This window comes from Lagopus leucura, unplaced genomic scaffold (genome assembly GCF_019238085.1).
Source record: "Lagopus leucura isolate 7727_CA_CO unplaced genomic scaffold, USGS_WTPT01 Super-Scaffold_100012, whole genome shotgun sequence".
In the NCBI taxonomy this organism is placed as follows: domain Eukaryota; kingdom Metazoa; phylum Chordata; class Aves; order Galliformes; family Phasianidae; genus Lagopus; species Lagopus leucura.
Window position 1 is genome coordinate 1,771,002 of NW_024962267.1, and position 121,896 is coordinate 1,892,897.

General features: G+C 37.0%; 1 protein-coding gene across 1 annotated transcript; it reads right to left on the bottom strand.

Annotated features, from left to right (window-relative positions):
• Nucleotides 1-57,031: 57,031 nt before the first annotated feature.
• On the bottom strand, nt 57,032-120,830 carry GRB14 (growth factor receptor bound protein 14). Its single transcript, XM_042874404.1, has 14 exons — nt 120,688-120,830; nt 119,003-119,135; nt 82,393-82,549; nt 76,328-76,449; nt 74,389-74,463; nt 67,767-67,904; nt 66,571-66,681; nt 66,281-66,376; nt 65,691-65,771; nt 63,982-64,098; nt 63,824-63,881; nt 63,647-63,734; nt 60,564-60,657; nt 57,032-57,428 (listed from the first exon to the last, which is right to left on the bottom strand). The coding sequence occupies exons 1-14, from the start codon at nt 120,828-120,830 to the stop codon at nt 57,282-57,284; spliced, it is 1,560 nt and encodes a 519-aa protein (XP_042730338.1). The 3' UTR covers nt 57,032-57,281.
• Between the last annotated feature and the right edge of the window lie 1,066 nt (nt 120,831-121,896).

The window sequence follows — 121,896 nt, forward strand, 5'->3', positions numbered from 1 at the left end:
TAACTGGCCAATTTCAAACAGATTTCTTTGGCAGCTTTTCAAAAAGAGGAAGAAGCATGACACAAGTACTCTGCCAGGCCTCTTGCATCTCTGTGAATATTCTGTAAATGAAAGCACTTCAGTGCATCCCCAGTCAAAGTCATACCAGCTGTTGTTCCTCCTGCACAAATTCTATGCTGCAAAATAGAAGATAAAAATCATCCCACCTGGACAAGGAGGGAGGAAAACACACATACACACACACACACACACACACACACACACACACACAGTGTAAAAGTGATATGAATGGTTATTTTGAGAAAGAAAAATTTGCCTTTCAGCAGACATTTCGATACCCTCATAAAGTACCACCATGATGATGCCATAAAAAATAAAACTGTATCAAGCTAGGACTTCCATTTCTTTCTGACTCATGCAATTTTATCAGCTTTGTGTAAAGCTCACAGTGCTTTAAGAAACAACAGAAAGACACATTAACTCTACAGTAGTTCATACAAACTTTCTGTAAGGTAGGAAATGTATTCATGTTGAAAATATTGAGTCGCCAACCTCTCAGACTGCATTCCAAAAGTCTACCAGAAACACTTCAATCAAGAGTGCGAGTATGTGACAGCCAAGCCATTTGGCTAAAAAGCTTTGTGCAGAATTATGTTGGCAAATCTAGTGCCCTCTAAATGACCTCATATTATGGCCATGGTATTAAGTCATGGAGAAACCTGTAAGTAAAATGAATAATTTTTTTTCTTCTAAAATAAAAAAAAATAAAAAAATAATAATAAAGAAAAGGAAAACTCTCAAGTTCCCAGTAAGAATGTTAAATCACCCCCTCTCCCAACGGAATGCTTCACTTTCATTTCCAAGTAGCAGTGAGCCTATTGACCCCCATGGTGTTATCCTTTTCACTGCTCTTGCGGTACTTTCTTTAATCTCTCGGATCAAAGATCAGTCAATAAAAATCATCTCTGCTTTTGTGGGGAGCAAACAAACTGCACCAAGTCCTATGATAATTGCAAATCTTCACTAAAATCCCTAAGAGAAAAAAATGTTGATATTAACTTTTCAGATGGAAATGATTTTGTCATTTTTGTTCTAAATAAAATATTCAGAAAGATCTTGTTTTGAATCAGTTGTTATCGGTTTATATTCCTTTATATTTATTGCATTCTTTAATTAAGTAATCTTAGGACTTAAAAAAAAAAATGAACCTACATTATATTTACACTTTGACATACAATATTTCTAATCAATTTATTTAAGTCTTAATTATACAAAAACCCCTGGGTCCTCAACTAAGGGTAAAAGATTGGATAGTATTTTAACAACATAAATATTTGTTAGGACAGTTTTCAACAGCTTCCACACTAGATGGCATCTGAGGGGTCTGTGTTACACCTTCAGAATAAAATCTAATGATAATTCAAGCAGGAAAAAGAAGAAAATAAAAATGAAGACCCTAATAAAATTTTTTTGGAAGAAATCATGGAAAGCTATTATCTCCCTTCTACTTAAGCTTAAAAATTTATCTCATTTTTTAATTCTCTTTTAGCTTTGCCCTTTGTTTCCAACCTGCAGCATCCATATTCCAACAGTGGTGATTCTATATTTGGCCTCTCACTATTCCGCATCAGCTTCCTTATAATCTAAACAGAAAAAAAATGACTCCTGTTTGAAATTTCTTAAAGTGGTTCATAATCATTACATTTCCATCTCCTCTGGTCTCCCTGATGAACAAGGAGCATTTCCCTCTTTCAGAGTCTCAGGAAAAGCCCACACTATCCTGGTGATCCCAGTAGGGCATGGAAACAACACTGAGCATTTCCATCAGGCTCTTCATCCCAAGATACGCAGATTGATAGTCTTGACATTTACTACGTCACGTCTTGTAGACATTGTCTTGACACCACATTTTTGTTGTCATCCCTAAAGTGCCTACTTACTTCACCTACTACCTACTGAAATCTACCCTACTGCCAACAGATCTTCTTCCAGCTCCCTTTTCACCAACGACATTTGCTTAGCTCTCAGGTTACAATGATTCTGGCAGACTGTCACCCAAGCACTCCTTATTAGCAATTCACATAAAAACAATCCATGTACACAACCAGAACATTACAGTAAGAGAGAAATTTCAACATGCTGAGATGCATCTTTTTTGAACAGAGATCCCAGACTTGGACCTTGACTTCAGGGAGACTTAAACCAGGTCTTAAATGTTCTATAAATCATACCCTTGTTTAGCAGCTGCCTTTTGGCTCACACAGATAATAGACCTGGAAGTTTTTTCTTTTTGGTTCTATGTGTTGCCTTTAATGCAATGGAGTGATAGAACATGAGACTGAAAACACTGCTTAGAAGTACTGAACCACAATTATTTTCTCATGCATTTATTGCAAGGTCAAAAGCTATTCTACTGGTGCACTAATTTGAAAAGCAAAACTTGGCTTCCAAACCCTGATTCCTAAATTCCAGATACCAAGGCTGAGCATGCAGCTTGTGTTCACACATTGTGCTTTTGTGTTGAGGATCACAGAGAAGCACTCTGCAAATCAGGTTTGGCCTATTAGTTCCCAAGGCAAGCTCAAGGTGTTCTAAGGACAGGCAAAGCTTAGGTGAACCCAGATTAACCAAAAACATTAAGAGAATAATTCCTTCCAATTCCCCCTTCAATTCCCTGCATCAACAAATTACTCATTTAAAATTAGGACCATGTAAACAACTTACAGACAACTTACAGGATTTTTGTCCACTTCCTAAACAGTTTTTCCCCTATCAAGGGGAAAATAGGTGAAAAAAAGAAAGTTGTTTTTTTAGCACCTAAGAGTTAATAGTTGCTATTGAAGAAACAATCTTTTGTTCTAAGATGCAGAAAGGGAGGCCTGCTGGAGGTGTCCACAACTGTGTCAGTGATAGTACACAGAGAAGCTAACAAAAGGCAGCCATGCTGTCTGCTGCAGCACTACAAATGGAGAAAAATACAGTAAGCTGAAGGAAAAAAGCAGAACAAAAAGCTAATTTCACAACAGGTTCAAAAACATTTAAAAATACAAAAATAAGCTGACATTAACTTACTTACACTGTTTCAGTAACTCTATAAAAACATTTCTTTGTTTAGAGGGACTTCATCATGATTCTAAAATAGTACACGCATTTTTTCCAAATCACAATGCATCTGACACACACACCACATACATCACAAAGTACAAACAAACACATGTCTATGAATATAATGGTACACCATTTAGAAGATTTCCCATACGTGATAATAGCAACTCATTTAAAATATCATGGTTTGATTTTGTTTTTTAAATAAGGCACTCAGATACTAAAAATGGAATATTTCATATAGAAAATAGGTCGCTATTCCCTAAAATTGCCTCTAATGTTAGCTGAATATTAATAAAATCCATAAACCATTAGTACATTATAGCTGCTTTGTTCTGAATTACATAGACCTTTTATGTTTATTCCTCAGTGAAAACGCATAAAAAAAATGAAATCCTCTCTAATTGTGCTCTCTGAAGATAGCTGGTAAAATCATTTCCAGCAGCAATAAATCAATTGTAGTATTAAAATGACCTGCCAGGTGCATCTTCTGGGTATCAGACTAATTAAGGGAATGTATTAATTGCAACTATTCATCAACCCCACCAATGTTGTTAGGTAACCCTTACAATGAATCTTTTTACCACATAATCCAGATATGAAAATGCAGTTTGACCAAACATAAGGCATTGAACAAAAAAAAATTTTAGGAGTATTGTATGGGAACTGCTGAGTCACGGCCTGAACCTCTGATTGATCACCTGAGGTGAGCCATGAGTCAGCCAGAGGAGCACAGGTGAGGGCAATTCACCTGTGCTACCGGAAGGGGTGGAGCCAGGCTCCACCCCTCCTGGACCTATTTAAGAGCTGGCTACCAGAGGGGAAGGATCTCTTCTGGAGATCCTCCTCTTTGATATCTTCTAGTGAGCTCAACCCAAGGGTAAGCTCTTCTACTTATTCTCTTTTGTGATCCTTGTTTGCCTTACTCTTTTGATTATATTGCAATTATAACATCTTGGTTATACAGAGTATACACAGCTTTCTTCATTATGTCACTAGCAAAGAATTGGGATCAAAAGAGACCAATCAAACAGGAGATAATATGATTATATATGCATATCTATTTTATACATATATATTTCTATCTCAATTGAGTGTTTTATGGGGTTTAAAAATCTGATGCTCTTACTTTGTGTTCTTTCTTTTATTCCTCAACATCTTTTTTTTTTTTTCTTTTTTATAAAAAAGGATCTACATTTTCTGTAGCTACAAACCAAATGTGACTAAAATTAGAACTCAAGGGCCTTCACTGCACATGACCATTTACTTCTTAAAATATGGTTCACTGGCATCTTTCTTATTTTTCCACCAAGGCACCTTTATTAATGTGATCTATACATTTCCATAAATGCAGATGACATTATTTCTGTGTGCTGTTTTGTATGCATCACTGGTTCCTCTCATTTTCCCAGAGAGCTCTGAAGCTGCTCACCAAAACTTCTGAAAAATGTTGGTACTTTCTTCTACAAGCAGAAATTCTGGGTTGTTCAATATGTTAATCTACTTCAGACAAAACAATGAAAGTTACAGGATGCTATAAAAACTACCACAATCATTTCTTCACTATGCTTTATAGTCTAGATGCTTAGAAAAGAGTTATGATCAGAGGATGATGGAGGAGAAAAAGCATTGTGCCACTTCGATTAGTAAAATACAAATAAACAAAAGGAGAAAATCTGGCCTAGTTCATGATCTTTTCCCCAGTATGTTGTAAACACCAACATCTACTAGACTATTTTTACTTAACGCATAGATCTCTTGGGTATTTAAGCCACTTTGGTATCTCAGCACTGAAAATAGTTAAAAATAACTGTGACTCTTTCATTGTCAATTCTATGGCATACATCACACTCTGTTTCAGGTAAAGGAGAGATCCAGTAACATTTGTAGATGTAGAGCAGGTCATTCAGGTTACAAGAAATAAACTAGCATTCCTTTGGGCTGTATACTCATGGATGGGCAGTGAGATAGTGAAATCAGTCGTGCTTGGCACAATTGGTTATTTGGCTACAAACCATTGTGTGGACATTTACACTAGAATAAGAACATCTGGATTTTGTTCAGAGAAGTAGAGGCTAAGAAAGACTTCATAGCTCTGAGGCTTCTGGCTGTGCTTTTGCAAAACTACTCAATCCTTACTTGCACAGAAAACCCAGAGAATTATGCTGTATGCTCTGGAGGTCATGGCACTAGATACTGATAATCAAAGTCACAAAGCAAGCTCCAGAGCATCCAGCTTACAGTGCAGATGCCCAAGCAGCAGCCTCCTGATTGTCCCCAGCTGAAGCACCCAGTACTAGACAGTGTGCTGCAGGCACCTGGCATGCAGCAGCCAGCACTCAGTGCCCACAGAAATGCTTCTCTTTACACAAAGCTCTACAAACGTGCCGCAGACCTCACTTCCAGTACCACTTATCACAGGTTTCAGTGGCTCCCAAACAGTTACTGGCAGAACTGTCAAACACATTGAATTGGGAAGAAAATAGACACACGGTGGGAAAAGCTTGAATTGTTTTTATTTCTGACTCAAGAATGTATTTTCTACTCTTAAAACCTAATCATATGTATATGACATGACATACAAATGATATGACGTAGATTATTTGCAGTGGGATGTGAACTGTAAATGCCAGCCACTTACCTCCAGTTTGATCAAAATATCTGAAGAAATATTCCCGATCATTTTTGGTATTCAAAGAGTTAGAAATAGAAGTTCACAAGTAAGATATTTTTCCTGTTTCTTCCTTCACTACCCAGACTACTTTCTGATCTTCCTTTTGTCCTCAATCCTTTCCTTATCCCTTTCACCTCTCTTTCTCACTCTCACTCCGTCCCCTTGATCCATCAGACACAGCCAAGCTATCTGACACCTATGCCTTAAAGTAATTTTGGACAGAAGCAAAATGCCCTAGAATCCTTAGTAATCCTCCTTCAATCCATGTACTGAGCCCTGGTTTGGCTCTTTTACAGCCACAAACAGACTTGCAGCTAGCTAGTCTGGAAACCAAAAGCTGCTCTAAGAAACACAGGAAGGACAACAAGGACTGAAAGAAAATGAGCCTGTTCAAGATGAAAATAATCTTCTTCAGTCTTAGTGTTATTTATACATGAGAAAGAATGAATTGAACAAATGAAAGTTAAGGAACTCACTGACTATAGGAGGTAAACGAGCAGAGAGCGGTTTCATGGATCAGGATCTGTCTTTCTGTTGCAGCTGTGAACACACTGCGTTCTGACACAAGACAACAGTTTCTGAACATCAGTGGTTTTGTGAATTATTGAAACTACAACACCATCCTGCAACTCCACAGAAAAAATGTCTTTCACCCCTTGTCATTCCCTATTGAGTCAAAACGTAGTTTTTGACACACCGGAGTAGGATTTTTCTTTGTCCTTTTCCAGTACAACTAAATCAAAAGCCATGTGGAATTCAAAAAGGTAAATAAAAAATAAAACACACACAAAAAAATCAATAGCTGCCAAAACTCTGTGGATAGAATTAAAGTCAGAGTTAAATTACCTTTCATGACTAAGCAGGAATTGAGAACAACTGAAAAAGGCTGCTTTTACCACAGTTGGGAGCTAAGGGGCTCTTCCACAGGCTTGGGGCGTGCCTGTGCTCACATCTCAAACAGAAATGGCAGGTTTCAGTGGTAAGTCATAGCTCCTGTGGCTACTTATCTTTGGTAAGTGGGAAATATTCAACAAACTTAGAATTCTAAGTAAGGAGATATGGCAGATCCTTCATGCTACTGTCCAGTAAAGCCATTTTGTCTCTCCATTGCCTCACCTCTTCATGAACAAGCCCCTCATGGCAGAACAAAATAGCTGAGTACACCCAGGAAATGATAATCCTTCATTTTGTTGTTCCTCAAATATTCTATGAATTATGAGCATTGGCACTGAAAGAGCACGAAGATTTTTTCAAGGATGGAGGAAATTGAAAAAAGCAGGAAGAAAACTGAGGAGAAACAGACTGCTGCCTCTTAGCAATTCCCAACATTGGAACATCCTACCTAGACAGGTGCCTGTCAGTGTTCAACAGGCCTTGGAACAATGCCCTCACTAACATGCTTTAGCTTTTGGTTAGCCCTTCTGTGGTCAGGCAGGTGGGCTAATTATCTTCAAAGTTTCCTTCCATTTCAAATGAATGGTTTTACTCCAACTTCAAAGGGCACTCTCCACACTACCATATTTTGGCTCAACTGCCAAAAAAATCTGCACCAGGCACAGAGTGTCTCAGGGTATGAGGCTGATGCTCCCTTTGCAATACCTTGTCCCCCAGTAACCACCAGGCAGGATGGATGTCAGAATTGTTGCACCAGACTTGCTCGGTAGCAGGGAGGAGAAGCTGACCCCAGGTCATGGCAAATGCAGTCAGATGAAGTAATTCCTGACACGTCTATCCACTGACAACATCAGATTACATTTTTGTAAGATAGAAACAAACTCACTCATTCTCCATGATTTAAGTCATCAGCCATTTCTAAAACTGTTAATTGATTTTCTCCACAACACAACAAAAAAAATATACATACCATATAAGGCAGTTTTTTGGTTTTCCTTTTATCCTGCACTGGAGAACGTGGAACAGCCCTGTTATGAAGGACTGCAACGTAGACATGGGCAGCTCCTCTCCTTTCCCCAAAGAAGCAATTTACAACAGTGAGAGGATGTTAAGTCAGGGGATCAAACACACAAGAAGTTTAAAAGCAAGTTTTGCCTGCTGCAGTGATGTACCCTAATGGGGGCAAGAACAACTTAATGCCACACAAATCCATCTTTCTGGTAGGACCATAAGGTTCTGAGGCAGCCTGACAGCTGATTCCACCTCTCTGGGATGTCAGCCTGCAATGCTTTTAGAGAAGCCCAGCCCAGACTTAAGCAGCTTTACCCGCTCTTACTTCCTTAGGTTGAGTTGCAGAGTGTGCTACACCAAAATGAGGATTTTCAACACTGTCTTGTCTTGTGCTCCTAGCAGTAAGCTTTTGCAATAGGCTGTTTTTAATTAAAATTCTGCTTCTATATTGAGAAACTCTGCTTTTACTAATTAAAAAAAAAAAAAAAAAAAGAGAGAGAGAGAAAGAAAAGGAGAAGAAAAGGAAAAAGACTGCTTAATATTAATATAGACTTGGTAAAATGAAGTTGAATAAAAATACATTACCACAACACAAACATCACAAAAATCATGACAATTGACAAAGTCATGATTTTGTAGAGAATTTATTTTTGACTGTTTCAATCTGGCAATAATGTTTTTTTGAGAACAAGCTGTCAGGTAAGGCAATGAGAAGCATAATCAGCACTAGATCATTTCCTGTTCATATCTATTATCTTCCCCCAAAATTCAGGCTAAAAGTTTAGAAAGAAAAGTGTATGTGAGGCTTTGTTTTGCTTTATTCTGTACCAACTCATTTTCAAGCATGATCTTGACCTTGGGTTTTTTTTTGTTTTGTTTTTGTTTTTTGTTTTTTTTTTTTTAATAGCTGCCTTCAGAACACATTTGCTTAGTCTGCTTTACAATAGTCATTGGCTTATTTCTCCATCAGTGTAGTAACAAGGCAAAATTTTTAGTCTCAACCACTCTAGACAGCTGCCCATACAAGCACCTCATGTAAGTATGTGCCATATAAATAATGGCACATAAGTACCTCATTTTCAAGGGTCATTGCTATGCAGCACACCAAAAGTCAGGTATCCCTGTTTTAGCTCTTTCCTACCATCCACTGATTCAAGACACGCGTACAAAGATATGAAAATATCAATAGTCTTGTGTGTACACTAAAACACACTACTCTCTTTGTTCTCTTAAAAAGGAATTTCACCCTAAACACTTTGTCCATAACAGCAGTAAAACCACTACAAAGCAACAACAAAATCCATACCTATAGTCTACATTTCATCTGACTGTATTGGTACACAAGCTTCAAACCATTAGCAGTAACTGAGTTCACCAGTTTCTTTCTCTTATCTTAACAAAAAAAAGAGCCTTTTTTTTCCCCCTCTAAAATGAATGTATTAATTCTAAAACCATCTTCTTCTTCCACTTGTTCTAATAAATATTGTTTTCTTTACCCCTATATTCTTCTCCTATACTGTTGTATAAGGGGCAGTTGCTTTTTTTTTTAATAAATAAATAAATGCATGAAATCTAACAAAATTTTAATAAATGAGATTGACAGATACACAATATATACTACAGGTACAGACAACTATCGATCCACAAAAAAATCTGTTGGTAATAGTAATATTTAATGCCATTAAGTATGAGAAGAAGAAATCTAAATAAGCATATTATTTAAGCATATTTAAGATGGCTAAACCTCATCTAGCTAAACAACCATCTGTCTTCCACGACATGAGTAGCTTTAAAAAACCATTGTTTAGGACTTCAGCACCCCAACCCAGTGCACAAGTCAGGATGAATTTTGCTGAATCAGGGTCTTAGATCTAAATGATACCAATTTTTCTTTTCACACTTCAGATTTCCTCTCTTTAAGAAGAACAACAACAAAAGAATCCTCTATTTGTTTACCTGTTTGCAATCTCTGAACTAGTAACAGAATTCCTGCCAGTGAATACAACAGGGATTAAAATCAAGCTTTATTAGAAATTTCCGCTGGAGCTGCTTTGTTTAAGAGTCTCTATTAGCCCACTGTCTTAAAGATAAAAAGGAAACAATTTCCACTGCAAAGACTGCCACCTATTTCTTAGATAGTACCACATGTATATTTATTTCCATATGCAAGAAAATATTTACAGCATCGTACTGTCAGTTTTCACCGATAGGATAACAGAAAATTATCTGAGAGAAGGCAAAAATTCATTTATATCACTTTTCACACTGTAGAGAAGTACATTAGAGTAACCACATCAAACAGCTACGATTTTCTATAATGAAAAATATCATTTTGAAATACTCTAGGACACAGAAACTGACAGAAGTATGGCAACTTTAAATCATCTTTATTTTCTTAATAAATCCTACAGTAGTGTTGGTATTTGTCTTTCCCAATTTATATAAGAATACTTTTTTATCATGTTTAAAAGTAGTACTTTGCAAAACAAAACAACAGTGATGGTATCGGTACATTTCATAAACTGTTAACTTTATGCAGTATGCATTATTACTAAGGAAATTTATTGCCACTTAAGTAAATTATTGCTCCCATTTCTTTTTAGTTAACGTTGCGGTGACATTAGAAAGCCAGGTTATGCGTATTAATGTGTCACTGGTGATACAGGTAGCTCCTCCTGCAAGGTATACATACACTTTCACATATACACTGTATTCCAGCTACAGCTAAGCATAAATACATTCGTATTCTATTCTTTTATCCTTTCCATCCTCATTTTCCTCAGTAGTCCAAACAATTGAGAATTGCACATTTCATCTGTTGCCAGTGCTTCAATAATTATGATGGAGATGTAAAGGAAATGATACGCTCTGCAGATTAAATCAGCCTAAACATTCTACTCATGATTCATTGTGGCATGAATGAAGACACCATATTTTTAGCCTTATATCTGTCCTGCTAATTTTCCTTAGCTTCATTATTTTTTTTTGTCTGGTATCTTTGACCCTTCTTTTGCTTCCCCCCATCATCTGTCTCTCTCTTTTTTCTTCTAATTAGGTCACTTTTTTTTTTTTCCTTCTTGCTCCAGGTATACTTCTGTCCCTGCTCTCACCTCTTTTCCACATTATCTCTTTCTAAGCACAATACCAATGCCACATTTTTTTCCCCTTTCTGATTTGTGAAAGTCTTTCTTTCCTCTGTCCCTGCCCAGGCTTCCTACCCCCTGCCTAAGCTTTTCCTTTCTCCTCTATTATGAGGTATGGTCTCTTATATTTCTAGCTCTAAAGTTCACTGAGCTTTTGGGAAGAGAAAACTACAGCAGTGGTGAAACAACATAGGTTTGTCCAAAACTACTGCTGGCAATTCAGTTCAGTTATCATCGGCTTTGTTCTCAAGTAATAGCATAATCACCCTAATTACAGGAAGTGTAAAAACAAAACAAAATATAATAAAGTAAAAAATGCCAAGACAAATCTCTTGGGGAAAATACACTTGCAGAAATTCTTTTCCCAGGAGTTTCACAGACTGCCTATGCTGTGTGCTTGCTTTTTAGAGGATTATAACACAGAAAAGCTTGACAGAAATTGCTGGATTTAAGTGGAGAGATTGAAGCATCTCTACAGGCAACAAAACTGCACTAACAAAATCCAGATGAGAAACTAGTTAAGGGTTTTTTTTAATTGTTATAACTCTCATATCTAATGTACAGTGGATACTATGCACCTCTTCAGTTCTGCACTTGTGCAGCCAAATGATTCAAATCAAAGAGAGTTTTGTTGTGTTGTTTTTTTTTTTTTTTTTTTTTTTTTGCAGCACTACCTAAAAGGTAGAAAGACTGAGGAAAGCAATGATCATTTGGCAATCATTATCAGAGAGGAACTCAGATAAAGGCACACCTGGGATGATGGTATATTCACACTCATACTTCATCTCTCAAAGTACACTGAATTAAAGCTACTTAATATAACATTATTAATACTTATATTCTTATATTGTTTTGTAAACCTAAGATCTGCACTTGTGCAATGCTCCTTTCAAAACAGCCTCTTTTTCAAGATTGATTCCTGAAAACAACTGGAGGCATTTCTATAAATCTCTCCCAAACTGCATCCTACATTTTAATTTTCTCATACCCTTCTCATTTATAAAGAGATTCATTCCACTGCATCTGTATTGAAAATATTCTTCCCAATCTATACCATCCAATTTTTTCCCCCCTTTGCTACAATATCACGCACTGCTTTATATTTTGCAACAAAACAAAAGGGTAGGGAGTTTATTCTGGCAAATTAAATAACTGTAAATTAATTTTGGATTTATGGATTGCTTTTAAATGTTGCCTTTAACTTTGACTTCAAAAATAAGTTAGAAATCTATAAAGTCAAACAGAGTTTTGTTGGATTAACAAAACTTCACAGTGTAGTATCTTTGCCTTCTTTTCTCTCTTAAAAACACATTTCTGGGCAATATTTCCAGAACTATGCAGAAGTGGCTGATTCTTAGGACTATTAAAAACTGAAGGAAATCTAAGTGACCACAAGTGACAATTTGAAAAGATGCCATCAGTCAGTAAAGTACGAAAGCTTTGTTTGGTTATCTAATTTTAGGCATCCAGTATGAGAAATCTTGAATTGCATAACTTCAGGGGAAGTTTACACAGAACAAAAACCTGTGCTGAAATATATTAAATGCTGTCCAGAAAATGTTGCAGTCAGTTTCTGCTTTATTTTACAGTCTGTCATTGCTCTCATTCAGCAGAGATGTACTTGAATATAATTCATAAGAGCTAAACTGAGACGTGATGAACTGTGAAGAATTGAGACTATATTGGAAAAAAAAAAGGCAGAGAACAGCTAACAAAGAAACTTCTAACATTAACTCTGAAACTCAGATTTCTAAAATCTGAGAAGCAAATAGATGGCTTCTTAGTTTGTGAATGCTACTCATTGGAAAAAATTTTGTATTCACCCGTAAGTTATAAGGAGAATTTGTAATCTTACATTGCAGTAGTGTAGTTGAGGCAGTTTTGCCATCCCCCTTTGGAAAAAACTGTTAGCATAAGCTCAAAAAAAAAAAAAGTTATATTCCATTCACTGCCCCTGTATATTTTACAGAGTCACTTCAAGATAAATAGTGCTGCGATAAGAGGAAAAAAAGCATTAGCTCTTGCATTTCAGCAAAACTGTTTTATCCTGAAAAGTTCTGCAGAAATTACATGATGCAAGTGATATTTAATTGTAACATAAAAATTAAACACCATTTACTTGATGTAAAATTGGGATAGTATGTAAATTAAGTAAGTTTCAATTCATGTCTTCTTACTCACATCTGTTGGCAGTTTAAATAGTTTTAGTGTCATTAATTGTTATAAAAGTGCAAGATTTGCTGTATGCTTGCCACTTAGGACCAAAGGCACAAAAGTCTAATTGAACTAAGTAATTAGTAATTTGTCATTTCCTATTGTCAGCAATTACTTTCCATTAGAAATACTCACTGAAAATTCTAATTTGAAGTGAGGTTTGCATTTTATTGCTGTCCATCCAAATTAGTTTAAAACTGACAGCTACATTTTAATTTAAAAATTTAAAGATATTAAATATGCTTGAAGACACTGAGGCATATTTTACCCCATGAGTAGTTGTGATAATTTATCTGGACTCATAATCTGGAAGCATAATCCAAAGTATTTCTTTCTTCAATTACAAAGTATGCATCAGTGTTACATAGCAGGCCACATCACACTCTTGCTCATACAAGTAGCCCCTTTAATTGGCAATTTATATGAGTAATACAAACAGTATGACACACAAAAATATAACGAGATTTCTGTGATTTCTTATTTATTCCTATGCAGAGAACCAGAAATACATATTGAAAGCAGAGGTGTAACGAGAAGGGAACTGTGTACTTCCGTAGCACATCCTAGAGGATTTCCTTGTGGTTTTGCTTCAAGAACAATTTTTCTTTTGTTATTTTTCAAACTTGTTAAAGCAATCAGAAGTAACTAGCTGCAAATGCGGCACGTGCAGTGCAAAGCAGCACTTGGAAGGGCAAGAGTGCTGCAGGTTTGCCAGAAATGCACAGGAATGATTGGCCATAAGAAGGCAGCGATTTACAGTTAAGATGGGTCAAACTGATAGTTATCATTTCAGGGCTCACAATACAGAACAGCCAAGAAAGTGGCAACTTGGTGCCTGGTGATACACTTCTGCTCTCCAGTATGATCCAATCCTGAAAGCAGAAGAGAGCTGGATGTCCCAAGGGGCCAAGAAGCCCACTTTACTTGGTTGTCAGCAAGGACAGTATAGAAAGGCTGTAAGTCTACCACAATCCTAGAGCTCTTTTGCAAGCAACTTGTGTGAAAGCAACATGTGGTTTTTTTTGTTTGTTTTAAAAATGCTCAGTCTGAAACAGGATCATGCTCTGTGTTTACTTTGCAACAGAGTTTAACAAACGCTCATATTAAATGTGCTCAGAAGGTACCAGATGGATATCAATTGCTATCCACTTGCAAGCAAGACTCATAAAAATACAAAAGATAAAAGGCATGTGATAAAGTTTTTCACCATAATAAAATGAGGAGAGCAAACTGATGTATAAAGACTTGGCCAAGTGCATAGTGATATTTCAATGTTTTAATCTTCAAAATTGCTAATCTATTAAGGTCAGAAGACAGAATTGCGCAGTTATGCATCTAGTAATGGAACTGCTACAGGTAGTATCAAGCATATTCTTCAACTGCAGCTCTGTAGTACACTGGTGTCTTTCTTTTTTCTTAATTTATGTGATATGATAATTAACCTTTAAATCTAGCAATAGTGATGAATTTCTCTTAAATAGTTATTATACATTCATATTTCCTGAAAGTACACATCTTTCACTGAAACTCTCTCTGATATCTAGTTAATCTGTACAGAAATCACTAGCACCCTATATTAAGAGGCTATTAATTAATACTACTTTAGAACTTAATTCCTATAAAGAAGCATACTATATCCACGTGCTTACAGAAGGCTCATCACAATTAAGGCTACAAAAAAAAAAAAAAACTATCAAAAAAACAAAGAATCCTACTGATCCACTAACAAATAACAGACGTTTACCATATTACTTTCATTCCTGGAGAGAGAACCTCTCAGACAGAGAATATCATAGGACTCCTTCCTCAAAATGATTTAAGCACCACTTTTTCAGTTGCAAGTTTTATTCCTTCTTCAGTGAAAAAATAAAAAGAAACAAAAATAGAGCTAAAATAAAAGAAGAAAAACATCAACAGAACTTTCAGCACAAGTCTACTGGACTGGCAACAACCTCACCTGCAGCCCCTATTCCATCACCTTCCACTGCAACCAGTTTTACTTTGTAGTGTGCTGGTAGAAGATTACAATCATTGGATGTTTGATAAGTGTTAAAGGACAGTCTGATCTCCACATGTGTAGAACACTTCCTAATTACGCACTTCCTAATTCCACGTAGCCCTCATAGCTAATGTTTGGATGCATTTTTCAGAATAATAGAGATAGTAAATGCATCACAAATGGTTATTCTGCCATTTCTGCAGCTATGTTTAATTGCCAGTAAGGCACTGAACAAAGCAGAGAATTAAATTAAAAGTTCAATAAACACTGATCAATATTCTTGTAAATACCAAGTCTATAAAATGATCTTCTCTTTAAATGTAGTTATACTACAGGTACCGCGTAGACAAGCTGCATTTGAATTTCATACATTGCTTGAAAGCCCCGTTAAATTTCTTCCCAGTAAAATTATTTTGAAACTAGGAACTTTGTTTCTTTGTTTTGTTTTTTTTTTTTTTTAATAAATTATAAATCCGCTTTTATTCTTAAACTGATGCTGTCTTCTGATTTTGCATTAGCTCATGATCAGCTGAATAAAGAAGTCATCTTCTGTCTAACATGTAAATAAATCATCAGCTTCAGTTACTTTACCACTAGCTGTTTGTCATTCAGGAAAATAATGGTTAATCAATGACTAATCAATGAAGATGTGTAACGTATTAGTTTGCAGTCCTTCATCATCCTATTTTCCTCAATTGCCTGGGGGTTTGTGTTCAGTACTTACAGAATCGATTACAATTGTGAGTGATCATTCAGCTCATGTTGAGAGCTGTCAGCTGTGCTTTCTGCTAGGAGTTTTTACCCTCCTGTTTAATACAAGATGCTAATATTTAGCTGCATCTGACAAGCTTTCTACTACATACAAGTAGTAGAAAATTTTATAAGGAGTGCTTAAGTAACTAATTGCAACACTACATGTCACTTGATGAAACTAAACTTTTCCTGACTTCACAATAATCATAAGCATTACTGGCTTGCTGTGGAAAATTAAAGGAAAATAGCTGTCTGCTTGAGTCTGATCATGCCTGCAGGGAAGGTCTAAGAAAGGCAACTGACAATGATGCCTTTGTGCATAACTGCAGGGGGAAAACAGATAATTCTTCAATTTTCATATAAACTGACATTCTTCACCATATGACATTCATGTGTGTGCTCAATTCCTTACCAGAGCCACGAGAAAAGTTGGACCCACAGACTTTTGATACAAAACAACATAAACGAGTAACAAAGGTGTTTTATAATGAAAGTTACATTTCACTGCTTGACAAGACTGTTTTCTTTAAAGCAGATTTAAGCTTGTCACCAACAAGGAGAAAAGATTGGCTGCTGTTCTCACACACACGCCAAGTATATTACCACCAATGTATAGGCTTATTCACGTTAATTATTGTTTTCGTACCTCTCTTGGAAAATGTATGTCAGTAGTAGTCATAGGGTGTGATGGTGGAAACTAATAATTGTTAATGTATTTCATTAAATATTTAGAACGGAGCAGTATTGATCAAAACGGCGATGTGTAAGCGCCCATTTCTGTAGTTTTAGCTCCAACAGCTCCCTCTTGTGATTGAAGAGGCAAAGCTCACTCGCCAGAGCCCAGCTAATTTGTATGTCAAGCTAAACTTGCCGACATTCTACACAGCCCATACAACAAGAAAAAAGGGAGAAAGTAGTTGACTTACCAGAAAATCATGCTAATGTATCTTTTTTACTTTAAACATGTAGTCATGTAGTTCAAAATAATCAAGGTTAATGTAGAAATTTGATCTAAAGATTCATTTGAAAATTACCATTGGTAGAGAGACATTTCTCCATCTATTTAGGAAATTTAACTGTTTGAAGTGTTACCTGAATATTTTAGGCTCTGTTCTGTTGCCATATTCTGAGCTGATGTGATAAACAGGAAAAATAGCAACAGATTACAGGAAACAAACATTTTCCTGCCATAGAGATGTAAGGCTGCATGACCATAGCACTGAAAATAATCTGAGCCTGCTTTTCACATAAACAGCTGAAACCTCCCCTAATTCAAAACAATAAGTGCCCCATTAAAAACAGCTACAAAGCAATATTATTTACTTGCTATAGAGAACATTTTCAGTTTAAATCCTTTTTTTTTTTTTTTTTTTTAATCCACCATCTATATTGGAATCCGAACGACCATTCGTAACACATAGTTACAGAAAACTTTTTGTTTATAGACAGACTGACATAAACCACTTATTTGTAAAGTTATCAGAGTAACTACTGGCATACATAGCATTACTGCACAGAACAAAACCAAAAGTGATTAACAATTGGTTATGAGACAAGTACTACACAAAAACATAACGCCTAAAAATGGCCGTGATCTTCCTACAATCAAACAAGAAACAAATATCGTAAAGAAGCAAAGCTTCACATAGCTATGTAGTCATGTCACCCACCACAAGCATCTTTTTATTTAGCCTCCATTTTGGAAGAGCCCAGTGTTTTAATCTGCTTAGGACTGCTTGGCTAAGCTGCCTCTGAGGATATGAATAAAATTCCTACTCAGAGCTTCATTATTTCTCCTCATAAAGATTTTTATTTACAGAAACGTTTAGCCAATAGCAAACTCTTCAAAACATCATGAACATCAACCCCAGCTCCAAGCCCTTCAAAATGACAACGCAAATAATTCCTCTGAAATCACAAAGTAAAGGAAACAACACTTTAAATCACATACGGCATTTTTGGTATTAATTCCTATTATTTCTCATTTCTCAAATTCATGCCAAACGCTGAAGGCACACGAACAGGCCAAACAGATCCATTCTTTCTTAACATTTGGTGTTCACAGAGCATGCATGTACAGCTAAGACAAGAACAAAAACGTGTCTGCTTATATTAAGTTCAAACTCCAAATTTCTTTACTTTGCCACTTGACACCTTTTTTTTGGTCTTGAAGCTCCCAACAATACTGATGCTATTAACAATAACAGTCAGAAAGTACGGTGTCTCTGACGAAAACCTTCTCATTTATACCTTTACAAGCCAGAATATATTCTCACATGTCATGAAGGTACATTTTCTAGCCTACTTTCCTTGGGTGAAATTGCTAATCTTTCTGTTTAAAAAAAAGTACTTATTTACATCAAAACGTCTAAGCAATGATATTACATGAGAAAGACAAGAGTGCTAATTTCATCAAGGCAACTGATAAGCCTTATGAACTATGATATGATTCCTGATGCAGAGAACATTTTTCTTTTTTTTTTTTTTTCCCCTAAGATATAATCATCAAAACAATGACAAATGAAAGACTCAGAAAAGGTTATGACTTGACAAAGTAACATTTTTAAAACTTGGACACCAATCAAATTGATGTAAGTATCAGTGATGCAACACTTTCTGACACTAAAGTCTTTACCACTGTCTAAAATATATAGAATAGCCTATTGTGATTGCTTAATGTCAACTTTTGTTCATAAGCTCTTTCATAAAAGTGAAACAGGGAAAAATGATTTAAAGCAGTTCAATTTGTCTATTTACCTTAATCTTTAACTATTCCCATATGTCTTAGCTACATGATGTATGACTCGCCATAAACCAATTTTTCAAAGATATACAAGACAGAAAAAAAGTCAGGCTCCTAACCTTTTATGCACTGAACTTCCATAGACAGCTGGCAAAACAAAACACTTCTAAGCTTCAGAAAAAGCTGAAAGGTTATTCTGCTTCCTTGCTTTTAGGAAGCATTTGCATCTGCTAAATAGAATACAGTTGAAATGTTTCATTATAACAAAAAAAAAAAAAAAAAAAAAAAAATTAAAGGATAAAGGCCTATGCTAGTATTTGAATCAAACCAATAAATTTACGTTAGCTATTGTAATAAAACAATTGGACTTTCCCATGACAAACAAAATCTGAAGTTGTGCACTCTTTTCAGGAAACCAGCAACACCATACAAATCTTTCCATAAAAAAAAAATCGCACAATCTTTTTTATCGCAAGATGTTTATCGGCAATTTAGAAAACAAGAATCATGCTACAAAAGAAAAATATCTGACTTACTCAGAGCATCCGGCAGGTTGGGGCAAAGCAGACATTAGTCAATAGGAAGTTCTTGTTTTGTCCAAGAAGTCACAGCATTGGATGTACTTAGGCATTGGCAGTAAGTAGGTTATCAGGCAGGATTATTCAGAATTGCCTATCCTAAAAACAAAAATAAAACAATAACATAAATAAAAACAACAGAATAAAAATATGCATAGATGGAAACAGCTTTAGTTTTCTGGTACCAAATAGACAACATCTTTAATTCTGTGTACTCTAGTAAACTGGTGAAGAAGTATAACATAATTTCAATTTATCTTTTAAAACTGCATTCAGATATTTATTTAAATATTTTGAATTGAAGCAAGCTTCTACATTATTAATGGACAGAATTGTGAAGTTGATATTTTAAGACACCTTTTCATATCAAAAAGAGCAAAAGCTTTTCAGCAAGTCTAGCAATATCTGTATTGCCTGTAATTTGGCATCACTATGCATTTCAAAAAACATTTAGTGTCAGAGACAGACAAGATAGAGATATCTGACAACGTGTAGGGGGGAATAAATGTTCTAAGAGTGTATTTTCAGAAACATGTCATAATATCTGCTTGTGGTAAAATAAAACAATAGGAAGGTGCATGCATAGAAAGGAAAAAAAATCTCTTAAATTTACGATTAAAAAAAGGAAAAATAGTTTTAATTCAGAATACATTTTTTTAATATATTTTGAACGACAGAATTAAAATGGCTGTCTTTTAAACTTCAAGTAAGCTTGAGAAACTGACTGCAGATCATGTATACAATGTAGGGTCAATGCTGTATTGAATTTCTAGACCATTTTCAGACTACCTTCTGGCAATGGAAGCATTTTGACCACTGACACTCCCTATGGGTATATCTGACTATCCTGGTACAATGCACCATTCCCCATTATTGAATCTACAACAAACTGCTGTAGGTTATTCATTGATTGAGTGTTTAAGTGTATTCTTCGGGAGCAAATGGAGAACGAAATCTGTAAACAATCACACACACAAAATCAGCAGAATTCTTCGCTCTGAGACGGTTCTCAGTTTCAACACTTAATTATCTATATGCTTTGGTAATAATTCTGTCAGTTTAAATAAAGATGCACAGGAATTTTCCTTTTGCTTTTAAAAGATGCACCAAGCTACAGCGTGGAGCTGCACATTTTATCTTAAGGAAAAATTAAGTCATCATTGGCCAACACAACTACATAGGGACATAAGGTTTAAGCACATCTGCCATACTTTATGCTAACATCTTTATCTAGATCAATTACAGTATGCACTATCACTGTTAAATAACCAATATAGATGCAGACTGCAGCTCTATAATATTCCTAATGGAGGTTAGAACAGATATTAAGAGCTACATTTTCATAAGCTTAAGCAGTAATTGTATGTGCTTATATGTCTGCGCATATATTCAATCAAGCTGTATTTTGATATCACAGGAAAATGTTCCTTTTTTCCATTTTAACCAGTGAAAAAATCTCTTTCCTTCTCATTTATATAGCTCTGAGCTCATTTGTACTGTTTATCTGCCACTATGTATTTATAGCTATTGCCTGAGTGAGTGGTTCATATAGTATTAGGAAGCTTAAAAACAAAGACAGTTGTATCATGTTTTATCATAATTCCTCCTTGAATCTAACAAATAAATAATAAATAAATAATAAATAAACAAACAAATGGAAGAGGTCATCCTCAGAATACATACGAATTGTATGATTTGAGTTTATATGATTTCATCTTGAGAAAACTGTTTTTGTGAATGTCACTACAATGCAAAACCATAATAAAACATTTACATTTCTTAGAATTAAGTTTTTAAAGTTATGTTTACCATAAATCTACAATACAGGTCCCCCCATACTCACTGCAAATGAAACTACAATATTATCTCATTCAATATCAAAACAGCATCCAAATGCCAGGACCATAGGAGTGCTCATCATGTGAAGTCCTTTCTAGACATGCAGCAGAGAATTGACTGTGCTCCAAAGAGCTCAAAGATGAGCTGTTTTGGAGCAAAGCACACCACAACAACACAATGTTGAAAATAACTTTTTGCTCTATGAACTGAACTTCAGACGACTTTACAGTTCTCTTACACTAAGGTATTGAAGAAGGAGAACCTTCATTCTCTGTGCAGACACACACTGCAGCATAAACTAAGCATGGATCACATTAGAAAGCCGAGTGGCCAATTTGTGTATAACCCACATAGATAAAACAATATTACAGTGTACACGAAACCAGAGCTGGGGCATTTAACTGCACACACAATGCAGGACAACACTCCACACATTTGCTGACACCTAGGGGCACATCGGCATAGTCAGAATGCAGGTTGGATCGAGGTCTTCAGCAGGGTTCGCTAAAGGATGTTCCCTCAGACAAAAACTTATGTTCACAGTTAATTCAGAAAGACCTGAGTTTAGACAACCAGTGAGGAAGACTGCAAGTTGCACCACAGTGAGCATCTGTAGTGCAGCACAGACTCTCCCAGTGGGCGCTGCTGAGGGGATGCTGAAGTGCGCTATTAACTTGAGGGAAGGTATTGAGTTCCTCTGCTGTCTGATGAGGTTCAAATCCATACACCTTCAACTTCCCCAGAGAGCAGCTCAGCCATCTGCCAGAAACCCCAGCCATGCTTTCCTTTTCACTAATGTCAAATCATGTAGAAAAGAAAAAAAGCTCTATAAGCTTCTGTGGAATTGGGTATATCATCTAATTGCTTACCTAATAACACAAGTGTCCAAAACTGTGCGCAGGAATGGAATTCATCTGTATCATATACTTCTATAGCAATCCTGAGCATTTTGTCAGGACTTCAGCTGCCACTTCAGAAAGAGGCAGGCTTCCCCAAATACATCTTATGATCACAAGAATATGTAAAGATACCACTGAATACTTTAGACTGTCTAAAGCAGCATGAAGTATATAATTTTTGACAAAGCCTACAACTAAACCAGTAGCCTGTAAGGTTCCCCAGGCATCTCAGATACCAGGAACAGCTAACATTTGCTTTCTTTAGAAGCAATGAATAGCACAGGCAAGTCATAACGCTAACATACTTTCTGTATTTTTGTCTCTAGTTCAGATATTTTTTCATAACAGTCTCCAGTCTAAGGAGACTTGCTCACCTGTTCAGGTTCTAAATAAGCTCAGAAGCATCTTACTCTTGATCACTCAACAACTCTGTATTCACGTGTCCCTTTGGGAAGCTGTTTTTATGAATTAGATTCCATGCAGTTTGTATAAGAGTTAATTGGGAAGATGCCTAAATAATCACTGGATCAGAAAGCACAGCAGGGATTTTCCATTCCTAGTTGAGTGGCCATATCAGGAGTCCTGGCTTGTTGCCTCCAGGCCAACACATCTTTACTGCAACGGAGGAAGAAGAGAAGAGAAACATAGGTACTCTACAGGATAGCAAGACCTCTCCCTGGGAAAGCAGTACAGATCTGAACCTGATACAAATTTGGGTCTCCAGCAATCTGACTGATGCTCCTTCTGCTGAACCCTCGATATCAGTCAAAAAATTCCTTTCAGGAAAACAATACCTTCTCTTTTGGTGTTATTTTACGGGGGTTTTTTTGTTGTTGTTGTTCATTTTTGCAAAGAAACAGCCCTGAGGATCAAATACCAAGAGATAACTTAGGATTATAAATATGGAGGTTGACGCTCTGAAAAATCAATGCAGGTTTCATATATTGATCATAATCATGATTTCCTATTGGCTATTTTGTATGGTTGCCTAATCAGTGTATTTGCATAAAACAGACCAGCAAATCTGATCATTACTGTTATCAGTATATCTCTCTCAATCAGAGAAGCCTAAGTAAAGGTTGCATCCTGCACATGAGACACCAAAATATCAAGTATTGATACATACTTGCATAACAGTGACATCACTGTTGTATTGTGACTTTTAGGAGCATGTGTATGTCCAGGTCCAAATACAAAACTAACTATAAGCTTTACAGAAGGTTTGGAAGTATTTTAAACATTTCCTTGAATCTCCTGCAAACAACCAACTTCATGTTAATTCTGTAATGTTATAGGGCTTCCTTTAGGAACCTTTGGAAGTGAGGTTTTATATCACGGGAATTTTCAGCATTCTTCAAAGCAAGCCAATAACAAAAAACAGACAGAGCAACAAGAAAAGCAGGTTGTTTTTTTTATAATCAGTAAAATTCTATAGCACTTGCAGTACACTTTCCCTGTAAGCTCATCTTGTAAGATTGGGCAAAACTAGTAAGAGCAGTATTTAAACAATCACCACCACACCACATTCCAGTTTTCTTGTATTCTAACTGATAGGTGAAGGAGAGAAACAAAATTCTTCCTCTGCATACTGAGTAAGTACAATAAAGCAAACTCTGTCTTCATAAAGAGCTTTTCCTTAGGGACAGTTTTCTCTGCACATACCCATTTTTATATTAACATTGGAAGCGCAGGGCATTGAGTACCTTTCTACACACAAATCTGCTACATTGAATTTCTCACCCTTAGAAAGACATCACAACTGCATGTTGTCATCTTGTCACTGATCCATTTTAAGTGAATCCAGAACTTGTGCTTTGAACTATGAAAAGCGAAACTTAGTCATTTTGCAGAGATATTTCACTCTCCAAGTCAAATCTGTTAATTTGTCTGAAGAAATTGGCTCTGCAGCAATATTCGTTTTGAAGTTGATTTATTTTAAACACCTTATGCATGATTACACAAAAAAGAATGCTGAATTTGTTTAGTTGAACAAGCTGCAATTACTAGATTTTCTGGGTAAAACGTATTATCTTAATAAACTAAGACTCTTTTCAATGAGAAAAATGTGTTGGTCTTGCAGTTTGACAGACTCAAAGGGCCTGAAGTAGAAGCAATACAAGCATGTCTTTATATATGTACTATACAGTACTAAAGGAGTAAGTAATTTATGAAGCTAGAATGCAAAAACCAAACACAGTAACATGACTTTTATAGATAGATGCTACATTTTGCTTGCATAGAGCATAAGGTGAGTGAATATATATTTTTTTTACATTTCTGCTCAAAAAATAACTGTTGATCTAGACCAGCTGGAAAAAATCTGTAATTGACACATCAGTTTAAAAAAGGCTTAATACAGAAGGACAATGAAAGGGTTGCATGTTTAACATTAGCATAACAGAGCGACACTTACTGCAAATTTAATCACCTAATATGCATATTTCAGAGTTGTCTGAAAATATTCACTGATGAATTACTGCAGTTATTGAAAAATTAGCAGCTCCAATTGCTATGGATGTTTGAGGCTGGCAGAGGCAAACTCTGCTGCTGTTAGAATGGAAAGAGAAGTCAGATGGAAAACTTTGAAGGAAGAATGACCAGTGTGTCAGGTCCAGACAATTGGTAAATCATAGAAAGACTTAAGTTGGAAGCGACCATAAAGATTGCCTAGCTCCAACTCCCCTGCCATGGGTAGGGCTGCCACTCACTAAGTCATGCTGCCCAGGGCTCCATCCAACTGGTCTTGAACACTTCCAGGAAGAATGGGGCATCCACAGCATCTCTAAGCAATCTGCTCAGTGTCTCACCAGTCTGAGCAAAAAAAATTCTGACTAATAACTAACCTAAATCTCCCATCTTTTATTTAAAGGCCTTCCACCTTACCTATCACTATCAGACTATAAAAAGTCAGTCTCCCTTCTGCATATAAGCTCCCTTCGAGTACTGGAAGGCTGCAATGAGATCTCTCTGAAGCCTTTTGTTCTCCAAAGAAACAAGCCCAGCTCCCCTCAACCTTTCCTCATAAGAGAGGTGTTCCAGCCCTCTGATCATCCATGGCCCTTCCGTGGACCCACTCCAACAGTGCCACATCCAGATGAGGCCTGTATTTCCCCTGATCTTTATTTTTCACTTTCTTGTAAGTGATAGTGACCTTTCTCTTTTTCCAGTCACCAGGGACTTTATCTGACAGTCATGACTTTTCCAATAAGTTGGAGAGTAGCTTTTCCAGTCAGTTCCTTCAGGACCCTGGAACTCATGTTGTCTTGACCCATAGATTTGTGCACATGCAGCCTCACGGGGCAGAATCAGACTTCCTCCTCTCTTACAATAGGAGGGACTTTCCTCCCCTGACTTCCATCTAGAAGTTCAGGGACACAAGAGATGTGGGAAGCCTAACTGAAAGTGAAGACCAAGGTAAAGAACTCATTGAGTACCTCAGCTTTCTCCATCACTGTTGAATCCAGTTCTCCCTTCTCATTTATCAGAGGGGAACACCACCCTCCTTTGCCTCTCTCTTCTGACTAATATCCCATCTTGTTATTTTTCACATCTCTCTCCAAGTTTACCAACATTTGCACCTTGGCTTTCCTGATCCTGATTTCCTGTTCTAAAGGGGAATAAAGCCTACAAATATTATTTGGTGGACCACGAATTTTCTTTTCTTCTCTCTCCTAATACTTCTGCTGCCTCCAAGTTAAAAAGAAAAAGCCAAGCACATATAACACAGCGGAGAATCCAGGCAAAAAATACAAGGCTAATTGCTGGTCGCAAACCAGCCCCACATTACCACTACAAAAGAGTGAAGATATGAAGAGACTATATTGAACAAGCAAAGTTTGCCTTACATCATTCTAAGAGAAACTAAACAGAATAAACACGTTGTCAGTATCCAGCTGAAAGTACCAGGTAAGCAAGGATATCCAAGACTGATGAAGTGCAACACCTGGAAGAACTGGAGCAGACTAATCCATTAATACAAACATGAAGAGGGGATGAGGGAAGGGGGGTGTAGGGGGGGTATAGAAAGCTTCCTCAAAGAATGAGATCTGTGTAATTTTTTACCCCCTTCCTTGTCATGATAAATAGCTCTGTGTTGTCACAGAGGTACCTGCCACACAGGGAGCACCAGCCACCAAAATAGCTTGGGCAAGAACAAAGAGTAACATAAATCTCAGCAAGAGCTATTTTAGACTATCCTCAAAATACTGAGCACTTCTGCATCAATGTCGGATAAAAATCACTGAAAGTTAAACATAAATATGAAATTATGTACCTGCTAAAAGTAAAATTTAATTATGTTTAGCTGCTTGATTCAAATATTACTTGCTGACATCAGGTAATCCAATTCAGAGATTGAGAAGTTTAAACTGTGAAACTACTACTCTATTTAAGTAATTACAAAGATCTCACTTCTAGTGAGATTTCATTTAAACGATTCTATTGTTCAAATGAAAGAGTAATTGCTGTAATAGTAATTCATTCTTTACTCGTGCTTTCCGTTACCTAGATATTCAAATGCCAAGCTATAAGATGCCTGCAGTCATGCATCAGAGTTGTTTCACTCTCTGTTCTGAGTAGGATATGTATTTACCCATGTTAGGATTACAGAAGTGAACAAGGATTGCCTGGTAGTCCTACCTTGCCTTAATTTTTCCAATTGTTGCACAAATTAATAAAGTCATATCCTCTCTAACATGGAGAATGGAGATGGAGAAGTGCCGTTCAGCAGTTTCCCTTAAATTCAGGAAATTTAACTAGAGCCTTTCCCATACCAGTGTTCTCCTGCAGTAGGGATCTCAGAAGAGAAGAATAATGGTAAATTTGCAAAACAGATTAAAAGTATGTTTAATTTCTTAATACTCTGAGCTAAGGAGAAAAAAAAATCCTTATGAGTGATCTGTTGCACAACAGAACTGGGGTTGAGGTTACTTACTACCTGCTCCCTGACAGTTACTAATCCATTCTCCACTCAGCAAGTCTCAGAGCATAAAGAAATGCTGTCCAGAGTGCTTGCTGTTGAAATTTAACTTCTTTTAGCAGAACAGACATCAAGTACACAGATTGCTCTTTAAAGTATAGTAAGTTTCTGAACAACGAAGATTGTTTTTAGTTCATATAGGAAGAATTGCAAAGGGAGCATTTGTTTGAAAGTAAAACTTGCACTGGGGAGATCGATGTGTTGTTAAACTCAGCCATTTAAGCCAGAACCAGCAAAATAGAACTCTGATGACTCTGAAGTTCTTTAAGATTAACACAGGAGGAAATTACCTTGCCTAGTCATGCTACTTTTATTAGTACCCAGCAGTAGTGTTTCATTTTGGATGCAGCAAAAGTATGATTTGAAAGTCAAGAAGGAAACCCCTTGGCATTTTGCATTTAATTATTGAACAGAATACTATGCTAAAATTGCATTTCCAGAGATTGTGGTGGTATGTTTTGCAGGTTTTACAGTAACAGTACTGCAGTCACATAAATGAGAAGTTATATCTTCCCATGACGGTGCTGAAAACTGGCAGGTACATCCAATAATCACAATACCAACAACGCAGAATTCAAAAAGATTTTGGTGTTTCTGTTGTTCCTGTCCTGTTTAAATTAGATTATTTATTTATTCATATGGTGAAATTGATGCAATCATCAAACATTTCAGCAGATTCAAGTGATTCTATGCATGAGGTACAAACTCTGAGATTATTCCTGGTGTATTACTTCCAATTGTCAGTGTAGTGATTAGAAGCAAAGAGCTAGTTTCAGTTCATGGAGTAGCTGGTTTTATTTATAAGGCTACAGCGTACAGGGAATTCATTAGCAAAGCGGGAAAACAAACTAGACCAACCAGGTTAGAGAAGTTCTGAAACATTTATCAAGTTCTTCAGATGCACTGCACTTCCCCTGGTATGTCACAGAACACCATGCGGACTTTCCCCACCTCTCTACTCAAGAGAGCTACATAGATATATTTTGTACAATCGTTTCATTGCCTAATATTAGCTTCATAGGCCAAAACAGATTCAATGTATAAATTAAGCTTCCTTTTGTTTGGGTAGCCCTGACTACAAATGCAAAACTGAAACAAATGGAGCAATTCACTTTATGCTTTCCTTAAAAAACACCTAACCAAAATACCTGTATATTAAATAGTAGCAGCATGGTAGAAGGAAATTCAGTGGTGAGAAGCACTTAAAAACAACAATTTCTATTCTATCATTGATAAATTCAACAGCAAAGCAAGAATGACATTTTGATGTGATTACATTTGATGGTTGCTTATGCAGCCAAGGAGTGAAAGATGCATACGAAGTAACAGTGTTAGATTACTCTTATTCCTTTTCTGGCCATCAGAAAAAGGAAGAGATAGAAAGGAGACTAGACTAATAGTAAAAGCCCACACAGCTTCTATCAAGAGGAAAGCACTTCACATCTATTGTATCATGATGGAAAGCACAGCAATGACAGCAGAGAAGCATGATCCCAGGTTTCAGTGAGTGAGAATTTGCTCAAATACAACAGCCACAGAAATAAAGGAAAGAATCTGCCTCTGGTAGTTAGGGATCTCCAGCAAGATACCCTTACCTCCACTGCCAACCCTTAAATGAGGTCTGGAAAGGGGTGGATCCTGGCTCCTCCCCCTCCAGTCATTCAGGTGCATTGTATGCAACTGAGCTAGGTTGGCCCTACCCTTCCATCAGGTGCTCAATCACTATTTTAAGCCCTGACTTAGCATTTCCACTACACTAATACATGAAATTCAAATTTCTGCTGTAAGTTACCTAGAACTCCTTTCAGCTATTTGCGTGTGTGTGTGTGTGCATGCACAAGTGTTCAGCACAAGAGGGTGCACAGGTCACCAGGAAGTCAAGGAACCAGTGAGTAGCCAGGTCTGTGCTGGCACCAGCCTAGACAATGCTTGAAGGTCTGAACAGCACTCAGGACTGCCAGGAAGAGGTTTTGGAATCTGAAAACAGCAAAGAGATTTTTAAGAAGGCAGGATGTAATTACTGAAGCTGGAATTTGGCCAGTCATTAGTATTAACATTCCTCCTCTCACTAAAAGGATACCATGAAGGTTTTAATGACAATAGGCAGTCATGACCTTGAACATGCAATTTGTCCGAACGACCTGAAGTGCATTACACAAACATGCACAGAAAAAGTATTGAGCTACCAAAAGGGTAATTCAAGTCAAATTTCATTCTAAGACTTAAAAACCCAACATCTAAACTAACAAGCAATGCTCATTAGGACAAAAAGAATAAACTTCTGCAGTTTGTTTCTGTTTTACTCTGACATCCTAGGAATTTTATATGCTTTCATGGCACACTGGAAAGGAAGCAAGGAACAAATCTATTAAATACAGAATCTTTGTGGAGAGTAGGGGGCATTCAAGGACAGAGGGAGCAAGACAGAGAATGCTGCAACACTTAAGCAAATACTGTGGTGGTAGAAGAGGAAGGCAGTTGATAGTACTGGTAGTAATTTATTTTGAATAGTCAGAGCCATTCAGTTGGGTGCAGAGGAAGGGAGAAGCTGTGGAATTTTTCAAGTCTTTATTTAAGAAATTGAATGCATAACTGAGCAGACACACTGTTGCACTGAGACCAGTAAGGCCACTACAGCTGTGCAGACCAGCAGCTAGGGACTTATGCCAGAACTGCCCAAAGCATTGGAGCTATGATGCAGTTTGCCACCACAATCAGCTCTCATCTTCTTTACACCAAAGATGACAACATCATCATTTCCAAGTCATTCCAAAAGTCACAGCCACTTGTTCACATCAAGAGAGGTGAGTAAAGAGGCAGCTGTCATGCATCAAAGTGCTTGGTATCCCCCTAACTCCAGTAGCAGTTAGAAAATGTATAGGTTCTTGAAAATGGATCTGCCTTCTGAAGAAATTTAGTCATATATTTAATCTACAATTGTCAGGTTTATTACACAAAATATAATCCCCATCTCTCCAAACACAGTAGGAAAAGCTGAATAGAAAAGTTTATTTCTTCATACTTTCTCATCACAGCTAAATTAAAAAAGTGTTCCTATTTTGCTGATAGGAACAAGTTAAACTGTTGCATCTACAACTTTTTTCTCGTGCATTTCCTCTCTAATGCATTTAGCTACAATTAAACTGAATATTCACTGCTTACTTACGGCCTGAGAGAAAACCCACTTTAATGTATATCATGTGCAGTCTTGGGCAGCTAATTAGCTTGGACAAAACAGACACTGACAAACAATCACCGAATCATTCCCTCCTGCAGGCAGTCAGAATGCAGCCTGCACAACCAATCTGAAAGGAAATGTTGACATTGTACTGCTGAGGGTTGGGCAACACCTAGTGATGTACAACTGCACTAAAATTCAAAAAAAGGAAGAAGGGAAGAAAGTCTGTTTCTGCTCATCTGCATACTAGATAGGTATTTCTTGTGTTCCTGCCATTGCAACATGTAAGCTTACCTCAAAAGAAAACTTATTCATAACTTTATGTTCTGCTTTTAGCCTTTGAACCATTTAAGTCTAAAGCAAAATCCATCACTGAAAGTAAATCCCTAACACTCTACATTCTTTCTGAAATGGAAGCAGACTAATCACCAGTTAAGATGGAAGCTGGCAATTCTTTGCTATGACTTGAATATAAAATATTTTGTGCCTCATATAAAGCTATTTGTGGTTGCAGCTATCTAGTTCCCAACAACTGCTGTGAACTAGAATGTGAACAAGGAACTGATGAAAAGGACAAATTACTACTACAGACTATTTTTCAAAATATTTTTCATCTAACTTCACAACCCTGACAGTAAGGAGTAGCTGAGAAATAAGGGACAAGACATGAACTACCATTCATAGCTACACGGTGACAGCTGCAGAGACAATGTAGCAATGATTTTGCAGCATGGATGGGTTTTTGCTCACCAAACTTCTATCCCCAAATGTTGCCTTAATGTTCCACAAATGATAATTATCTGTGTCTTCCTCTCTGCCACAAAGGTTATTGAGCTTGTCACCCCTCTCCTTGTTAATACTTCCCCTTTGCTCCACAGGTCCAATCACCTTTTCTTTCAAATTGCCTAATTAATTAACACAATCAAATTAAGCTGAGAGCAATTGTTCTTAACCTATATTTAACTTTTTAGGGTGGGTTGTTTGTTTGGGTTTTTTTTGGTTTGTATTTATGACAATTTTTTTTTCAGTTTTCTACACATCTTAACAGAGTTTGAAGATATTTTACTCCTTACCAAAACCTGAAAAACATACTGTTATTGTCTTATTTAAGCTTTCAAATTTGAGGAAACTTCACTAAGAATCAATCTGTATCTGTAACGTGAACTTCTGAAAATTTGTAGAGTACCAGGCAGTTTTCTGCCATTGTTTCCAGATCAAGAAAAATGCAAGACTAGTGCAAGATATATTCAATAACCTTAAGTCTAATTCCCCCATGTCCTGTATTAAGACAATTCTTTCTCTCAATCTGAAGATCAGACTTCACAGTTCTATGCAGAACACTGAATTCTCCACATATCAGTGGTAAATAAAGAAAAATCTTAAGCTTTCTTCCATCTTATTTCCAACAAATCTTTGGCTCCTAAGGTACCTCAGCTCACTAAATAGTGCAGTGACACTTTCCATTGATGTCATGAAATTCTACTTCCCTGAATGCAGCGAACAAATACCAGCTCATGTTAAGAGTTCTTCAGCTGCACTTGGTTCTACTCTTGGGCCATTAGGCACACTGGGACAGGATAACTCAGTGATGGGTTCCAACGAGTTATACTGGATTTTGCAAGTGCTAATATGCACTGTGATGTGCTGGACAGATTTGTGCTCTATAGTAGCAGTGGCTCCTAGGTAACAAAAACAACTAGGAATAATTAATCTCAAAATGATTCTTATAGCTTATAACTCTAAAGATTTTCATTTAAAATGGTACTGACACTTCAGGGTCTTCCCCATACACAGTTTCTCAAGTTATGCAGCTACTATGTTTTATAGTTGCGTATCTTCAGAATATATATTTTTAAACTTAGTCTAATACCACTACCAAACCAATTCAAATCACTTACGTGGCTTTCAATTTTAAATACCTTGGAAAGAGGGGAGAGGGGGAAAAAAAAAAAAAAAAAAAAAAAAAAAGCTATTTTGTACCCAAGGCAAGCCTAATATTTTTCTTTCTTCTCCCTCAAATACTTCAGGGTTATTTTATTTCTGCTGGAAGCAACCATCAATTTACACATGCCAACTTGCTTGTCAATGAGAGGCATCTGCACACCAACCTTTATCAGAACTGTAGCATTCCTGCTTTCCAATTCTCAGCACGCTTTATAATTGAAGCTGCCAACTGTACTGAATTTTTTGGTGGTTTCCAATGGCATTTATACCACCAAGAGAGAAACCACCAAACTCTATTCAGCACCTGTGCTATCAATAAAATCTGAACTTGGGTCTCGTGAGGTGAAAGGAGAGTGTATCAAACCCAACGTGCCACCCAGCCCTCAGAGTATTAGGATATTAATTAGTCACTTTCCTTATTATTCAGTCAAAATAAGCTGGATTGAAACAAATTAGATTCTTAGCACATATTTTACACATTGGATCAAGTGTTGCAAGGGTTTTCTTTTATTATTTATAAGATCATGTGCTGTCTTCCTGCTGAAAATGAGATGGTCTGCATGAGGAAAAAGGTAAAAGAAAAGCAGTGAAATGAAAATCAGATATTCCCTAATGATATTTAAAAATAGAAATTTTGCTACTGTTACATACAGCATGTTCCATCTTTTGAGATTTAATGGCTCTCTTGTGGTTTAATGGAGAATTACTTTCAGTAATTGATTATTAAAATTTAAAATTGCTAACCATCTTCATTATTAGATGAGCGAACATGTTATCCTTGTAATTAAAAAAGCTTGAGATTCACTTTCATCCTGTTGACAGAATGGGCAGATAGTCTCAGCACTCCAGCATGATGGTTTCAGGGTTCTTGTTTGACAAAAATAGCCAGCAAGTTATTTGATGATGAAAATACAGAACATCCACAGGGACTGAGCAAAAAATAATGAACAAAGATAAAATAATAATAAAAAGTCCTACAAACCAATTAAAGTTCTCAGTCGAAGCTCTGAGAGGCAGAACATACAAAGTATCTTTCAATGAATTCAGTTTAGGATAAGAAAAATAAACACATTTTTTGTTAGAAATGCCACACATAGGAAACTTGCCTGGATTTCCTGGATTTAGAGCTATTTTCAGCTTTTGGAATTCAGTTCTCCTTGCAGTAATACAGATTCTTTTGGGATGAATCTGAAGACTACCATCTCCCTTCTTAAAACACCTTCCAGCTGACTGAAAGGAAATAGGCAGGCCTGATAACTTCAGTCATCCCGGAAGGTAGGGTAAGAGCACCAATTTTAATATAAACTCCCAATTACAATCTGAAGGACTGAAGGTTTGCACAAGAAATCTAATTTATTGGCCTTTCTGTTGACGCTAACACTTAGCACCTAACTTCAATACCATAAGCAGAACATAAGAAAAAACTGGAAAAAGTACTTAAAGGTTTTTTTTTTTCTTTTCAGTAAGAAAGTAACACAAAGCCATCAGAATTTCAATACTGCTACACAATAGTAATGTTTCAATCAGCTTGAATCTTTTCATTCTATACATTTAATTGCACTTTCTTTGCCAGAGACGTCACTTGCAAGAATCTCTTGGTACATTTTCTCTGGTTTCCACCAAGAGGAGAAAATTAATACCCACATCACTTATCCTGAAAAGCACAGAGAAGTTTCCACAAGATATTGCAAATTACTTTCAAAAGCAATTTTCCTATTGCACTGAAAGAGTATTTTCTACTCTAATTACAATTACACTGTGTGATCTCTCTTACCACTCATATCAGCATCAAGCCTCTGTAGGTTACATCTGCAGTAAAGTATTTACAACACATTCTCCTACTGATTCTTGCTCAGGACATTTTTCATCTCATTCCAAAGCCTAGAAGACCTACTTAGTGTATTGACACAGGTGGCACCATTTCAGCACAAAGCAATCATAGATCGAGAATAACAAACTGCAGGCATAAAGGCACTGATTACATCATTTCCTTGTAACACCCTGGGATGTAATATCAGTAATACTTCCAATATATGCCATACTGGGGATTCCCAGGTCCTCAGAAGAATATGCTCCAGTACATACCAAATATTGGTTTTAATCCATATAACTAGAACACTAATTATATTAACTGTAAATTAAATGCAATTTTACTTTCCAGTGTTAAATGTGTGTTCATTTTCATTACTATATCCTGGAGTGGCTTACCTACAAGTAGTCTTTATGAGCATTACTGCTGACTCAACATCAGTTCTTGAAGAGGCACTATACCACATTCCCACTAAAACTCCACAAGAATTGTGCTACAAGGGCATTACTACAGTTTGAACTATCGAGGAGGATCAAATAAGCAGATGTCTTGGTGAGAGAGCCTCAAAACCCAAATATTCATGATCTACAGTCACACCAAAGAAGTGCAAACATCCATACTATCATAAGATGATGGACACCACATGTAAAAGCAAATGCTTGTGCTTTCCCTTCCCTAAGTAACTCATTAGATTTTCCTGTATCAAAACCTGAAATCTCTCCAACTTCAAAGGAAGCATCTCCATATAATACTTATTAAAACATGAGTTGCTCTAATTCAATATGTCATTAGCTAATGTTGGATTACAAACCTATTGTCACTCTTTCATGCAATACTCTGGATATTATTTGGATATTTGGCACTGTGCCTAGTTGCAGCATTGGAGAACCGAATCTTCAAAGCTGGCCTCGTGTCCTTCTTCCCTCCTGAGAGCATTTCTCCTTGTCCTTACATGGCACTTTTGTGCTCTCATTATTAGCAACAGAATACTTAAAAACCAAGTGCAAAGACAAACATCTATTAGCAAGACAACAGAAATGAAATAATCATGCAATCTATCTTTCTCAGAAGCCTGTTAACATTAACCTTAATCTTCCTGCACTTAAATTATGCTATGTAAGCATATTGCTTATGCATCTAGGAAACTTCTTTTCCACTCCTTGTTTTGGCAACTGCTCAGTGCTGGGTCCAAGACACATCATCCTGCCCTTGCTGCTTTCCATTCCACTAGTATTCTAAATTAACTAGCTTAAGGATTTTTGGATTTTATAGATTTACATATAGTGCAAGAGTGAAGAGAACTGATTTCCTTTCAATGAAACAGCTGTAATTATTTATAATTAAAAATGGAAATTTCTTTAATCAACATGCAACTAAAACCAACAACAATCAGATCCTTAGACTAGCTTAGAAGCAGTGCCAGGAGCCTAGCTGCATTGACTACAAATAGATGTTTACATGTTTTAAAGAAGCCCAATTTTGGAACAACACAGAAGTATTTACAATGGAAAATTCTTTGTAATTCTATGTCTATTTCTATGTTAGAAATGTATAAAATGAGTGAATTTACTTTCAATTCTAATTAGAATCTCTAATCTAATTAATCTAATTTGAACTGACAGAATATAAAAAAAAAAAGAGAAAACACAAAACCCTGTACAGCTTCTTTTTTCTTTTTCTGGATATAGATGAAATCTGGGGCTGATGAAACTTTACTATTATGTACTATTAAAGATTACCATCATAATTTCTCATTCATATCTACATTAACTCAGGTAATGAAAGAATCTATCAGATAATGATTAATACTCACAGAAGGATTCACAAGTCCTTGGATTCTACATTTGAAAGAGGTGAATTTAAGAGACGAGTATGTTTTCCATTGACTTACCTATCTTCTAAGGCCTACCAGATTTACACCTTTACAACTGCAGCACCAGTCTGAATATCAGCCGAAAGGAGAAAGTTGGAGCACCTTCAAGAGTTTTGCCAGACAGTGCCAGAAACATAACCAGATATGATGCAAACTTGTTCTACTGACACCTCACAAATAAGCCCAGAAAATAATCTTCCAACTAAATATACACATTTGTTTAGAGCTCATAACTTCAGCTGATAGTTAGAATAAGCTACCACAGAACATATTCCTCCACTTTATGCCATAGTCTATGTATTCTTTAACTTTAGAAGGCTATACGACTACCTGTGCAAGAACAGTAATGCAGAGTACCACCAACTGAAAATAAGAATTCTTTATTATAATACTACAGCATAATATTTAAACTATTAGGTGATTGAGATCTTACACTGTTATCTTCACCAAGATGGTTTCCGTTAGGATTTTCATTCTATTCTTGTAACCATGACAATTGCTAACTATAATATAGCTATCCACTTAAAAATATCTTCATTAACATAAACTGTATCAAATTCAGTCAGTTTTGATCTTACTGCAGGGAGTACAACCTTCAAAGTCTGATAACTATCTCACCTAACTATTTTTATGCCATTGCAAACCTAGCAATTGGTTTACTGATGCATTCAGCAAACAGGATTTGTGAAATTCCCTCAGTCATGTTTTTCCATCTCTTTAAATCTATACCTGGTCGACTTGCAGAGTTTTCTTTAGCTTGCTAAATTCCTGCAAATCCAATTCTATTACAGCGCCAGAGGAATTTGTATGTGGTTTTGTTTTAGAAAACAGAGGCTGAATAGAAGCAATGTTTGACACCTCTGAGAAAGCGACCCAGTCTGGCACGCCGATGGCTGAGAGGCAGAAGTGATCAGATTTGCCGACAGACACGGGAGCCTCCTGGGGTACATGCAGCTGCTGGCAGCTGCTGGCAGCTGCCCCACCACCTCCAGGCACTTGAAGCTTTGCACAGGTCCCTCAGCACACATATGCCATAGGGCAGGGGACAATTCAAGCTTCTAAACCCAGAAGTTTGCTCTGAAAGCTCCCGGCATCTGCTGGCTCCCTGTTTTCTTGTTCCTGCTGCACAGGTAGCTGGGCTTGACCTCCCCAGGAGACATCAGGTCCTCTTCCAAATGAATGCTGAGCTGCAAAAAGGAGTCTCTGGGGTCTTGGATCCAAAACCATACATGTTCTGTACCCTAAATACACCCCCCGTTTTTTTCTCTCCTTTCCCAGGGGTGGAGAATAGTCAGTGGTTCTCAGTAGCAGATTGACAGTCAGTCTCTCTTTAAGTTATTCATGAGCTAGAAAAATAATATACCTGAATTCTGTGAAACTACAGTAAAGGGCCTCAAAATGGCCAATTTTGGTTTTACAGTGAGTTCTTCTATCAGAGGTTAGAGGAAAATAATTCCACCAACTTCACACTATTAACGAAGTCTTATAGCCCAGATGATACAAACAAAAAACTATTATGTTATAGTATGTACAACAGAATTAACAGTTCTTATTTACCCTCTCTTCTGAAAATATTTTTTCCCTCTTTGCAATGCTTTTTGAATTTTGTACTATGTCCATTTGCACACGGGATTGATGAATGACAGTTTTTTGGGGGGCAGAGCAATCATACACACACTGGCTCACTACTTCAGTGGCCAAACAACGTGCTTGGGCTAACAGAATAAGTGCAGGGCAGTCCTCATTCAGAGCCAGAGGAAAGAGTACATGGAATCATAGAATGGCTTTGGCTAGAGGAGACCTTAATGATCATTTAGTTCCAACCCCCTTCCCATGGGCAGGGTTGCCAATCACTGAAGTAGTTAAATTACTTTTATATTAACTGAGAACACAGCACACTGAAACCAATTCCTTCTCTGTTCCTTTCTCAATTCATTTTTTTTCCATTCCATACATTTTCATGTATACCATAATCAGTGTCCAAACTGTTACATATAGTTTAGCACTCAAAGCTTGTAATTCAAGGAACACAATAAATCACAAATAGCACACACAGAACGCTGAAAATTATATCAACCATCACTATAAAAATCAAGCTACAAAAGTATACTCATCACGTGGATAGCTCACTCAACAAGTCTTTTGCCATTGCTTTATAACACAAAAGATAGCTTAGGTTAAAAACGTTTGGTTTCCCAGTTCCACCTTTTACAAGAAGAGTGCTGAAAGCCTGGAGCCAGTCTCAGACTGCAGACCAGCAGCAGAGTATGTTACAGTTCCCTGCTGTGCTCAACACACTGATGTGAGAAATGTGAGAGAACAAGGACAAAGCTTTGCCTCTCCAGCTCTACCAGTTCTGGAGTGTCCTGTGTAGCAACTGAAGCAGCCATGCTTTTATTTAGCTAGACCAGCCTAGAACCTAGAGTGCAAACTGGCCAAACAAAGGACAGCAACCGAAAAAAATAAGTTATCATGTTGCGCTTGGAGTCAAACCAGTACAGAATAGCAATGCTTTTCTGCTGGGAAAATAATAATGAGCACACCTTACAAAACTGATTAAGTAACAAACTGCAATTTTAACAGTTGTCTTTTAAGGTAAAGAAGATAGACATTTTTTTAGCAATATAACCATCTTTCCACAAATACTTACTGAAAGCTGCAACTCAAACAGGATGTTTTACCCTTTATTAAGGATTTTAATAGAGCTACTATTTTGATTAAGACCCAGGGAAAATCTGAAGTCACAGAGCAGAGAGAACAGCTCCTGCTTAGAACAGTGAAAAACAAATATCCCGTTGTTCATAACTGCTCTGATCAGAGGCCACATTAGCTTTTGTGGTATTAGGCAACAGCTGCTTAAAAACTGCCTTACTGCAGTCCAGGGGACAAAAACACAGTGTTGTAGATCATTGCTTTTCTGATAAAACTAAAAAAACCTAGGGTGCATTTTAGCTGTTAATAAAGCCTGCAAAAGCCTCTTTCTCACACCCCACATACTCTTCTGGTGTGTCTTCAAGGCACGTTATTTCTTTTTAATCGTACATTACCTGTTAGCAGCTCTTTGTCAGGAGATTTCCAGCCCCTCTGCCTTTGCTGTGTAGGAGGTAGCTGTCACCCACTCTTTTACTGCCTCCCTCAAATCCTGCAGAAAAATCTCACCCTCCACTCACAATTGTCCCTCTCTGCTCAGGAACCATCACCACTTATCTTCTGTCACCTGGGTGCTCAGCTTATTTGTTTTTATCCTAAGGTACTGCTGAGCAGCCTTTTACAACTGCCTGCCTAGTGCATGCAGACGCTTTTCAACCAACCTGAAGGCATCCTGGACCTCTTCTGCTCCACAAAAAGCAAGTTGCTACAACACGCCTGCTTGAATATTACCAAAGCTCATGATCCTTTGGATCTTCACATCTCTTTTACAGATTTTCATCTGCAAACCAAGTACAGATCTGTGACCTTCCTCCAGTCGCTCTTGCAAAGGAATTTTGAGAGCAATAATTGCCACATTTTGTTTCAATAGGATTTTTACTGCTATTAAATTTAAACCAAGTATGAGTTGCAAATTGCTTCTAGCCTAGGGCAGACACATCTTACTCCAGGGCTTAATACTTTATTTGACCCTAGTTTGACTTCATATCACGATCTACAAGACTAATCAGATAGGTGGCTTCAAAGAGGCTTCGGGCATTAGCTTTTTAGGCCCCTTTCTCAGAAATTGTTCCTCTCAGAACAATCACAAAATAAATAGCAGACAGCATAGAAACAACATTGCAACTGTTTCCAGAGGATTTTTTTTTTTTTTTTTTAACCTCCAAACAAGAGTGCACCATATAAGGACTTGCAAATCCTTTATACACAGCAGTGACCTTCCCTAAGAAATGTTAGGCATAATGCAGTAACACAGGTGCTATCAGGTATAAAACCAACGTGGATGAGCAACTTAGATGGATGCAACACTCATTTCTCCCTCTCAGAAATTCTGACTTCTTACAGAATTGAAAACGAACACCTATAACATATAAGCCTACACAAGCAAAAGTCATATTTTGCATTTACAGCAACTTTGAGAAATACAGATGCACAAGGGTCTGAAAGCCTCAGGTCTTCCTGATCAATAATGATAGTTAGCATCTGGGAGGGCTATAGGAAGCCTCCCTACTACGTTTCTGACCCATTTGCCAACATTCACGCTCTTAAGTATCTCATGGATGGTGATAGATGGAGCTGCTTTTCCATCCCCGCTTGTGTGCTATCCCTAAAACTCATGAGGTTATTAACCTCTGTTTTTCAGCAATAGATGTCACCAGAATAAAACAGTCTTAATAAACACATCCTTGAACATTTCATTTGGAACTAAGGTACCATATGTAAAAAGGAAAAATAATGATAAGTGATAAACGGGATAAAGATTTTAAGGATATTTTATTGTATTTAATTAATGTACCATTTTTACTAAGTTGCTTTCAAGTGAAATGGCTTTTTACCAACTCCTTTTGAAAAGGTTAGAAGGGTATTCCCTGAGCTACAATCATTAGCATATAGATGTCTCTAAGTGTTAATTTCTGTTTTCAGTGAATGAATGTAATTTAAAATGAGGTCCTTTCAAATCGGTTAAATTTGGACATTTTGAGAAAGATAAGAAAAACAGACTCAAGCATGAACCCCAGCAAAACCTGCTTCTTAAGGATAAATATTTCACAGTTTAAGAATGTCCATTGCCACATGCTGCAAATGATAGATTTCAGGAGAATTACGGGAAAGGGTAGAAGATGGGATTAGAGTCCTACCAGCAGGTGACAGAATCCATTAATAGGGTTAACAGTAACAAAACAAAAAAGGGCTTATTTTTATATTTCTGTTTTTAGAAGAGAGTTGAAAACCAACCTAGAAATTGGAGTTGTAGCAACTAGTTTTATACCTAAAGTGAACTTGTCTTGTTTCTTCTTTTTCAGTTTTATGCAACTAAGGAAAAATAATTTAGAAATGGATCCAGGTCACAGTGAAATGAGTGACATACCAGCCATCGCCTCCAGTTGGATCAGACTCTGGAGTAATTTCAAAGTTTTCATTTTAAAATACCATAATACAGATTCAGCACAGTGTACAACAAATGTGACACAGTTGTCCATCTGGGCATGCCATTTTCCCTAATAAGAGGGTCTCCAGCATGCACACACTCTCTAACATAGTTAATACGGACAAGGAACATTCATAATTAAACATCTCACTCTCCATCTCAAAACCATGTTCTCACCAGATCACAAAATCGCTGAAATTATATTTTTCCAGAGTGATCAATTCCAGTTTGGATATCTTGTGAATCGGGGGGACTGGAGGGAGGAAGGAAACACTTTCATCTTTGGCATGTTTTCTCTTGATAAAAGTCTTTAATTATGTTATCAGAGTGCTCCAGTCCTTCTATACTTTGGAAAACAGCTGTGTGGTGCTGAGCTGCTGCAGGGTTAAACCACAACAATTTCTCCAAACAGAAGTCAATATTATTCCTTCAGTACAAGATTCCTATATCCCCCTATTTTATATTCAAAACCAAGCAATTGTACTGAAATAGCATTTAGGTTGCAGAGTCAACATTCAACAGACAGGAAACGCTACATTAAACAAGCACTAGCAACTAAATTTGTACCCAACATACTGTTTTGATTTCAAGTTGTCTTCCTAGAAAAGTTCATACCATCACAAGCTTCCCTCTCTAAATACACTGGTTAATGTGCCTCAGCCTCTCTCAAGATCTGTTCTCTTGCCTTCCCCCTCCCCTACAACAGCCAAAAGGCAGCTGATGTCAGCTGCAGTATGGATACAAGTCTATTTGGATTTGGACAAAGACCAGCAACATGATATATGGAATAAATTGAGCAGATGGAAAGAACACACAGCTTTGATACTCCTTTTTACCCCAGTCACTTTTCTGCATAAGACTTGCTTGAAATATGCTGATTATGCAAACCCTGAAAATTAGCTTTACATTCTTCAAATAAAAAAAACCACATACATTATCTGATCTAGTATTAGTAACATATAAGCAGAACAGCACCTAGATGGCATTGCTATGAATCACTGCTAATAAGTCCAGCTTGAGTCCATCAGTCATGCAGGGCACTGCAGGTACCCTCAGCCTCCACACCCAAATTGGCCACAGAAGGAAGGAGGAAGGGAGAGAGGCAATACAGGCAAAGAGGGGAGTGAGTAGAAGAGCGAGATCAGCCACATAAAGACACCTTCATAAGGTTTTCCAAACTTACATTATATGTAAACATTTTCTGAACTGTCTATTGGATTCAACAGTGCACTTAGAAACATTTACTTGTAAAATTTTGAGTGGAAGTTCGTAAGTAATCCTCCACTGTTACAAGGAAGTCTATGTCCTCCTTTTTCAAGCACTTTCAATGAATTCTGATTTATAATTCTATTTTGCAATTCCTCTTGAAAGATATTCAGGAAAAGGATGGTGTACTTTTTTCCCTCCTTACTAAGATCCTTAAAGTTCTGTTATATTGGGTTTTCTTTCCTGCATATACACGCAGCACAGTTTAAATTTAAACATAAATTTAAAAAAATATCAAGCTATATTTCCTCACATTAACACTTCCACACCAAAAATGTAAGAGTGTTCTTAGCAAAGTTGCAAATAAAAAAAAGGCATTTTTTATTTTTTTGCAAGCCCTTCATGTAAGCAGAACCCTTGACTGCTCTTAGTGTGTATGAAATGTGCACAGTCTTTAGAAATGCAGATAATCAAAAAAAGAGCCACTAGGGACACAAAGTAATAACATTAGCTAATGCCACACAGTAATGTTTATTTAACAAATCTGTGTTGCATGCCTGACATTTCCCCTGGCATCAATTTATTTTGTTTTGCTTTTCTCTGATAGCAGCACAAATGCATTTAAAATGTAAACTTATTTTACACCTACCAAAGTGTATACACAATATAATAAAAACATATACATCTTTTTTAATATCTTATGGGAATACATACTTGAGATGTGCAGAAAACCCGACAGCCAAAGTAAACGATCTAGATTATGGAAAATGTTCATTTTTAGCTTTCCCAATTGCTACTAAAACTGCAATTGTCAATGCACTGTACATCACTGCATTATGTTATTTATAAAGTGCCACAATGTGACAAAATGATGCTATCCATCAGGATCTAATCTTAACTGAAAGTGGCAGGGGAAGCAGAGCAGACAGAAAAATATCTTAGCCATCCATTCAAACCAGCAGTTTAGAATGGTTAGAAGAAGCCATTTTTAAAAGTTTAATTTACCAATTATGCGTAAAAGTGTACACAAATGATTGATGAACCAGATAAGGATGAGATGTTTCCACTTCATACTTCTCAGTAGCTGAGCCATCTCACACTCCACTTCCATCCCACCACCTACCACATGGCTTCATTCAGGCCACACTTCCTTCTTGAAGGCCTAGATTTATCATCCTTCCACCTCAGGATCACTATCTTTTTTCCATTTGGAAAGCCCACAGAAAACTGGCAGCTCAGCGCTCAGCAGAGGTCAGAACAGCAAATGGAAGAGCATTATGAATTATAAAGAGGGAAAATGAGAACAACAACAAAACAATCATAATATTTGGATTTGTAAATCCAAATTTACTCAGATATTCCACTCCAAGCACAGCTCTGATACCCTCATTATAGGAAAGCAAAGCTTAGAAATGCTCAAGAATAATCAGGAGTATAGAAAACTTACAAAAGGAGGAGAGCTCAACCTGTTCGCTTGTCTCTCTCCCAAGGGAGGAGAGTTACACCAATGTCTGGAAAGTAACAAACAAAGAGGAAAAAAAGACCACAAATCACCTCTCTGCCTCTTCCTCACAACATCTACAGACAGAAACTACTAAACATGTCAGGCAGCACTTTTTTAAAAAACAAACAACAAAAACAAACCAACACTTCTTCCACATAACAAGAAACAAAACTTTTCCTGAGAGGTGGTGAAAACCAAGTGTATTAACAGGTCCAAACTAAGCTGACAACAATTAATGGTCCAGTAACTAATTAAGAGCTGATCAGCTACAGCCTCCCATAAGGAAGCTCTCCAGTGACAGACTAATGACACAGGGGAGGGTACCTCTATGTAACTCCTGTTTCCCATTCCTTTTATTCAGCATTAGCAATTAACACTGGCAGAAAGAAAATACGGAGTGAATTTCACTTGATAGAATTTTGAGACTCTACCAGAAGTAGGTAATAATGACCACCTCAAAGTTATTTCCACACTGCCCAATATTTTGCAGATGAAGGGAAGATCCTCCCTCTCTCATGGTAGCTGTTGCTATAGGCAAAGGACTATTTGTCTGTTCAATTTTATTTAATTTCTCTGATGCCCTACTTTGCTTTCTACATCACTCATACAGAGTGAGTCAGTCTGTGTTTCTACCTCCTGCAAGCATTTGAAAACTTTCAGGTGCAGGAGCTTGGGGCAGAAGGTTGCACATGAGAGAGGATACAAGAAAATCATTCTTTGAACCCCAAGGAAATTTTGACCTTCAAATAACCAAAATGGGCTCATACCTCCTGTTACAGGCCAGAGTGTTTAAGAATGGAAGAATTAAATTACACTGACAGGAGGAGGTTTAATAAGGAACAGTATTCACATGGATGATTTGGACTGTAATGTGAAATTAATACTGTGGGGTTTTGTTTTGCAATTTAGACTGTTGTTAGGAAAAAGACCTGGATATAGAAGCTATTTTATAACATGGGATTCTTACTGCTTTTGCTGCTACATCAGAATCTGGAAGAACACACTAGGACATGCTGCCATATGGTCGTATTTGCTCAGTTGCCCAGCTCCATCTATTTTCTTCCCCAGTATAAGCGCATCTTACATTGTGCAAAAACAACATTAAAGAAAAAGGTATTCTTCTGGGTATAATGTATCATTTAAAAGCCTGTTATCCCAGATATAAATAACACTGTTCACTTACTTGACTGATAACTCCTTTGCATAGCATAGAAACAGAACTTGGATGCTTATCCAAAGACATAAGGTTTTTTTGCATTACAAAAACACTCTGTAGGTAGGAATTGTTGCAATGAAATACCAAGGTTTTTTTTTTTTTTTTTTTTAAAAAAAAAAATACTGATTTTTTGGTACACTGGTAAACACTGTTGGTATGTATGCTGTACATAGGTTACACTTCAGAAATTTCCATAGTTTTCCATGCTGGTCACCAGTAATCTATCTAACACTTGTTCAAGTTTTGTGCAATTCTTACGAGTTCACCATCTTAGAATCAGTTTAGCTGATGTTCAGCATGAAGCAAACAAGTCAAAATAGACCTCCTTACTTGATCCTTATGTATGTCTCACACACACACACTTCTTTTCCTTCTGGAGATCAATAGCAAATAAATTGGCAGAAGATACTTCCACGAACCATATACACAGATTTTTGGTCCTTCCTCACACAGATTTACGTGCTCTTAGCTCTTGCTCATGACTACCTCTGAAGAAAACTAATGCCAGTCAGTTAGCAGAGGAAATTTTACGTGCGATATTTTTTCCATATTTGTGATGTGTAAGCTCTTATCTCTCATTCTCCTTCTTGTTCTCCCTTCTCCTGAAGATGTTTTCCAACAAATATATACAAGTGCTTATGTCAGAGTAAGGTAGTTAAAGACTGTAGTCTGTGCTGTTTTCATTCCCTTCTTCAACACCCACATTGTTTATCCTTATAGCACCACTCCGGTCCTTTCCCCGCCACAACCATTTCTCCTAACCTGCCAGATGCCCTTTTCTGCATCTGTTGTTGGCTCTAGTTCAAGTTCAAAAACCTTGAAAAGATACAGGCAAGATTCCTATTGAAAATCCATGATGCAGATCATTATTTTGGATTTTGGAAGTTTCAGCTGTAGAGAAAGTGCCAAACCCACTACTTCTCTAAGTCTCACATTTTTCTACTATATATGAAGCATCTCAGAGGCATATAAGAATCCTTTGGATTGTATGCACATGTTGTTTTTAATATTGTTATCTTAAAACAAAAATTATTTTTATGCACTTCTATTGCAGATTGTTTCCATGCCCCTTCTTAAAGGGAAGATACAGAGCAGAATGTGGTACAAAATGTGAAACTGAAACAGGAGTCTAATTCCAAAGCATTCATGTTTTCCCATGTTTTGGACTGACAGAAGTGCTGCTGACTAATGCATTTGATTTAGATAAGGAATTTATTCTTGCTCCTCTTCCCACAGATAACATATATATTTATTATCAGAGATGAAAATCTGTTTGAGAACACTAATTAGAAATAAAGTAGTTCTTTGCACAAACAGATTCTCCTTTACCAGATGGTTCCACAAATACTCACTAATAAAAAGCCCATTTAAGGAGCTTACGTCCTGTTAGATTGAAAGAGGCCAGAAACAGCACAATTATGTCAGCAATTAATCTCATTAGAAAGATTCTGTGTCAGTTTTGTCTGGGAACTCCGTACCTTTTACAACTTTGCTCTGTACAGATTTCACTTCTGCAGTGCAACGTGCCTGACAGCCCTTCAGCAGCAAAGCTGTATTTCTGGCTGTTAAGACAAGGTCTTAACTGGAATCTCATCAATATTTGAGCATGCATGTATTAATGCGAATCCTTGAGGATTTACCTTACAGTTCTACCTCAGTCTTCCATTTATTATCAAAGTAAACATACTGCCTACCGATCAAAAATTTTGAACTGCTATATGATGACAGAGTTCGGTCCACATATCAAAATCTTTATCCTAAGTACTGCTTCTATTGGCGAGCTACTGATCTATTTCAAATGACAAAGCTCCATCGTCTTTGTCTATTCCTACTACAACATCACTCAGACAGGAAGTCAGAGGAATATTTTTTTCTATGTGAAATATTTTAATTCAAGGTTATCTTCACATTGTTTCATGCCGTAGTGAAAACAACACATTAGCAATTGTGAGAAGAAGGTAACACACACGTGTAAGCTGAAACACAATACCTTCTCAAGTAAACACAAAATAGGACCACAGAAGACTTACTAGCTACCTGCTAAATATGACAAAAATTAGTAATCAGATCATACAAAAAAAAAAAAACCAAACAAACAGATATGAGCAGTAAGAAAAAAAATCTACTCAAATTTGGAAAAATGAAAAGTCATATTTTATGTTTCTTTCCAAGAACTATTCCAACTCCAAGTCTAGTCCTTGCTCAGTTCCTTTCAGTCAGCTAAAGAGTTTTTGTTATCTTCCCATACTCTTTGAGGTGGGATTTCTCATTACCAATCTTCATTTAAAATTCCTCTAGCTTCTGAATATCATCTTCTTTCCACCTACACAGAGTGGACCAAAAGAACCTTCCCTCCTCCTTCCTCCCACACTGATGAGAAAACAGGCCTAAGGTCACAACTGGCTGCACCTTATTCCTCAGTGAAGTCTGTGTCCATAGGCAAAATGCTTTGTCTTCCTGTGCCAGCTACACTTTCTCCAAGCTGGGATAATGCAAGTCTCTATTTTCCTGAAACCAACTCAAAAATGCCCACACCATGGATGTGCCCCGACACACAGGTAATGAAAGAAGTACCTCATGCTCATGGTGAACATTTTGTGCGTTCAGACACAGCATTAATAGAACAAGAGAACCTATCCCCCAAGACAAATGCTGCAGTCAAGATATTTAAACTAACATTCCTGCTCCTGGGAAACAGAGACTCCTTGTAAGAGGTACAGCCTAAGGACAGTTCATTTCATTTCTTTAGAAAAGAATGGTGTTATTGTGCTTATTTAACACTTCAAATGTACATGCTTTTAAAAATAATCATCTGCATTATGAAGTTTGTGACATCATGAAAGATTCTGCAAAGTATTTTTTAAACTGTCCCAGTTATATATGTGAAGAGAAACTATAAAGATCAGAATGAAAGAACAATTCTTAAATTAGTACAAGGGCAGAGCAACAGCTTTTTTCAAAAATGGCTTTTATGCTGAACATGTTTGCAGTTTTCAAATTTATGGGTGTAGCTGTCAACATGTATATTCACTTTTAGAATATCGTCCTGGCTTAATGAGGTCTCCTGAAATGATTTCTTTTTAATAAAATCAACACACTTACGTATGGTTTCCACCTTTCTACTTTTTTAATTTTAAACATCCGTACTACTCTTTTGCGGAGAGATCACAGTGAAGTTTAGTTTAAAACTTTACAGTATTTAATTGCTTCAACACTTCCGAGTCACTCAACTCTCAGTGAAACTTTCAAGTAATGATTGTTGCCATAAATTCTTCCTCAACACAAGAAACAACCCAGAAGAAGTCACAAAACAACATTTTAGTTACAACTGCATACCATCACCAAATGGTGACATGTTGCAAAACAAATAAGATTTCTCACTAGTCACTCCACCCAATCCTCATAGTTCTCACACATACCATGCCTCCACCCCACTTCTTCCTGGCTCACCCTTTCTGCACATCTCTGGTTTATGCTGACATTTGTTAAGCAAGGCAGAACAGTCAAACACACGCTCCTCAGAACAAAAGTTTCCCTGCAGCATCTATCTGCTGATTGATGCGTCCAGAGTTGTTCCATTAAACCACTGATGTTTCATGAGCTCAAAACTACTCCACAAGTGACTGACAGCGACAGTTCTTAAATTCATACACAACCCTGCAAGCATGCCTCCTAATCGTGGGTCAAACAGATTAAGACTTTTTCCCCCCCTCATAAGCAGCTGAAGTTCTTCTCTCACCTCTATTTCACTTTCTCATCCAGTCCTCTAGTTTTTAGGGTTTTTCAGAGTTGAAATTGCCACAGCCTGATTGACTAAGCCACTCTAGTTCTCTATGCTTTCTGTTACGCTCCTTTTCTGAAGTCTCTTCAGGAGCTCTCTCTGTTTGTTTCATTTTTCTTCTCTTGAACTACCCACACATAGTCTGATACCCGATAAAGGCAACTTACCCCTCTGTAAAGGTGCTCAGTTACCTCAATCCCAGCTTCTTGGGATTCTGAGCAGTACATGTTCATTAATCCACTCCGTAGCACGTTTTTGCATTAATTAACTGCATATACAGAACCCATGCTTCTTCATGATGACATAAAAAGTTTGCTAAAAACTACAAACCAACAACACTTTTAATGGAACAGTGAAGGCATTTTTGTCTCTTCTGTGCTATAAGTTATAGGGAAGGTACACAACTGACCAAAGGAATATTTCAAAGTGAAAAAGATGAATTTATGCATAGAGACTATGAAATAAATACAGAGGGAAGGAGTTGAAAATCTAGTAGAAAGTTCTTGAAATTCCTTGAATCAATGTAATGGTGAAAGCATGCTCATTCCTCCTTGTGTTTCTAAAGTCATCTGAGCAACATTACTTCTAAATGGAAGGAAGAACAGAAGCAGAACACATTTTCCACAGACTAAGGAGTATTTCACTTCATCATATAACAACAACATCTAGAATTTATTTATTTACTGCACCTTAGCAGTAAATTACTCCTAAGCAAAGGGTAATGCAATTCAGCTGTACATCTTTGCCATGGGGCAATGGCCACGTGTACTTCCGATACTGTTTGAAGTTTTCTGCTAGTTTTATTTCTAGCAGAGGCAAAGAGACAATCAGATCACTCCCACAATGCCTTTCAGTTCCTAACTCTACAGTGCTGAGGAATGAAGAACTTTTTATTCAGAAGTATCATACATATTATATTTTCACAAGGCCAAGGGCATTTCAAATATAGATTCCTACTGCAAATCTGTTCCTGTAAAGACTTTGGTGCTGTTTCCTTCTCTCCCCAACCCCTCCCTCCACCATGCAAGTTGGGTTTTGTTGTTGGTGGTGGTTTTTTTTACTATTTTCTTGGGATAGGGATGGTTTGTTCTTTAAAATGTTGGGAAGGTGACTGGTTTGTGTGTGTGCACGCGCATTTTTTTCCCCTCTTAATCACACAACACAGGATAATAGGCGCAAATCGTAACATCAGTGTACAAGTACAGAAGAGAAAAAGCACCCCTAACTTTTAGTTCAACTTCATACAATTCTCTTCATTTACCTCGAAATATTGGTATTATTCAGTCATAGTGAACCCAGTGACCACAGTCCATCATTAAATGTAATATCAGCTACAATTTCTACTTCAGAACCAAGTGAAGCATCACCTTATTACACTTCCTGAATTTCCTGAAGCCCTCCAAGTTATTTTTGACATCTTTGATTCTGATCCTGACAACACTTACACATTATCTTGAGCATATTGAAATCCTTTACATTATATACAGCACACAAACAAGCACATGCATCCTTTCAGGAGTAAGGACTTCATTAATTGTTCAGCACACAAGTGAACCCCTTTGTATGTTACATGCATAGGTTAGGAAAAAAATAATAATAAAGAAAAAAAATCACTCTGATGACGTATATCTTGTTCCAAATGTTAATATCTCTTAAAATTAACTTACCCTTCCACTCTCCTACACACATCACCTCCTTTACATTTTCCTTAAATGCCTAAAAATAGCTAATTCTGCATATGGTCTGAGCACCGCAGCCCTACATCATGTAACTGAGGAGAGAGTATTTTAGTTTGAATAGCTGACCTCACATCCATCATCAGAAGATATGTTTCCATGATTTCTCTCATAACATAAATATATAGCATACATTGCAGATATTGTGGCAATTGCAGAATTCTCTAAAGTTTAACAAATACATTTTTTCAGTAAATAAATAAAGTCTGAAATCTTTGTGTATGTTCTCCCAACTGCATCCTACAGCATGGTAAGAACCATTTGAAATAATTAGTTCCTTTTCTTCATTTTAAGATTTTTTTTCCACATCATAAATTTTCTGTTAGCACTAAAAACAACAACAACAAAAAAAAAAAAAAACAGTCCAAACCCCTGATCCTATTTGGGAGCACTTCAACCTACCCCATATTCAGGAAAGTCACAATAAGGACTCATTCACATACTTGGCTTCAGCAAAAAGAAAGAGAGAAGGAAGAATAGGAAGAATCTCATTCACTGTCCTCTCAGTTTTTTGCTACCAACTTGCTTACTCTAAGGAATGTTGTTTGCTGTGCCCTTTCTCTTTTCCCAACTAGGTAGCTGGCATAAAAGGGAAGGCTGAACTAAATTTGTGTAAAGTGGCGCTTCAACTTAGCTCAGAGCAAGAAAAAAGCAAAAAAAGAAAGCTGTATATCTGACTTGACACATCTTCCCTAGGACTAGAGAAATGCCTTCAGGACTGTGATCTGATAAGGAAGTTCCTAGGTCACAGTCTAGTTTCAAGCCACCAAAAGGCACGACATTTGGATAAAAAAATTAGTGTTTTTACTTGGACATATTCTCTGCTGCAAGATCCTAGCTATACAAATTCAATGGTGACAGCAATACAAATATCTGCCTTGAGTCCCTCTCTACAAAAGGCTCTGCTCCAGTTCTGCTGTCTACTTCAGTCAGGTCTGGGAACATTAGTTGCCATAACGGAAGCCTAAATCACACTAACCATAGCTTAATACCTGAAAATAAAGACACTATAATTTATAAACAGAACAAGGAAAAAAAAAAAAGCATGGCACAGAAGGTGTGTATCACCCTCTCTTCATAATTTCCACAAACACATCCTAAAGCCAACCAACCTTTGTGAGAGGGAAGAAAAAAATAAAAATTAAAAAAAAAAATCACTTACTGTTTATGCTGCTCCAGTTGACACACACCACCTTCACATCTCCTTTCCACCCCAATCACAGACCCCTATTAGAGGCAGACTTTCCAGTTCTGCTAGCCTCCAGCACCTGCAGCTCATCAGTGCCAGCTGATGGGTCACTCCATGATTTCCAGGAGAAAACAGGTGCCACTAGCAGCTCCTAGGCTGCTCAGATCCCCTTTTCCTCAAGGCCCACCGAAAGAGGGATCCCCAGAAAATGCTGGAGACAAAGCCTTACCTTAGATCACACCTCATCCACAGCAGCATCCCTCAGACACACTCTTCAGTAGGGCTGTGCTGGTCAGTGAATAAGCAGAGCTGAAAGGAAAGAGGGAGAAAAACATGAGGCCACCAGCAGTTTCAGCGCTCCCTCCCCTTAGCCAAGAGCCCCACTTGCTCCCCTAGGAATGAGACTAAGGGCCCACAGGGCTGCTCTTACCTATCGCACAGGTAGCAGTCCACAAGGGCCACAGCTCACAGCCCTGGCCTGCAGAGAAGTCTTGTCACATTCCATCCTGTCTCACAAGGTTACTACAATCTAATATATTGCATGTGACCACAGACTAGCACATGCTGGCAGGCCTCACAACGCCAGCAGCACTGTCTGGCTCCCGCCATGGGGCTCCCTCAAAGCTGGGCAAATCCACCACAGCTCCCTCACCACAGCTGCTGTGCTACTGGGCCTCTTTTCCCTCAGGAAAAAAAAAAAAAAAACAGTCCCCAAGAGCCACCACCTCACTTCTCTAGTTACTCCCTTAATGGGAAATAAAGTGATTGATTTTATTTTCACCACAGGAGGGGAGCCAACATGTCCTCCACCACTAGTCTAGCCAGCCTGTTGGCCACATCTCCCTCACACGGGCTCCGGAAGGATCCTCCTGCTACCCACCCCAAATGTGCCTAACGTGCAAAATGTGCCCTGAGCACAGCTGTAACAGCCTCTTCTCACAGCCCTCTCTGGCTAACTTTGCCTCATGCTGCTGCCCATCAGCTTGCTGCTTCTGTGCCCTGAGCTCCCACACCTTAGGCCTCACCTGAGCACCTGAGCGGTTCCCATGGCAACTCCAGTGCCACACACATGCCTAAATTGAGCATATGCCTAAATGCACTGGAAGCTCCATTTGGGTACAGAAACTGCATTTTTTAACTCTAAAGCATAGAGGAATGGTGATTATTATCAGTGTTAGTCACAAAATTCTCTTTTGAAAATACAGCTCATTAGTGGATCGAATTTTCCCAAAATGCTTGAAAGATTAATAAAATAATCAACTTAGCAGAGGGGGAAAAAAGCACAAACTATCCCTGTAAGGAAATCACTTTATTGCCTATACGTGTGAATGAGCTGTTTTAATACCCAGGTTCACTGCCTCCTCTGCGTTTAATCTCTTTCCTTTTATGTCCTAAAAGACTTTCAGGCTTTTTTAAAATTAATTATACAAATCATTAGTATTAAAAAGGTAATGGTTTCAAGAACAAGCTTCACAGACTATCTGCATATTTAATCATCTCTGCTAATAAATTTTTAATCACTCATTGAGTTCAGGTTCTTGTCTTGGAGCTTGACTTGATAACAAACCTAGCAACTGGTAGAACTAATTGGTACAGAGAAAGTGAATAATTTATAAGAGGAAAAAGCACTGGGTGTTCTGGAGGTGTGCAGAGACCACAAGTCACAGATATTTCTGGGAGGCAGCAGGAAAACAGTGGCTGATGACAGGAATTTTGTGATACACTGCTGACATCCAGAGGCCAACAGTCAACACTGTTCACGTGTGTGAATGGGGCTGTAAAGCACAGTGTAAAGTCAGATTCATTAAGTTTTAAATATTCATGCACTTCATTAAAGTTAACATTAATTGCACTATCATACACATTGATTATGCATAGACCATAAGTGTTAAACCTCTGAAAGCTTGCAAGTATGCTCAAGTAATCGGGCATATCCCATATTTGAGGATTTCAGTGAAATCTACAGCTACAAAATTGAAATTGAAAGCAAAATGCACTACTGTGGTAAAGAACAGCAGTTTCAAATATCGTAACAGTCATAAAATATTATTTTATTAACCAAGGAAAAATATATGTGAATTATATGCTGCTTTTATTCTTCTAAAATAAAGCAATATGTGAGATTTCTTAGTGACAAATGGTAAACTGATTCGCAAGCTATGTGTATGAAACAGCTCTAAACAGTTAAGCATTAAGGAATGGCTTTTATTTAGATGAAGACAACTAACCTTAAAAACAACATAGCAAAAAAAAATAAAAATAAAAAAAGTTTATTCATTTAAAATAACCTGATTTGTGCATTAAAATTAAGATGCTCCAAGCCCACATACACTGCAGAGAAATTCTACCCCCAGGGAAACACAAAAAACTACAATTCCGTAACCAGGATGTAACAGACAACATTTGACAGAAATTCAATTATCCTTGAAAGGCCCCACTTGTAGTTAGTTACATATGTAATCCTCTTTTATTTAACGGGTTAAAGCTCTCTTTCAAAACGTTTGGTTTGATGAACTGAAGGCTTGTTATACGTCTAAAAAGTCATTAAGTGACTTAATAAGATTGTTAAGTAAAAACATTCAGAAGTTAAAAAATGTCATTTAATGCTGCCCATGGAACCTTAATTCTGGCTGTATGTGTATACACATTATGAAACACCAGTGAATTAACTTTTAATCTCCTTCGAGCCAAAAAGATTTTAAGATTGGAAGCTAAAGCACAAAGGGCATGCCAACAAATACAACGCCGTGCTTTAGAGCAATCTCTGAACTAGCTCACATCTTCTAGAACGCACTGCTGCAGGGCTAATTACCCCACACAGAAAGATGTGCATGCAGTTACACTGTTTCTGGTACTTCTGCATGGCAGCCGCTCCCCTCCTGACACTGCTCTACACAGATACACGCAGAAGTCTAAATTTTGAAATCTGAAGAAATTATGAAGTGTTTTTTCAAATATGATGCTTCAAACCTAGTTTGACATTGATTTTTCTCTAATTAGTTTAAGCCTGTAGACTTTGACCTCCCCAGAGTAAAGACAAAAACATATATCTTTCTTGTATATTAAAATAAAACTTTCCAAACAATATCAATTGCAATTATATATATATATATATATATTTAAAGGTCTCTAAATCCTTTGGGAGGTAGACATAAAATTGCCCATACTTACAGAGAAGTTAGCTGGTGGAGACAGACAGACCAGTCTGCCCAAAATAGTACTGATTTCACCCTGCTGTTAGCAACTCCTGATTAGCCAATTTTCTTTGTGAAGGTGGGCACCAAAGAAGTGTGTACTCTTCCTAATTAGAAGCCACAGTACCACACTGAAATTCTATTTCAACAGCGTTGCCCACACCCTCAAAGAACTTTATGGTCAAACATATACTGAGTGATATAATAAAAAACTTGCCATTTTTCTGACAAGAAAATAGTGCTTGCTAGCAAAGATCTTGTAAGTCATACATCAACCACCTGTACCATTTAGCACGTTTTCAAGTACTGCAGGATATCAGTGTGGGTTTTTTTTTGTTTGTTGCTTTTTCAATAAGACTACTTCTTCCATGCTGCTTTCACCAGTAATACTGAAACGTAGAGGTAGCCTGTTAACTCATTTATACACCAACCTAGATTTCATTAGTTTTACTATTTCGGTATAGTCATAAACAACCACACATTTCAGAAAATGTATGCAGATTTTTTTTTTTGGTGAAAAAAAAAAAAAAAAGGTTTTATATTATTCTTAGCAAGATTTCAGTTTAGACTTTAATTAAAAGACCTGCCAGAATGCAGGAGGCAACACTTTATAGGATAACAGTGCTTTGAATATTTGCCAGCTAAAAACTCTTTCAAATGTCCAAAACCCATGCTCATTAAGCAATACTGCATTTTAAGTGTTGACTTGTCTTGTTTTTTTTTTCACTCATGAAAACAGAAGAAAGCAGGCAAGGATTCTTGATGGTTGATGTCTCTCAATAGTCCTCACATTCACTTTTCTAAAGGTGAAAAGATACATACTTACTGAATGGTTAACTTCTCTACCAGTTGTACAGGCAAATACGAAAATCCAAATGGAAATGATGGCAAAGCTTTCACGTGGCCAGACAGACCACAGAACACATTTCATTTGTCAGATGATAAGAAAAATGGGAATGCGACAATTCTCTTTATTCTATGCCAATTTCTGAAAGAATACAAGGCCTCAGAAGAAATCCCATTGCTAAAATAAATCTGAAAAGGTTTTAATTATAACTACATTTTTGTAATTACAATTTGAAATTATATTCAAGGTTTAAGAGTTAAATTTATTAGTCTGTGAAGAGTTTTACAAGGCATTTCTAATGTAATGAGCTCAGACACCACATATGTTGCATCTTTGGTACACATTATGAAGAGTTGCTTTTTTAATGAGCTTTAAAAACTCTATTTGCATATCAGAGGAAAAGGTCAGTGATGTGTGGATCAAGTCAGTAAATTAAGTATCACAGCATTATGTTATTATGATTGCCTTCCACAGGCACACAGTAACTAAACCATAGACTGTAGCTATCATATTCTAATGCAACCATTTACACAACCCTACCAGCTGATGTGCACTGGCACTACTGTATCTTGGGTCCATCTGCTCTGTCCCTCGGCCAGGCCTCCTTCACTTTCCCTCCCCACTAACTCCTACAGCAGAATACCTGGCGTGCCTGACGATAGGAGAACAAAAGCAGGAATGGGCACAGGGCCAGGATTCAGCATGATGGTCCACCTCTAAGCACTACTTTCCATTACAGGCCTTACTTCAGGGCCATGTCTTGGACCCTCATAATGAGATCAAACCCATAGGATAACAAAGCATCAGGACAGGGGAACATCTTTCAATTCAAGCTCCACTCCACTTAAGCCTTTGTGCAAGGATGCAGAAGTATTGCACCTTTTTCAAAATACAGATACCAAAAATATTTCTACTGCTATGGTTCAAAATTTCACTCCACCTTAACAGATCTTTATAACTGGAACACCTGGCAAGATTGGCTGACTTGTAGCTATACTGAAATATGTAATTTCGTGATAAATAATAAATAAGCAAGGAACCAACTGCAAATACATTCTTGACAGTTTTTCAGCAAAAAGAAAAAAAATTGTATTCACCTTTATTTGTTCATTTCAAGGGCCAATGAAGTTGATTCCCTTCTCAGCTCTAAAACAAGCCACAGTAATTAACAGGGGTATATATGTTAGAGACTGTAGGTGTACCTCTTTATGCATATTTATACACGTCACCACCAAGGAAAAAATGTTCCATCTTTGTATAAACGTGTCAATGTAGTCATTAGGTTGGACAAAAATAATTTTTAAATAATAGCACAATTGAATACAGCCAACCAGTTATAAGTAATTTTAATGATTTTTTGCTTTTTGAATGATAATCCTCAAAGTAGAATTCAAAAATATAATGCAAAATATTTACTCATTTTATTTACAAGTAAAATGTGCAGTTCAGCTTATCCTTACCACAGTAAATTTTCTTTTTCTACGTGATGAATAGAAACTATAAGAAACATTTGAAAAGACAAAAAAAAAAAACCCCTAAGAACAAAGAACTTCTCTTCAGTTATATTTTGGTAGAAGGTACACAATATAATTAAAACAAACAAACAAACAAACAAAAAAAAAAAAAAAAAACTTTTACATTGGGAAAAAAGAAAAAAAGTCTGAGACAACACTAAAGAATTACATAGGAAATAATATATTTTAAAACCGTGGAGTTATTTTGCTTTGACAATCACAAAGTTCTTATCTATATTGAATGTACTTTACACTTTTTGGTAGCTAAAACTTTGAATCTTTAAATGTAACATTTTTACCCTTCTGACTACACAAACTGCCTTGAGGAGAAAAAGTATTCTGGTATCTTCCCTTTCCTTTGATGAAGCAACAGATGCTTTGGTTAAAGAGGAATTCGCGCACAATAGTGTTTTAACTTGCAAGGTAGCACTCCTTTATTAAGTTGGTAGAATTCCACTAGCTGGATGAGATCTGTAAATCTGGTATGACCATCATCAAGGGTATAGAACAGCTTCCCATCATCTTCCAACTGTAAAAATGGAAAAACAAAATGGAATCAAATCCTCTTTTGATATGGTATTTCTTCATGATTAAAGTACTTGTTTGAGAAGTCTTCTTGTAGACCAATTCATTATTTTACAGCTATGGAAAGAAGGAAAAATGAAAGAGATCATTGACAAAAAGATCAAGAGCAACAAAAATAATGTATTCTTTAACTTTTCTTCTAAGATAGATCCACGCCTAAAAGCAAAGAATAGTTTAATAAGCATCAGAATACTCGCTTTGAATTGATAATATTATTTTATGCCTTTGCTTTGGAGTGATAGAATTAATATACATACAGTTTTCACAACAAACCAAGTTTCAACTTCCTAATACTTTTCAACCTTATCTCCATTCAGAAAGAATACTATTGACATTCAAAATCTTCAACGTTTAAAATCTGTATTTCCCTATACCAGCTAACTGAACATTAGCTCTCGCAAAATTTGCATTGCACTGCTGAATGTATAAATATAAATATAATTGTGGAGGTTGGCGGTCCTGCCTGTGGGGGGAGGGTTGGAGATTCATGATCCTTGAGGTCCCTTCCAACCCTGGCCATTCTGTGATTGTGTGATATATTTTCTCAATGTTTCCTCATAAGCTGATATATCTAATATCAAGAAGCTTCAGTGTGATAGTGACTAATTAGCATTAATGTAAATAAGGAAGAGAGTAAAGAAGATTTTTAAAAGGGAAAGTAATATTTTACAAGATTGAGAGAGTAATGAAAAGAGCTTTCTGAACTACGGCTAGTGCAGAGCAATATTTGCCGTACTACAGAAAGACGCAACTATCCTATTTGAGAACAGTGGGAGAAAACGTACTTATCTCTTACCTGCAACTAAGTTTTCTCATTTGAAGCAGCTGTTGAGCTGTTTTGCGATTCCTGATTATTCTACTCCTTTCTACCAAATCTGGAAGTAGTTCGCAATTTCTCTATTCTCAAACTTTGATCAATTTAGTTCCGACTCTGCTTGTTAAGAAATTATGACTGGGCGCATATATATAAATTCCTGTGTTCCAGGCAAAACCATAAAATGGATTATCATACACTGAACTTCCCTTATCGTGGTATTTTTCTGCCAACACACTGAAGACAAGGAAGAGTTGACATTTCAGATGTGTGTTGTCCAGGACGTCATTTTTAGGCTTTTTTTCCCTCCTCCAAATTATACCCCAAACCTAACGTTAATTTCTACATCTCTGAAGAAAGCAATCAGCATTTTTTCAAAATAAAAACTCATACTGAATTTATGTTGCCCAGGAACCTAACATTTTCTGCAAGCTAGGAAGGCTGCAATGAGAGAGTATTTATTAGAAAAGGACACTCCTGGAAATAGATACAAATCTTCCTCAACACGGACTACAGAATAGCTCATTTCAGGTTAAACTAAACTGAAATGAATTTCTATCATCTTGGAGTATTAGGACTGAGGAATACATTGAACATAACAAATACTCTAATTTTCACAGTATTCGATTCCAAACATTTCCCCCAAAAATTCATTTTGAACTATTTACAATCAATTCCCTGCCACCCTCCTGCAATACTTGTTGCACATTACTAATGTTAATATGATGTAGATGTTAATGCAGGGAAAACTTGAACTCACGGGATATACGTCCTATCCAGGGTAATTTTAGTCTTAATTAAGCTAAAATCTAAGAAAAAAAATACATTTAGAGACTGCTGTTTGTGGTAGCTTCCTGCCACATCTGCTCTTCGAGAAAAGAATATCTGTTTCCTGATAAGAAAAAGTGGTATCTTGAACTTGAGAGTTAAATGACATCTCAATGAAGTAGTGTCATACAGTATTTGTACAGAGTTCAGAAGGGTTTTTAAACCACACAACAGTTATCCTAAAGTAAATACTAGAAGCAATCATAGTCAATAGAAACAGAGACCTTAAACCTGGGATTCTGATCACTGAGTATATGCTGATGCTCACACAGGAACCAGGATATAGACATCACCTTTGGAGGAAGGGTTCTTGCACTATTTGTAATTAACACAACAAAAATCCCAATCAACTGCATTTTAGCAGATACTGATTCCCTCCTTTTCTCTTTCAAATAATGCTTCAGTCTTATTTTACAGGATTTCTTTTTTTGGGGGGAGGAGGTGGATATGAGGTACAATCCCTAGGTAAGGCATACAGAAATTTTCTGAATGATCATATTTGATCACCAGATCAGGAGAAAAAAAAAAAAACACAACACAAAACACTACACCGATTTCCACTGAGAAAAAGCAGAATCTTCCAGAAATTAGTTTAGTTTAGTAGGAGGAAATGTGTAAGCTAGAATATTATTTGGTCTGGAAGAAAGGCTCTTGCCAAGATAGAAGAAAAGCTGCAAGTATTCTCAATTATGTCAAGCATCTGTGGCTAAAATAGATAATGTTAAAAGGCTTCTCATCCTAACAGATGCAGTCTGAAAAAAAAAAAAAAAAGAAAAAAAAAAGGAAACCTCCATTATAAACCTCCTCAAGATGAAGTGGGATGAAGTGGAAAGGATGGGGAAGACTGTCCATTCAGACAGAATTGGATATCTTCAGTGAAAACTGATTGTAAGTCACTAGACAAAGTAAGCAACATTTTTTGTTAAAACTGTCCTCCCTAAGAGTAAATGGACGTAATTATACTACAGTAACATGAATCATGAAAAGAGGAGATTAGAAAAAATTTTTTTCGTAATAATCAAATATTTAGACAGATGAGGCAGCAATACATATACATATAGGCCAAAGGAATCTACCCAAATGAATGACTGAGAAGAAAAGTCATTATGATCTTTATTAAAATACAGTCTTCATGCAATCACAGCTGCTTCTAATACAGCTCAAATAGATTTGTGCATTTTTCTAAGATATTTATTAGGTAAACCAAAATGTAGGATTACATAATAATAGTCATGATTTATAACAAATCAACTGCAAAGGCCATAAATTTTCAACTCTAGAATATTTATGATTCAGGTGATACAGCTGGATACAGCTGTTACGTTTAGTATATTCAATATCTACTTTAAAGCAGCAAAATGGAGGAAAAAAAAAATAGCACAATTATTTGATTGTATTGGTTTATAACTGTAAATGGAAACTGAAAATTTTACTTACTGGTACAATTTGAAAATGCTTTATTTTTAATCCATGACTCAATGACAGTACAAATGTTCTGGGATTACTTTGGCTATCACGTACCAAGAACACCCTAAAAAAGATTGAAAATTTTCAGATTAAGATTACTCTGAAGCTTTGTTAAACATCCTCTAAAATTATTGTAGTTTTGAAACAGCAAACACTGTGAGAAGCAGAAATAATCTTAATTACAAAAATGCTTTTAATCAGTATTCCTTTGAAAAAGTATCACTGAAAATACTTTTTCTTAAATTCTTTTTCACCTTGAATATTGTGTGCATGAATAATATGCATGAATGACACTGCAGGCATTTGTTTTTACACTGCATAGAATTACAGTGCAACTCTGCAGACAGAAAAACACCCTCAAAGTTAGTGCTTTGAACAAAATTTTTCCTTGGACTCTGACAGTTACCTAAATCTCAAACTTTAAAAGGAAAATTTGAAAGGTTACTATTCAACAGGAAGTCTATGGAAAAGGTAATGCAAGACTTACTAAAATGATTTTCACCTTACCCATACTCATAAATGCACACTCATATCTGTACACTGCCAAAATTCCCAATTCACAGTCTATTTTATAGCACCGTTGTTGAAATCACAACACTCTCAATGGCCAACAGTGTCACTGCAACTAGTTATTTGATTTCAGACAGATTGTATACATAGTTTTGCCATAACCTTGTAGAGTAATCTGGTGCAGATAAAGGATGAATATAATCTCACTGGACTGTAGAGTTTGCACTACCAGTAGAGACGAACAGTTTGGTGGGCAGAGGGAAATACCTGGGTTCACAGCTTTGTAGCAGAGTTTGAACTGCCTGTACTATGCAGGTCTGGAGTAAATATAGCTAACAAATGTACCAAAGAAGAGAAATGAAGGGACAGTCACAGGAGCAACCATTCTCATTTTTCAGGAGGCAAAAGAAACAGGCAACGTAGACCTGCAGATGTCAGACAAGTGAGAGCTAACCACCCACTTTTTCCCAACCATGTATCAGAAATGGGAGCACAACTGTATGAAAAGAAGGGATTTCAGAAGAAAAAAGCAGACAGCAAAAACTTTCAGTACACTTTCACAGGATAACAACTTGTATCCAAATTTCTGAGTACTACCATTTTAATTCTAAATATTTTATGACTTCTGTTTTTACAACAAAGGTAAGAAAATACATCAAATTAAGAAATTTTGAGTTCATAATGATTAACATTTCTATCAAATTCAGACTAATTCAGAACGCTGATACTAATTCAGTTATGAAAGAGGGATAATTGCCAACCCACCATACAAAGGTAAGATAACGATTAATATTTCTCAATACTTTCAGGCTCTCCTAATAAGCTCTTTCTCACCATCTAGTGGCTTTTCACCCCTTTTCAGGACATCAATTTTATTTACTTAGTTATTTTTACAAAGCATAATTTCAATCTTCCATGTGTTTGTCACTAAGAATTGGCTTTGTTTTTAATTCAGAAAAAAAAAAATGATAAGCATGTGCCATTTTCCGAATATCCAAATTGAGTTCTCTATATTAAAATACCATGATTCACATCAAACACTATACAAAGTAATCACGAAACGTATGAAAAAATGCAGATGGATTAGGATTTTTGCTGTCATTTTGTTTGTTGGAATAGGAAAGATGTGAACATTTTTCCCCTTCACATAAAAAGGTCTTTACTCTTTCCTAACTCTACAAAAACTAACCTATTTTAGTTGAAGAAACTTTTAATAAGATCACTTTATTATGAAGAAAGGGCTGTAGTTCACATAAGCTTAAAAATATTGGTTGGAGTTTTTTAAATGTGCTGGATGACTCCAAAAACATTCTCAAAAATATAAAAGGAATTTTCTGAATGACCAATTGCATTTTGTCGTGGGCCTTTTGGAAATGCTATTATCCCACTCATCTATTGAGGGCTGATCAGTTTGCAATCCTGTCAACCACTTATCACTGAAAAGACTTTAAATGTAAAGGGGTAAAGTTCAAAATCTGCAATGCTGCTAAATAAATGCCTTAAGGAATGTTTCTTCTACATCTGAAGAGTAGGTCCAAAAGAATTAAGGTGGGCCATAAAGGAATATGATTTTTGCAGTCTGTAACTGTCATTTATTTATTTCAAATACTGAAATCTTTATTCCTTTCTACAATAGTCCTTTCACCTTCTCTTAGCCACATAAACAGTCTATTTGTTGGTATATATGGTATATGTCACTGCTTGGAATCAGTTTTATCTTTTAAGCACCTTAAAAGGTTCAACTTGAATACTTTTTTCCAGCATACACTGCAGCGCATTTATGTCTTCATTGTAGTTCATGAGTATGTACGCCAGGTTAGGACCGCTCACACCACTATGTTATAATCAATTCTAAACAGACCACTCAGGATTATCACTCTCACCAAAATCACAGGGCTTATCTGCAAATAGCTCCAAGAATGTTTCATTCACTCACTGAATGAATGAGGCCCAATTTTACACGGGAGTGCAAAATGTACACAGGAGTAGGAATAAAAATACAGAAATGAAAAATATCAGGATTTAATAATGAAATATATATTCTTTCATTTTTCTCTGAATGAATATTTAAATGAGAGAAAAATAGAAGTGATTAGCCCTACCCTAATATTTATTATTTAACATTAAGGGATAGCAGGATCTTTACTCAATGGCTATCCCTACATAGTTCATTTTGGAATAACGTTAGGCAGTTTTCTGAGTTTCCTTCACTCTTTCATCACTAATAAGAGATACAAAAGACACCAGTGCCAAAGTTGATAGGTCACATAGAATATTGTGCAAATACACAGCTCAGATGCTTGGCTCTGAGAGAACACAAGTAATCTGTCAGTGACAGAACTGAAGTGTTAGATCACCACTTTAATGCTTCCAAAAGACATAAAATAGAAACCAACTGATCCCCAGATAGCCCTATATAAAAGAATTTTTATTTCTATTAGGTAAGTGCAAAATCTTTCTTCCTCCATCTCCCTCCTACAATAAAAAGTAGAATTGTTGGCTAGAAATATGTCTCAGAAGAGTTATTTAAAGAATTAGCTTACCCATCTACAAGCCCATGCTGTAAAATAAGTCTCTGAGCTTCATCTCTAGAGATTTTGTGATGAAACCATGACTGAGATCTGTGAATAGCTGTAGAAATAAAGATATTTTTTAAATATATGTTGCCTTTATTGAAACAACTGCTGCATTTTTTCTGTAATGAAATAATTCACACATACCCATGTTAGACATGGCAATAGGACTACAATGTGAGTTCAGTCGTAGGCACCCTCTTCTCTGTGTGAGAGAGAATTAAAAATGATTTCAATACCTTCTTGTTAAAAAAAATAAATTAAAATCAGAAACAGTATTCTGATTAAAACAAAGCTGTTTATACCCGCCAGGCTAATCCTTCTTCAACTGCAACTGAAAGTGCTTCCATTGGATTTTCTATAATTCTGCTTCTGTGTCCTGAGAAATCCATTGCAACTAAAGAATTTTCAGAAATACTTCTCTGCAAAAGAGAAAAACAGATTTAGTTTGTTTCCCTATTTTATTATTTTAATTAATGATCCATGTTTTAAGACAGAGCTTCTGAGTAAGTGTTGTGTTTTATAAACAGTGTTTCAAGTATCTGCAATGTTTCCCACAACAGCAGAACTCATTATACTCCAGGTACACCTCTGTACGCTGCCACAAAACTAGATTTCACAGTCTGGCAGGGCAAACCATCTTATTTGCAGTACTGGGATAAATGATGAATACATACTTTTAACATAAATTCTACTTACACGTGTTAAGTAACTATTATTAAGTTGTCAAATACACGCAAGGAACTCAGCAAAAGTAAAATAACAGGGCAAAATAACAGAGTGCCTGACTGTGGGAGAGAAAAGGGAACTTCTTGCTGCTGGCATGGGTACAAATTAATGAGGACTGTGAAATCTGAAAATACTTTCTTTATGAAATATGTCCATCAGCTTGATCACTTAATTCTTGAGTTTATCAAATTTTCTCTTTAATTCACAAATTATAGTCAAGTATAAAAATTGTACCATGCTTGCTCCCGTTTATATATTTGGTTTTAAAATCTACATGAGCTATATTGCATGTGGCTGTGCAAGAGGAGACCAATCAGTAATGGCTTCCAGACCCATTATGAAAGTAGCAGCTGGCTATCATTAGCTTTTTGTAACAGACAGTATAAATACAGTCAGTATACTAAGTGTAATTTTGAAGCCATGCTTATCAGCAGTATTAGAAAACAGTATTTTTGTGAATCCCCATAAAGGCAAATATACATCTTAGGTGTTTTAACAGCAAGAACTACGTTAAAAGCTTCAAAAACAAACAAACAAAAAAAACTACCAACAAAACTGTCATAATGGACCCTGGCAACAAGCACTTTTTACACAATTTAAGCAATAAAAAGCACATAGTGCTACACATCACTCAAAAATAAATAAATAAATAAATAAATAAATGAAGTGACTGGGATAAGTAAGACAAGGTTATAAAAAGACAATCCAATCCCAAATTATCTGGCTGGGGAGACAGACATATCACCAGCCTACAGACTACTATTCCTCCAAAATCCAGTTTTGCCAAATTATGGTCTGAGCTCCAGGCAGTATTACCTCAGATTAAATCCAATTTAAATAAATAACCACTTGGGGAAAAAAAAAAAAAAAAAAAAAAAAAAAGACAAGTATTACCACATACTGAAAAAGTTTCTAAAGCTTTCTTATTCATCGTTTACAGTATGTGTAACCTTAAACACTTTATTCATTTTTAATGCATTTACAGTTCTGCTACTTTTTTAAAATCCTCTTCGACAGTGATAATAAGCCAATAAACTCCCCAAATACTGAATATTCTACAAAAGAGAAAAGCCTGCTAACTGATCTGAACTGTACAACTTGTATGAAATAAGTAAATTAATCAATTAGCTCTCTCATCTACCCTGATGCCCCTAAAGATTTCACACACTCAAAACACATGTAAAATTTGCAGGATCAGGTCACTAGTATAACTGACAAAAGTCACCTGAAAATAGCATGATTACAGAAACAATGCATTTACTCATGGAGCTACTGTGGGACATACCATAGGTGTCATACTCAAAGGGCTGCAGCCACTTCTACCCTGATATGGTTGTGTGTAATTCTGATACAGCTGCATCCCATACTAAAAACAGAAAACAATATAGTTAGCATTTTGAACCATAAACTGAGTAAACTTTCTTCCAGACATAAAAGGCAATGCTATGATTCCATGATTTTTTATCATTATAAAATAGGCACAAATGCTGTTAAGATAACGAAAAACACAACACTGTTTTTGCTTTAGTTTTTCTAAATGTACATTCTACATGAAATTCTGCTTATTTAATACACCAATTGACCTGTGCCTATTTTTTCCACAACAAACACATTTTAAAAACATCTCATGTATTCTTCTGGTTTTGTCTCCCATTACCAACAGTGTCTTTAAATTCAGCCAGGTTACAAGCGATATCATTCCCTCCCTTCAGTGATTCCAGTAATCTTGTCTGTCTGTTGAAAGTTCAGCTTTTGTTGTACAAAATTGATACTGCTATTGCATAGGAACCTATAATTGTTATTTCTCTACTTCACAGTATCAAAGTTTCACATAGTAAACTTAAGAAAGAAGTTAACTCCACACAGAAAAGTTACCTTAAACAACCTTATTGCTGTCATCCAGCAGGTCCTACTTTGTTCATCATCCGCACAGAGTTGTTTCAGGTCTCTGGTTCCTCCTGATTTGTTAGGCTAGAAGGCCACAGCACATTTTTTTTTTTAGCATTAATGCATATCTTGAAGATAATACCTGTTGAAATAAAAGCCACTAATTCTCCTATTTTATAATAGACAGCTGAACATTGTTTTCAAAAGCCTTAAAGAAACTTAAGCTTACCGAAAAACTGTGGCTTGCTTTAATATGTATCAGAATGATAAGCTTGTACCTTAAAGCAGAATCCATAGCTTGTTGGTGCTCCAGAAATCTTTTTGCCTGTCAAAGACATGTATATATCACTATTGCTGAATTCACAGAAAAACTGCAGATGCCTTGGCTCCTATAAAGAAGAGCAATGTAATACAGTTAGACTATATTCATCTAACCTCTCCAGGTAAGAAACTCAGAACAGCATAGTAGTTATCTTGTTCCAAAATAAGGACTTATATCTCAGTTTTAACGTGACACTGTCTCATGAAATCTAGAAAGACACAACTCAAAATTCACTTCCTAATGCAGAGAACAAATACCTTAAACTAATCAAAAAGTTCATTCTTCCAGAAAGAAAACACAAAGTGTAAAAGTTACTAGATATCTGGGAAAACATCTACTAGATTCAAATCACAGTAAGAGTAGAAGTTGGAAATTTTGAGAACAGTATTCATTTCAAGCACCAAAATAAAATCTACTTTCAGAATTTGAAAAAACAGCACACTGTAATAATTACCATTCAGTATTAGTTGTAGCTATTACCTCCATCATCCAAGATAAGTGTAATTAAGTCAAGCAAAAAAAAAAAAAAAAAAAACCAACCAAAAAAAGAATGAAAAAGACATTGTTGAGGGATGCAAAAGTAGCTCAATTAATACTCTCTGGTGGATAACACAGAAAATTCAGAACGGTGAAAAGCATGTGCCTTAAGTGGTCTGCACTAAAAGTGTCCCTCATCCTGTTTGACATAATCAGGCTTAATTTCTGCCATCAAAAGTTTGAACTAGCAAATGAAAACTGAACAATGATAAAAAAAATTTCACGACTCTAAAAATCTTCCCTTAAAATCCTTCTAAACATAGTTTTTTGTTTAATTTACACATTGAAGTATTGTGCTCAGCTTTCAGAGCATCTACTTACAGTCCAGAATTTTAACTATTATAAAACGATTTCACTGATTGGAAAAATGTTACCAGAACAAAATAAATTTAATAGAAAAAAAAAACCAACTATGTTTTCCTGATACAAAGCTTTTCCAATTCTGTATCTCAATCTCTCTTTCAAATTACAACAGATAAAATATAAAATGATTTCCTTTTTAATCACATTAAGTTAAAATTTAAATTTGAATAAATACTGCATTAAATGACAAATATATACAGATGTGCTCTAAATTGAGAGTTCTTCCTTCTGTTGTTTTTTTCCTTGCCTTACCTTAGATGTACCTTTAGTGGAAAAATAAAGGCCAGATCTTCTCAAAACAAAGTATAATTTTTTCCATGATTTCTTTCCCTGCTCTTTTGCATGTAAATAGCCATGAATCTCAGGATATGTGCTGGAGCTTAGGAACATCTGAAAGAAAATATCAGGCATGCATTTCTCTTTTTATCTGAAGTCTTCTTGCTATTTCATTAACATATTCAGGCAAGACTAAGAGGAATATATCGCTGAAGCCACTATTACACCATAGTAATTCAGTTATTGGATCTAACCTCATTAAGTGTACCTCTCATTTAAGACATACAGACTGTTACATAATTCCAAGGTATGAAAGGCAAGCTACATATTTATATGGAACATATGGTTTGAAATGAGAACATTAGTTACACAATATGTTAACTTCAGCAGCAAAACTAGTGTAAGAAGTTCTGATCCCATATCTCAGACCCTATTTTTATAAAACTGCAAATCAATGCTACCAACAGAAGGAAAAAATATGACAGCTCTCCTCACCCTCCCCTGCCTGTTACAGACCAGAAAAGGGAACTGATGTAAATTAGAATTAATTCAGCAAACAAAATATCTATATCACAAATCCACACACGTCGTGAGGATACTACTGTTTGCAAAAGAGGAGGAAACATAAGATCTCTGGAACATGTGTGATGCTGAAGTGGGTGCTTTAGTTGTACCAAGAGCCATACCAGGTATTTACTGCATTCAAGGTCATGTGGTGGAGAGTTTTTGGCTGAAAAAATCTGCATCAGGAACAAGATAGGAAGGGTTTAAAGTCTTAGGGGGATCAGCCCTTTGGCCTCCGAAACCACAGGTTTGCACCCTCACACATCCTTGATAAGTCAGAAGGATATGGATAGACAGAAGTTAACTGATTCACCGAGAGCAGCTAATTCATGCACTGTCTCTGCTCAAGACATTCACTGACTTCTGCTTAGCCATTTTAGCCAGACACTGTCAGAGAGCAATACAGGTGTCACATTGTGAAGACCAAGCACAGAATTCTATTCAATCTGCAAAAGCATTTACTAAATTTGTCAACAGTGTTAACTGTACTCTAATTCCATTTAACAGATTTAATTCTGTTCCTCTTTAGTCATTAAAACTAACCAAAATTATGACTCACACCCAAACATACTAACCTAGAACTTTTCAAATTCTATGTATGCAAAGGAATTCATATTATTACTACTCTCTTCAAGGAATTTTGACCCAAGCTGGCCTGTAGTAACATAAACAATATCTAGGTTTCAAGGACAACGGGCTTTCCTGCTGATATCTGCAGCTTTCCTTGTTGTGAGCTCTTCCTATCTGCTGCCACCTCCAGAAAATCTAAGCTGATGACACGAAGCAACAGATTTCCAGGCAAGAGCCTGGCTGGCACCAAACTGCAGCAAAATTATGAAGCAAATGTGATTTTGGAAGTACACCAAGTTTTTCACCACTGAATAATGGCATCCAAATCAAATAAACAAAGCTACTTTCATTTTTATTGTTTTCCTACCTTGCAGTAGATGCATGTCAGTACAACATGTACAACATCCCAAACTGATTAAATTCAGCTGTTATGAATGCAGTAATAAGGGCAGGTTGCATGTGACAGGGGAGCACCCAGAATATCTAGCCCACAACTGAGAATGCATTATGAGAGTTTCACCACTATTTGTATGAATAGTAAATTACAAGACTAGGTACATCCATCTACATGTGCTGCTGTCACATAGCCATGTACAAATATAGTTTAATCTATTTCATCCATACTGACAAGTAGGTCCTTCTCAGTGCTCCAACCTGTTAATTTTCCCAATTTCCCCATTTGCCATGTATTAACAAATTCAATGACTGTGAATACAAAACACTTTTTCAGAACAGCCTTTAACTCCATAACAAAATTCAAACTGAAATTTTAGGATATTCTAATATGGTCAATATATATAAAATCAAAAGAGCATCTCTTTAGGTTGTAGTATCTTTGCAGAAGAGAAAATGAGTGCTTTGCTCTCAGTCTGCATGAGCATCTTCCCCACAATTCCGGTCATAAGAGCTTCAAAACAGAAGCACCATCAGGAAAAACACATTTCTTATGCAGCAGGCCAGAGTGCAGGAATAATACAAATCTCAGCTTCAACAGTCACTTCTGTACCCGTGCTATCAGTGCTATCAAAGGTAGCAATATCGCTAGGAAAAAGGCAATTCTATATCCATCTTTCTTTCTAAGACAGTTGAAAACTGAGACAGAAAATGCCATTAACTGTAACAAGAAATGAGCGGAAAATTTATTTCAGAGTGAGAACTGAATATATTTGATAAATACATAAAACTAAACACAGTAGAAATCAAAGTCTTTTGATTTTTTTAATGGAAGCACATACAAGATTAAAGTCTATTATGAGAGAAATGGATTGCTGTTTATGCAGAAAAAAATCAAAATAGGCCAAAAATCTGGCAAGTCTTTCATGTAGGTAGAAGTTGTTAGGAGAGTTAAATGATGTTATGTTGCAGGCAAGTATTACTGGTTACTGGTTAGACTCTCACGCAGTGAAATATATAGTGTGGTATGTGGGGTGTGTCAAATGTCACCATGTCTTTCAGATACTAATATATGATAGCACCAAGGATTGGATTATTATTTGATTTGCTCTACGACCAACAAACTTAAAACCAACCTGAATAACAAACAAAACAAAATAAAGAAAAAAGAAAGCAAAACGAACAAAAACCAGTGGAACAGGAAAAACATTCCACTATCTCAAACGAATGCAGTAGCAAAAAATGCAAAAAATACTAGAAGTCACTTGAACATAATAAAGATCAAAAGCTGCATTCTTAATGACACAGCCTGTTTGTCTGCTTTTGGACACTGAATAATAATACCTTCAACTTTGTCAATGGAAGAATGGCTGCACTGGGGGAAGAGAACAATATTTACAGAAGTCTATGCTTCTCAAGCAGATACACACAATTTTGAGAGTTAAATAGAGAAGCTGTTATTTTCCTAAGGCTCTGTGAATTGTGATTTAATTTGATGACTGATTTCTTCAAAAATGCAATGACTGTTGTCCATGACCTAGTCCAAGGCTATTGGGAATGCACAGGATTTTCCTCTGAGCATGCTAATAAATGTGAGGGTCGCTAAGTAAGGAACTGATACTGATGTGCATTATTGCCTCCTTTAAACTTCAGTCATTCTGAGGGGTTTAGACTGGGAGAAAGGCCAGCAAAGCACAGTGTGGAAGATGGTGAAAGGGAATGTGCAGATTAGAATATGTCTGGAAACTGATAAAAGACTGTAATTCATTGCAGAGGTCTTCCAGTGTGAAAACTGTACCAGAGTCAGAAAAAAAATGATCAGGAAAAGAGGGACATGCTGCAGCAAAGGGCTTAAAAAAAAAATGCTTGGATCTTAAACCCATGAAGACAAAGAAACAACTAAGAATATGGAGAATGAGATGGAAATAGAGAAAGAATAAGAGGAAAGGGCAAAAGGGGAAGACCGTATTGGTAATTCTAACTTTCGTGAAATTCTGAGCATTTGCTTTTGTAATTCTGTTCTGTCTTTAATTTAATTTTTCCATATGTAACATTCACATTTTACATTTGTTCAGGAAACATACATGCTACTTTCTCTAATATATTCTACACCATGTGAAAGTTTTTTTTTTCATTGCCCTGGAAGATGGCTTGGACAGCTGCTATCTACAATAACTCTCTAATGTACTTACATTATGCACAAAAAGCTATTAGAAAGAAGTAATGAAATTGGTCAATATGAGTCTTGAACTCCGAACTTCAAGTCTAACTACAGAACTTGAATAACAATCACATGTATTCAACAATCAAGAAGGAAGCAATAGGTCTATTCTTAAAGTAAACGTAGAAGAAAAGCCACAAATGCTCCAGTAACTACAACCTTCCATAATGAAGTTGTGCCATCACTGCATTTAAATGCGACTGACATCCTGCATGGCGAAAAAAATGGTAAAAATTGAAGATATTTAAAAGTACAAAATTGGAGAAATTTTACTCTCAAAAGAAATGTATAATTTTGGTCCCATAAAATAATTTCAGAAGAAATTTATTCACTTCAGTGAGGTTAGAATTTCAGCTAAGAATGAAGAACTCAGTCCTGTCAACACTATCTATGTTCTGCTGTCTATTCATTAGGAATTCTGTCTTGAATAAGAATCTGAAAGGATCTTATATATCTCAATGCACATCCAAGAGCTGCTCCAAGAAGCAGACCACATTTTAAACAAGCCACAAGTCCTATTTAAAATTACATGCAACAAGTTTCACATCTAATTAAACCAAGTAAATGAATTTATTGCCCACTTACGAGAGTTACTAATTCTCACACAAAACATAAAATCTCAACACATAAAAATAACAGAATATTCCATTGTCAGTGATTAACATCTACATATTGCTCTGATTTTTATTTTAAGGCATCCTACTTGCAAAAATAACTTAATACGTATTCCAAAGAACCTAAAGCAGCTACAACTAGACACATGCATATGGTACGGTCACACACTAAGCAATATAATCACATACTTCTTTACTTTTTAAGGCTAAAGATCTTTATAGTCAAGATTAAAGCCCCGCCTTGTTACACATAGATATTTGGCATACTTCGGAACTAGTGATCTTATTTAGCACATGCTAAATAGAGAGGAGGCAGGTAGACATTTTGCTTTTTTTTTTTTTAACGCCATTTAGATATTCTGATTTAAAGTCATGAGACAAAAATACTTCCACTTTTGCTTTCAACGAAAGTCAAGAAAATCATACTTGAAAAACATTTTACTTGCTTACAGGTCAATCCACAAAAAGCTATAAAAGTATCAGAAGTGATTTTTTAATCATTTGTAAGCATTGATTTGTTAAGATTAATGTCTCTCTTGATACCTGACCAAGCACATCACAAATAATAATGCAGGACCATTAACTTGTCTTAATGATAGTTTCCAAGGAAATAGCAACCCACTGTAAACTATCAACTGAAGAGCTCTGCTGAAACAAGCATGGCAGCTACAAATCTGAGTATTTATGTCTACTAAGTTTTGTTAGCCCAAATGCAATTAAACACACAATACAACATAAAATAGCAACAGATAATGGACCACAAGAAATTTGTCAAACTTAACAAAATTGGATATAACTATATGTATTCAGAACAATTCTCAATCTGATCCACAAGCCTTGCACATTTTCCATGTATCACAAATGTTCTGTGCTGAGGGCTGAAAGAGGTTCTGTGCGAAGGTATAAACGGCAAACAGCTTCATCTTAAAATACTCAAATATGAGGTTGTTTGCAAGCAAAAAAAATAAAATAAAAATTCTCACAATAAAGGGGACAAGATTCGATGACTAAATTAAATACTTGCCTTACACTACATCATCCATTTGCTGTGTAAACAGAAAAAGTGAATCGATTTTTTATCAGATAAGCAGCATCTTTTGATGTTATAAAATTTGTATTTAAGTTCATAAAAATGATTTATGTAACAGTATGCATCAATTACATTTTATGTGGAACTCTTTAAACTACATTTGGGTATCTATTTGTTAGCATTCTCTTTTTATATATTAGTATATATAATATATATATAAATACAAAATATTTTGTATTAAATACATACATGCATACATTAATACATAAATAAGAGAATGCTAGCAAATAGATATATCTTAACAAACATATATATGAGGATATAACTACTTAGTATAGAAGAATGCCTTGAAATTTAGTTCTTTAATGTTTTTCATTTACTGGTAGAACGTACTGTATAGATGCACAAAAATATCTATTTCCATATTACTTTTAGTTCTACCTCAAAATATCTCTTCTTATGTTGCCTTTCCAATCATTCTTTATCCCCAAAACTCACACACAGGGTTGTTGTCTTAAGACCAGTGAAAGTTCTTCTATTAATTAAACTTCCTAGTGACAAGCAAACAAGAGTGATGTGTATGTTTCCACCTTTATTACTCATTTTTCCCCTCTTTCAGAAGTAAGATGATGATCCCTGATATGGTCATTCTGTGAAATTATTCCCACTGTAAATTAAAATCTTCTGTCCACTTAAAAGATGACTAACACTGAGTGACCTACCATTTTTTTTTGTAAGGTTACAGTAGCCTTCAAGCTAACAAATCATACTAGTCAGTCTAAATTTTCTACTCATTAAGTTCAACCATTTAACTCTTTTTTGTATCCATTTGTGTCACACTGCCAATTCCTCAGTATTCTAGTGTTGTGCTGCTGTATGTGATAATTATTTCAGCACTATAATCTTTCAAGAAAACTGTTTTACCTGAAAAACTCAACACAGGTCCTAACCATTTTTCTTTAACGCATTTTAGCCATTTTTGTGCTATCTGATTCTGAAAGAAGGTGCCAATTCTCAAGTATAGTCATATAATAACTGTCTGGAACATATACTCCATATTTCTTAAGGAAAATAAGTCATTAACTATGTTTTGAGTTACACAAAAGCTACCAACAGATCTTACAGTGACAAAGAGATATGCTCACCCAATATAGACAATTGTGAATTCCAAAATATAATTGTTCATCTCCTCCAAAGGTTACATACCTGTAATATCCCAGAGTGTTTTACAGCTGCATTGGTCTCACTTGAAAAAGATATCATATGATCAGGAAAAAAGCTCTGCAATGACAATAATTTGTATCAAAGTTTTGTAAAAATCAGTATTAAACTTTGTTTCTCTTATGGATGTTAAAAAAAAAAAAAAAAAAAAAAAAAGCTTACTTTAGTATCCTTCCTAAATTTGTGACAGCCTATGTATTATTTGCTGAGTAACTTAGAAATATGAGAAAAAGCAAGAGGATTTCACACAGCAGTACAAGTCATATTGCAGTACCTAGCCTTCAGTGTTCTTCTAGTAGTAACTTCTACTGCTGTTGACAAATAAGACTCACTAGGGGCTTCAACATGCTACAAAGTAGTGATACACACACCGACATGCTAGAAAACACTGTTTTCTATTATTTTTATTATACTAGAATCTTAGTAAAATATGTTATAACTCCTGCTAAGAGAGAACAAGTCCTTTCTTTTTTGGGGGGTTTTGTTTTGAATTATCTATTTGGAATTATATGAATAAGAATCAATACTGAAATGTGACTACACTAATATGGAAAGGTTAGAAATTCCACATTTAAGGAAGTGCCAATTTCATTATCAATGCAAGCACTAGTAGCAATTTATGGCACAGACCTGCAGGTGCTGAGGTTCAATATAACCATGTAGGTACGAACCTGAAGAGACTGACCATTACTAGTAGAGTTTTCTTGGACAGTTTTAAAGCTAACACTCCCTTGACCTCCCAGTGTGCACTGACTTTCACGTTTAATAAAGTTGAACAACTGCTAGGGTTAACTCACATTAACTCATTTCTAATAAATGCTACACTAGGTACCACAGCACTCAGAACAACTCAACAGGAATAGTAAAGGCTTCCATTAGGCACAGCTGCTGGACGTATTCACAGCTGCATGCTTGCCATGCTTCACAGCAGGTTCTGTTCACTGGTACGCACATATTTACTCTTTGAAAGCTTCTCTAACTGTACACTAACTCAAGCTTAGAATTTTTCACTAGTACAGTGGTACCTGTTTGACATGGAAATACATGATTTGTCCAGAGAAACACCCATGGAACAAGAAAATACCCTCAAATCTCTTCTACATTTTGCCACGTCAACATTTATCTTTTCAGTTACATAATTTAGCTTCCCTTCAACTTTTCACCTTTTAGCTCCTCATTCTTGTTCGCTATTTCTCCCTTTGACATCTGAAACAAGCTGGTTGTGCAAGAGGTAACATTAGGAGTGATACAAATATACTGTGCATATGAGTAACCAGATGGTGAGTTTCTCCTTCTATGCCAGAACTGCTTCCACGGCCTTTGCCATCAAGCAAAGAATGAATCAACAGTATTAACCTTTGCCACATCTCTGAGTTACAAGTTGTCTCTGCTCCCTTTCCATTCCTAACAAACGCTAACTTTCACTTCACTTTCACTTACTCCTAATAGGTTATGGCTGCTTGTGGCCTTTTGTGTCAGCTGCCATTTAGCAGCAGCTCAGAAAAGCTGCCATTGGGCAGTGCTGGCCATAACATTCAATTTTCGCTTTAAAAATAAAATAATCTTTTCAACAGATGCCCCTCCTTGTTTTGCTTCATTTTATACTTTATATTTTGTTGCCACATGATGGAAACTTCAAAAAATTCTCACTTTGTCATAGGTCTGTCTGCAAATCTCAAGCAAGCCCATGTCTCTACTTCGCACCTCCCTCAAAAAAATAAATCATGTTTTACAATTGCAATAATGTTATTGGCCAACAGCTACATACACCGCAATATATTCTTATGCTTTTTATACATCTTCCACATCACTCCTTTAGATTCACATTACACTAACAGCTTTACAGTCTACCTGTGCACAACAGAAACTGCGATTTTGCAGCAACATCAAGTAATCACTTCACATACAAGATGTTATGGCTTACCACAGGATTTTTAAAAAATTCATATTTGACATAATTTTTTCTAAAATAAAATTTGCTTTCCTCTTCCATCCCCCAGCTTGACTGGACTTCCATCACTAATTCATGGTCTTCTATAGCTCTTTCTATTTAAAAAAAAAAAAAAAAAAAGATATTAATCCAGCACATAATCTGCACCTAAGAGCACAACAGCACAACATGAAAACATAGAGGTCAGATAATTAAAATAACCTATGTTACAAAACATTAAACAAGTAATCTGAACACAGTCCATTAATTAGGTCCATATTACACCAAGTTATTGTTCCACTCCCACTGAATTGGGCCCAGCTTCAATGTTTGAGGTAGTTCACGTTGGGGTTGTTTTTCTTGTTTGTTTGCATTGGTTTGTTGCTCTTTTACATGGGGTCAGTACCATTATGCTAACCAATCCACGTGTTCCATGCAACAGAACCCAAGCAGCTCCTGCCACATGCTGTCCAGGGCAGCAGGAAGTGGATCATCTCAACAACTCATTTCTGTCCACCCTGCTTGGGGCATCAAGAATGTCTTTCTTACACCTTCCTCTAACGCAGCATTCATAAGTTGAAAACTGTGCATAACATGGAAAAGATGCCTTCTTCCTTGGACCATGCAATGTTTTGAAGCATTTCTAAAATTGCAGATGCACACAGGGCATTTCAACATTTTAATGCTTTTGCACAAAACAAGGATACTTTAAGAACTTCAGCAGGTGTAGCACTAGCATTCAAGAAGCAAAGGGTAAAAACCATGAAAAACTAAAAGGAAAACAAAACAGACATCTAAAGTTTACAAAGTGAGTCCTAAAATGTGCAGTTTGGTTTAGCAGAAGATAAAAGGGAATGGAAGAAAAGACAAATCAGTTATTTGTACTTTATGAGCATATTGGAGAAGCGTAGGAGGTCAGAATCAGTATTCTCACTATTTTAGACTGCTCCTGCAGCACATATTCTTGATGGAATTTTTCAATTGTAAAGCAGTATCATATGCATTTAAGGGAAGACACAGCCTAAGAACCTTCCTGTAGATGTGCTGTGCAAGTTTAAGGGCTGCATACTCTGAGTAATGCAATGAGACTGCTCATAGTGTAGATCTAGGAACAAAACGTAGTCCTTCCTGCCAATTATGGAGTTTTCACAACCAATTCTGATCACACATTCAAAGGGAAAAGGCAATTAAAATATATTATAAAAATCATGCAACTCACGCAATTTTCTGATCTCATTTCCCAGACTTCATTTCATTATCATAAGAGATTTATGATACACTCTAAGTGAATTCTGATCTCTGTTGCTCCAAACTTTCTAAAAATTGTGAAAGAAAACTTAGGGTAGGAGGCAAACTAGTGCTGTTGTTTGTTTGTTTTTAAGCATAATTAGGCATAACATGAAATTAACATAATAATAAAGGCTAAACAAAAAAGTCAAAAAGAGTTTGACTTTCATTAAATGCAGCATGCGCAACCTTAAAAAAAAAAGAATCAAACCTCAAATTTGAAATATCAAAAATTAATTAAAAAAAAAAACCAACAAAACAAAACACAACAAAGTCTCTTTGAATTACAGCATCCTTTTACTATCTTCTCTTGCCTTCTCCTTCATCAGTCACTGCTTCATGCTTCCACACTGAGGAGCCTGGTAAGTAGCAGCCTGCTGTAGCTGCAAATCTGTAAGTTTCTTCAGGAGGTTTAGAGACAATATGCTCATAAAGGTAAATTTTACCTCAATACGAAAGTATGAAGCTCACTACTAGCAGAAGACAAAGTACACATTTGATTTACATAGCAAACAGAAAAAAAGTTAAACTTCCACTGAATTTAACTCATTCTTTAAGCCCATAAAGATGGAGTTTAAAAATCCTATACGAAACTTACATTTTGTAAAAAGATCAAACGAAGCAAATAAATCATGCAGCAATTCAGAAAACACAACACCCCCCCCCCCCCCCCAAATACCGAAATTAAGCAGAGTATTTTAAAAGTTTGGACAGGCTGTTCTATTCCAAAACACATTCTTCAATTGCAAGGGGGAAGAGACGCTAAAGAATTGAAGACCTTACATAAAAAGAACATTTTTTTCTTTTCAGAGAAAGCTCTCATCTAGGATGACATTTAAAACTCTTGAATGCTTGGCACTGTGACATTTAAGAAAATACCATTTCCTCAAGAGTTACTTCTTGGTACAAAAATAAGACATTCTGCATCACCTCAATGGATGGGTAAAGATGCTGTTGTTTTTTTTTTTTATTTTTAAGGTATAACATTACAGAATATTTTACAATTTATTGAACTCATTTTGATAAAAGCAGCAAAACACTAAGCTAGTACAACCCAAAACACAGTCCCACAATCAAATTACTAAACGTTGCCATGAGGAAGCTGCACTTTGGTTTAGTTAGATCATTTTTTTCTCTTCCAGCTGACACAAGGAGTGTTCTCCTTTCTCTCTGCTATCTCTTCATTATCACTATCTGTAACACAACAACCACCTGCTACAAAGATCCTTCTTAACTGCGTTAAGTAAATAAAGCAAGGAACAGATTCGATACTGAAGTGCACAACATAACAAATTTCAAGCAGTCCCCTCTCTAGCTACCCAGCTGAAGGGAGAAGGTGGTGAGAGAAGCAAAATAAAGCAGGAAATGCATTTGCTCCACACTACTGCATAGGTAACGCTTTGTGTGATTTCCCATCTGGGGAAACCAAAAGCCTTCCCACAAGCTGCCTACATGAATGCAGACAGTGAACACAAACGAGAGAGCAGAAGTGAAAGGCAGTTAGGTACCCAGCCAAGGGACTCTGGTCTACCAGGGGAACCTCAGAAGACGTCTGTTGAAAAAGCAGCAAGAAAATCGCTCACTTTCACAACATTCTCACTGGAAAAAGAAAAAAATATATCAGGGTAAAGAGGATTCTCTTTACAGAAAGAAACAGCTATGGAAACAGAGCTTTCTTTTTTCACAGCCTGCCCTGTGGCAATGGAGGCGGGATTCGGAGTCTCTAGCTACGACACGGCTCATCTAAGGCTCGCCCCAGCTGCTTCCAGCAGTCCCAGGTGAGGTGGAGACAGCACCTTTGAATTCCATCGCCTGGACTACCAGGCCACCTCCCCGAGCGCCGCGCCCGAATCACACGATGTACAGCGCTACAGCAACGGCCGCTCCCCGGGCACCGAACCCCAGCCCGGCTGCCGCCCACCCTGGAGCGGCGGTGCGCGGAGCGCGGGCGCCACCCGGCGGCCAGAAGAGGCGCGGCAACGGAGGGCGGCACCGCAACGCCCCGGAGCTGCGGAGACCCCGGCTCCTCCCCGCGAGCGGCGGGGCGGTGGTCTCTGCTGCGAGTAACTTTCTTCCTTCTCTTCTAACCTTCACACGCAGATATCTCTGCGCACAGATGAGGACAGGGTGCAGTAATGTAATTAATGCCTGTCCTGATTAAAAGCAGAACGCTGTGCTGAGCTCGCAATCCTATCTAATTCAACAGCATTCAGACAGATGTTATACGTTAAAGAAAATGTTTGCTAATTGATTAATTAATTATTAATCTCTTCATACTGGAATTTACACTGACACACTCGCTCACGGTATTTCTCTTTTCCAAACACATACATTTAACTTGGGAGCAGAAAAGGTCTGTCCACATTTCCACAGATCAAACTTACCATAGAACAATAAATGGCAGACAGTTCAAAACTAAACCACCATTTGGTAAATATTTGTTCACACTATTCATCCAGTACTTAAGGATACCCTTAATGGAAATCAAGATCAACACAAAAAACCCTTCAAACAAAAATCAGTGTCATTAATATAATTCCATTATTATTCAGTATTATAAAAAGCAGCAAAGGTATCTCAGGTTTTCCTCTCCTTTGGCCAATAGTGATGAATTCCCATTCTCACCATGTAGGAAAAAAAATTTCTTCAGAAATGAGCACTTCACTTCTTTGTAAACCTATGCCCAAAGCAGCTGGACTGCCCGGTGAATGCAGGTCTGCGCACCTGCTTGCCAGCTATCACAACAGCTCCACAAATAACAATTTGATACTGAAAGCTCCCAGCAAATAGTTCAGATTGAACAAATCATGCTATCTGACGGAAAGCGTACTCTGCAATTAAACAAACCTCAAGAAACAATGCCACTACTACTCTGGCATACTTTGCCAAAAACGAATTCTTCAATAGTTCTACACACTACTTAGACGGCAGTCACACTATAAATTACAAAAAACACTTCTAGTATTTATATAGCAGTGCTGTCTAAAGCCATTTTTATACTCCCTCTTCTGTACCAGTCAGTCATTTACAGTCTCGATTCAGATTTAACTCTGACCCTACTCTGAGCTGGAAGCATCTCACAACTGATGCATTCCGTGCAAAAGGTTATAAATATCTTTGAAATGTTACAAAGCACGAAAAAAAAAAAAAAGGAAAGCGTTTGTGGCTGTCTTGATAGGATAAAGGAGCAGAAAAGGGCAAAGAACACTTTCAGCTTCTATAGTTCATCTTTAAAATATGACTGTTAAACATAATACAGTTTGAGATTCACAGCCAAGTTTATTTTACACAAATGCATGAGTGCAGACTCATGCAGATTCCATTAGATACATACACAGTGAGAGAGTTTAATAATATGTTTAAAACTTATCTTTAATGTTTATTTATTTGTTTTCATTTTGAATTGACAGTACTGTGGTTACCAGGTATCAGTGCTCTCTTCAGAGAATTAAAACATCCAAAGAGTTTCTCTACATATTTTAAAATGCAGAAAGTCCCCCATAGACTTCTTTCTCAAACCTCTCCTTGCTCTAGTATTTGCTGAGTCTGCCTATGAGGTTGCAGAAAAAGCTTTGGTAACTCTGGCACAGTGGTAGAGCTTAAAACTAGTATGAAAATGTTGAGTGATAGGAAATTCAAAATATGCGTTTTTATGGCATGAATCTTGCTAGATTTTTCTGATGTAATTTCCAATCAAAAACCAAACACAACAGAATCCCAAACAGTAGGACTGTGAAAGGAAGTACAACCATCTGATTAGAGTATCAATTTAATAATACATTTTTTAGCAGGCTTTTTAATTCATCTTTTGCTGAGCACAGGCTTTCCTGTGTCCTGTATTTTTCACATCTTTGCAATCATTCTTATTCTCTCTGTATTTAACTTGACTTAACGTGCTTTATACTGCAAAATTATTCTATATATATTCTATATGAGAAGGAACAGAAACCAGAAGTTAAAATTATAGTCATAAAGTGAAACCACGTATTAAATCTTTAAATTGTATGTCTGCACAATACACATAGAGGTTGGTTGTTTTTTTATTTCCCTCTCTAGGAAAGCACTGGTGATGTGGAAGGAATTCAAGGAGTTTCATTTCTAGCAATTTAGAATATTAAGCATAAAAGCACTTCAGCACAGTTCTCTGGTCTGCAACTGTAAATTTAGAAGAGTGGTTTTGTTTTGCTTTTTCCCTGGACCCTCCCAAAGTCAGAATAAATCTAGCAAAACTGGTTACACTGAAAAATAGATAGCCTTCTCTGATGTTGTTTGTGAAGACTTGAGTTCAGCTGTCCAAAAGGGATAGCACAGAGTGACCACTTTCTGTCCTTGATGTCAGAGATTTCACTCAGACATGCTGGGAATAACAAATATTTTATTTGCAATAAAAATATCCCAACTCCTGCTAGAGATAAGCAGTAAATACCAGTGAAAGGGGAAGAACTGCCAAAGAAAAGCAAGGAAGAACAAAGAAGAATTTCCAAAGAGAATCTTAATGGCCACTGTCTTCCAAATCTCTCTTACCGATGCAGATGAAGCAGTGTGAGACAAGATTACTGTCACAAAACTCACTTTACTGAAATGCTATCAAAAATAAGGGAAACAGAAACAACATCCCCTCCTCAAGAACAAATTCACACACGCTCTTTCATCTCTTTTTCTAACCAAGCTTATTACAATTACAACTCTATGTGACAAAAAAAAAAACCAAAAAACAACAAAACAACAAAACAACTTTATTTACTGTCATACTGTTGTACAGAATGTCTTACCTAAGCCTGTATGAGTAAGTTCTTCAATCAGTGTCCAGTTGTGGTCATCAATATAGTGGTTCTTCAATATCAACAGCTGACATACATCCCTGGCTGTTATATCACTCGGGATTTCCAGAGTTTTGCTACTGTCATCTTCGCTGTACACTTTAATTACCTGCAATAAATGAAAAAAGCTGAAATATCCATAAATTTAATCTTCAGTTTAGAATCTACAGAATAGATCGGTCCATCCATTTTAAACGAGTTGTAATGGACTGATAAATAATCATTTATCAATGACGCAGATGATGGCATTGAGCGAACCCTCAGCACGTTTGCAGGCGACACCGAGCTGAGCGGTGCAGTCAAGACACTGGAGGGAAGAGAAGCCATCCAGAGGGACTTGGACAGGCTGGAAAGGTGGGCACATGAGAACCTAATGAGGCTCAATAAGGTCAAGTGCAAGGTATTGCTCTTGGGCTCGTCAATCCCAGGTGTTTATACAGACTGGGCAAAGAACCCCTTGAGAGCAGCCCTGAGGAGAAGGATTTGGGGGTCTTGGTGGACAACAAGCTAGACTTGAGCCAGCAGTGTCCGCCTGCAGCCCAGAAAGCCAACTGTGCTCTGGGCTGCATTAAAAAAGGGATGGCCAGCAGGGAGAGGGAGGTGATTGTCCTCCTCTACTCGGCTCTTGTGAGGCTCCATCTGCAGTACTGCATCCAGGCCTGGGGCCCCCAGTACAGGAAGAATGTGGAGCTCTTGGAGCAGGTGCAGAGGAGGGTGACTAAGATGATGAGAGGGCTAGAGCACCTCTCCTGTGAGGAAAGGTTGATGGAACTGAGCTTGTTTAGCTTGGAGAAGAGAAGGCTCCGCGAGACCTCATTGTGGCCTTCCAGTACTTGAAGGGAGCATATAAGCAAGAAGGGGAACAGCTGTTTACGAGGGTGGATAGTGATAGGACAAGGGGGAACAATCTTAAACTGAGACAGAGGAGGTTTAGGTTAGATATTAAGAGGAAGTTTTCCACACAGAGGGTGGTGACACACTGGAACAGGTTGCCCAAGGAGGCTTTGGATGCCCCATCCCTGTAGCCATTCAAGGACAGGCTGGATGTGGCTCTGGACAGCCTGGTCTGGTGGTTGGTGACCGTGCACATAGCAGGGGGTTGAAACTAGGTGATCATTGTGGTCCTTTTCAATCCAGGCAATTCCATGATTCTGTGATAAACAGCATACTCTTACATAAACTAAAGAAGAAACCACAGAGGATAAGCAATGAAACTGAAGGACTCTACAAATGCAGAACTATGGAAGTTCAGAGCTAGTTAAGAGAATAGCAATTCGATTCAAGATACTCACAGCTCTGTAGGCGACAGAAACAGGAGATGCTACAGAATTTCAAGTTATCACTACAAGAACTGGAGCTATGAAGTTCGTTTTTTTTTTGTTTGTTTGTTTGTTTGTTTTTTTAATTGCACATATACACAGGTATAGAACCAAAAACATCGACATGGGGAACAACCACCACATGGAAACCAGGAAAACAAAATGTTCTGTAAGATGTACATGCAAAAAACATAGTACAAGGCAGACAAAGTTATTGTTTTTTTTTTTAAATCTCAGTAAGATTAGCAGTTTCTTTATTCTATTACGAATGTTTGATGGGAGAGGAGGGAAGGAGACAATACAAATTTTCATGACATATCTTTGTCATTCTGACCACTAAATTTCAGTAAGAATTCAACATATGTTACTGTTTCATAGTCCTGAAGAGTTGGGTATCCACTAAGCTCCTGAAAAGGTGAATCCTGGGCTGAACCTGCTTATGCTTAGTTTCAAACCAAAAGGATGAGGAAATCTTATTGCATACTGACTGCTGGAAAGAAGGCATGTCAATTTAGATGTTTGTTTTGTTTTGTTTCTCTGAAGGAAACTGAATGAGGCAATCAGATTAAGCACTTTATTCACTTTATCATGGAATGCATATCTACTGAAATATGCTACATGTCCTACCTGTCTCCACTCAAAAAAAATTAAGAACATTTGAAAACCTCTCATTAAGTCAAAAGTTAATTCTTTAAAGAAAAATGTTGCAGGTCAGGATTGAATTCGTTTCTTACTAAACTAATGCTTACTTCAAGTATCGAAAGAACACTGAGCCACAAACTGTTGTCCTAACTTGCTACCGTAACTCCTTATTTGTTTTATGCCAAAGTTGGTAGAAAAATCAACTGGGAGTTATAACAGTACTTCCTGGCACTTGATTTCCTCCAACTAGTGACAAAAATACCCCCACCAAAAATTAATTTTAAAAAATCAAATATCAAAAAAACAGACCTGTTCACATATACTGTCCTAACATCTGAACAAGAAAAGTGGACTCCATTTGAAAATCAGTTACACATCAAAGCATGTTTACTTACTCTCTTCATTTTATTCTTCTCCAAAAAATTGCTTTTCTTTATGTAATTACATATACAACAGTTCTGTTCAAACTTTGGCCCAGCACAGCAAATCAGCATGAAGTCCATGATGTTTTTCTTTAATACTTCAGCTAACAAATAGCTAACAGCTTAGGATTTCCACATGGAATTCAGCCATTCATGTTATGACACTTACGAAGTGGTGAAAATCTCTCTGATTGTGAATTGACATCCTCAAAGCAGAGTCCTCTACAGAAAAGTCAGGCTTCAGAGAAAGTCAATCCAAAGTCATCACCAGCCTAAGCTACAGCCAAGTACTCACATTTAATAGAAAAGGCAGAAAGACCACATCAATATTAAATTAAGCGTTAATACTGGCAAAACTACTGTGGCTGATGGCTATGATTGGTTTTATTCGTTTATTTGTTTTCACTCATTTGTAGGCTTTGGCATCATTCCTTCCACTAAACAAGTTGGACTGGTAACAACGCAGCATGCTGGCAGCATGGTCTTAACCCATACACAACAACTTAAACCTCTATGCCAGATACACAAAAACTGTGGTCTGCTGATAAGGATAAATCGGCACGAAGTACATAAATTCCTGCAGTATTTACAAGAATTCAGAAGTATGGCTGACTACACTGTGAATGGGGTGGTGGGCTGTACAGTTGAGTAGACAGAACAGCCTGCCAGACTAAAGCATGTCCTACTCTGGAGAGTACGAATGGGCAGGGACAGCTTCATCAGTCTCTCTGATAAATGTGGGTCAGGATGAATCTAAAGAAATTTATAGTCTAAAGCACCAGAAAGGAATGACACTATGGAAGAGGAAAGTAAGACCAAAGTGACTTTCTATATATTTCTCCACATGCTTTCATTTATGCCAGGATGAGAAACCACGCTGGTACACTGATTAAGGAAACTGCCAGTACACACCAGCAACTACAGTTTTCTCCAAGTACTCATCAAGTTAGGTGTTGGGCATGTTTTACAGCAAGAGCACGTACAGCCCATGCTGAGGCCCTTGATGGATGAGTTTTAGAGAAACTCTTTCTAAAAGGGTTAAGAGCAGCAGTGCAGACGACTAGATTCTTATTGCTGGAGAAATAGAAAAAGACTTTTTAAAATGCTGAAGACAGCAACACAAGTCATGATAATGAGGTGCCTGCAGCCATTCAGCTTGGGGAAAGGAAAGCCTTGGAGGTGGCCTTGGACTACAGCAGCACAGCTAAAACAAAGCAAAATAACAAAATAGAAGAGTTTGTATTCTCTGAGAGTTTTCTCACTTAAGTTTCTCAGTATAGGGATATAAATCCTGTGCACATCTTGGACAACTGATCATCTCAGCTCATAGCTATGACATGTGCTACATTGTAAAATACATGCTTTGCAATTTTTCCTTTCCTTGCAAAGGATTCAAATGCAGCAAGAGACAACAGACAGGCAGTTACCTAAAAGACCCATTTGAACATTTTTTACATTTTTAGTTTAATGAATTGAATGTGATGTGTAAATCTCATTATTTAGAGAAACCTTCGAGGGATTTTAACTAGAAAAAGTTGCTCAGTCCACATTTTCTGCTGTGTCAAGTGTAAGATTTGCTGGGAATATACTTGTTCCAAAGGGAGTGAAACACATGAAAAAGGACCAAATCAACTTCCCATTTTTCCTTGCAAATGTGTTGCAATAAATACTTCTCTTCCTAAAAGTAGATGATTCAAGTCTTAAAAGACTATGCTAGAGATGCAATTATGTTAACATTCTATAAAGATTAGAATGCTTGAATGGGTACTTCTTCATTTTTATTAGCAGTTATCATTATACATTAGGTTAGCCAGTCATCCTCTTTTTTTTCCCTAAATTTTTTCTCAGAAAGTAGCACACAGGAAAAGAGCTGCTATTTGAGAGCAAGCTAATATTACCATTGTCATTACCATGCACTCTAAAGCTTACTCTTAATACCAGCTATCTAATTTGCCTTGACTATAACTATTAGTAGACTGCAAGAAAAAAATAGGCTGCCTCAGTCATGATCAAATTGCCTTTCCTGTCTGATTTATAAACACAGGGATTTTAGTTCTTCCCAGAGGCCAGAAAAAAAAACAAAAAAAAAAAACCTAACCTGAATACTTTCCATTTAAGCCACTAACAGTAAGAAACTAGCAGCCCCAAGATCTTAAAAAAGGAAAGCAAAAATCTGGGCAGGACAAGCATCAATAATTTTCACTGCCTGCAGAACTAGACAAGGAGGTACAACTTTCCTATGCATCTTCTTTCCATTTTTCAGTATTTTAAAAGTCAATCAAATTCCCAGAAGTATGTGCAATTCATATTTCATTTCTCCAAATATTCTATTGCTAAGAAATCTTGCTTCAAAATAAAATATATTATTCTATTTTACTCATCATCTTAACTCAGAATGTAGAATAAATGTTTCAAAATTGAACTTACGATTTAACAAAGAAGAAGGAAAGAAACACTGCTGTAGAAGAAAATCAGAAGAAAAAAAATGAGAAATTGATTAAAAGAAAGAGGTGTAATTAAAAAGGCATATAAAGCAATACGTGTAGAATAACCAAAAAAAGGCTGGACTTTAATCTCTCAAGTTTTCTTGAACACTGAACCAACTTTCTCACTACAATAATTAAATAATGCATTTCATAGACTTTTAAGACAGAGTGTCCAAGTCTGATTCTTCAAAATTTTCAAGCCATCTGTTCTGGAAGTTCCAATCTGCAGAAATGACATAAACATATGGAAAGACCATACCCTATATTGAGCAGTTTCAAATTTCAAACTCTGTGTCCTGACGTGTGAAAAAGGCCAGGTAGATCCAACAGAAAAAGAAATGTAGAACACATGGAGCCTGCATTGGGGTGCCTTCATCAAACGACCTGACAGTTACAGGACTCGGACTACTCCTCGATAGCCATTAAGACAATGGATGGTCAAATATCGAGCCACTTTTATAAATAAAGACAAAAGTATCTAATTTGAGCTTGTAATTTTTACATTTTTCCCCCATAAATAAGAAATTGTATATTTTATACTTACATAAAAAATTTCACTCAAATTTATATCAAATATTGTATGCAAAATCAGGGATTTTATCATCCAGAGTGCTGGACTTCCCCAGTGTTCCTACTAACTTCTGTCAGGCTATTTGCCTGAAGCATTTGTTTTCCATCCGCTAACCTTGCCCCCTGCTAGATAATATTTTTGTTTGGTTTGGTTTGTTTGTTTCTCTCACTTATTTATCTTGGCAGAGGGCAGGGGAATTTGAAGTTCATCTGAACTACAAAGGAAGCACAGGAAATCTCTAACATCTTAAACTGTTTTATGACTTCTAGCAGCAGGTTTTTAGAGATCCTCCTTTTAAGACAACCAAGAAATTTTGAATTCATTAAAGTACTTAAGGACAGATTAACTCATAACTAGCTAGAAAAAAAGAGAAAAAAAGTTTGTGGAAAAGTTAACTACATGAAAGCAAGGCTTTCCTCTCAAATATCCCAGCATGCAGTTAAAAAGCCAGTGTCCAGCGTTCATCCAAAAGGAGAATTTCTAGGCTAAAAGGATTCGTACAGTTTGCAGAAACCTACATCTGCCATTTAAAAAAAATTATGGAAAAATGCACAGCTATAAGATGTAGCTGCCTGCTGCAAAGCAACTATTTTCTCTCTTACTGCAAAAGCCTTCAAAAATTTGTCCCGTAAGTGTCCCTGTGAGAAAGAGACACAGAGAAATGAAGCACAGACAAAACAGACAGAGAATTCATTAGTATTTTAGGCATGCAAACCCAAAATTATGGTCTTCAAGCTTGTGATCTCTCTTCTGAAGGATGGTTCACAATGCACTGCGTGATTTCTGTGCAGACCAATAACTGTGTGGGAAGGCAGGAATTGTCACTCAGTGACTAGGCATAATTACATGCAAGCCTGTACGCAGGAGAAGACACATCTGAGTTCTAGTATGTTACCCACAAACAAATTCCTGTGAAACACTGGTCACATGGAATCCAGACTTCTTACTTGAAGCAGATTATAGCTTCAAAAGGCAGAAAAACATACAGACAGTAGCATAGATGATACAAACATAAGATTTATATCTCTATCATGCATGGACTCCCTGTATTTCCACTGACTTTAAGGAGGAAAATTTTAAGATACTGCCAGCAACATTTCCTATTCTGTAGCTCTGAAGTTCTGAAATGCCTTGCTTTCTTCCTGAAATATATAACAGAAATAAGATAAAAAAAACAGACAAGGCAGAAAGATTGGACGCTTTACAAGAAACATGAAATGAAAATGCCACCTTTTACAATACCACTATCAAAAGTTCTAAAGGGAAGTTGAGCACTTTGTACAACATAAGACATACAGTGTAGGCTTGGGAGTCGTGTAGATGTGTGGATGCGTAAATACGTTGTATTATTAAAAAAAAAAGGTTAAATTATGCAGATCTTCAAATTATAATAAGCTATGTACAGAAATATGCCAGCAAAGTTTCTTTGAACAAAGGTTATGACAATTACATTACGATGTTAGAAAAAATAGCGGAATGAGGACAATGCTGACTTGCAGTCATTTAAAGACAACGTCAGTAAAACTGAAGAGAAACAAGGTTTGAAAGGCAACAAGCGAGTCAAAACGATAATATAATTATTTAATCCTGAAGTTTATACATACACTTCTTCAGAAACAAAAACAGCTATAAATAGCAATAAAAGCTACAAAATATTTGAGATTTCCATATAAAATTGATCAAAAGGGAAGATCTAGAGAAAGCAGCTTCCACACTTTGGACAATTAACTCATAGTACAACTATTTTTAGAGCAAACAAGGGATATTATTAAACTACGGTTGGATGGTGCTTTGCTCAGTTGCTATAATTAGATCATTAAATACCAAAAATTACATTGCAAAGTTCATCATACTTTAAATAGGATCTACAGTAATAAATAACATACAGATTAAACATTGAAAGTGAAACCATAATCAGCTATCACCAAAACAAATCAAGAGTGGCAAATGCCAAGGAACCTACTAAAAAAAATGTAATAAAGTCCTTAAAAATGCATAAATGTATATGGAAAGTGGGCAAGGCACATAGGAAGATTTGTTTAAATAAGGAGTCTCAAATTATCAGGTTTTCACCCTATGGATACCCCAAAGAAAAGCAGCTAAAAAAGCATTTCAAGTACAACTTGTAAAGTGCATACGAATAACTAGGAGTTGAGAGGGAATTTAAACAACATGGACAAAAATAATAATAAGTAATAAAGTTCCATGGAATAGCATTACACTATTGAACAATGCTAAACGTGTACGTTAACATTTAACATGGAAGCATCTGAAAATACTCCTAGCCATGAGAAAGGCAAAAGTTTCCTTGCTCCTGTCCTCTATGTACCACTTATTTACAATCAGCTAATAAAACGTGTATCACTTTTCAACCTCAGTGAGTGGTACATACGGATCCCTGGCTATTTTAAACCTAGCACATAGATATGTAGATCCTGATTATGGAGTTTTACCTCTTATCCACTAAAAACATGAGGGCCACTCCAAAAGTAACGTCTCCTGTTTTATTATGGCAGCCCACAATCCAAGAGGTAAATGTTGGTAGTATGGCAATAGAGGTTGAACTTTTCCACCAACATTCTGTTACACTTTGTTGCCATGTGACAGATGGCAGCGGAGAGCTAGTCCGACAAAATGGTGTCTAACATGGAAGTGCCTATGAAACAAAGGTGTGTCACTGAATTGTTCCATGTGGAATAAATGGTGCCATTAACATTCATTAACTCTTGCCAAATGTTTATGGAGACCAAACAGTGAATGTGAGTGTAGTGAACTGCTGAGTGGTACATTTCAGCAGTGGAAACTGATGGTCACCTCTACTGGTGCACATTTTTATGACTCTTGCACTCTTGCTCTTGATGAAAATACATATCTAATGGAGATGACTATGCTGAAAAAGAATGTTTTGTAGCTGAGAATTTGCTCTATTAAATGGTGTTAATGAGCACTTTCAATTTGTTTTAGTTTCCACAGAAATAAATAGGAGGCATTACTTTTGGATTGACCTACATAAGCAAATGATGAAGACAGTGAAGTGAAACTTGAGCAGAATTCTCTAACCAAGGGGAACTAATTTTAAAATTCAGTGGAGAACATGACATAATCTAGCCTTAGAACACGTACATTTGTAAGCAAGCTAAGGTCCCTTAAACTTGTATGTCAAAATGTAATAAACTTATGTGTCAACTTCAGTGTCAAAATCCCCATGCTCTTTTATATGGTTATGTCCAAACAACACAGTTCACAATACAAACGTTAAGTTCTGTAGGCCAAATGTACATGTTCCATGCCCTGTTATCGTCCTTGGGAGCTACCAACAGTTTTCACAAAACACATAGACAAGTGCTAAACTAACTAACAAGGCACAAAACTCATCTTGCTAGTAGCTATGAGTTTCATATTTTTCCCTGGAAATCAAGTCATTCATCACAAACGTTGAAAAGCTCTATGGGTCAATTTAAAGAGCAATATTCATACTGGGCTTGATTATTGCATAGAGGTTAATAAGAGTGTACTTTCAGGTGTATTTTTCTTCATTAAAACTTAACTTAGTGCTAATAAAATATGTCAGACAAGTGGAGATGAACAGCTTATGAGTCCTATTAGTAAACTTGTGCTATTCAACATCTTCGGTCCTTTCCTTCCACATTGACTCCTAAGATTTAACTTTATATACTATAGTAATTCACAGGTTTATATTTTACTGTTATTTTACAGTATCAAATCTTAGAATACAATTATCATATGCTGATAGACAAATACCCAGTTATACAAACAGAAATACTAAAAGAGCAGTTAGATGAAGGGTGGACTATTTGATGGATAAACAATTGGTTCGATTGTCACAGCTAGGGCTGTGGCCAATGGCTCTGTATCTAGGTGAAGGTCAGTGATGAGATGCCACCAGGAGTCCATCTTCAGACAGGTGCCACTCAACATCTTTATATTTAGTAACATAAATCATGGGATCAATTGCACTCTCAGTAAGAAGTGATGAAGTTAGTACCACAGAAGGAACGGGCATCATCCAAAGGGACCTGACAAGCTTGAGAATTATGCCCACACGAACTTAATGAGGTTCAACAAGGTCAAGTGCAAGGTGTTGCACTTGAGCTATGGCAAAACCAGATATATATATGGACTGAGAGAAGAACTCACTAAGAGGAGCCCTCTGGAAAAGGGCCTCATGGATGAAAAGCACTACATTAGCAAGCAGTGTGCACTCACAGCTCAGAAGGCCAAATGCATTCTGGGTTGCATCAAAAGAGAGATGGCCTGCAAGCTGAGGGAAGTGCTTGTCCCCATCTACTCTGTCCTTCGGAGTACTGCATCCAGTTTTGGGTTCTCCAAAACAAGAAAAATGTGGAACTGTTGGAGCAGGTCTAGAGAAGAGCCATTGAGATTATGAGAGGGTTGGAGCACTTGTCTTATGAAGAAAGGCTGATGGCGCTAGGCTTGTTCATCCTGGAGAAAAGAGTCCCTTTATGGAGCTTATAATCAGGAGCAAGATAGACTTTTTACACAGTCTAATAGTGAGAGGACAAAGAGAATGGTTAAAAACTAAAATAAGGGAGATTTAGATTAGATATAAGGAGGTGCTAAAACAGTTTGCCCAGAGAAGTTGTAGATGCCGCATTCCTGGAGGTGCTGAAGACCAAGTTGCATGAGGCCCTGGGGAACCTGATCTAGCGTCTGATTTAGAGGATGGCAAATCCGTCCAAGATATGGGAGCTGGAACGAGATGATCTTTAAGGTCTCTTCCAGTGTAAGCCATTTTGTGATTCTATTACTTAGAAAAAGTGATGGAAAATCATACTACAGGATTCAAAGAATCTGACTTGAAGGAGGAACTTCAGTAATTCATTTTATTTTTTTTAAGTCTTAGAAATGGTGAATGAGCGGACAATAAAAATGGTTCTCAATACACCAGTGTGCATTATTCCCCAAATTAGAAACATGATGTAAGTTATCTACAAACTACTACATTTTCCAAAGAAGTCATATATGAAGATTGAAGGAGAAAGGATTTTTAATGTATAGCCACTAAACTATACTCATGGATTCTGTTTTCTGTGCACTACAAAGTTAAGGGCAGAAATTTATCAGTCTTATGTTTGAATAGCTTGTCCCTTTTTGTGTCAAAGTGTTAACATTATTTAGAAGAGGCTTTCTGTATTTAACAGTGCAGTTTGTCTAACATATCCTTCACTTGTCAGAGATAAATAGAATGTTGTGTCCCAGCACAAGAGAAAGAAAATCTGTTACTGCCACGTTCTGGCCGCACTGTGTGTTTCTGAAGAGATAGAAGCTATAAAAAGAAGTACCTATTTTTTCTACCAGGGTTTTCATCCTATGTTGCTGGTTTCTTAGCAGAACACTTCTCTTGATGAAGGAGAGAAAGACTAAGTCTCCAAATAACACCAAGTTTTACCAACTAACCCAAGTTACTACAGGAACACAGACAAGACAGGGAGCACCTTGGGCATGGAATTTAGGCTCTGTAGTTATAGGTAGCAAATTAATAGTAGTCTAGTGCAAAAGCAAGTCACTAAAATGAGTGGAACAGAAAGATTTTTTTAAGTGGATGATGTAGTAATAGAGACTAATCATTTCATAAATTCTGTGTATTTTGATAATATTTACCTCTAGCAACTTGTTCTGAAAGGAAAATGAGGTGTACAGATTGAACATTCTTCACTCACACAAGAAAACTGTGAATGCACCTATAAATTTCTCATCTCTTCATATGCTGTGATAATCTAGATCCAGAGGTTTTCTGGACTGTCTAGCTGTTTCTATTCTTCACTATTCATAAGCCACATTCCTATCATCATAAATGTATGTAGTTTATTTGTGTTACAACCTTTCCAAAGTCTTATCAAATAGGATATTCAAAAGTTTGGTGTCAGACACCAACCCAACAAGAGTCAGAAATCAGTATGAACACAAGAAGAAAAACATCAAGAGTTTGTATATGCAGTTCGTGGATAATTTGAGATGTCGCTATGTCTGGCTGTTAAGCTGGTACAAGACAAGCAAAGGGCACCAATTGATATTCAGTCCAGCCACTGTTCAATTGCTAATCTCTTGGAGAAGGGAATTGTTCAAACAAAAAGCAGAGTAAATTGTCTAAGAAGAAAGCATGATGTTGTGTTAGGATAAAGGTTGGAAGTGGTAACAATATAACATGAAAAAAAATGCTGAAAAAGACTGCAAAGAAAGCACAGTATGCTGAGCACTAGAAAAAGAGGATTCTAGTAGGAAATAAAGGAGAAGCACTGAGGATGTCAGTTGAATGCTTCTCAGTTTTTCATAAGAATTTTAGGGGTGACAAAAGGAAAAGGTATCAGCAATTAAACAAACACTACATATGGGAAAGGCACCACAGATGATTCCCAAAGTTATTTATGATGTCCAAGCAGATTATTCTAGAGCTGCAAGTCAGCAGTCCAAGATCTGCTAAAGAATATGACCTGCCAGAGAGAGGAGATAAATAAGTTACTAGGCAGTATGTAAATGAGGAGTAAGACACCTCATCTGTCTAAGCCTTCATGAATTCAGAGCCCCAGGTCCAGCAAAACATCCACTTCTTAAGCAAACAAACAAAAAAAACTTAGCAAGTCAGGCTCAAGAAGCTGGGTATGTATTCTTGAAAAGTCGGACTTGCCTTGCTTTGTGTTGTTCCTTAGGCACCCATTATGCACTGTACTGTACCAGAATAAATCTCTTCTCATGCAACAACTGCAAGCTATGGAAAACAAGCTGCCCTGAAATACATAATCATAAATAAAAGATTGAAAGCAACTTACTAAGTGCAACAATGAAAAAAAAGATTTTGGAATACAATACCAAGTGTTAGAGACTAAGATGGATTGGAGCCAAGATAAAATCTTCAGTATTACAATAGATTTATATTGGTTAAAAAGCTTTGATCATATAATCATACTGTTTTAAGTCGTGGCATTTCATCGGAATGAGTCTTGCCTCTGTTCCTGACCCAAACAAGAAGTGAGGTTCAGTGGGGCATGGCAGTACGCATAGTAACACCATGGAAATGACGAAGGGGTTTGCATCTGAGTAACTCCCTAATGAAAGGTGATACATTTTCTTTGTATGTATTCGTAGATCTCCATTTTATCAAAAGTAACTAAAACCTTCTAATTTTTCAGGCCTTTGCTTATGGAACAAAGCATACTACAAGTCTTACACAAAAGACATGTAAGTACGTGAAATTTGATTTAAAACACAGGATTTCACCAGCACCAGCTTCTCGCTTCATACAAAGCAACGTAGCATGATAAGTAAGGGATTTACTACAAGTTGAAATAACTATTTAGCAACGCTCATGATATTCTTCAAGGCTCGATAACAATCTGAAGGTTAAGTTCTGACTTATTGAAGCCTAATTTATTCCAGAGGAGAATAAAGTACTGCGGCTAGAAAATGGCCAAGCACTTTTTTCAACTGATGAAAAAGCTGCTTTTTTCCAAAGGATTTCTGCCAGCAGAAAAGGATTTTGAGCAGAGTAGGCCACTAAACACAGCCAATTTCCTTGGTTACTCTATGAAGGTTGCTAGATGTTCAAACAATGCAAGAAGAAACAAAAAAACACACCAAGGATCTGTTCAAAAAATGAAGAGAGAAGGAAGACTGCAACATTAATTGTGCACTAAACCTTGCCAAACTATACAAGGGACAAGTAACGACCAAGTACATTAAGCTTTTGAGTTTTTAAAAGACTTTCTAAAAACCTCTGCACAGTCATTACTCACATTCATACACACACATGCAAACATCCCCACTACCTTTCATGGCAACTACACAACACTATATATATGCTATATATTTTAAGTTCCGTAAGTTCGATAATCAACAGTTTTGTATACAAAATATTATATAAAATTAGACTGCTTATAGAGACTGGAACAACAAGAAGGACACAGGACAGAACAAAAAAATCTCACTTCCCCCATCTCCATATAGTTAGTGTAATTTTGATTTTATTTATATGCTGTGAGATCATTTTGATACACAATAAAAATGGTAGGAAACTATAATGGTTTCATGTTTGTAGAAGCATTTACTGTGACAGGCCAAGTGGTATATGGTTGCCATACCAGAATCCATTTTTAGATGACTGAGTATAAAGAGTAGAGTACTGGATCAAGAGGATTTTGGCTAAAATCCTCCTTACGGAGGAAAAAAATCCTGCATTATCTTCCTCCTAAGGAGGTCCTGTCAGTAGCTCTTTCCTAAACATTTCCTGGACCTAACAAGACCTCTCCCACAAAGTGAAAATGCAAATCTGCCACCTTCCTTCTTCAAACATCAAACAAGTTTCTGAGGAAAGAAGTTTCCCTGGAGACTTTCAAGACAAGGCTGGATAAGGCCCTGGGCAGCCTGATGTAGCTGTGGTGTCCCTGTTCACTGCAGGGGAGTTGGACTAGATGGCTCTCAGAGATCCCCTCCAGCTCTAAGGATTCTATGATTCTAAGTAGATACCTTGAAAACAGTTTCACCAAGTATTTAATATTATCAAGAGGAAGCAGAAATTCCAGATCTCCCTAAATAAAATGCAGCCTATTTCTCATATTTCTCATGGGATTTCAAATCATTGCAGGATGTTGCTCTTCATATTATTATATTGTACAAAAGGCAAAAGAGGGCATGGTTGGTGTTTATATATCTTTAAATGACTATTTTTCAAACTATCCTTACAAACAGATGCTTCATACATGAATGCTTTGTCTTTTTCCAGGTATCTGTAAAAGCTATCCATTTAATGACACAATTATCATGTCACTTAAATTGCCTTTAGTAAGATTTCCAGATTATCACATTGGCCTTTCATCTAGAGGAACCCAAATGCAAAACTGAAAAACTATTCTCGCACTCTCAGCCTTGCAGACAGACATTGCTAATTCTGAATACAATTTGGATTAAGTGACCGTTCATACTTGATGGGAGGTGTGCATGTTGATTACAGAGGTATACAAATTCAGTCCAGAAAAAAACAGCTGGAATAAAGATCCAAAAGCATCTTGAAAATTGCTCAAATCCAGCATGCAATCTAAAATATATTTTCCTTTTCTAATCATTCTTTTAATACTCAATTTATTCTTCTAATCACTCAATCTGATATTTCTTTCAAAAGAAACATTTCTTCCATTTAAGAGAAACAATGTAATCTCTTCAAGGATCACTGGAAAATATTCATCCTGAGTACACAGTACCTGTTTCACATTTGTGTACTGCAAAGTTCCCAGCTGCTGTGAAAAACAACCCGTAACTCTGTTCTTACACTTTGCATCCAACATCAGGTGTAAAAGTACTCTTCTACTTATCAACATATATAGCACTTCCGCAGATGTTTGTCTTTAATAAATAACTGGTTTGTAACAGGCTGTAAAACAATGTGCTGAAAACATGATCTTTCAAATGTAATGTCTTAAAAACATTTTTGGAGGAGTATAACGTTATTCACAAAACAAAAAAAAAGATTAAAGAAAACTTTTAGCTGTGTTGGATTAATTATATGTGTAGTATATATACTCACTATAAATCTGATTATAATAATATTCAATATGCATAATTCCCCATGCTTTCTAATCAAGTCATTTTTCTGTCTGCGCTAAAGGATTCTTGGAATCTAAATGAGGCTCTGTAGCTTTAGTTAAAAATATATTATTCGAGAAAAAAAAACCATACCAACTGTGATAAGTCCTTCCTATCAAATTTTAAAACAGAAAGCATGAAAAAAAATTGGACAAAGGATATTACTTATTTGGAATGAAAATGAGGAAAAAACATTTATTCAGCGAAGTGGTGGAGCAGCCATACTGTCATATTAATAATGAAAAATATCACCTTTTGTGTAGGAGAAAGAAAAATAATTTCCAGTACCATAATTAAACAAGAGTTCTTACACAAACATTAATGCCTAAATTAAAGTAATAATAATTTTGAATGATAAGTAGCCTAAAATAGTATTTTATGAATTAATGCTGAAGTTTCTCACAACTATGCAGTGCTAACATAACATTTCGAGACTGGCAATTACCAGGTACTTTCACATCATAAAAAACAGAAGTTGTAGTACTTTCTGTAAAAGGTGACCAATTTCAGTTAACAGAAATACTATTTAAAGGGAGAGTTCAGCACAGTCAACATGAAGATCCTGTGCATTAGGATAAGAGATTATGACTGAATTACATCTCTACGTTTCTCATGCCCATGAGAAATGTATCTGCACACATACACACATATTACCCTTACAAGCAAGACTCTTTGTTGCCTGCTGCCTGCCTTCCTTTCTTCCCTGTAGTATTTCTTCTCCAGAAATTAAGTTAGTGCTATAGAAATAACAAAAATGATCTTCTGAATAGAGAGAAGAGACACATTTAGGAAGAATTCTATAGACAAAGATATAAACATCACAGCAAATCAGGTCACAAATTTGGCATACAATGAGCTCTCCGTGAGCATACAGATCTCTCAGAACTTTTGCAGCTGTGCAATCCAATAGCTACCCACCTAATGCAACATCCTCTGCTGCTTCCTCCTCCCACCTCCATAATCTTTATTTTGGGCTTGCAAAGTGCACAGAAAGAGAGAAGTAAAGTCAATAATTACTGACTGCTAATTTAACAACAGTGTGAAAATATTTGTTTTAAAATCAGAGGGAATGCACAGAAAACTTAGTCACTATGCCTTAGTACAGAAAAATTTTTAATATTGCTCAGAGAATGATGCTCAGCTCTCAAAAGCAAAAGAATGAAAATATACAATACAGTTACAATTGAGTTTCCTAGCCTTCCAAATGTTAAATTGAACAAAAGTTACACACTTCTTCCCTCCCACACAGCACCATATGCATCTCTAAGCATTCCAGAGGAGTCCAATACAACCTTCCAGTACAACACTTCAACAACAAAAACCTTCAGCCCCTAACATGCTGATAACCCTGTAACAGCTGGAAATAAAAAAATTAAGACAACTGAAGATTTGAGACAGGGACAGGAGCACTGGGAGGCAGGGAAAAAGGAAGTGAAGGGAACCACACGACTGGGAGAATGAGTGCTGGAAAGTCAAACTTCAAATAACTTTTTTTTAATTTTTTTTTTTTTTTTTGTAGAGTCTAAGAGATACACATCTTGCACATGTCTGAACTTGAAAAGTAGTTTATGATCACATAATTAAGCTAGCAGTATAACCTAATCTTTACAAAACAAATATGCTAAGACTGTGTTTCCACAGGCTTCCCTTGCAACCCAAACAATAAAGTAATCAGACAGACTAACATAAATCCTAAATCAGTAAGAGCTATGCATTCATATACTGCTCTAGACTCACTGGACTCAAGCCATAAGAAGTATATGCTGCATCCTGTGTGAATTGCTTAAGAGTACCATTTAATACCACAGCAATATTTCAGTGAAATTTCATTCCTCACACCACTGGTATATCAAATGCGTTCGCATAACAGAAGAGTCTATTAACAGTGATCCGGGCACATTATGCAGCAATGAACTTATGAAAGGTATCTACACTTTAACAAAATAAATCAAACTAACAAATGACTTACAGTTAATCTGAACTAACTTTCTATAAGTTAATATAACTGGCTTAGTGGTGACATATATTTCCATAGTTCACGTGTATTTTTACCTTTGCAGTTATTGTCAATGTACTGAATTACTCTGGACAAACCTAGTGCACACAGCCAAAAAGACTTTATATTGTTACACACTTGAGTAAGATTAAAACAAAACAAAAACAAACAAACAAAAAAACACACACACAAAAAAACAGTGGCTACAACAAAACACTGTGCAGTGTTACCTTGATTCCCAGAGTACGTGATGACCCACACACCAGTAAGATGCTAGCCAGAAACGGTGAAAAAAAAAGCATGCTGCATTTAAAGCTGATTCGAAGCCTATGTAAGTGGACTCCAATCAGCTTTTATTGAGATAACTATTGTATCATATTAAAGAGGCTTGTTTCAATATTCTGAAATGCAGTTGACATATTATATTTAAAAATTATGTAAGGATGTGATCAAAATAAATTTCTTTCATAAAGAAATTATAATTGTAACAGCAAAAAAAAGCACAGTAACAAATATACATAAATACGTCCGTGTGCACACGAAAAATATTTTAAGTAATGAAATTAAAAAATTTGCATTTATCAGAAAACAAAAATTTTTACTACACAAGGAAAATAACATAAAAATTAAATGTAAGCATATTTATTTAATTTACTCTAAGCAAATGCAATATCAACCCACACTAAAGAGAGTTACAAGATTGATTTAAATGCCATACCCGTTTCTGCAGAGTTATTGGCATTACTGCAGGCAACGTCACTCTTCTTGAAGACAAACTCATGTCTGCTTTTCTTAGAACTTGACAACCTTCACTCAGGTGATAACATGAAACAGAACAAAATACTTTGCAATATTCCTTGTAGTCTAAATTCTCATCACCCCAATCCTGTAGAGTCAGTGCAAAGAACAGAGTAAGGATGCAGTTAATGCCCCTCCGTTTATGCAAATCCAGTCCTACACAAAGGCACTTATGTAAGGCCCTGGGGTAGGACTAACCAGAAATCAACCAACCAAAGAGCTTGAAAACTTGTCTTCTGTCCTTGGGAAGGCTCGCACTGATATCTCTGTCTATGAAAACAAGCAGAACAGCACGCATTTCTATCACTCAGAATCCTGTTTTTATTGCCCTTGTTTTATTGCCATTGTTTTATAACAGCAACAAAAATACTCAAAACTACACCATTAATAATAATAATTAAAAAAAAACAAAAAAACGCCTGTTAAAAGATTTCATTCCGGCAGCGGTTATTGAGTGGTCATAGCAGTGATGGTTTTTTTCCTGCCCTTTTCCATGAAATAAAATGCGTTTCTCAACCAGTGCTCCTGGTTGTATGGTGTCAGGAAAGTAACAGAGCATAAGAATAAGAGCACTGAATCCATTCCATGATTCTTTATCAAAGAATCACTTTCTTCAAAGCAAATTGCTTTTCACTTAAAGTAACGCAGTTTTCATCTCTGTAACACAACAAAGCTGTGCAGCTGAAAAAGTGGTAGGTAAAATATTATGTGACCAAATATTTTATGGATTCAAGTTGTTAATCACCCCTACTCACATATTTATTTATGCATCAAATATCTCCTTAACAATTAATTAAGCCTGAGGTTGCTCTTTCTATATCAAAAAATGAAATTTTTCATTCCTTACACGATGAGGCAATATAGAGCTCTTTCCAAGGTCTCTTAAAATGCTTAATAGCAAAAATAACTTTCCTATTCTGTTGTTACACAGCATGAATACGGCAAGGATTCTGTGGTAAACCAAACCATTAAATATGTTTTAGAACAGTGTCATTGGATACTTGGATTACAACTCTTGATTAAGCTGTTCATATCAAAAACATCATAACCAGTAAGGGCTGCAAACATTTTGCAAAATTATTTCTATCATTCATATATTCATAACACCTCAAACAATAACATACCAGATGTGCAGAGAACTATCATTTCATAGAAAGTTACTCCAGATAAATTCTTTAATACACATCTCATTATTTTGATGTACGAGAGGTGTTCAAAACTGACCTGGCAAATATTAGAACAATCCATGCCAAAATTCACCGTATCATATTGATACCATTTTTTCCTAACTGGAAACGAACACATCCTTTTGTTACCCCAAAATGTCTAGAGAAAAATATGAGCTACAAGACATATAAAATTATATACTTGCAACTTAAAGATTAACCATGTGTTTAATGTATGAGGACTGTTCCAACAGTAATACCTCCTATTTTATTACATCAGCCAGCAACATCAGAGGCAGATGATGTTGGTGTGATGGCAGAAGAGGTTGAACCTTCCCACTAATATCTCATTCCATGTTGTTGCCATGCAACAGAGGGCAGTGGAGGAGCAGTTTGACATAATGGATCCTGACATGGAAGATGCCTATGAAGCAAAGGAGTGCCACTGAACTCTTCCATGCAGAAAAAATGGCACCCACTGACAATCATGGATGCTCGCTGAACATTTACAGAGACCCACCAGGGGAGATGAGCACAGTGAGGCAGAGGGTATTGCATTTCAGTAGTGGCAGCAGCGACCATGCGTTACCTCTGCTGATGCAGATTTTTATAAGTGTAGTGTGCAGGCTCTTGACCATCACTGATGAATACATATCTAATGGTGGTGACTATGTTAAAAAACAGTGCTTTGCAGCTGAGAATTTGCTCTACTAAATGGTGCTATTGTGCTTTTTATAACTGTTGCAGTTTCCATGGAAATAAATAGGAAGCATTAATTTCGGAGTGACCTATGTAATTTGCTATTGTGGAGTTTTGTAAATAGCAAAACATACACAACAATTTACTGGCACCAGCAAGCTTATTTAGATTTCAGGATTTCAAAACGTCTATTCTTGTGCTAGGTTACCTTCCTGAAATCCTAAAATCAGTATACATCAGGTAAGTTCTGTTGATGAACAATGTAAACAAACATTGTAAAAACAGGAGAAAACAGCAACAAAACATACATCTCCAAAACAACCACCTGCCATTAATTGACAGTTTTACCTGTAGCTCTCAAACAGTAATAAGTCACCACCAAAGAATAGGATGTAAAGATAAATATCTGCATAGAGTTTTAAAACCTGTTGTCCTTGACTATGACACACAGGATAGAAAAGGAAAAAAAAACAAGAAACTGATGTCAATTAATAAAGAGATTTCGATTGGAGACAGACATTTGATTCTTGCACAGTCAACTTTAAACAAAGGCTTTTAACAAAGCCATCACATTAGTTCAAAATATTACAGATCTTTGCCATTTTCACAACTCAATAATAAATGCTCAGTTTTAACTTTGAGCATATAGCAACAAATCCATAGTACACAGCCTTCTAAATATAGTATAACATATTATACATATTTACTTCTATTTTTCTCTCAAGCTCCAGTCCAAAATTCTTATGACTGTTTTGAGGAAACAATGAAATAGAAAATTATTCTGGAGATCATGTTTAAGTGTTAATTCTGTAATATTCTTTTCCAGTAGAGATAGCTATGATAAATGTCAAGTGTTTGCAATTAGGTTTTTACGTTTCAGGCGCACAGTTTTTTATTTCCTATGAGAGCATTTTATAGCACGATTTTAAAACTTTGCTGTAAGACTCAGAAAACAACCTGTGGTACTAGAGCTTGATCCTCTCGGAACTTTACTCCCAGGAATATTATATATACACATCTGCAGCACCAGAGCTACAAACTCCCTCTGCAATCTTTTTTCCTTGGATCTTATGGAAAAAATATTATATATAATATAATATAATATAATAGCAATAACTGTAAATCTCAGTGCACTGCATTAGTGGCTTTCATTGGGAAAGAAACAAAAATAGTCCAAGCCATTTTTCCCTAAACCTGAGTACCAAAGGTCCTTGTCTTTCCAAAGCACATGCAGCTTTTCATTCTATGAATAACACTGACCTATTTGTCTGCAAAACAAAACAGGGGATCATTTTCTTTAGTAATACTATTTCTTTGTTATCTTCTCCAGCCACATACATAGGCCAGATCTGTTTAGAAAGAAGCAAACACCTAACGTTGTGTTTGTTTGACTTGTTACAAATGTCAATATTCAGATCTCATTTGACTTTTAACAAAAAATATACTCCAGTCATGTACTTCTATTAATGAAAGCACACATCAATTGCACCAAAAAATGCTCCAAGGAATACTTTCACCTCTTAAATTTCCCAAGCACTGGGTTAGAAAAAAAAAAAAAAAAAAAAAAAAAAAAAGCCATCTCAACTTCTGAGGGCATACCTTGTAGAGTCAGTTCACCATATGAAAGCTAAAATGAATACTGTTGATAAATGTGAGATTAAAAAGAGGTTTTGAAAGTCAATACGCCTTAAGGCAAATTTGTAATCACCTTGTTTTATGCAAGTAAAGGATTTGACTTGTCCACGGCAGGTCTGCAAGCAATTCTGCTGGTGGACAAGAAGAAAATCAGATCCAGCTCACTTTCCAGAGAGCTCTGTGAGATGAATTTATTTATGCAGCTTTTTATTCCCATTTTGGTTTCCAGATACAGTTCTGAAAACACTGAGCACTGAATAGTGAAAACACTTCTTATCAGATATTGCAAAACATAAACCATTTCTACTTCTTGCTACTAAAGAAAGCATAACTAAATTGACTGGGTAAGAATTGAAAAGCTCTTGGTAAGCATTAGTAGCTCCAGTGCTTTATAATACGTGAAAGTGAGATATCCTGCTAGTAGAAGAAGGTCAGTGTTGTACTTAAGGTACTGGTTATGGAGTCACAACAGCTGATTTTATTCCTGGCTATGCCAGACATAACAGGAATGTGAACATTTATAGGTAACAAGCAAATCAGACACAGCTTTTGCCCTGGTAGATAAAAAATATCCAGAGAACAGAATTCCATTAAAGTTTACAAAAAACTTTGACACTACTTTTTTGTACTTGTTTTTTCTTAAACCTAGGTAGTACTTTTTTTACACTAGAGCTAATTACACTAATTTTACTGATGTAAAATTAGGTAAGTTATTTAAGTTATTTGTTATGCAGCCTGCATTTGTTGACAAAGTACTTCTATCTACTTGGCACTGGTTAATTCTGTCGCTCCACTGTAGGAAGAAACACTTATTCAATTGGCATGACTGCAGCAACATATACAGGCTGTTTTTGGAAAAGGTTTGTCAAATAACTATTTCCTTACAGCTTAAATAAGGCTACCCAACAGGAAAAAAAAACCCTTTAACGTGATGCGAGCCTTTCTATTCCTACAGCCCATTATACAAAGAAAGATAAGGTCTTATTCTTCAAACAGAAAATGCAATATACTGTCTTAGAGCGCTGACAATGTCTGATTCTTATGCAAAAACAGTTGCATTAAAGTAGAATATATTACCTGTAAAGCAATGTGCATATAACTTACCTAGTAACTTCTAGTAACTTGCAACATTATGATGTTTACTCTTCTGCCTCTTCAGACAATTATCTACTATAAATGCTTCTAACTGAAGAGATTAATGTGCAAAAAAAAAAGAAAAGAACCAATACAACTCACAGATTCAGCTCTTCCACATACAAGGTAGGCATTACAAAGAACATACCACGATAGAGCAGTGCAATGGAAAAGCAAGAAAACTCTACATCCTAAACTGTGCACTGGAAAGACACCTCCAAATTTGTCATTTTGTAGCTCTCAGCAGACAGGCTTTTTTGCTGGCAAAGAAGAATGTACTGCACAAACTCTGATCTCCTGATCACTGAATTAATAACCCATTTGTCAACTTTCTCCTTCCCCCTAGTTATAGCTACGATATAACCGGGTCAAATTGACCCTTACTCATACATAAAAAAAGATTCTTGGATAAAAATTCTCAGAAACTACTTTCTGAAAGTCAAGATTACAAACTGGTTTTGTTAAAAAACACTTCTTTTTACCAAGTCTTTTTCTCAAAAGAATGTATGTTTAGCAATATACACATACAGAATTAAAGCAAAAAGAAATATGGGTTAGAGGAAGAAAGCGAGAAGATATATGCTGAAAAGCTGGCTTTGGTTTTGCTGTCTCCGTATGTCCCTCTTCAGAAGGAGCTGCTTTCATTTCAGAAGCAGAAGCCTTGTTAGTATTTTAGTATTTGTGACACAGAAATCAACGAACAACAGCAGTCAGTCAAGCATGTGAGAGAGCTCCACAATGTATTTTCCTCACTGTATGCTCAGACTGCTTGGACTGAATTGGAAATGTGTTTTATCTCAGTCACAACAGAAGATATCCTCTTAAATCTCATTTAGAAGAGTCCGTAAGAATAATTTTACATGTGCTGATTTTCATATTTATGAAATATAATAAGTACTATTATAATATTATTATAATAATATAAATATAAAAATAATCCCTAGTTCAAAATTGCAATTCAAATGAAAGAGCTTAACAGATAACAGCTAAGGTTTGTATCAATACATAAGCCCAAAATACAAACACTTGGGGTACTTTTTTCATCATTTCTGCACAGTAGCTCTCTAGAAAAAGCCTAAACCTTTCCTCTCCAGTCATTTATATACTACTCATTTTCAGCTATCCTACAGATGATGCTCAGCTAAACATGAGCCAACAGTGTGCACAGGTGGCCAAGAGAGCCAATGCCATCCTGGCCTGCATTAGAAATAGTGAGGCCAGCAGGAGCAGGGAAGTGATCATCCCCCTGTACTCAGCACTGGTGAGGCCGCACCTCAAGTACTGTGCTCATTTTTGGGCCCCTCAGTACAAAAAAGACATCGAGACCCTGGAATGTGTCCAGAGAAGGACAGTGAAACTGGTGAGGGGTCTGGAGCACAAGTCTTATGAGGAGCAGCTGAAGGAGCTGGGATTGTTCAGTCTGGAAAAGCAGAGGGTCAGAAGAGACCTCATTGCACTCTACAACTTCCTGAAGGGAGGTTGTGGTGAGGAGGAGTTTGGCTTCTTCTCCCAGGCAACAAACAGGACCCGAGGAAATGGACACAAGTTGTACCAGAGGAGATTTAGGTTACACGTAAGGAAAAGCTTTTTCTCTCAGACAGTGGTCAGACACTGGAATGGCTGCCCAGGGAGGTGGTGGAGTTGCCGTCCCCGGCAGTGTTCAAGAGGTATCTGGATGAGGAGCTACGAGACATGGTTTAGAGGCTCGTTGTAGCAATGGTAATGGGAAGATTAGATGATCTGGTAGGTCCTTTCCAAGCTTGTAATTCTATGATTCTATGAAGGAAATACCCCTTGTTGGGCGTGAAATGCTGAGTCATTTCTGTTTAAAAACTCATTCAAGATTGGGAAAAGTAGCATCCAACTTTAGTCCATTCTTCAGCAGTTCCAATGATTTATTGCTTTAGAATACCTTATGTCTTCCACACACCTTGATTAACACAGCAGTTACAAATTCCAGCTTCACATCAATTCTATTCCTGGCATCCACTTTTGCCAGTTACTGTTGAAGCATAATGGGAATCTGGCATTGTCTTTCATACATTGAAACCTTCTATGCGTTTGCCCAATGATTGCTAGAAAAGAACTAAGTTATAATGCTTGACTTCCTTCAAGAATGTATTAATGTTTAATCTTGTGTGTTATTAAATAAAGCTCATCGTCTCACGGGCGGAAGTACAAAGGACAAAGTATAAAATTTTATTAGAAGTAACCGAAAAGGAGCACTTCTCCAAAATCCATCTCGCTTCTGATCTTCTTTTAAGAAATATGGGAAATACACAAAACAAAAAAAGCCTATCCACACAACGTATTTTCTTGGTTATTCCCAATTTCCATGAATGAGGAAGCTATTGTCTTAAGATCATAATAACGGGTAGTTTTGTGGACACCTGGGTAGAAATGAATCCCACTGTCCAGTTGCCCAAAGAAGTCTTCAGAGGACACAAGACAGAAACTTCCTTTGAAAGTTTCATGTTCTCAAATTATCTGAATATGATAAGCTCAAAGTGATTTACCATTACCTATCAGAATAATAATTATACAAATTATACAAAAAATATAAATTATTTTATAAGCTGTGAAATTCAGGTTTTACCTGGAAAATGAACATTTCAACACAAATGTTAATATAACACTACAGAAGAAACAAAACAGCCTACCAGGACAATCTGAAATTAGATATCCGTTACCTCTTGTCACACACATACGCACACAAAAACCCAATACTCTGAAAAAAAATCTAGATTAAAAAAAGAAACACTTCAAAAATATAATGAAAACAATCAGATATAAATATTTAAGCGCGACTAGATAAAAATTACACATAATGCTACAACACGCTAATCCAAGAGGGGTTCTACTATGCTAGAGAAAGCTACTGTTATTATTAATAACAATCACACAAGCCTGGAAAAAAAAAATCTCCCCTTACATTATTTATATTCATAATTTGTGATTCTGGAAGTGTTCACATTGTAAGAACAATAGTAAAAAGCAGAACACTATCCATTAATGCTGCTCTAAATTTGTAAGCACCAAAGAGCACAGAGGAGTTCTGCATGTTCTCCAATTCTCCATACCAACCTGTGGAATCTGAAATCCTTGTTATACAAATAGCCCATGCAAAGGTTTTTAGCTGCCTACTTCTGCAATCAATAGGTTCAAAACAAATTGAAACATATACTGCTAACAATGTTCTATCTATCAAGTCATAAGAAAACCTTCATACTGTAAGAGGGCTATATAGCAGTGAATTCTAATGATTACAAGATATTCTTGTAAACTTCTAGCCTGTTTTCTTAACATTTGATACCATTACTGTGTCATTATCAAGTGCCTGCAGCTGTTCACAAGCTCAAGGCCTTAATGTAATCAGTAACAGGAGTTATCATAACAGAACTCATATAAAAAGGCTATTTATAGCCCAAGAATGCACCATTGAAAAATCCAATTTTGACTGCAAGGCAATCTACTATATCTTGTTTTTCTGTGGATCTAATACCAAGCTGAAAAGCAAAGACAGAAATACCAGTGTGCAGCATATACATACCCACCAAAAATAGGCAGGAACAATCCATTAGTACACAAATTGGAAGCACAGGCACATCTCTAAGATAACCAATATACATTTCTCTCTCAAGATTTAAGTATTAAATATCATGAATGCTATTGGGCTAAATACGAGCTTCTTAAATGTAAATGAATGTTCTGTGACTGAAGCTGGAGAAAAGAAAGTTCATGCTGTTATCAGAGCAGAGGTCTAATTTCTTCTCCCTTTTAATTCCTCCTCCCACAACTGTCCTTCTTGCAAAATTTTCTTTGGCCTGATTAGCATTTTTTTTTAATCTTCCTATTTGAGGTGACTCCTATCAGGACTTTAACATGAGAGGCTTACTTAATTAAGTATGCTGTCCTGAAGATTTCCCTTTATCTTTATTCCCTAATTGAAGGCATTCATAAAGGAATTAATTCCCTTAGAAGTAATCATTTTAAACATTCTCAAGACAAAAAGGAGAATATGAGCAGTGGTCAACAGCCACCTCCTGCTTATGATTACGAGATTTTACCACTTGCTGGAGAAACATCCCATCTTGTTAATAAAATGATCAGCTGCTAGAAAACTTTGGAATCCCTAAGACCCAAAAATCCCATTGAAAGCTGTGTCAGTACATCATTTGTAAAAAAAAAAAAAAACCCAAACCCTCAAATACATATTTGATTTTAAGTAGATCAGTCTGAAAGTAATGCCTTCTACTTATTTCCATGAAAACTATAACACAAAGAGCACAACTACACACTGTCTGATAGAGCAAATTCTCAGCCATAAAACCCTACTTTTCAACATAGTTGCCACCAATAGTTTTGCATTTTCACCAGTGATGAACAAGAGACTACCTACCAGCTCATAAAAATCTGCAGTAGTTTATGGAAAACCACTGTTGCTGCCGCTGCTACTGAAAAGCATCACCTGCCACCTCACTGTGCTCACATCCACTGCTAGGTCTCCATAAATACTCAGCAAGCATCACTGAATGCCAATGGCTGCCATTTTTCCCCGTATGGAGGAATTCAATGATACCTCTTTGCTTCTCTATTCTCAATACTTTAAGAATAGTACAGCTTCAAGAGTCAGGACTTTAAACAGCAATCCACAAAATTTTTCAATATCCATCTTAATGATAACCTAGAGTGAGTGATACAAAATTATGACTGTTATTAAGCACTGTTCTAATAACCCAAACTGTGCATCCTTTGGAGTCAGATAGGAATGTTAATCTGTTTGGAACAAAAGACAGCTCAGACAGCATTCCATAAAGAGAAGATATCATTAGCTTTCTGGTGCTTTAATACTGTAGTTTGGCATCCCCTACCCAAGAGTATCACTCACTCACTGACAATACCACCAATGAGGAGCTGCCTCAAAAAATATCTGCTTCATGGATCTGTCAATGAAAGGTGCAGAGCTGCAATAGAATGGACTAACCATCTCAGTTCTCCTGTCTTTATACAAACGTAGCCGTTCCTGGCTTCACTTATGAGTAAGAACAATGTTAGTACCTACCACATCTTCCTTCTGAAAACTATGAGGATTCAGGCTCCATTGGTCAGAGGTTAATCTTTTAAAGCTAAAGTGAATAAAGCTGAGTTATCGGTAGTAACTCGGCAACATTAAAGTGGAAGTTCCCTGCAGCTTCAGTGGGCTTCAACTGTCAAGTCTTTTGTATATTTGAAGAAATTGAGAGCGTTTTTACCATTGTCTGCTTCAATGACCACATACTTGTATCGCACTTTGGAGAGATCATGGAACCAAAATCTCAGGTGGTCAGGTCAGAATTCAGGAGATGAATACCAAAGCACAGATTTCTGGAGAATCAGAGTTTATATATTTACAGAGGTTTTCTTCACAACGAAGCTATTGCAGTGTACCAGGTTTCTTACTCCAAACATACCTTCTCAAATGATTCAGAGGAGGCAGTTTATTGTACTGAGAAAGTGTCCTAATAGAGAAGATATGAAACTTCAGTTTTGAATTTCAAGTTGATGAAGCCTAAAATAATCAAATACCAAAAAAAATGACCAAAATCATTCAAATTTGACAAACATTGGCAAAAATAAGACCAGAATCTTTGACAGTACTGATGATTTTTTTTGTTTTTTAACGCTACAAATACAAAGTAATAATAATAGTAATAATAAATTCCGACAAAAGTGAATTAGAACAAGATTACAGAAGCAATACCTTAGAAACCAGTAGAGTTTGACCTTGTTTGTTTGTACATTACAATGGGGAAAAAATAAACAAACAAAAATAGCTTGTCTTTTTACCAGTTAGAACGTTTGCTTGGGTTGTTTTTGGACAGTAACAAAGGAACAAAGTACAAGGTTAATTTGTAATAACATTAAGAGTTGATCCCAAGTTTCACAGAAAGAAGTTTCTTTTCTGCATTAAAAAAAAATAAAAATGCAATAATGAATGAACCAATGTAAAAAACTGCAAAAAGACAGGACATAAACATAGGATTATTATGAAGGTGATGTTTCAGCCAGGCCACTTGAATATAAGCCAGGCAATATCCTTTATTGCTAAACTCTGAAATTGTTCAGCTCTGCCTCCTTATTTTTGTCTAAATAAACCTGTAGCTTTATTCCAGTTTCAAGATGACTGGTCAAAGCACATAGGTGCGTGCCTTAAAATGACAAGTTGTAATAGTACTCTAAATAACTTTAATCTAATGTAACAGCAACAAACCTCTCCTTGATGGGAGGAAACAGCCCTTTAAACAAAGAACAGAGCATGGAAACTAGAGCAAAAACCACCAGCTGAGTCACTGCAAAAGGGAGACCAACTGAATCTGGTCTCATATTAGAGACTTCAAATAAAAATCTTGAGCTCTCTAAGTCAGCTCTTTGTAGGATGTTTTTTCTGTTAGTCTGTAAACTGGTTGGAAAGACTTTTCCCCTTTTCTTCTGCATCTCAAACTGTCTTTTTTGTGTAATTTAAGACTTGTTTAGGAGCTGGAATGAAAAAAGACTAAGAACTGATAAAAGAGAATGTGTGCAATGCTCTCCAGCCTGGAAAGAAATCTGGCAAGAAACAGACGGACTGGAATTACAGAGTAAATTTAACTAATGCATCTTTTGGTTGGAAAAGATATTTCAACCCTCAGGCAGTTAAAAACAGTGCAAACCCTGGAGCAACGCTATTTAAACCGCAGTTTCCAGACCTCCTTACATCTAATACAGACAGAAAGTAAATACACAAAAAATAATGATGGGTACCTCTGGCATAATCTTCCAGAACTAATCAATTTAGGGTGTTCAGGCACAATTTCGTGCACAGATAACACAGGTAGAATAGACTAAGAGGAGATGGAAGTGCCTCACCACTCTGCATCTGTGTCCTACAGGGTTGGAATTTTTTCCCTTCAAGTGCCCAAAATGCACATTAGATGCCATAACATACTGTTCATTGTAAGAACAAACAACAGAATTATTCACTTGACAGCCCTACTAAGAGTATAGGAAACAAACATGAGAAAAGAGTTCTTATCCTTCAAAGCTTGAAAATAGAAGAAAAAGGCTACTGTGAGGAAACAGAGGCACAAACTAGCCCTTGTCTACACAAAGACTGTACACACTAATACAGTTACACTAACGAGCAGTCATTTACATACCCAGAATAAAGCTTGACATAGCACTAAATAAATAGATAAATAAATAAATATTTCTGGTTTTCAAAGTAAGCTCTAAAAGCATTAAAGCAACAGCAAAGTTAGTCAATATTGTAAGCCACTTACTCTAGATTAGCATACCAAAGACTAGTTGCTTGAAAATCTGCCAATTATTACAGGTCAATAAAAGTGCTTGTGCTTTTGCTTGGTTTAAAAGTCAAGAGAATACAAGAGTATTTCAGCCAAAAACATCTATCACTAAAAGTTTAAGTATCATCTCCTTAGCAATTTATGTTTGTTAACAGAATTATCTGTAAAACTTTCAAGAATGAGGTTTCAAGAGGGTACACTAGAAGAGCCTGAATTATAACAGTAAAAAAAATAGCAATTTGACTTCAATTACAACAGTCAAAGCTCAATATAAAATGTAAAATTAGAAGAGGAAACATTTAAAGAAACATCCACTTTTTGCCATAAAGTTGCTCTCAGTTCTTTGCCAAAGAGCTTTATGTGAAATTCTGTTAACACAGAAAAGGGAAGTGACATTCAACTGCAAGCTCCAAAAGTAACATCACTTGTTTTGTTATGTTGGGCCAAGACCTCAGAGGCGTATATTGGAAATATGGCAGCAAAGGCTGAACCTTCCCACCAATATTCCATTACATTTTGTTGCTGTGCAACAGATGGCAGCAGAGGGGCAGTCTGACAAAATGGTGTCTGACATGGAAGGGTGCATGAAGCAAAGAGCTATCACTGAATTACTCCATGTGGAAAAAATGGCACCCACTGACATTCATCAGTGCTTGCTGAATGCTTATGGAGACCCAACAGTGGATGTGAGGTGGTGGTGCATCTCAGCAATGGCAAAAGTGAGGTGAAACACAAGCCACGTTCCAGTCAGACACACACATTTTTTACAAGCTTTTCATGTAGTCTCTTGTTCATTACTGGTGAAAATGCACAGCTAATGGTGGTGACTATGTTGAAAAACAGTGTTTTGTAGATGAGAATTTGCTCCATCAAACAGTGTTATTGTGCTCTCCTGATGAATTAAGAGTTTCCTTGGAAATAAATAGGAAGCATTACTTTTGGATTGATCCACATACAATCAAATATGTATGTGAGGTTTTTTTTTTATACAAATGATTTCCTGGAAATAACAGTGTGAGAGTATCTGGATTTGGATTCTAAACGATAACAATATCTACTTGTTTAGAATATCAATGAAGGCAAAAGAGGCAAGAAAACATCCAAAAAAAAAAAAAATTGAGTGTTCTTCCCCTTGAGATTCTCTTCAGATTTATTTTTGCACTTCTAATTGAATTTAAAGAAACAAGGCACTAATTACCTTGAACTACTTTTGTGATGAAATACCTCTTTGGCTTATCCTTGAACAGGGGAAGAACTGGCACTCCAATGCAAGTTATTCAGGTTTTGCTTTCAGAAAGACTTAAAAATTAATATTAAATATATAGCAAGTTAGTTTTAGTTCATTTGACCAAAGAAAGCTGAAAGTATACTAATGAATGGAAAGTTATCATTTCCTACAAGAAACATTTTCCCCCACTTATATCCATTTTGATCTTTATTGGAGGCAATAGTACTAGTTACTAATTTTGAAAATTAAAACAGGAAATGCACAACTGTTTTACATGTTCAGTTCCTTGACAGTTCTTACAGAACATGAACTCCAAGACACAATTAGGTTTCCATACGTGAGCTCACTGGTTTCATCTAACAACAGCCAACACTTAAAATATTGTCAGAAAAGGCAACATTTCCCACTATGCTCTTAGCATAGAATCATAGGGGTTGGAAAGGACTTCTGGAGGTTATCTAGTTCAAAACCACTTCCAAACCGACTTCTCTACAGTGGGTTTCAGAGGAAAGTGTCCAGAAAGGTTTTGAGCGTCTCCAGACAACAAGAGTCCACCATCTCTCTGCACAGTTTGTTTCAGGGCTTTGTCATCCTCAAAATAAAAAAGCCTTTCCTCATGCTCATATGGAACTCCTATGTTCCAGGTTGTGCCTGCTGCTCTTTGTACTCCTGCTGAGCACCACTTAAAGGAACCTGGCCCCATTCTCTTGACACCTGGCCTTTAGATGTTTGTAAATATTGATAAGATCTGTCCTCAGTCTTCTCCAGGCTGAACAGTTCCATGTCTTTGTCTTTTCTCATAAGTGAGATGCTCCAGGTCCCTCATTATCTTTGCAGCCCTCCACTGGACTCTCTCCAGAACCTAACTGTCTTTTTTGACAATTCTCCAGATGTGGTGTCACCAGGACAGAGTAGAGGGAGAGGATCACCTCCCTCGACCTGCTGACCATGTTCTTTTTAATGCACCCCACTGGCCTTTTAACACACACCACTGACCTTTTAATATACCCCACAATGTCAGTGTCACTGGTCTTCTTGGCCACATGAGCACACTGCTGGCCCATGGTCAACCTGTTCTCCAACACAACACACAGGTCCCTCTCTGCACAGCTCCCTTCTAGCAGCTCAGCCCCTAACTTGTACTGACGCATGCACTTATTCCTGTCCAGGTATAGGACTCTGAACTTATCCCTGTTGAACATCAAAAGGTTCCCATCCGCCCAAGTCTCGAGCCTGTCCAAGTCTTGCTGAATGGCAGCACAGCCTTCTGGTGTGTGTCAGCCACACACCAGCTTTGTATCCTCAGCAAACTTGCTGAGAGTGCATTCTATCCCTTCATTCAGGTCATTGATGATGTTGTACAACACAGGATCCTGAGGAACATCATTAGCTACAGCCTCCAACTAGATTCTGCACTACTGCACACAACACTCGGAGCTCTGCTAGTCAGACAGTTCTCAGACCACCTCGCTGACCATTGGCCTATCCCACACTTCCTGAGCTTGCTTAAGACGATGTTATGGGAGACAGTGTCAAAAGCCTTGCAGAAGTCAAAGTACACAGCATCCACTGCTCTCCTCCCATCTACTGAGCCATTCACAGTGTCATACAAGGCTACCAGATTGGTCAAGCATGATTTCCCCTTGGCAAATCCATGTAGACTACTTCCACAGCTTCTGATAATCTTCTTCTCATGCACTTGCTTAGAGATGACATCCAGAATAAGCTGTTCCATCAAGTAAAATGCTATTTATATCAAAAGCACTCAATCCCCTTCTATTTTTCTTCTAAGGACACCAAATTTGATGATTTCATACATAGTAAATTATATAATCCACAAAATGGTTTTACTGTCCATACATTCAGCTGTTGATTTCATCTCCATATTACCCTCTTAAGGGTGAGGACATTAAAAAGTGACTCACTTTTTGGTGAAAAGGTAGGGAGATGAACTTGGATGAAAGAAAACAGTAGCAATGAGACAAGGGAAAAAAAACTTAGTTTACTAAATATAGTGGTGTAATGTGAGATAACACAGTATAATACAATGTGATTGGAATTGAAACTAATAAATCAAATAAGATGAGGAAGAGTTTTCAAAACTGAAGTCCTTACTCTAATGTTGTAGGTAAAGCAGAGAGGGAGCAAAGAGGGAAGTCTCGTGGCTCTCAGATCATATTATCTTTCCCTCCAAACAGAAAACTGAAAAATGAAGTCTTCTGGGAGTTGTAGTTCATACTTTTCTTCTGAGACCAAGAGATCAGAAATATTGACAATCCATGGAAAGAGATGGAAAGCGAGGGGGAAAGGAAGAAAGACAATAAATAATCAAGTTTGCCTCTGAAAGTAAGCTTGTTTTAATTACTGTTAACATGTTGGGATTATAAGTCTGAGAATATAAAACAAAACACTTCCCAAACAGAGGAGAAACAAGGAGACCGACAGCTGTGTTGATGAGACAGATTGAACAACGTTCAGACACACAGATGTCCCACTTTCCAAGCACAGTGGCAACCCACTATTCTGCTATGTGGCTTTTACTATTTTGCTTTTACAAACTTATTTCCAGTAAGTCAGCCCCACAAACAGACATGCTGTTCAAGCAGCACGTTCAATGCTTTAAAAGCTTTAAAAGGCTCGTGGTAATGGACCGTGAAAAGACAGTAAGAACTTCAGCTTAGGAAAACAAGAGTTCAAAATAACGTTAGTAATATATTTTGAAAAAGAAAGGTATTTAAGTATCCCACCCCTTCAAATGTCATAGATGTTATGAGAGTGGTAATGGCACCAATAGATATTTCTGAAAACTTCTTTTATTCCTTAGAAATAGAATATATCTTCTGGAGATAAAAATAAGACAAAAGAGTTGCACATTCATTTTTTGTTTTATTTTAGAAACACGTATTTTGATAATAGTTATCTATTAGATATAAGGAGAAACCCACTCTGTAATTTTTCTTTATTATTCCTGAAATTAAAAGCATAGCACAAACTAAATCAAAGAGAAAGCAATCTAAAATAAGAATAATTGAAAACATATGTAGATCATCACAGAGGCAGCAGAAAATATTCAAATATTCTGGCAGCTGTCAACACTGTATACAAAGAACAAAAAAGTAGTAGAAGAACAAGAAAAAAGAGTGCTTAAGTTTTAGCTCACTTATCTTAAAAGTTAGGAAACTGCAACAGTAATAAGTGTGACCTTGGGGCTACTTTCAGTTAGAGGCTTCAATACACACTGATTAGGTGCGTGCAGACAGAGTTTTTGCAAAGTAGACAAAACCCGAACATGGTATGGAAATACCATGCTTCCAAGCACGGCCTCCACAGCCAACTGTTGGAAGTCAAAGCCAAAGCCGGTTTGCTCCTCCTATTTGCAGATGCACTTAGCATTCATTCCCTCTCCTTTTCACAGTTAAGTAATTTCACAAAGATATTAGAAGACTTCAACTTGAATTTCAGATATATGAGTTTAACTCAATAGCTGCCATTCACACTTAGACTTTAATAACATTAGATTAATAACAAAAGACCAGTCATGCTGAGTCTGCCTAATGCTCTACCTCGCCCAACACAGTTTCTCCACATCTAGGTAAAAGGCCTGTGGACAGTAACTTGTGGTCATGTAAGAATGCCTCCAGAAAACATAAAGACTCTAAATTTTTCAGCACTCTGGAAAATGGATCAGGCTTTCCATGCATGCTATTCTTGTTTTAACTCACCTTGTTAAGTAACCAGCTGTTTTCGTTTCTCCTTCTACCAGAGAGTACTATATTCTTTAGTGAAAAACCAGGAGAAATGGAAGGACTGCAAGGAGAAACTGTCATAAAAACGTATAACAAGAGTGCTTGAGAAACAGAAGTGAAATCTGTCAAGAGAGGAACTTCAGCTTCTGAGAACCCGAAGCTCACATTTAGCTGGCTTAACTGATCGTACCAGTCAGTAATTTTAACCATGACAGGCCACAAAAGCAGACAGCTGACCTTTGCATATTAATTCATGCTTGGGAAATCTATACCTTTCAGTCGCAAGCAAAAAGATCACCACAATGGGCACAATTTAAGCTAGCAACATGAGTATTTTGAACAAATTTTTTAAAATGTGGCTTGCAGTCCTTCTATTCTTGAAAGACAGCGTTTTTCCTGCCTCTGTGAAAAGACTATGAATACTTCAGCCTTGCCCAGGCATGAAACTAGCATGATTCTACACTACTGTATCAGCCATGTTTACATATAAACTGACCAGAAATACTTCACATTAGTACTCTGTTGGTGGAAAGAAAAAAAAGCAGCGCAAACAGTCCAGAAAGCCACTACAGTTATTTTTAGAGAATATGTAATACATGGCAAGAAAGAATCTGTGGAGTTTACCAAACATAAGAGAGGGAAAAAAGAAAGAAAGGAGGAAAAGAAAGGGATCTCATTAATGCATCAACCCAAAATTTGCTGGGTGAGTCTCTAGCATCTGTTCTTTATAGCAGATACACAGAAACAACCATGGCTGGTCACTTTCAGAGAAGTCAATAAAGACAGTACAATTACAAGAAACTTTAACTTCTATACAAATTCGTGATGGAAAAAGAAAAAAAAAAAATAAAAAGCCTGAATAAATATCAGCAGTGTAAGCTTTTACACCTTCATTATTGCCCCTAAAATTATTAGAACAGAGATCTCACAGACCACCGAAACACGCAATGTGAAAGAGGTAGCACCTTTAATCTCATGAATGTTCCATGTCAGAATTCTTTCCAGTCTCAAAAAAAAAAAAAACCAGAGAAATGAGACAGGTAAATTTTTAAAGAGTAAGATAAATCTTCAACATCAGCAATCCCCATTAATTGGAAGCTCCTCCTCTTTATCCTCTATCCCTGCCTGGGACAAGGAATATGCTGCACTAGGAGCACAGCAGGGCTGTCAGTCTGCCCCCTCGCAACTCCCCTTTGCTTACATTTTAGGGTATTTATAGAAGCATAGTAACAAGACATATGTCATATACATGCTTAACAATAATTGTAAACATGCATACAAAATATACACAGATACACACTTATATATAATATCAACTATGCACACACAGATAAAACACAGCCATGCCCAGCGTTTATTCCTTCCCTGGCAGTTACTTTTTCATTCAATTACTCTAGCAAAATTAGACTTCCAGATAAAAGGAGCTGTTGAGTGATTGTTAAAACCCTCCATGCTATAGCACTAATGACAATAATTGAAGGTAGAGAGGAAGAAAGAAATTGACTTCTTATTTAAGGATGTAAAATTTTGTCTGCTCCTTGTCCCACTTTATTAAAAAAAAAATAAAAAAATTGCAGAGTCACATTTTCGGTCTGTGAAAGAACTGTCAGATTCTGAAACCTCATTTTCTATAACCAGTAATGGTCTACTGAGAAAATTACATCAAATTACAGAAATATGGAACATCCTTATTAAAAAAATATTGTAATGGGCAACTTGGGTTTTCTTCAAGCCTTCATGAAAACGGTTTAGTATTTGTCAAATAATAATTTACAAACCTTACCTGTTTAGTTCTTGAAGTTGCCTTGGGCAACAGACTTGCTGACAAAACTGATGCAAATGGAGAACAACATAGCTCAGGAAAAGGATTTGGAATTGATGGGATTTCCAAAATCTTGCCGTCTGTCTTTTTTCTCCTGTTCAATAAAATACAGAATAATAACTATCACAAAAACTGCCATTAGAATTGCAGTAATCAACTACATTGCATGCCATGCTAAGGCACCAGTACCCCGATAGTTGCTAGTTGCAGCAATTAGCTTCTTGTACGGTTATTTTTTAATCAGTAGGCTGAATCTATTAACATACAGTGCTTAATTCTACTTGAAAGCAATCCAAGTATTCAGCTCTGAATATAAAGTTGTTTGAATACGGGTAAGTCTTTGCAGAGTAAGAGCATGGATATATTTACATTGGCTCCTAAGGACATTGGTAAATATTTTGTTGTTCCTGTATTCATGCCATTCCCTATGTACAAATATTACAACAGCGGATGCATGTAACTTCTCAGTAATACTTCCCAAGCACATCACAACTACATATCAATCAAATAGAAACTTTTTTTCCTCCAGAACCAGGAGTCAAAGTGATTGACAAGACAGAACAGGGCAGAACAATACACTCATTTCTGTCTCCAATTACTTTTGTGTTTGAATCTCCATAACCCCACCACACTACAAATGGCTCAGTAGTTTCTGGCGACTTAAATCTAATTGTGTCACAAATATCAGCAAGCAGCACTTGCAAGAGTTGGGAAGATAATCACTACTATACTTGCAGAAGAGTTCCATTAGGCACTGGCTCAAAATATTACATTAATAAGACGGTGAAATAAGACGCTGCTGCGTTACAGGACATGGCCGTCTTACACAGAAAATATCAAGGAGCACTTTTTCTGCTTGATTTCATTTGGGGAGCAGGACCCAAAACACCCCAGGTATTTTAACCTGCCAACAGATAACTAGACCCTTCTGCATGTGTGAGCTGATAGCTCCAAGCTTAATATTTATTACATTCATCGGTGTTATTCTAGATGTTGCATACTGATTGGTACAAAAGTGTAGGAAACCATCAGAGTACAGTAACTGTGGAACAGCAATGGATCTCTTAATGGAAACCCACGCAGAACCTTCACTTAAAGTGGTACTGAGCACTAAAAAAAAGAGTAGAAACTATCCGTCGTATGCGGTCTTTCGATACATCCTGAACTCCAGTCTACCAAAACCGATCAGATGCGTCATAAAAAGCCCAGTCACACGTTCCTCGCCCAAAACCAGAGCTCCATGGCTTGAATGGTCAGCCCTAGCGGCTCCAGCCCGGCGGCACGAAGAGGGCTCGCTCTGCCCGGCGCTGCCTGTTGAGGAGGAGCGGCTCCCTTCGCCCCGAGCGGGCAACGCCACCTCTCTTCACCTCAAACTGAGAAACCTCTTTTAAGAAAAGGGAACAGTGGGAGATGCTCCGCATCAACTGCATTTCGTAAAACCTCACCTCGCAACTTTTCAGTGCGTTCTGGGGCCAGAAGCTGGGACTGGGAGCCCTCCCGCCCGCCTTTACCTCTCCCCTCAGCGCCAGCCCCTCCCGCAGCGGAGCCGACCGCTTGCAGCACCGCGAGGCAACTTCGCACCACGCGCAAGTCGTGCCCGGCCGCCCCTCCTTCCACAGCGCCCTCCCGGCGTCCCAAAGCCTCACCTGTCGGGGGGCGGCGGCGGCGGCTCCCCGCTCGGAGCCCGGGGCGGCGGCCTGGGGCAGCGCACCGCGCCGCGAGAGCCGCTGCCTGCGGGCTCTGCCGCCCGTCCGGCGCCGGGCGGTGCACCGGGCCACGGGGCGGCCATCAGCGACGGGGACGTCCCGGCTGCGCGCGGGCGGCACGTCGGCCGGCGGCCCCGGCGCCGCCGGGCGGAGGCTGCTCTGCCGCGGAGGAGGGAGGAGGTGGAGGAGAGGGGGGTAAGCGCCGCCCGGGCGGCGAGCCGTACCGAGCGCCTTCCCCGGCACACACGTGCGCGGGCGGCGGCGGGGGCGGGCGGCCGCCGGCTCCGCGCCGCGGCGGGCAGGGGGAGGAGGCGGCGACCCGCGCCCTGCAGCCCGCCTCCTCCTTGGCGGCGGGACCGGGCGGCGCGGGCAGGTGCGCGGCCCTCGCGTCAGCTGCCCCCCTCAGGGCATCGGGACGGGCCGTCGCTGTGGGAGGGGGCGGCGTGCTGCCGAGCGGCGCCCGACGGCGGCGACGGCGCGGGGTACCGCCCGCCGCGGGGCTCGGCCTCCGCGCCTGGTCGCTGAGTAAGGCTTCCTCCATCGGTGTCTGTGGCACCTCGGCCGCCCCTCGTGCCGCGATGGGACCCGCCGCTGCTGCCGTCTGCGGGCAGCCTGCCCCGGCAGCTTTCTCAGCGCCTTGCAGGTCATTAACCGAGCTGCCCGATCCCTCTGTGAGGTCGGGAATTCACGATTACGCCTCGCAGAAATGCGGAGTGAGCAAAGCTGGGAAATAAAGCCGTTACCTTAAAGCCGAGCAGGCAGCTTGGGGAAGAGCTGCGTTCCTAGCTGGGCCGAGGGCGCGCGTTCGGCCTCAGCTTCCCCGGAGCAGAGCGGGAAGGTTTGCTCCTCGTGAGGAAGCTCCGGCTCTGCTTCAGCTACACGCGATGCCAACCATGTGGCAGCTCCACGGCTGTTCTTATCAGCGTTCATCCAATTACTCAATAAAAATACCCCCTCTCTGCGTGGAGAACAGTTTCACAGCATGAAGTGGAATGTGTAAAATCACGTAAGCCATTGAATAGGATAGAAAGGTAAAATAATTCAGAGGTTGCGCTCAAGCCCTGGCAGAAACAGCTGTATGTAGAAACCTGATTTTCCTTAACTCGCTCAGAAGCAGAGCTGACATCTGACTGATGAGAATAGAGAGTG

Coding starts and splice junctions, on each gene's coding strand:
- GRB14 (XM_042874404.1), bottom strand. CDS start 120,830: ATGGCCGCCCCGTGGCCCGGTGCACCGCCCGGCGCCGGACGGGCGGCA. Junction 119,136..120,687: donor CCGCCGCCGCCCCCCGACAG/GTGAGGCTTTGG, acceptor TTTATTGAACAG/GAGAAAAAAGACAGACGGCA. Junction 57,429..60,563: donor AGCATTTTCAAATTGTACCA/GTAAGTAAAATT, acceptor CCATTTTTACAG/TTGGAAGATGATGGGAAGCT.